The sequence below is a fragment of the Bos indicus genome, chromosome 16 (assembly GCF_029378745.1).
Source record: "Bos indicus isolate NIAB-ARS_2022 breed Sahiwal x Tharparkar chromosome 16, NIAB-ARS_B.indTharparkar_mat_pri_1.0, whole genome shotgun sequence".
Taxonomy (NCBI): domain Eukaryota; kingdom Metazoa; phylum Chordata; class Mammalia; order Artiodactyla; family Bovidae; genus Bos; species Bos indicus.
In genome coordinates, this window is record NC_091775.1 from 46,002,794 (window position 1) to 46,146,972 (window position 144,179).

Sequence of the window (144,179 nt, forward strand, 5' to 3'; positions counted from 1 at the left end):
GATAGTTTCAGGTGAACAACGAATGGACTTAGCCATACATGAATGTGTATCCATTCCCCCCCAAACTCCCCTTTTATCTAGGCTGTTGCATAACACTGAGCAGAGTTCCCTGTGCTATACAGTAGGTCCTTGTTGGTTATCCATTTTAAATATAGCAGTGTGTACCTGTCCATCCCAAACTCCCTAACTATCCCTTCCCCTATCCTCCCAGCATCCATAAATCTGTTCTCTGAGTCTGTGAATCTCTTTCTGTTTTGTACGTTCAGTTGTATCATTTCTTTTTAGATTCCATATATACCTCCTTCCTTCATCTTGGTCTTCATCCCCTTGAATCTTTCAGAGGCAGCTGATGCTATCTACTGCCTTCTGGAAAGTCTCTTCTCTATCAGCCCTTGAATTCACATACCCTTCATTTTTTCTTTCTACCTCAGTTTCTTTCCTTTTTGTTTTAAATTTTATTTAAAATTAAATATTTCTCCCCAAGTAACCCATTTTTGCCGTTGGGAAGAAAAACTAGAAAATACAGAGGGTGGCTCAGTCGATAAAGATTGCCTGCAATGCAGGAGACTGCCTGGAATGAAGGAGATGATGGTCCCTGGGTTGGGAAGATCCCCTGGAGAAGGAAATGGCAACACACTCCAGTCTTCTTTCCTGGAGAATCCCATGGACAGAGAAACCTGATGGGCTACAGTCCATGGGGTCACAAGCGTCGGACATGACTTAGTGACTATACCACCACCGACCGTGGAAAGAAAAACTAACTCAATATTCTGTAATAACATATGGGAAAATAATCTGAAAAAGAGTGGATCTGTGTATATGTATAACTGAATCACTTTGGTGTACACCTGAAACTAACACAACCTTGTAGATTAATTATGCTCCAATATAAAAGAAAACATTTCTTAAAAAAGAATAATTAAAGCCACAAAGCATTTTGACATACACCCTTACAACTCTTACTGAATGTCCTCCCCGTCACATACATTCAGTGCAGCCTCTTCTGATGAACATTTGTCACAATTAGAACTAAATATTTGCATGCTATCTTTCTAAAAAGCTGAATTGTTTAATGAATGTATTCATATGAACGAATTCTTTAAACACAAATAAGATCAACTAGTACATAATGTTTTGTAGTGTATTTTCCTCATACATTAATATATCATATAAAATTTTTTTTTTTGTGGCCATACTACATGGCATGCAGGATCTTAGTTTCCCAACCAGGAATCGAACCCGTGCCCTGAATGGTGAAAGTGTGGGGTCCTAACCACTGGACCTCCAGGGAAGTGCCGTCATCGTGAATAACCTTTACACACCCATTTCAATTGATGTGATCCTTTTTAATGCTACCTGGTATTGAATTCAACCATATGGCTGAGCCAAAATTTATCTCAACCTTTTATTACTAGATATTGATGATATTTTTGAATTGCCTCTAATCTGCTGCTTTGTACGTACATCTCTAGGTAGATGCTCTGCGGGTCTCCTTTTATTTTTTTCTGAAAATAGAACTGTTGGGTCAAAGAATAAGCCAAGTTTTCAGTTTTGATGGAGGTTGGAAAATTGTCTTCCAAAAAGTCTATCCAACTGCACATCCACCATTTTGCTTTTATAAAACTCCTTTTGTCTCTATTACAAAAATAGTGCTTATGAACTACAGACAGGAGGCGGATAAGCAGCTAGAGGACTTGTGGGTAGCCTGCCACTCCGGTGCTGCTTGATAACCCCTGTTGGGTAACGTTGTCCCACAACTGTCTATGTGGATGCCCCCGGGAGTCAGACTGTGGCTCAAGTGCCAGGTTTACCGTTACTGACAGTATGGCTTCAGGTGATGACTTAATGTCTCCAAGCTTCTGTTTCCTCACCTGTAACTCAAGATGGCAGTAGCAGAAGGGCTGGTTGTCAGAAGGCACAGCAGGGGCATGTGGCTCACCGGTAAAGAATCTACCTGCCAGCGCAGGAGACACGGTTTTGCCCTGGGTCAAGAAGATCCCCTGGAGAAGGAAATGGCAACTCATTCTAGTATTATTACCCGGAGAATTTCATGGACAGAAGAGCTTGGCAGGCTACAGTCCACGGGTCGCAAAGAGCTGGATGCGACTGAGCGACTAAACAATAGCAGTAGCAACAAATGGCAGCATGGAGCTCAGCCCCTGCATGTTACAAGCTCTGAAGCCGTGCTCCTGCATTTCTGCTTGCACTTTGCTTTCCTGCCCCCAAGATAGAAACAATCTTCCTTTGTATCAAGTGGACACTTCTGGTCTCACCTTTTATATGAGCCCCAGGCTTATAGGTTTGATCCCAGACTGTGAATACCACCCATGGTATTTTGCTGGTATTAAGTTTTCTTTTGGTCCCAATCAGATTAGTTATGAGTTGTTCCTCCTTAGCATGCCTGCCCCCATCTTACCCACTGTCATCTTTCCTCAGAGGCACCCAGGCAGAAGCCACCAGAACACCTCCCTACCCCTCCCACAACTGGGTGGTGAACAGTTCTGTTATTCCATGATACGGGGTGGGGTCGGAGTCAGGCTGACCTCAACTGAAATGCTGGCCTTGCTGCTGACACATTATGTGTCCGGAAGCAGTTCCCTCCCTTTTCTGAGCCTCAGTTTCTTCATCTGTAAGATGGGCTGATAGAACTGTCACTTAGGACCGAGGTTCTGATGGTGAAACAACACAGGAAGTGCTTAGTATCTCTAAGGGATGAGCTCTGATGCGCTTTGTCACCGTGATCACTGTTTCTCGCCTTCTCTGGCCTTTGCTATCGCTCAAGCGCAGTCCCAGCCCACCTGTGGCACAGACATGGCCTCCCACTCTCAGCTTTTCCCAGGCCAAATTTCTGGAGGTTTTCATCCACTCGAGACTCTTAATGGTTTGTGACCATCTACAAACTAAAACCTGAATTGTCTTTGCACGGATCCCTGGCCTGTGCCTGTTTCCAGCTTGGTCACTCTGCACACACCCACCTTGGCTGCCACCTCCCCATCTCTGTGTTCACCTCCTGTCCATCTTCCCTGCACAGTTCCCACCTTCTCTGTGGTGGTCCCATCACCCGAATGGACACCAGTACCCCATCTCAGCATCTCCCAGCCCGGTTCAAACATCCTTCCTGCAGCTGCTCCTCCCTGCCCTCCCCCAGGACATTCAGTGCCCCCTCCCCTGCACCCCACCCATGCCCTCCCTCCACCCCACTGCCCTCGACTGCATGCCATGGAAGGTCCATTCCCCATCATGACTCTGCGCCCTCGTGGGAACAGATTCACTTTCTGTCACCTCTGTGTCCACCACCCCCGCCCCAGCTCCTGTCCACAAACCCCCAGTGTTTGCCTGTTAACTGCATTGTTAATAAATAACATTCTCCCAGGATGTCGATGTTCAAAAGTTTACCCACAGGCCAAAGTTTCGCAGAGATCATTTACCTTTCTGAGACTTACTCTGAGATGACAAGTGCGTAGAATTTTTTTAAAACTGAGATACCCCACCCGAACTGATACGGGTGAACTAGGTGCCATGTACTTGTGTGTTGTGACACACGAGTGCCTTGACTGTCGCGTCCCTTTTTCATGATGATGAGGTGAGCGCAGAACGTACGTCACGTATGTCTTTCTTATCCCTGCAAAGGCTGCTCATGACACTTGCCCTCTTCCTCTAGGGCAGGATAACCGGGCTGCTCTATAAAGAGAGGGTGGGGCTCGGACGTGGACTCAGGTCCTTCTTTCCTAAAGGCATGTAAGTTTCAAGTAAATCTGTCTGGTCCTGTTGGGAAAGATGATGCAACGTGACGAGAAAGGAAGTGGGGAGTTGCCTTCCTACTACGAGCTAAGGAATGTCACGTCGCTGAGTGCTCTCACATTCCCAGAAACATGTCGTGGTTGAGAAGGAGGCGGATGACTCAGAGTTCCCTGGGCTGCTGAGCCTGAGCAGGGCTAACGAGGACAGGGTGGTGGAGAGTGCTTGGTGCCAAGTCAGCATGTCCCCCAAGTCTGGGGGCTGCCCTGGCACTGGGCGTGCAGAGACCAACCACGTAAACACAATCCTGTTTTCTCAGAGCTGGAGTGAGAGGTCCATGGGGCGCTTGTGTCTATACTCAGATGTGCCAGCCTGAATTCCGTGAATTCAGCTGTGGTTCTGATTATTCCTTTTGCGGAAACGGGGGTAAGGGAGGGTGGGCGCTCTGTCCTTAGAACAGGCTCCCATGAACAAAGTTCCTCTCTGATTTTCAGAGACCCTGGGGCTTTATGCTAACTTGGCTATTCCTTCCTGGACTTCATTCTTCCTCACTCTCCAAATTAAGCCTTTTTCTAATAGAAAGACCTGAAAAATTATTCCAAGGGCAAGAATTTGGCAACTCTCCCTGAACGCACAACACATGCTTTGCAGGTTTTTTTTTTTTTTATGTTCCACAGAACAGCCACCTGTTCACTCCACCCACCTCTGGGCGCCTGGCCACAGGGCTCATGAGCAGAGAGACGGGACCAGTCACCAGCCTGCCTCACTGGGCAGAGGTTGTCAGCGGCTTTGTCTATCCCCCAGCCCCCCTGCTCCATCCTTAGGTAAGATCCCCTCTGCAGCCTGTGGGTAGTCGCTGTTTCAAGGCCAATAGCCCAAAGCAATGTTGAGCAGTGGGCACCCCCCAGGAGTTATTTACAAACTCATAGTTACTCTACCTGGAAGAAAGAAAACTCAGATTCCCCAACGTCGCCAGTGAGATCCTCACACCCACCAGATGCAGGTGGAGTGGGTGCCACACAGGCTCTGAAGGGTCCCTGAGATGCTCACCAAGCAAACATCAGTTTGTCATGAGAAGCTGAGAAGGCAGCAGGTGGGCACTGTAGTTCTCTACCTCCTGCAGGTGGCCTATTGCAGAATCTCCTAAACTTATCATCCTTGAAACTGGCTCTGCTCCGTGACCCAAGGCCTTGTGCCCATGTGGCAACTAAGCTGATAAAGAGACAGTCCTGCTTGCATTACCTGTCTTCATGGTGGGGGCCTAGAGCCCCCAACATGAATACTGAGCAGCAGAGTGGAGCCAGAGGCTAAGGGTCTGGAGCTGACCAGGAATGGCTCCTGGCTCCCCATTTTCTTTCTTTCTTTTTTTCTAATTGGAATATAACTGCTTTACGATGTTGTATTAGTTTTAGCTGTACAGCAAAGTGAATCAACCACACATATAAGTATATCCCCTCTTTCTTGGATTTCCTTCCCTTTTGGGTCACCACAGAGCCTTGAGTAAATTTCCCTATGTTATACAGTAGGTTCTCAGTTGCTGTTGTTATTTAGTTGCTAAATTATCTCTGACTCTTGTGACCCCATGGACTATAGCTTGCCAGGCTCCTCTGTCCATGGGATTTTCCAGGCAAGGATACTGGAGTGGGTTGCCATTTTCTTCTCCAGGGGATCTTCCTGACCCAGGGATCAAACCTGGGTCTCCTGCTTGTAGTTATCTATTTTTTACATGAAAGTGAAAGTGAAGTCTCTCAGTCATGTCCGACTCTTTGCAACCCCACGGACTGTAGCCTACCAGGCTTCTCCATCCATGGGATTCTCCAGGCAAGAATACTGGAGTTCCCATTTCCTTCTCCAGGGGATCTTCCCGACCCAGGGATCGAATCCAGGTCTCCTGCGTTGGCGGCAGACACTTTAACCTCTGAGCCACCAGGGAAGCCCCATTCGTGTCCGACTCTTTGTGACCCCATGGACTGTAGCCCACCAGGTTCCTCTGTTCATGGGATTTTTCAGGCAAGAATACTGGAGCAGGTTGCCATTTCCTCCTCCAGGGGATCTTCCTTTCCCAGAGATAGAACTCTCATCACCTGCATTGCAGGCAGATTCTTTACCTCTGAGCCTTCAGGGAAGCAGTGTATATATGCCAATCCCAATATCCCGACCAGCTCCCCGTTCTCTGAGCTCATGTTTTAACCTCTCTGGTCATCACTGATCCTCTCTCTCTGTATCTGAAAACCAGGAATAATAGCAGGGTTGCGATCAAGGCAAACCTATTTTTGTAAAGTACCTCCAACAGTGCCTGGACTCCATGATGCTTAACGAACAAATAAATGCAAGATTCTTTCCTGGATGCTGTGAAAGTGCTGCACTCAACATGCCAGCAAATTTGGAAAACTTAGCAGTGGCCACAGGACTGGAAAAGGTCAGTTTTCATTCCAATCCCAAAGAAAGGCAATGCCAAAGAATTCTCAAACTACCACACAATTGCACTCATCTCACACGCTAGTAAAGTAATGCTCAAAATTCTCCAAGCCAGACTTCAGCAATACGTGAACTGTGAACTTCCTGATGTTCAAGCTGGTTTTAGAAAAGGCAGAGGAACCAGAGATCAAATTGCCAACATCCGCTGGATCATGGAAAAAGCAAGAGAGTTCCAGAAAAACATCTATTTCTGCTTTCTTGATTTTGCCAAAGCCTTTGACTGTGTGGATCACAATAAACTGTGGAAAATTCTGAAAGAGATGGGAATACCAGACCACCTGACCTGCCTCTTGAGAAACCTGTATGCAGGTCAGGAAGCAACAGTTAGAACTGGACATGGAACAACAGACTGGTTCCAAATAGGAAAAGGAGTTCATCAAGGCTGTATATTGTCATCCTGCTTATTTAACTTATATGCAGAGTACATCATGAGAAACGCTGGACTGGAAGAAACACAAGCTGAAATCAAGATTGCTGGGAGAAATATCAGTAACCTCAGCTATGCAGATGACACCACCCTTATGGCAGAAAGTGAAGAGGAACTAAAAGCCTCTTGATGAAAGTGAAAGAGGAGAGTGAAAAAGTTGGCTTAAAGCTCAGCATTAAGAAAACAAAGATCATGGCATCCAGTCCCATCACTTCATGGGAGATAGATGGGGAAACAGTGGAAACAGTGTCAGACTTTATTTTTCTGGGCTCCAAAATCACTATAGATGGTGACTGCAGCCATGAAATTAAAAGACGCTTGTTCCTTGGAAGGAAAGCTATGACTAACCTAGATAGCATATTGAAAAGCAGAGACATTACTTTGCCAACAAAGGTCCATCTAGTCAAGGCTATGGTTTTTCCTGTGGTCATGTACAGATGTGAGAGTTGGACTGTGAAGAAGGCTGAGCGCCGGAGAATTGGTGCTTTTGAACTGTGGTTTTGGAGAAGACTCTTGAGAGTCCCTTGGACTGTAAGGAGATCCAACCAGTCCATTCTGAAGGAGATCAGCCCTGGGATTTCTTTGGAGGGAATGATGCTGAAGCTGAAACTCCAGTACTTTGGCCACCTCATGCAAAGAGTTGACTCATTGGAAAAGACTCTGATGCTGGGAGGGATTGGGGGCAGGAGGAGAAGGGGATGATAGAGGATGAGATGGCTGGATGGCATCACTACTCGATGGACGACAGGGAGGCCTGGTGTACTGCGATTCATGGGGTCGCAAAGAGTCGGACACGACTCAGCGACTGAACTGAACTGAACCTGAGAATTCTTTCAGCCACCACCTGAGACAGAAAAAGTTTGTTAGTTGCTAAGTCTTGTCCAACTTTTTGCGATGCTATGGACTATAGTCCCCCAGGTTCCTCTGTCCACTGGATTCTCCAGGCAAGAATACTGGAGTTCCCATTTCCTTCTCCAGGGGATCTTTCTGACCCAGGGATCGAAGCCGGGTCTCCCGCATTGGAGGCAGACGCTTTAACCTCTGAGCCACCAGGGAAGCCCCATTTGTGTCCGACTCTTTGTGACCCCACGGACTGTAGCCCACCAGGTTCCTCTGTTCATGGGATTTTTCAGGCAAGAATACTGGAGCAGGTTGCCATTTCCTCCTCCAGGGGATCTTCCTTTCCCAGAGATAGAACTCTCATCACCTGCATTGCAGGCAGATTCTTTACCTCTGAGCCTTCAGGGAAGCAGTGTATATATGCCAATCCCAATATCCCGACCAGCTCCCCGTTCTCTGAGCTCATGTTTTAACCTCTCTGGTCATCACTGATCCTCTCTCTCTGTATCTGAAAACCAGGAATAATAGCAGGGTTGTGATCAAGGCAAACCTATTTTTGTAAAGTACCTCCAACAGTGCCTGGACTCCATGATGCTTAACGAACAAATAAACAGAAGATTCTTTCCTGGGGAACATTTTGTGGCAGGAGGTGACTTCAGGAGTGGGGTTCCCCATTCTGAGTCTTTCTCAGTAGGGTCTTTCAGGGTTAAATCCCATGGCTCCATCAAATGAGTGTTAACACTGACTTAGCCCAGCAAAGAGCAGGGAGTTTAGGGTCCAGCAAGACTGAGAAGGGAAGGTCTGTGCTGTCAGAAGATGCCATCTTAAATAGCAAAACTCAGGCTTCCCTGGGGGCTTATGGTAAAGAATCCACCTGCAATGCGGGAGACCCAGGTTCAATCCCTGGGTCGAATGGCAAAACTTGTGTTTCCCCAATGAAGGATTCAGATGGATGGGATGGGGCCCTTGGCAGCCCCATTTCTCTACCTCTCAGAAGAGTGCTCCTTCTAAGGGTGATATCAGCTTTGATAAGCTGTTTTATTCACCTGCTAACCTGAGAATTCTTTCAGCCACCACCTGAGACAGAAAAAGTTTGTTAGTTGCTAAGTCTTGTCCAACTCTTTGCGACACTATGGACTATAGTCCCTCGGGCTCCTCTGTCCACGGGATTTTTCAGGTGAAAATACTGGAGTGGGTAGCCATTCCCTTCTTCAGGGGATCTTCCTGACCCAGGGATCGAACCCAGGTCTCCCAAATTGCGGGCGAATTCTTTACCATCTGGGCCACCAGGGAAGCCCAGACAGGGTCCACCCCCAAATCTTCCATCACCAAGTCATGCTGGTCTGAGCTGGAGCCCCATCCCCTACCCTCCCAGGAAAGGTTGTAGATAGAGGCCGCAGTTAAGAAAGACTCAAGCTTGCATCCCTGCAGGACCTGGGCCTCTGTCAGCCCAGGGCCATGGTAGAGGTCCCAGCCTACTTACCTCTGGCCTGAATACGTGAGGATCAGACACACTGGCTCCTATGCTCAGAGGAGACCATGTGCACAAGGTTTCATGTTCTGTGACTGTGGTCTTGAACTTACTAATTTTATCCTTGGTCTTGTGGTTTGTGAATGAGGTTCAGTGGGATAATGAAGCACATGTCAGGGCCTTGGAGTCACACACATGATCTTCTGGTCCACTTCCTGTGGGTCCTTGGCTGCCTAGTGCTCCTGGTCCCCTGGTGCCCTGCAGGACCCAGATCCCCTTCTCTGCCCCTGTCCAGTGACCACTGATACCCTCTACCACCAGTGGGGCCTGGTCCCAGGTGGGAGGAGAGTCAGGGTTGGGGACACACAATCACCCCCCTCTTAAAGTCAAAGGGCTCCCAGGCCCCTGGTAGGGGATGGTCTGTACTCCCAGATACATCTGTGCCACCCCTACCCCGCAACTGAAGAAGTACTCCCGTTAAACAGCAAATGGAAAACACCATGGCACGAGGAGACAGAGACCATGGGAGAAAAGACACCGCTTTCTTCCTGCCTTTTTTTTTTTTTTTTTAATCTTTATTGGATTTGTTACAACATTGCTTCTGGTTTTAAGTTTTTTGGCCATGAGGCATGTGGGGTTTTAGCTCTCCAATCAGGGTTTGAACCCGCATCCCCGCATTGGAAGGCAAAGTCTTTACCTCTGGGCCTCCAGGGAAACCCCTTTCTGCTCTTTGAACAAGGAGTCCTGCATTGTTACTTTGCCCTGGGGCCTGATAAATGAGGCAGTGGCCCTGCCTCGGGCCCTAACTCCTACAATGGGTGTCATTTCACCTTGGCTAAAGAGCCTGGCCTGGCCAGTGCTTTCAGGTTCCTGTACTTTAGAGCTGTCTGTGTTTCGTGTGCTCCTTCTCATCCAGCGCACATGGGCTACAGGAGGAAGCTGGTCTACCGCGCTCGCTTACCAGGGTCCTTGTAGTCCTGTGGGCTTGGCCACTACAGCCAGAGGCCCAGGGTCACCTGATCCAAGCCTGACTTCTCACCTGTGAAAGGAGATTAGGTAATGTGATCTTCAAGATCTTTTCTAGCTCTAAAAGCATCTTATGATTCCAAGCACATGACAAAGCCCATTTTATGATCTGAAAACCCAGAGTGGGAGATACAAGATCTCATGGCTTCCTGGCAACAAACAGCTTTTATGATTATTGGCAATGGAAAGGAGCAGAAAAGGATCCAGACTTACTGCATGAGAATGCACAGCATCTCAGATCCTGGGCTTGGTGGACAATAAAAGGAGAGGTTCGTGAATATCCCTTCTGCCATTAGGCAGAGTTGAATAAGGAAGGCCATGTATAGAGCGACTGAACCCTCTCTGTGACGATGTGCAGGGATTCTTACTCTGTAAAACTTTTGTGTTATTGACAGGAAGAGACCCACAGACATAGAAAACAAACTTATAGTTATTGAGAGGGGAGAGAGGGAGGGATAAATGGGGAGCTTGGGATTAGCAGATACACACTACTATATATAAAATAGGTAACCAATAAGGACCTACTATACAGCACAGGGAATGATACTCAATATCTTATAATAACCTATAAGGGAAAAGAATCTGAAAAAGAATATATATAAGCTGCTGTGTGGCACAGGGAGCCCAGTCTGGCACTCTGTGGTGACCTGGAGGGGTGGGATGGGGGGAGAGGTGTGTGTATAATTATCGCTGACTTGCATTCTTGTATGGCAGAAACCAACACAGCATTGTAAAAAAAATTTTTTTAATTTAAATAATATATATAATGGAATCACTTTGCTGTGTACCTGAAACTAATACAACATTGTAAATCAACTATAGTTCAATACAATAAAATAAAGTTAAAAAAATTTTTATTATTGGGAAATGGATTAAAAGCATGAGGCTTAATTTAGCATCATAGCCTAAATTAGCGTCATATCCTAAATTAACCTAAATCGTATCCTGGGATCATGTGGATCCCAGGGCCCACCATGCTACTGATAGTGAGCCATGTGCGTTCTGTGAGCGTGGGAGCCTTCATGGTTGTCATTCTCCAAAAGATCTCGGAATAAGCTTAGAAAAGATATAAGAAAGTTCCTGAGTGGTGACTGAAATCTGCCCTTCCAGACCATCACATAAATCCAAAGTCACTGAGAAAATACTGACCCTACTCCATGTCCTTGACACTGTCAAATTTCCCAGCGAGGAGATCTTCAGGACACTGTAACCTTACTGACTTCAGATAGTAGATTTCCCGGGTGCCTTGGTCCATCCAAACTCACGTGGAGAACATGACCCACATCTGACAGCCAAGTCCCTTTTTTCCTATCCAAATCTGTGACGGAGATTTTTCCTTTCATAAGAGACTCAAATTTGAAGTTCCCTAAAATTATTTTTGCTTTTTCCCCCACTGGGGCATAGTTTCTAAGACAGAGTATTATCACCTCATTAAATGTGTCAGTAAGTTTTAAAACTTGGGAGAGAAAGTTAGCAAACACAGGGGATCTGCAGAGTTTGCCTGTGAGATTTCCCTATCTTGGCAAGTGCTTCCTACACTCAAGGCTGCGTTGGTTTGTATCATTGGGAAAGGGTTTGGGGAAAATCCAGGTATCAATGTTTCTATCTCATGTCCTTCCAACCTGACCAGTTGTCCTTCAGTTCTTTGCCCAGTTCCACCGATGAATCATAAAGCTCATCATCTTTTGGGACAGAGAATGGTTGGGATTTCAGAAATCTTCTAATTTTGGATGGTCGGGCTGGCCCAGTAAAGGACCAGACACGTGGGAAAGAATGTATGGTGGTGATCGTAATCAGAAAAGTTAACAAAGGCTTTAAAGATTGTGTCATAACAACAGATGCTTCAAGTGGTTAAAAACACCCATATTGTTATTCTTTCTGGCCCAAACTATGCCCTGAGACAGTGAAATTAGCAATGAAGGAAGCTATTCCTTTACTGTGAATGAAAGTTTGGCTGCAGGGTTAAGATGTCTTGAAATGCAGAGAGGAGACAGAGGTTTTATAATAACTTCACCCCTCAGAAATCTTTTCCAGTTGTACAGCAGGTGCAGCAATGTAGAGAAAATATTTGAGGGAAAGCAAGAAGAAACTCTTTTCTCTTCAAAGATGCAATGGGTAAAGATCCCACAGCTTGCTTAGCTAGCAAGGATCTAGCCAATTCCAAGACCCAAAGTTTCTCTCTCTATTGACACATTCTGGAAAAATGACTAAACCTTCCTGTACCTCAGTTATCCCAAGTGCAAAATCAGAAAAATTATTTTAACCTATTTTATGATACTGCAGGGGAAACACAACCTTGGATAAAGCTTGAGAAGTATTCGCTTGTTGTTAACTGTCTCATAAATGTTTAAGATTTCCAGGCCCCCAGGAAGCCTGCATGGTGTAAAGTTACAGCCAATTCACCTGATTGGAATCTGTTGTCAGGGACTTCAGAAATGTCCCTCAGGGACCACAGTGCAATCTGAGCAGGAGAAATCCAGGAGGTGCCTTGTGCAGGAGCCGGAATTTTCAACAGTGTGGGGCTGAACTGGAAGGCGAATTACTTTTGTTCTTTTTTCTTGGGCCACTGCAGAAAGTATTTTTATTTTATCACATACACATTTTCCTCCTTCCCCTGATCATGAACCAGAACATTTTTATAGCTAGGAGGAGTTTTAGGGATTTTCTAGTTATTTCTCATTTTAAAACAGTGGGCCATGGAGCTAAAAGCCGAGTTTTCTGATTCTGAGAATTGTTCAAAGGAACCACTTAGCTCTACCCAGCTATGGCACATGCAGCAGTAGGCTCCCTGCTCCCACTGAGGGGCAAATTCATGCCCAAGAACCTTCTTCCTCAGATTTTGTGGATGTGAATTCTTTTAGAGAAGCCTCTTGAGAGACCCTTGGACAGCAAGATGATCAAACCAGTCAATCCTAAAGGAAATCAACCCTAATATTCATTGGAAGGACTGATGCTGAAGCTGAAGCTCCAATACTTTGGCCACCTGACTCTTTTTGGAAAAGACCCTGATGCTGGGAAAGATTGAGGGCAGGAGGAGAAGGGGGGTGACAGAGGATGAGATGGTTGGATGGCATCACCAATTCAATGAATATGAGTTTGAGCTAACTCCAGGAGACGGTGAAGGACAGGGAAGCCTGGTGTGCTTCAGTCCATGTGGTCACAAAGAGTTGGACACAACTGAGCAACTGTTCAACAAACCTAGGGGCTCAGTGCCAAGCACTGAGCTCAGGACGAGCCCCTCCGTCAATAGAAGCAGATGATGGAGGTGACCGTCATCCATAGAGGCTGCCATGAGCTTGGCCACTTCCCATGTGATCACCTGGTAATCGTCACCACAGTCTTATGAAACAGGCATCGGATTCCTGCCTGAGGAATCAGATGTGTAAGCAACCTTCCCCTGGGGGTGGGAGAATCAGGCTTCACGCCCAGATTCCAAGGCTGGCCTAACTGCCTCTCCAGACCCTGAGGCTTTCTCAGAGAAACCAAGACCTGGGCAGATGACCAAGGCAAGGACTCAGCCTCGGGGAATGGGTGGTGGTAGTTTGGGATGGATTCCTGAAACTGGAGGATAAACTTGAAGGAACGAGGCAAGAAGCCAGTTTACAGACCTAGGGGTCAAGAAGGGCATTGCTAGCTGGACGGTTGGGCTGGGAGGTCTGGGCCCTGGAGTCCACCTGTCACTTAGACACAGATCTGAGCAAACCCAGCCCCTGTTACTTGTGGGGTCTGGAATGTGGCAGTCCTCCGGCCTTCTCACCGGATGTTGCATGCTGAGTCAACTGCCGTTTCAGCTCACTTTAGCAGACAACAGCTGGTCACCCAGCTGGGTGTTCACCTGAGGTCACGGTTCACAGAGTTACAAACAGTAGGGGCGGGGGTGGGGGGCAGAGGGTTGAGGGAGAGGAGTAAACTGCCTGGCTCTTGATCCTGCCTCCCTCACTTAGCAGAGCGTCAGCTTGGGCATGGCTACCCACTCCAGTATTCTTGCCTGGAGAATTCCATGGACAGAGGAGACTGGTGGGCTACAGTCCATAGGGTCACAAAGGGTTGGACATGACTGAAGTGACTTAGCAGTCGTGACCCATAGCTTGGGCAGGTCAGTAAGCCTCTGCGGGCCTTAGTTTCCCTATCTTTACAATGGGCTATTTGATGAAGTGGGTCAGTCCACACAAACACAGGAGAGCAATGCCTGGCACACAGTAGGTGCTCAGAAAGGGGTGGTCATCCTTGATTTCTGCACATGACGGTCACAGCAGAGGGAGTGCTCCCCTGAAAGGACCTCTCCGGGACTTTATCCAGGCTGGGGACACACTGCCTTCTGAGTCAGGCTGTTCCATTTTTGGACAACTCTGACTAAGAAAATTCTTCCTTGCTTCCAGCCAACTCCACCTCCCCACAACTCCCACGCACGGGCCCCAGCTCTGCCAGAAGGCAAATGTCAGAAAAATATTCTTGAAAGAGAGGACATAGAATGTAAATAGGAATGATAGAATCGGGTTGAAGGATTACAGTCTCCCTGGCTTCAGCCATTCGCACTGCCCAGCCCAGATGTGGTGGGGGTGGGGGCCAAAGACCCTTCGGTTCAGTGGGAAAACCAGCCAAGACTCTGCACTCTCCTCTACTCCCTTTAGAAACACGTTCATCAACTCTTCCCTTCATTCTTTGCAGGCCACAGCGCATTGCTAACTGCTGTGAAACCAAGCAACAAGTCACTCCCCAGGAACAAAGGTGACGGCCACTAGGCCGCGGAGCCTTGACCTCATCTCATTTCCTACGTGCCGTCCACCCCATAATCACTGTGCCTCCAGGGAGCGTGCCCGCCAAGCAGCGCGTGCCGTCGGCCTCCTGTTTACAGAGCCTTTCTGGCGTCAGGTATATATAATCATGACCGCTGTGTGTTCCTTCCCTGTCTTCCTTGGCAGGTGCTGTGACATAAGAAGGATGCACACGTCTTTTTTTTCAGGCAGTTGAGACAGCTTATCTCTCCCCCGATACTTGTTAAAAAGGATTTGAAATTGAGTGTCAGTGTTGCAGGGTGAAAAGATTCTCTGAGCTCTGTTGCATGCTGCATATTACCAAAGTGTCTGCTTAAAAATAATTAAGATGCTAAATCTCAAAGCAGCATTTTTTACCACAACAAAAAAATCTTTAAGGATGAAATAGGTAGGTGAAATAATACAACACCGTGGCTTTGAAATGATGTGAGAGGATGCAAAAGTTCATTGAGCTGTACACTTATGGTTTGTGTACTTTCCTCTAACATTGCTTGTGCTCAGTCATCTCTGACTCTGTGCGACCCCATGGACTGTAGCCTGCCAGGCTTCTCTGTCCATGGCATTTTCCAGGCAAGAATACTGGACTGAGTTACCACTGATAGTAAACTTCGTTAAAAAGTTTATATACATATAAAAGTAATCATAGAGGAGGAAGACATAAAGGGCGAGGGGGAGGGTACAGTTGAAACAACATTAACCATGAGTTGGGTGAGTTCTAGTCTATTTCTGTGTGTTTGAAATTTTTCACAATAAAAGAATAGAAATGCAGGAAACATTTAAAATGTGGGAAAAGTGATTTGAACATTTCGAGTATAGATCAGGACTCATGTGTAGACTTCTTTTAGCAGCTCTGGGGCAAGGCAAGCTGTGAACTGGGTACCCAAACGGCCATATCCTGTTCTACAGGATGAGGAAGGCAGCACCCTCAGTTACTACCAGGACACTATGTTCCTCCAAGAGCTTATCCAAGAATCCGAGACAAAAAGAAGGGGCCCCATGGTTGGTCCACAGGTCTTCTTCTCCCAGCCATCTCTGGCTGAACATCACTGTCACCCTCCAGGCCTTGCGGACCCCAAATCTTCCAAGCTCTCTGAGGACTTGGCCCCAGGCACCCTCCAGCCACTCTCAAGGTCAAGCGTAGCCCAAACCTTCCCAACAGAGGCGCTGTGTGCAGCCAGGACCCCCTCTGCACTCCCAGTGCTCACTCTGAAGCCTGGTACTTCCTGCAGCATACCGAAGCTTTCGCCAAATCGCCCTCTCTCACCTTGGGTGAGCCATGCCCCCTCATCACAGGACAATCCAGCTAATCTTCCTCTGTGGACCTGAATTTAAAAAGCTTTTTAGGCACTTCCTTGGTGGTCCAATGGTTAAGACTCCATACTTCTAATGCAAGGGGTACTGACCCAGGGACTAAGATCCTGAATGCTGCTCAGCCAAAAAAAAAAAAAAAGAGCTTTTTAGCTCCTCTCTCCAGTGGGTGCTGAAGAAGCTCAGTTCAGTTCAGTCGCTCAGTCGTGTCTGACTCTTTGCAATCCCATGGATTGCAGCATGCCAGGCTTCCCTGTCCTTCACCATCTCCTAGAGTTTGCTCAAATTCATGGCCACTGAGTCAGTGATGCCATCCAATCATCTCATCCTCTGTTGCCACCCCCTCATCTTCAGTCTTTCTCAGCATCAGGGTCTTTTCCCATAAGTCTGCTGTTCACATCAGGTGGCCAAAGGTTTGGAGCTTCAGCATCAGTCCTTCCAGTCAATATTCAGGGTTGATTTCCTTTAGGATTGACTGGTTTGATCTTGCAGTCCAAGGGACTTTCCAAAATCAAAAAGGGATGCTAGAAGGAAGTGGTTTGCATTTCCCTGCACCTCCGCCAGGGTGAGATCAAAACAACTGCTAAAAGAAGAAGAAGTGGGTCCTGGGCTTTTCCCTCATCAAATCAGATAGCTAAAACTGTCAGTTAAAAAAAAAAAAAAAATCAATAAAGCTGTCAGGGCTCAGAAGTCCACGAGATGATTCTGTTCCCGGGGGCTCAGTGACATTCAAGACTACCTGGAATGAAACTGCTAGACGGACGATTCAGTGATGACCCTGTGAAGTCAGGTCTGGGTGGGGGCAGCCCCATCCCCGCCCCCACCCCTCTGTCATCAGGTGAGAGGTGAGGGCTGGGGACTGGCAGGCAGGGGTAGTTGGGAAAATCTGGGTGTGATTCAATTTGCTTTTCCCCGATTTTACATGTTAACTAGTATCGACCACCTCCTCTTTCCAGGTCAGACCTTCACCCCTTGACGTTGGGTGGGTAAACAAAACACTTGGAGTCCCCAGGCCCCGTCATGCCCTGCCCTCAGCCCATCTCTGGGACCAGCTTCTGGAGTGGACCCCTCCCCACAGGTGGTCTCTGAGCACAGCCATCTCCTGCTTCTCCAGCTACTTCTTGCCTGTCTTTAACCTGGCTGCCTTTCCCCTCCCTGCTCCCTGCACTTGGACACGTCCAAAGGTTCTGGCCTTGGACCTCCCTCCCCCTCCCTCCTAGGTCATGACCACTCCTAGTTTACGGAGGGCACGAACTCCTGCCTGAATCAACAAGGGGCACTGACTCAGCATGTGGGAGTCCATCCGGGCACTGGGGCCTCTCTCCACCACGAAGCCTGGACTCTACCACCTCCATGTACCCACCCCCCTCCCCACAGCTCTGAGGACCCCTGCTATTCACTGAACCTCCTCCCTGGCCCCCCCTACTCCTGCTCCCAATCACAGAAAGTCCTCACAAGACACAGAGCCTGGTGCCTCATCAGCTCAGACCTGCTTGTGCTGCTAAGTCTCTTCAGTCGTGTCCGACTCTGTGCGACCCCATAGATGGCAGCCTACCAGGCTCCCCTGTCCCTGGGATTTTCCAGGCAACAACACTGGAGTGGGTTGCCATTTCCTTCTTCAATGCATGAAAGTGAAAAGTGAAAGTGAAGTTGCTCAGTCGTGTCCAACTCTTAGCGATCCCGTGGACTATAGCTTACCAGGCTCCTCCGTCCATGGGATTTTCCAGGCAAGAGTACTGGAGTGGGGTGCCATTGCCTTCTCCGCAGACCTTCTGATCACCTCTAATTTTCTTCCTAGCAAAATCCCCCAGGTCCTATGATGGGGAGGCTTCTCTGGCCTCAGGGCCTCTCTCCATCCTGTCTCTCAGAAAACCTGAATAGGACAAGGCAGTTGAACCCACAGCTGGGTCCCCCAGTCACGCTCTAGTAATCCCCAAGAATTGCTGCTTCTCCCTGTCTCTTCTTGCTCCCAGTTTTAGGGGAAGATGCTTCTCACTCCCCACTATAGCCTCTGCCCTCACCTTCCTAGATTTTTGGCTAAACCTCAGGTCTTTCATCTATTACTGTCTCTCGGAGCCTTAGACTCCATACCTGCAAAGTAAGGATAATCCTGTCTGCCTGTGAGCTAGGTAGTGCTCAATTTGCCAAGCTGTGATGATGACAACAAAGACCGATCTGTTCCTGATAATTCACAGTTCAGTCCAGAAGGGGCTCCCTGAACACGCATCCCTGCTCCACCAGTCCTTCTGGTGAAGGAACCTGCACCCTAACACTTTTATGCATGTGAGCCCGTTACAGTGCATCCCATCTCCTTGTGTGTAATTGATTCTTGCATCATTGGGAACCATGCAACTCCCAATGGTGGGATTTGCAGAATGGAAGGGCTTGATGAAATCACGGGTCCAGCTCCACATGCTCTCTTGGCATCATCCTCTTTCCCCCTTGCCTCCCACCACTTCTGCCTAAACCCATTTGTCCAACAAATATTTTATTGGGTATCTACTCTGTGCCAGGCACTTTTTCTAAACAATGACAAGGATGGTAATGATGAAGGATGGAGGAAGGGAGAACAGCTTCTGTTTCCTGGGTACATAGTGTGCGCCAAGCACTCACTCATTTGGAGTCATTCAGTTCTCACAATGGATCCATCCGTCTGTTCCCCAGAAACCCCAGTGAAATGGGTGCAGTCATCATCCTTATTTCACAAATGGCTGAGCTGGGGCTAAGCTGCCCAGGGTCACGCAGTCCCAGAAGGGTCCCTGGGATGTCCATCCCGCCTGCCCCCAGGCTGTATCCGCGGCTGTCAAAGGGAAGAGATAATAAAAGAGGATGTGGACCAAGAGATAACCTGATAAAGCCAGGGAGCAAAGTGCTGCAGGAAGGGCTCAGGACCCGTATTAGGAGGAGCGTCACAGGGTGACCTTTCACTAAGACCTGGTAGATCAGAGGCCAGGTGCTCAAGGTGTGGGCGGAAGAGAAAGGATGACTAAGGCCCCCGCCATCCAGGATTCGGTCTCAGACCCAGGAGAGGAGCTGCGGGGACAAGATGCAGACAGCCAGTGGAATTCCGGTTTAGATTGTGGACTGCATCCTGGCTTTCTCTTTACGTTAAGTTCCCTGATCTTGGTCACTGTAGGGTGGTGGTATCCGAGGATGTCTTGGTGATTGGCAAACACATGCTGAAGTGTCCAGAGGCACAGTGCCTCCTACTTAACTCTGAAATGGTTCAGAAAAAATATGAATCCAGGTGCAGGCTTCCCTGGTGGCTGAAATGGTAAAGAATCCGCCTGCAATGCAGGAGACCCAGGTTTGATTCAAATGGCTACCCACTCCAGTGTTCTTGCCTGAGAAATCCCATGGACAGAGGAACCTTGTGGGCTACAGTCCATGGGGTCACAAAGACTCGGACTTGACAGAATGACTAACACTTTCAGATGTGTGTGTGTGTGTGTGTGTGTGGTAGAGAAAGAATGACACAGCCTACAGAGCAAAGTGTAAACAATGAATGAACCTGAGCAAAGGGTACGCCTTGTACTATTCTTGCAGATTTTCAGGAAATTTTAAATTATTCCCAAGTAAAATTTACCAGAAGTATATGCACTGAAATAGCAGAACACAAATAGGAAGATCTTATAAAAATCCAATGCATGTGTGCGTGCTCAGTCACTAAGTCATGTTTGACTCTTTTGTAACCCCATGGACGATAGCCCACCAGCCTCCTGGTCTGTGGGATTTCCCAGGCAAGAATACTGGAGTTGGTTGCCAGTTCCTTCTCCAGGAGATCTTCCTGACCCAGGGATTGAACCCAGGTCTCCTGAATTTCAGGTAGATTCTTTACTGTCTGAGCTACCAGGGAAGCCCTAAAAAACCAAACAACACCCATCAAATACTGAAGAATGGGAAGGAGGGGGATGCAAGTGGGAAAGGGAGAGGTAAGAGAATAAAAAAATTGGGAGGGGATAGACAAGAAAGGAAGGAAGGAAGGAAGGAAGAGGGGAACAGAGAAAAAGCGGGGAGAGGAGGAATTCGGGGTCCCTTGCATTCTCACTCCTGACTGGACCCCTCCATTCTTAGGACTTCAACTTTGCATCTCCAGGAGGATGACTCCTAAGACTTTATCTCCAGCTTGGTCAATTGGCCAGTCCTGTATTTGGAATTGCTTGGCACAGGACCCCACAGGATATCCCACTCTAAAGCTCTTCTTTTTCCCCTGCAACAAAAGCTATCTCCCCCAAGGCCATCAACTCCAGATTTCATCTCCTCCCTCACCTTCCTTCCTTGGTCTACATCTTATTCTTTCTTCCTTTTCTGTTCCTCTTCTCTTCAGGTAGCTCCAGCTCCTGTAATCTCTCTGAGGATAGTGATAGGGGCTTCCTGCTTGGGTTCACTGCTCCCAGGGTGTGGGCCTTCCACTCACCAACATTTGTGACCCAAATTTCCTGTAACTCAAGAGTTCTCTCTGGGCTTCCCTGGTGGTCCAGTGGTTAAGAATCCACCTTGCAATACCAGGGACACAGGTTTGATCTCTGGCCTGGGAAGATCTCATGTACCACGGGCCAACCGATCCTGTGCGCACAACTAATGAGCCTGTGCTCTGGAGATCACAAGCCCCAGTGCTGAGCCTACGTGCCACAGCACTGAAGCCTGAGAGCTCTAGAGCCTGCGTTCTGCAACAAGAGAAGACACCACAATGAGAAGCCCTTGAACCACAACTAGAGTAGCCCCCACTTGCTGCAATTGGAGAAAGCCCGCCTGCAGCAAAGCCAAAGATAAATAAATTGAAAAAAAAAAAGAGCTCTCTTGGGTCTGATGTTTTTCATGGATATTTGTTTTAGCTTCCAGCTTAATCATGTTCCTTAAGCAGGCACTAACCCTGTTTCGAGGCTGGATGCAGAGCAGCAGGAGAATAATAGCTACCTAGTCATTTAAGCTCGGAGAAGGCAATGGCACCCCACTCCAGTACTCTTGCCTGGAAAATCCCATGGACAGAAAAGCCTGGTAGGCTGCAGTCCATGGGGTCACTCAGAGTCAGACACAACTGAGCGACTTCACTTTCACTTTTCACTTTCACGCATTGGAGAAGGAAATGGCAACCCACTCCAGTGTTCTAGCCTGGAGAATCCCAGGGACGGGGGAGCCTGGTGGGCTGCCGTCTCAGGGGTCTCACAGAGTCGGACACGACTGAAGTGACTTAGCAGCAGCAGCAGCAGTCAATTAAGCTACCCAAAGAAGTTCTCCTGCTCCCCTGCCATGTTTGGAATGACAATAGGTGTGATTAAAAGGATAAGATCAGGACACTAGGGCTGTTTGGAGGGCCTCATTAGGTGCACCCCAATGTCAGGCCTTATGATCACCCACCAGGCTCTGTAGAAAGGCCTGTTCTGGGTGGCTTTGTATTTTCATGTTTCTCATAGAAAGGATTATTTTTTTTTAAGTATAACATTGTTTTTAGAATATACATTTACTAATGTAAATGTTCCAAAGCTCAACCCAGATTAAAACATACTCCCTAATTGTTTGCTGCTTCCTCGTTCTCTCTTTTCCCAGCCCAAGACATATGTTTTTGATATCACAGCAAACAGCAATTGATTCTATTTCTAGTTGCTTCAAAAACAATTCTAATGGCCTAGTCACTGTCCAAACAAGGCAAAGGCTGGGTGGATCAGCCTCCTTATGTCACAGTCATAAGGAAGGTCCTTGTAGTTAAATGTCTCCCAGCCCCCAGTCCCATATATTTAATTCCTTCTCTTGATATTTCATCCTTTCAGCTCATAAAAGAGAAAATGATGTCATGCCTAATAAATGCCAAAGTAGCCTTTTCGAGAAGTGACACCAAACATGGGCAGAGTGCCGAAGTCTTATTTGCTCAGGCAAACATTCAGACATCTGTCACCATTTAAGTTTTCATCTGAGACGCTGATTCCTACACAGGTTTCAGTGAGGTTTTGATCTATCTGAATTTCAAAGCACTGGGATTTGAGCCCACACAAGATGTACGGGCAAGAATCTCTGTATCACTGAGCGAGCATGTACCAGAACACATACATCCTCCCAGAGACACAATAACATTATCAAGGACTGCTTACTGTGGGTGGATTTAAAAAAAAATTTTTTTTTACTATAATGTAAACTTCCTGTTGCTATTTGAACCAATTTCCTCTCCTTCAGTTCCTGGGGGAGACGGTAAGCAGTTCATCATGATTGTCTGAACAATATGTGAGCATTTCTATAGGAACGTAGCATGGCTGATCTTTGTTCCATGGACCATCTGCTTTGAGTTGTTTGTCCAGGTGTGATGCATTTTTCTCCTTCGTTCCCAAGTTCCTCTCTGTTCCCTTTCGAATTGAAGATGTATGCTGGCTATTCACGGGTTCAGAGGAAAGAAAACTATCTTGGCCACAGATGGTTGAACTGAAGCTCATCAGACCTCAGGCTCAGAACCCCTGGCTTAGTGAGCCCTTCACAGACTCAACCATCACCGAAGAGGAAGAACTCTCAGGAATTCTCTGGTCCAGGCTTCTCCTGTGTGGGCTTCTATGGAAGCTGAAATCATCCACAATTACAGTCTTTAAAGGACACAGGAAAGAGCCATGTCCAGAGTTATCCATGCGTTTGACACCCTCGTCCTCCTGGATTTTCTGCTGAACTCTAACCCTCACCCAACAAATATAACTGGGACAATTCTAGACCACTCAGAACTTTAGCCACAGAGGCCTCTGGGATCAAAGCTGTGCGAAAAAGGCCACCAGGTAGGGGCTAAGCAGAAGGGACATCACTGTGGCCATGGGAAGCTGGGCAAGGTCCCAGGTGGCTTCAGTCTTCCTGGAGAGGTTGCTTCCATCCTCACACCCTCTTCCATCCCATCGTGTCCCTGGACCACCAAAGACAAGTTTGCAGGCAGCATTAAAATAAATTTAAACTACTCCTATAGGGACTTCAGGCTTCCCTGATGGCTCAGCAGGAAAACAATCTGCCTGCAGTGCAGCAGACACAGGAGATGCACGTTCAATTCCTGGGTCAGGAAGATCCCTCGGAGGAGGAAATAACAGCCCACTCCAGTATTCTGGCCTGAAAAATCCCATGGACAGAGGGTTGCAAAGAGTCAGACATGACTGAACACGCACACGTGAACATAAGGACTCCTTGGCAGTCCAGTGATTAAGACACTGTGCTTCCACTGTGGGGGCCATGGGTAAAAATACCGCATGGCAAAGCTGAGCACCAAAGAATTGATGCTTTTGAACTGTGGAGTTGGAGAAGACTCTTAAGAGTCCCTTGGACTGCAAGGAGATCAAACCAGTTAAACCTAAAGGAAATCAGTCCTGAATACTCATTGGAAGGACTGATGCTGAAGCTGTAGCTTCGATACTTTGGCCACCTGATGCAAAGAACTGACTCATTGAAAAAGACCCTGATACTGGGAAAGTTTGAAGGCAGGAGGAGAAGGGGATGACAGAGGATGAGATGGTTAGATGGCATCATCGACTTGATGGACATGAGCTCTGGGGGTTGATGATGGACAGGGAAGCCTGGTGTGCTGCAGTCCATGGGATTGCAAAGAGTCAGATACAACTGAGTGATTGAACTGAAGAATAAAATAAAATACTCCCCATGCTCCTTCCCCCACTTACCCTCTTCTTCTGCTTTCAACTGGGTTTAAATAAACATGACCCCCACTAGTGGCTTTCAAACTTTGCTAGTGGTTCTGATTAATTGAGACCAATGGAAGCTGGATTATGTTCTAGGACTGGGCCATGACACCTGGTCTGTGAGCCCAGACCCAGAGGGGGAGGGCCATCAGGTAAGAAGTTGCAAGGGACGCGCTTATGCTAACAACAACAAAAAATGCATAGTTTATCTAAATTCCTGCTTAATTGGGTGTACTGTATTTATATTTGTTAAATCTGGCACCCGTAAGTGAGGAAGGTAGGCATGATTAGGAAGGGAAAAGGGTTCTCGCAGGAAGGGCCCCCAACCCAACAATAGCTGGGGACTTAGAAAAATTTGAGGGCGGGGCCCTGGGAGTGGAGTCTCCCTTACTTCGACTAAACTTTTGTGTGTGTGTTTCTGTGTATGTGTGAAGTGGGCTTCCCAGGAGGTCCAGTGCTAAAGAATCCACCTACCAAGCAGGAGATATGGGTTCGATCCCTAGATTGGTAAGATCCCGGGAGAAGGGAATGGCTACCCACTCCAGTATTCTTCCCTGGAGAATCCCATGGACAGACGAGCCTGGCAGGCTACCGCTCACAGGGTCTCAAAAAGTGAGCTACAGCTAAGCAACTGAGCACACATCTGAATGCAAAAATACCATAATCAAAGTTAAAAGACTGATGACAATATATCTTCTGCAAACATTAAAAATAAAAATCACTGGCTAAGTCATACAAAGAGGTCTTACGAATCAACAACAAAAAAAAGTTTTCCAACAGAAAAACAGACTATGATTAGGCAATCTGAAAAAAATGATTGATGAGCTGCAAAAGATATCTGAACTAAAATGAGACTTTTTAGCTTATTACATTAAAAAAATTAATGTAAGAACCACTATGGATAAGGATAGGAGTGGGGAATACACTGGTAGAATCTTTCTGGGAAGATACTTACCAATATCCATCAAAGATCTTAAGAAACGTCAGTGTTTTAATGTAAGGAGCCATAAAAGGACAAATGTACAAAGACACAGAAGTATAAGGTTAGCCAACGCAGAGCTGTTCAGTTCAGTTCAATTGTGTCCGACTCTTTGGGACCCCATGAAATGCAGCATGTCAGGCCTCCCTGTCCATCACCAACTCCCAGAGCCTACCCAAACTCATGTCCATTGAGTCGCTGATGCCGTCCAACCATCTCATCCTCTGTCGACCCCTTCTCCTCCTGCCCTCAATCTTTCCCAGCATCAGGGTCTTTTCAAATGAGTCAGCTCTTTGCATCAGGTGGCCAAAGTATTGGAGTTTCAGCTTCAGTATCAGTCCTTCCAATGAACACCCAGGACTGATTTCCTTCAGGATGGACTGGTTGTATCTCCTTGCAGTCCAACGGACTCTCAAGAGTCTCCTCCAACACCACAGTTCAAAAGCATCAATTCTTTGGCACTCAGCTTTCTTTACAGTCCAGCTCTCACATCCATACATGACTACTGGAAAAACCATAGCCTTGACTAGATGGACCTTTGTTGGCAAAGGAATGTCTCTGCTTTTTAATATGCTGTCTAGGTTGGTCATAATTTTCCTTCCAAGGAGTAAGTGTCTTTTAATTTTATGGCTGCAATCACCACCTACAGTGATTTTGGAGTCCCCCAAAATAAAGTCAGCCACTGTTTCCACTGTTTCCCCATCTATTTCTCATGAAGTGATGGGACCAGATGCCATGATCTTAGTTTTCTGAATGTTGAGCTTTAAGCCAACTTTTTCACTCTCCTCTTTCACTTTCATCAAGAGGCTCTTTAGTTCTTCACTTTCTGCCATAAGGGTGGTGTCATCTGCATAGCTGAGGTTATTGATATTTCTCCCGGCAATCTCGATTCCAGCTTGTGCTTCTTCCAGCCCAGCGTTTCTCATGATGTACTCTGCATATAAGTTAAATAAGCAGGGTGACAAAATACAGACTTGACGTACTCTTTTTCCTATTCGGAACCAGTCAGTTGTTCCATGTCCAGTTCTAACTGTTGCTTCCTGACCTGCATATAGGTTTCTCAAGAGGCAGATCAGGTGGTCTGGTATTCCCATCTCTTTCATAATTTTCCACAGTTTATTGTGATCTGCACAGTCAAAGGCTTTGGCATAGTCAATAAAGCAGAAATAAATATTTTTCTGGAACTCTCTTGCTTTTTTGATGATCCAGCGGATGTTGGCAATTTGATCTCTGGTTCCTCTGCCTTTTCTAAAACCAGCTTGAACATCAGGAAGTTCACGGTTCACGTATTGCTGAAGCCTGGCTTGGAGAATTTTGAGCATTACTTTACTAGTGTGTGAGATGAGTGCAATTGTGCGGTAGTTTGAGCATTCTTTGGCATTGCCTTTCTTTGGGATTGGAATGAAAGCTGACCTTTTCCAGTCCTGTGGCCACTGCTGAATTTTCCAGATTTTCTGTGTATAATAGCAAAAAATTAAAGCAAGGACAGTGTCCAACAAGAAGGATTAAGTTACTGGACTACCTTTCAATGGTATCGCATACAGGCATTTAAAATTATATTTGTTGACTTGGAGTGGTATCTACATTAAATGTTACTTGAAAAAGTAATAAAAATGCATATTAAATGATCTCATCTCTTTTCTTCTCCTCTTCTTCCTTCTTAAAAACCTAATTATGTACCACTTCTCACCACTAAGGCGGCTATAATCAAAAATAATGTGTCGATGTGGACGTTCAGAAATTAGAATCCTCAGACCTTGCTGGTGGGAATGAAAATGGTGCAGTTGCTCTGGAAAATGGGTTGACAGTTCCTCAAAAGATTAAACATAGAGTCACTATCTGATGTGATTCCACTAGTAGGTATATTGCAATTGGCAATTGTTCAGTCTCTAAGTCATGTCCAACTCTTTGTGACCCCATGGACTGCAGCATACCAGGCTTCCCTGTCTTTCACTATCTCCCAGAGTTTGCTCAAACTCATGTCCATTGAGGCGGTGATGCCGTCCAACCATCTCAGCCTCTGTTGCCCCCTTCTCCTTCTGCCCTCAATCTTTCCCAGCATCAGGGTCTTTTCTAATGAGTCGGCTCTTCACATCAGGTGGCCAAAGTATTGGAGCTTCAGCTTCAGCATCAGTCCTTCCAGTGAATATTCACGGTTGATTTCCTAAGATTGAGTGGTTTGATCTCCTTGCAGTCCAACAGACTCTCAAGAGTCTTCTCCAGCACCACAGTTCAAAAGCATCAATTCTTTGACACTTAGCTTTCTTTATGGTCCGACTCTCACATCTGCATATGACTACTGCAAAAACCTAAATATATACCAAAGAGAAATAAAAATGTGTCCACACAAAAGCTTATATACAAATTTCACAACACTACTTGTAAGATCTAAGAAATGAAAATAACCCAAAAGTCCATCACGTGATGAATGGATAATTGTGGTCTGTCTATAAATAATGGAATATTATTCACCATAAAAAGAAATGAAGTACCGTTACGTGCTACAATGTGGATGAAACTTTAAAGCATTATGCTTCATGAAAGAAGCCACATACAAAAAACCACATGTTGTCTAATTCGGCTTATATGAAATCTCTGGGATAGGCAAATCCATAGAAACAAAAGGTAGATTAGTGGTTGCTTAGGGCTGGTTGAACTATAAAGAAAGCTGAGCCCCGAACAATTGATGCTTTTGAACTGTGGTGTTGGAGGAGACTCTTGAGAGTCCCTTGGACTGCAAGGAGATACAACCAGTCCATCCTAAAGGAAATCAGTCCTGAATATTCATTAGAAGGACTGATGTTGAAGCTGAAACTTCAATACTTTGGCCACCTGATGTGAAGAATTGACTCATTGGAAAAGACCCTTATGCTGGGAAAGATTGAAAGCAGGAAGAGAAGGGAATGACAGAGGATGAGAGGGTTGGATGGCATCACTGACTCAATGGACATGAGTCTGAGTAAGCTCTGGGAGTTGGTGATGGACAGGGAAACCCGGTGTGCTGCTGTCCATGGAGTCTCAGAGTCAGACACGACTGAGCGACTGAACTGAATTGAGGGCTGGTTTGGGAGTGATTTGGAGTGAAAAGTGGCATGACTGCTAATGGGTAGAGGTTTTTTTGATGGGGATGATAAAAATGTTCTGAAATTGATTGCAGTGATGGTGGTACAACTCAGTGAATATCCTAGAAACCATTGAAGAATATACTTTAAGTGGGTAAATTAAATGGCATGTGAGGGACTTCCCTAGCGGTCCAGTGGCCAATGCAGGGGGCCTGGGTTGATCCTTGGTCTGGGAACTAGATCCTACAAGCTGCAGCTGAAAAAGATCACGCGTGCCACAATTAAGATCCCATGCAGCCAAAAAACAAAATGTGAATTTTATCTCAATCAAGCTGTTTAAAAATCCATTTATGTGGATTGAGGCATAGAGCAAACTTTGGAAGGTATTTTGAATCAAAATGTTAATAGGGGGTGTCTCTGAGTGAGGGATTATCTGAAATTTCCATCTGTGTTCCTTCCAGGATCTTTTGAAGTCTGCAAAGTGTGTGTATTTCAATAGTCAGAGAAAGAAAACAAGTCTCCTTTCTGTTCCAGGACTTAGACCTGGGGACTCTTACAGGTGGGGACCCCATCCAACATTGTACCAGACACAATAAAAATCACCTGAGCCCCACATGCTTTTATCCGTGAAAATATCTGAAACAACTTTGATCATCTTGCTTCTGAAATTATTAGGCTCCAGATAACTAATTTATGATTAGCTGTGACATTCTCAGCAGTTATCATGCAAACTGGGACATTTGTGAAAGAGGGAAGACATGTAATCTACAGATAACATTTTTAAAAATATTTGTTTATTTGGCTGTGCCAGATCTTATTTGCGGCATGTGGGATCTTGTTCCCTGACCAGGGATGGAACCTGGGCCCGCTGGTTTGGGAGTGTGTAGTCTTAGCCACTGGACCACCAGGGAAGTCCCCCCAGGTAGTTTTATAATGAGATAAGATGCTTACAAATCATAAACCAACAAGGCTGATGTTGTGCCACATTTCAGAGATATCCAAACATTATTTCAGGATTTTTTCTCCTTTATTTAGTAGTCAATACAATTTTTCAGGACCCCAATATTTCAAGATATAAAAGGAAATGGCAACCCACTCCAGTATTGCCTGGAAAATTCCATGGACAGAGGAGCCTGGCAGGCTACAGTCCATGGGGTTGCAAAGAGTCGGATACAACTGAACGACTGAACACAATGTTTCAAGATGCTTGAGATCAGCTCAGAGGCCCCAAGCCCCAGACCTGGAGGTGACAATAATGTCAAAGACAGTGCCTGACAAATAATCTGACCTCACTAAGTATCTTTGGACGGATTGATTTAAGGAGTCTTCATATCTTTCAAATCTTATTTAACAAGTGTGGTATTTCCTTTTTTTCAGATTGCTGTAAACACGAAGAACATATATTTGCAACCTTCTGTTAAAAGACTTTCACATCCCTGAAACAGGAATCAAGATGCCTTTTGATCAACTGTTTTGTTGATGAAACAATTCCAGTTTATTTATTTAGTTACTAAAGAACCTTTTTTATGATCAGTTCTACACTCTGTCTAGGGTCTGATATGTCATGTCAGCTCTTACTTGGTATAACATTTCATAACTGTTTGATAGATGCAAAACACAGACACCCATTTACCCTCCAAAGCATACCAGTGTGGTGGTGGTTGTCATTGTTGTTTGACTGAAGTCTAGTTGATTTACAATGTTCATAGAGAATGGACTTCCGGTTGTTGTTTTTAATGCCAACTGTCACTCAACCTTAATTCATCACTGATCCCAAGCTCTTTATCTTTCTTCCTTGGATCTAGTTAAGTTCTTCCCTATCCCATATTTGAATGATTACTTCTTCTTCTGTAACTACTATCTGGTAAGTCTCTGCTAGACTTTATCATTTTTAAGATAAAGTTTGATTTCATTCCTGTTTTACAGAATTGTAGCTACTAGAGGTTCAGTGAATGCAGAGTTTGGTCCAATAGTGAATGTTCATTGACAGAAGCCAATTATTTGACCTAAGATAAATAATCCTCACAAAATAAACTTCGAAGATATAACAAACTAAAATTTTATTTTAAATACTTGAAAATTAGAACTTTTAAAATTGGTAATTATATTTTAAAGGTTTAACATTCTAGTATAGAAAACGTTTCTCAGTGCTACCGACTATGTCACTCCTGTAGGCACAGTTAAAATATTAAATAGGTGTGCATTTCCATATAATGATGGAAGAGTAAAATAGGTTAACTTTCCTGACTTTTCCCTAACACCTTCTCCACTTATTCACACTTTTTATATTCTGTACTGTGTCTGGAGAGATGATTATTTATCATTGATACATGAGTTTGAAGACTTTTCTCTTTGTGAAACTTTGATGTTCTGCTTTCAATTTATCTTCTCTAGTGGCTCAGTCAGTATAGAATCCCCCTGCAATGTAGGAGATGGTTGGATCCTGGGTTGGGAAGATCCCCTGGAGGAGGGCATGGCCACCCACTCCAGTATTCTTGCCTGGGAAATCCCATGCACAGAGGAGCCGGGTGGCCTACAGTCCATGGGGTCACAAGAGAGTTGGACACGATTGAGTGACTAACACTTTCACTTTTTTTTCTGCCACCTACTGGCTTGGTGGCCTTGAACAAGTTACTATCTGTGCCTCAGTCTCCTTATCCATAAAATGGGGATAATGAAATACCCACCTCGTTGGGCTTCGGTGAGAACTCTGTGATATGTGCCAAGTGGTCAAAAATGTGCCCTTCTTATCATAAATAGAAGTATATGTGTTCACTGTTATTACTATTATTAAATAAGTGTCACTCAGTCGTGTCTGACTCTTTGTGATCTCATTGACTGTAGCCTGCCAGGCTCCCCTGTCCATGGGATTCTTCAGGCAAGAATGCTGGAGTGGGTAGCCGTTTTCTTCTCCAGGGGATCTTCCTGATCCAGAGGCTGAACCTAGGTCTCCCACATTGCAGGCAGATTCTTTACTATCTGAGTCACCAGGGAAGCCATTATTATTATTATTATCAATTGTTAATTAGTACCCATGAAAGCTAACTCATGATTGATTACGTTTGATGAACTCTATCTCAAAATGGCAGAAAGGAGAGAAATCAGACTTTCTGGATGGTTTAGAAAGTTTCTGAAGAATATAAATATTGGGATGCCCTTGGTGGTCCAGTGGCTAAGAATCTGCCTGCCAATGCGGAGGACACAAGTTCAATCCTGGGTCTGGGAAAATCCCACACGCCCTGGAACAACTAAGCTGGTGTGCCACAACTACTGAGCTCATGCGCTGCAGCTCCTGAAGCCCTCGTGCCTAGTTCCCATGCCCGGCAACAAGAGAGGCCACAGCAGTGAGCAGCTTGAGTACCACAATGATTGTGGTACCAGAGAGGAGCCTCCTCCTCTAGAGAGGAGCCCTCCCTCACCACTACTAGAGAAAGCCAGCACAGCAACAGAGATCCAGTGTGGCCAATAAATAAATAAGAGCTTTAAAAATCTATATAAATATTAATAAAAGAGTTAATCATGATTCCATAGCATTCTTTATCTTAAATAAAGATCTTTTACTTATCTGAGTGAATGTTTAAAACTTTTAATTATGGAAATTGTCAGACCTACATGAAAGCAGGGAGATTCATGTAAGGAAGCATCTGTGTCCAGACCCACCTTCCACAAGGAGCAACATGCCATCTTATGTTTAACTGAGCACATTCAATCTGATGCCCTACATGCCCAGCACCTCTGGTCATGTGATAGTCAGGACAGCACAGAGCCAGTCCTTCTGCAAAATCAGATTTCTTAATGAGCAACAGCTTTTACTCTTTATCTGAAGAGGTAGGAATCTAGCCCTTACAGCAAATGTTTACTCTCAAGAATCATTTTTCACATTTTTAAATTTAAAATATATTCTGCCTCTTGATAATTAAAGAGGCATAAGTCATTTCAGTTGTTTTTGATCTTGGCTGTGCTCCCAAGTGTCAAATACTTTTGCTCTCAACAGATCAAATAAAAGTTCAAAAACCTCTGATGTCAATAGATTAAGTACAGACTCTTCTTTTAAAAAAATTTTTGGCTGCACCCCACAGCATGTGGGATGTTAGCTCCTCAACCATGGATTGAACCTGCTCCCCCTGCATTAAAAGGCGAAGTTTTATCCACTGGACCACCAAGGAAGTCCCCAAGTACAAACTCGTAATGGTGGCCTTGTATTGCTTCACCAGTGCATTTGTCACCAAGGCACCCACATCCTCAGGGACAGAGAACAAACCTAACAGAGACCTCAGGCTTTGTCATCTCATGACCATCATAGAAAATGCAATGTTTCAAGCACACTGGGGAACAGGTGGGGATGCTCATAGCCAGGTGTCGTTCAGTCACTCAGTCGTGTCTGACTCTTTGCAACCCCAGGACGTCAGGCTTCCCTGTCCTTCACTATCTCTCAGAGTTTGCTCAAATTCATGTCCATTGAATAAATGATGCCATCCAACCATCTCATCCTCTCCAGCCCCTTTCTCCTCATGCCCTTAATCTTTCCCAGCATCAGGGTCTTTTCCAGTGAGTCAGCTCTTCACATCACGTGGCCAAAGTATTGGAGCTTCAGCTTCAGCATCAGTCTTTCCAAAGAATCAGTTCAGTTCAATTCAGTCACTCAGTCCAACTCTTTGCAACCCCATGGACGGCAGCACACCAGGCTTTCCTGTACTTCACCAACTCCCAGAGCTTGCTCAAACTCATGTCCATGTGTGATGACATCCAACCAGCTCATCCTCTGTCATCCCCTTCTCCTCCTGCCTTCAGTCTTGCCCATCATCAGGGTCTTTTCCAATGAGTCTCTTTGCGTCAGGTGGCCAAAGTATTGGAGCTTCAGCTTCAGCATCAGTCCTTGCAATGAATATCCAGGGTTGATTTTCTAAGATTGACTGGTTTGATCTCCATGCAGTCCAATGGACTCTCAAAGAGTCTTCTCCAACACCACAGTTCAAAAGCATCATGACTACTGGAAAAACCATAGCTTTGACTACATGCACCTTTGTCAGCAAAGTGATGTCTGTGTTTTTAATACACTGTGTAGGTTTGCCATAGCTTTTCTTCCAAGAAGCAAGCATCTTTTAATTTCATGGCTACAGTCACCATCTGCAGTGATTTTGGAGCCCAAGAAACTGAAGTCTATAGCCAGGTACCTGGGACCAATAGTTCTGTCACTCACGCGAAGTCTATATAATCTGAAAATACGTTGGGAAGCTGTACACCACAGCAAGTGCATTATAGGTACTGACTCATTTAATCCTTACAACTGCCCTATAAAGAAGGCATGATGGGTCTGTATTCAAGGTTGAAGAACCTGAGTCACAGAGATGTAAAGCAGCTTGCCCAAGATCACACAGCCACAAAGTGGCAATTAGCATTGGGAGGAGATTCTATATAGCCTCTCAAGTAAGCCTTCTCTGATTATCTCGTGTTTCCTCCTTAGCCAAACCATGACATGCATGAAAAACGCAAATGTATAAGCATAGTTTTTGTGTGCATTTTCACACTTCCTCTGTGTCATCTTCCTTATGAGATTTCATGCTAGATTCCAAACTGCTGGAGAGCATGAACAAAAACGAAACAAAAAAAGAAAACCTGAGCACTGAGTGACACTCAAATACCTTCCAGCCAAATGGCAATCACATCAAAACCATGTAACACTTACGGACACTCAAAAATTTGATGATGATAAAAATGTGGGAAAAGAAACAAGACAAGGTTTGTGACAGATAATTAATACCCTGTTTTATCAGCATCTGATGGGTCAAAGGAGCCTAGAAAAGAGAGATGTCTAAGTTCCTTATTTTTACAAAACGCCAACTTTGAGGGTTTCACTTTCTTGTACTTTTCTACTCTTACACACTGGGAACTTCTTATTCCTTCTGGCACCTTTCAAATCTGTGTTTTGATCTCTGTGAATACCTGAGAATACAATCACATTACCTAAGTCACACTTCAACTGCCTTCAGACAAATATGCAAACAAACAGCTTCAGAAAGCTCAGTAATTACCTGAAATCTATGCCAGTGTAGACTGACATCGTGATCAACACAGAACAGGCTGCTGAAATGAGGCAGTTATTGTTTTGCTCAAATCTTTCTTTTAGTTGAAATGAATCACCTAAGTCAGAAAGCAAAGTGATTTTAATAAGTAAAAATCACAGTGACACATCTTATTGTAATATTTACAAAATGTTCTTGACATCATTAAGGCCATGCCCTTGGAAAGAGGAAGGAGGAACATAGAGCATGAAAACATAAACATAGAGCTCTATGACAGGTGATCCCATCCACAGGCAGAGAATCCTGGGGAAACTGGTGTGGTGATTTTTGATTTCCAGCTGAAGAAAGAGACTCAGAGCAATTCAGGAATGTACCCCAAATCACACAGCTAGAAAGGGACCAAGCAAAGACTAGCAGTCAGTTCTGTCCAGCACTCAACGGTCTGCTACTCAGCCTCTCAGAGTTTCCTGAGAAATCTTTTGAGAAATTATGTGGATTCATTAATTTCCCAAAGATTTGACTCCAATCCTATGCCTAATCAGAAAGTAACATTTTCTCAAGATTCGAAACTTAATAGAAGCCCTATTGAGGAAAAGTGGAAGGCAATCAACAGGTCTGAGTTGTCAGATCACTCACTTCAATGACTGGTGAAGATGGTGAGGACCTCAAGATTCTCATTCTCCTCTGCACCCTCATTTAGATGGTAGAAGTTTATATTCACAGTAGTCATAATCCTCCCGGATATAAATGGATTAAACCCATAAGTTAAAAGGCAGACATACTGGGAGAAGTTCTGCCTAAGAGACAACTAAAACTAAAGGACGTGGAAAAGCTGACATTAAAAGGAAGAAAAAAGATACACCAGAAAAATAGTAACCAAAGGAGAATTGGCATACCTTCATCAAAATCACACACAAAAAAATGAACTTTAAGACAAAAACTGTTACTAAATCATGGAAAAATTTTCAACTTACCAGGAAGACCTAAGAATTCTAAATGGATACACATCCAATAAAGTTTCACACCATATAAATAAAAAATTTGTATGTACTACTATAAATTAGTAGTATAGGGAGAAATTGACAAATCAAACGACATCTTTCTCTCAATTATTAGTCAGTTGAGCAGCAAAAAAGAATCAATAAATATATTTAGACAATTTGATTAACAACCTTGATATAATGGACACAGGTAAAATCCTGAATATAACAACCATTTAGAGAAGATCCATTTTCCCTAAGTACATATGAAACAGGTACAGAGATTAATCAGAGGACTTCCCTAGCAATCCAGAGGTTATTAATCTGTGCTTCCACTGCAGGGGGCTCAGTTGTGATCCCTGGACAGAGAATTAAGATTCCACATGCCAAATGGTGTGGCAAATAAATAAATAAAGTAAAGCACATCTCAACAAATTTCCAAAAACAAATCACATACCCATCACATTCTTTGAACACAATCTAATTAAGTAGTGAAAGTGTGAATGTGTTAATTGCTCAGTTGTGTCCAAGACTCTTTGCAACCACATGAACTGTAGCCCACTAGGCTTCTCTGTTCATGGAGTTTTCCAGGCGAGAATACTGGAGTGGATAGCCATTCCCTTCTTCAGGGGATCTTCCCAACCCAGGGATCAAACCCAGGTCTCCTACATCGCTGCCAGATTCTTTACCATCTGAGCCACAGTAGAAGATAAGACCTAATTAAGTAGAGTCAATAACAAAAAGATAAGATGTTTTATACACTAGAACTTAAAAAACAGAATTCTAAATAATTCATGACTCCAAAAAGAAATTAGAATGAAAATTTAGAAATGGTTGGAATAATCATAAAAACTCATACTGCCCATGAGGTTCTCTAAAACTTGTGTATTATAGTAAAAACTGAACTCAGAGGGAATTGCATGGTCTTAAATACTTATATTTGCAAAGAATAAAGGCTGACATTTAATGAGCAAACTCCTAACTAAAAATGTTATGGCAAAAATCACAGCAAAAATCTAAAGAAAACAAAAAGATCATAAAGAAAAGAGCAGGCATCGATGAGTAGCAGAAATATCATACAGTAGAAAGAATCAACAAAGCCTAATGCTGGTCCTTTGAAAAGACTAATAAAATAGACCAATCTCTGGTGATATTGATCAAGAAAAAAGAAAAGACATAAATATTTAATCACCAGTCGAGAGTATTTAACTACAAATACAGCAGAGGTGAAAACCATGAGAGAGGCTTTCTTGGTGGTCCAGTGGCTAAGAATCCTCCTGCCAACACAGGGGACACAGGTTCAATCCCTGATGGAGGAAGTTCCCACATGCCTCGAAGAGCAACTAAGCACCGAAGCTGCTGAAGTCTGCATGCCTAGAGCCTATGCACGACAGTGAAAAGTGGCTCTGGTTCTCTTGCCTGGAGAATCCCAGGGACGGGGGAGCCTGGTGGGCTGCAGTCTATGGGGTCGCACAGAGTCGGACACGACTGAAACGACTTAGCAGCAGTAGCAGCTGGTTCACCGCAACTAGAGAGAAAGCCTGAGTGCAGCCACGAAAACCCACCACTGCCATTAATTCATTCATTCATTCATTAAAAAAAAGCAAAACTTGAGAATACAATGAAGTTTTATGCTGATATATTTGACAATTAGATGAAACAGACAAATTTCTAGAAAAATATAATTTATTAATTGTGACTCAAGAAGAAATATTAATAGAAAGCTTGAAGAATACTATCATTATTTTGGAAAATTGAAACAGTATTAAAACATCTTCCATAGCAAAACACCAGTGTTTCAGAGGCTAGTTCCTCAAAATTTCAAGAGACTCATCATTCCAACCCAACAAAAATTCTTTTAGCACACAGAAAGAATGAAAACATGCTCTCCAACTTATTCTATGAGCTCAGTATATCAGTTTTAAAAATCAGGCAAAGTCAGTAAGAGAAAGGAAAAATACGCCAATCTCATTCATAAACATTGGTGTAAAATTCTTCTAAAAATTAGCAAAATGTATCCAACCATGTTTAAAACAGATGATGTTTTATTTTTCCAGGAATGCAAGGTTGGATTGAAATGAGGAAATCTGTGAATGTCATTGTGTAGTGAAAAATTAACTTCGCCCAAAGACAGATCTGGCTTCTGTCCCAGATCCTGGGAGGTAACCTTTAAACTCTTGAAATTTCCTGAGTAATAGGAGTGTCTTTGTTATTCATGGTGGGCCCCTTGTGACACACCTGAGAGTTTATGCTAATAAGATGACTCAGGGTGGGGACTGGCTGCACCAGAAAGACCAACCAGGTGGTTAGAGAGTTGGGGCTTTGGGGCACTTGAATCCAGCCTGACCTCAGGAGAGGGAGAAAGTCGTTGGAAATGGAAGCTAACCACATGGGCAATAATTTAATCAGCAGAACTTCCCTGATGGCTCAGTGGTGAAAAGTCTGCCTGCCAGTGCAGGAGACACAGGTTTGACCCCTGATCCAGGAAAATTCCACATGCGGTGGAGCAACTAAGCCAGATTTGTGCTACAAATTTGAGCCTGTTGTCCTAGAGCCCAGGACCCACAACTACTGAACCTACGTGTTGCAACTGCTAAACCCCTTATGCTAAATCCCTGCTAAACCCCTAGAGCCTATCCTCTGCAATAAGAGAAGCCACAACGAGAAGCCATGCACTACAAGTGGAGAATGGCCCCTACTCGCTGCAACTAGGGAGGGCCTGCACAGCAACAAAGACCCAGCACAACCAAAAATAAATAAATAAAACTGGGAAAAGAAATATGGACAGCAAAGCTTAGGGGAGCTGCGTGGGTTGACAACACTCTGTGTATTGCCATGCACTGACGCGGAAAGGGCTGTGCATCCCTGAGGACACAGAAGCTTTGTGTCTGAAACCCTCCCAATTTCATATTCTGCCTTCTGTATCTCTTCCCTTGTCTGGCTCTGTTTTATATCCTTTTACTATAATAAGACTGTAACTGTTACATATAGCATGTCCCTGAGCCTGATGAATTATTCTAGTGACCCTGAGAGAGTCCAGGTCCCTGAATTTGTAGCCAGATGCTCTGAGCAGAGGTGGCCTTGGAGACCCCTCAACTTGAGACTGGTGTCAGAAGTCTCAGGCCAACTCGGTAGTCTGGAGGACTGTGCCCATCACCTTGAGTCTGGCTAACTCTTAGTAGTTGAATGAATGAAAAAAAAATTGGGTAAACTCAATGGATGCAAAAAAAAATTAATAAAATTATCTAATTATTTTGATAAAGAAAAGACTTTAGTAAACTAGGATTAGGATAAAACTTCTGCAGCCTGATACAGAGAATATAAATAAACACTATAGAAATGTTCAAAGTATTTTTTTTAAAGTCAAGAGCAAATCACAAATGTCACTATTTACTGCTCTTTCTCTAAATTTACTGGCATTCTAGAGGATATAATAAGAAAAATAAATTCAAGGCATAAACATTAGAGAGGAAGAATCAGGACAGTTATTATTTGCAGATTATATGACTTTCTATAAATAAAACCCAAAGATAGATAAATAGATATTTTAAAATAGTAAGATAATTTAGCACGCTGGCTACCTGTAAGAGCTATGTTAAAAAACCAGTTGCCTGTCATATGATAGATTAACCCTAGAGACAAAATTCTAAGGGAAAAATAAGTCCCAGAAGACCTACTGAAACATAATGCCATTTCTAAAGAAAAATGGTTTTGTAAAAGCCTACAAAACTAAATAATAAACTATCATAAATACATTAGAGACAAATGTCTTTATATTTTAAAAAACAATAAGGTACACAAAAAAGAATATCTACCATAGTATCATTTGTAATAAACTCAAACTGGAAGCAAACTAAATATTCATCAACAAATAAATGAGTAACCAAAGCATCATATTGTTACTGTTCAGTTGCTAAGTAGTGTTTTCGACTCTCTGAATTGCAGCATGCCAGGCTTCCCTGTTCTTTATCATCTTCTAGAGTTCGCTTAAATTCACATTCACTGAGTCAGTGATTCCATCCAACCATCTTGTCCTCTGTTGTCCCCTTATGAAGTGAAGTCGCTCAGTCGTGTCCAACTCTGTGCGACCCCATGGACTGTAGCCTATCAGATTCCTCCGTCCATGGGATTTTCCAGGCAAGGGTGCTGGAGTGGGTTGCCATTTCCTTCTCCAGGGGATCTTCCCGACCCAGGAGTCGAACCCAGGTCTCCCGCATTGCAGGCAGATGCTTTACCGTGTAAGCCACCAGGTATTCCATAAGAAAAACAAATACATTACCGTGAATACTCTCAATACCATGGGTGAAACTCAAAAACTTTATGCTGAATGATAATTTTTAAAAAACTGTCTACAAAAAAGTAAACATTGTATGATTCCATTGATAAGGAATTCTAAAACAGGCAAAACTAATTTATGGAGAGAGAAGAAAGAATAGTGGCAGCCTTTGGCAGGGAGAGATTATTGGTTGGAAGAAGATACAAGGGACTTTCTGGGGAAATGGAAACAAATTTTTTGAATGGAATAGTGGTTCCAAGGGTGTTAACATTTTCCAAATCTCATCAAACTATACCCTTAAAATCTGCACATTTTTCATATATAAATTATATTTCAAATTTTTTAAAAACAGAACATAGAAGGAAGTCTTATAACCTAAAAACAAAGCAAAGACTTGGGACTTCCTTGGTGGTCCAGTGGCTCAGACTCTTGTGTTCTAAATGTGGGGGACTCAGATTTGAATCCTGGTCAAGCAATGGCACCCCACTCCAGTACTCCTGCCTGGAAAATCCCATGGACAGAGGAACCTGGTAGGCTGTAGTCCATGGGGTCACTGAGGGTCGGACACAACTGAGCAACTTCACTTTCACTTTTCACTTTCATGCATTGGAGAAGGAAATGGCAACCCACTCCAGTGTTCTTGCCTGGAGAATCCCAGGGATGGGGGAGCCTGGTGGGCTGCTGTCTATGGGGTCATACAGAGTCGGACATGACTGAAGTGACTTAGCAGCAGCAACAGCAGGGAACTAGATCCCACATGCCACAACTAAGACCCAGCACAGCCAAATAAATAAAAATTATTTTTTAAAAAGCAAAATATACAACTCTTAAGCATTTTGTTTTGTTTTTTGAATTAGAGGTTTTATTTATATTAGGGTGTCATGACCAAGCTTATCATATGTAAAAGAATTCCTTCCCATTAGAATTGAATTCATATAATTCATCTCAATGAGAGATTAACAGAATTTAAACTAAGTGAAAAAGTATATAATCAATCCAACATGCATAAAGGCATTTGATAAAAATCAAATATCTACATTAAGGAGGAAGAGAACAGATTTGATTTGTTCTCACTGACATGCATTGTACTCTTTCATACGAACCTATCACATGCACTGATCTTTTGAAGAGTATTAAGAAATAATGGTTACACAAACTGTGAATATGTTCAAGACCACTGAGTTGTATATTTTTTTAAGATTTGTTTTATTTAGACCAGTCTTAAACTGTTTATTGAATTTATTACAACAAAGAAGTTTCTGTTTAAAAAAAAAAAAAAAGAAGCAATGATTATAATATGTCCCCTACCTATGAGTGAGCTCCGATCCGAGATCGTGTTCCTTAATCCAATTTGTTTGTAAGTTAGCCAAGGTACCCAACTAAAACAACTGTCTATAGAGTACTGTACTGTTCAGTTCAGTTCAATTGCTCAGTCGTGTCCAACTCTGCGACCCCATGGTCTGCAGCATGCCAGGCCGCCCTGTCCATCACCAACCCCCAAAGCTTGCTCAAACTCATGTCCCTCCATTCAGTGATGCCATCCAACCATCTCACCCTCTGTCATCCCCTTCTCCTCCTGCCTTCAATCTTTCCCAGCATCAGGTCTTTACCAATGAGTCACTTCTTTATATCAGGTAGCCAAAGTATTAGAGCTTCAGCTTCAGCATTAGTCCTTCTAATGAATATTCAGGACTGATTTTCTTTAGGATTGACTGGTTTGATCTCCTTGCAGTCCAAGGGACTCTCAAGAGTCTTCTCCAACACCACAGTTCAAAAGCATCAATTCTTTGGCATTCAGCTTTCTTTGTGGTCCAACTCCCACATCCATACATGACTACTGGAAAAACCATAAATTTGACTATATGGACCTCTGTCAGCAAAGTAATGTCTCTGCTTTTTAATATGCTGTCTAGGTTTGTCATAGCTTTTCTTCCAAGGAGCAAGTGTCAATTTCATGGCTGCAGTCACCACCTGCAGTGATTTTGGAGCCCAAGAAAAGAGTCTGTTATTGTTTCCATTGTTTCCCCATCTATTTGCCATGAAGTGATGGGACTGGATGCCATGATCTTCATTTTTTGAATGTTGAGTTTTAAGCCAGCCTTTTCACTCTCCTCTTTCACTTTCATCAAGAGGCTCTTCAGTTCCTCTCTGCTTTCTGCCATAAGGGTAGTGTCACCTGCATATCTGAGGTTATTGGTATTTCTCCCAGCAATCTTGACTCCAGCATGTGCTTCATCCAGCCTGGTATTTTGCATGATGTACTCTGCATATAAGTTAAATAAGCAAGGTGAAAATATATAGTGTTGACGCACTCCTTTCCCAATTTGGAATGAATCTGTTGTTCCATGTCCGGTTCTAACTGTTTCTTCTTGACCTTCATGCAGATTTCTCAGGAGGCAGGTCAGGTGGTCTGGTATTCCCATCTCTTGAAGAATTTTCCACAGTTTGTTGTGATTCACACAATCAAAGGCTTTGGCCTAGTCAATGAAGCAGAAGTAGATGTTTTTCTGGAACTGTCTTGCTTATTTGATGATCCAGCAGATGTTGACAATTTAATCTCTGGTTCCTCTGCCTTTTCTAAATCTAGCTTGAACATCTGGTTCTTGGTTCACATACCATTGAAGCCTCACTTGGAGAATTTTGAGTGTTATTTTACTAGCATGTGAGATGAGTGCAACTGTGTGGTAGTTTGAACATTCTTTGGCATTGTCTTTCTTTGGGATTGGAATGAAAACTGACCTTTTCCAGTCCTGTGGCCACTGCTGAGTTTTCCAAATTTGCTGGCATATTGAGTGCAGCACTTTCACAGCATCATCTTTTAGGATTTAAAATTGCTCAACTGCAATTACAACTGTAATTCAACTCACCTCCACTAGCTTAGTTCATAGTGATGCTTCCTAGGGCCCACCTGACTTTGCAATCCAGGATGTCTGACTCTAGGTGAGTGATCGCACCATTGTGTGATCTGATAACCACCATTGTGGTTGTCTGGGTCACTAAGATCTTTTCTGTATAGTTCTTTTGTGTATTCTTGCCACCTCTTCTTAATATCTTCTGCTTCTCTTAGGTACTGTACTGTACTGTAGTAGGTTTATAATAATTTTCACACAAATAATACACAAAAAACAAACCAACAAACAAAAATATCCATTGTTTTAATCTTACAGTATAGTACCTTGAAAAGGTATAGAGTAGTACAGTCCAACAGCTGGCACACAGGGACTGGCATCAAGTCACCAGGCAAAAGTGTTACTGACTGGAGGAGGGAGGGGGGGTGGGAGATGGTAGAGCTGAAGGATTGTCAGCAGTAGGGGTTGGAGGGCAAGCTGCAATGTCCCTCACATCTGACATTGATGGAATGTATGTTCACATCTTTGAAAGTTGGCAACTTGGGGGTTCATATGTAGGGGGCTTACTGTACTGTTGTGTGTGGGTTTTAGGATAATGTATATTTTCAGTTTTGAGGTAATCACTAAATTGTTTTCCAAAGTGGAATAGTTCTATAATCCCAAAGTTAAGTATAAAGTTTATTTAGATAATAATGCCAAGGGGATTCTGTTCTAAACATTTTTTATTACAACTTAAAACTTGTGAGTGAGTGTACAGTTGTTTGACCTTCTTTCAATGTAGAGCCAAACCAAGCTTTCTCTCTGCACTTGGATCTGCTATTAAAGGTCAGTTGGGTTTTGCATGGACCCCCATTGCTGTGTCATCTACAGAGTCCCAGTGGCTACACATCTCCGATGAGCACTCATTCTGTCTAGAAATGCCCCTGGGTCTGCTTTCCCAGGTGGCACTAATGGTAAAGAACCCACCTGCCAATGCAGGAGACATAGGGACTCGGGTTCTGTCCCTTGGTTTGGAAGATCCCCTGGAGGAGGGCATAGCAACCCACTCCAGTATTCTTGTCTGGAGAATCCCATGGACAGAGGAGCCTGGTGGGCAACAGTCCATAGAGTAGCAAAGGGTCAGACACAACTGAAGCAACTTAGCACACACCACACTGCTTTCCCAGTATTCAAGCATGCCTCCTGCACTCTCCTTAATCAACTCCATTCCTTCTCCAAGAGGAGCCCAGGAAGCCAGCTTCAGCATCACCTGAGAACATGTTAGAAATGCTCAGGCCCTGCCCCAGACCTGCTGAATCAGGAACTTGGGCTGGCGGGAGGTAGGGTGGGGGGAGGTGGGAGGGCAGACTGTGTGGCTCAGCTGGTAAAGAATCCGCCCACAATGCAGGTGACCTGGATTTGATTCCTGGGTTGGGAAGATACCCTGGAGAAGGAAAAGGCTACCCACTCCAGTATTCTGGCCTGGAAAATTCCATGGACTGTATAGTCCATGAGGTCGCAAAGAGTCAGACACGACTGAGCGACTTTCACTCACTCCACTCACTCCTGTGATTCTGACTCACCCTAATATTTGAGAACCACAGTTCTCTACTTTGAACTCTCCCTCCCTTCCAACAGAGCATCCTTTCTCAACCTTCCCTAAAAAACAAAAGCAAACGAAAACAAAAACCCAGAAGTAAATGAACTTCCCACGGCAGGAATCGCCACTTTCCCATGTACCACACTCTCAATTCACAGTCATGTTGTGAGGACAGAAATGATCTTTTCATTTTCAACTTCCAACCCTCAATAGAGTCCTGTTAGTCTGAAGCGTTTCCCAGTCACCCACATCTGTGGACCTCCTTGCCTGCACTCCAGCGGGAGCCAAGATTCTTCTCTTTTTTTTTTTTTTTAATAGTTATTTATTTATTTATTTGGCTGCATCAAGTCTTCGTTTCCGCATTCAGGATTTTTAGTTGTGGCGTGTGAACACTTAGTTTCAGCATGTGGGATCTAGATCCCTGACCACGGAGTAAACCTGGGGCCCCTGCACTAAGAGTGTGGAGTCTTAGCCACTGGACCACCAGGGAAGTCCCTGAAGCCAGGATTCTGTAATAATCTCTTCCTTGCTCTCACCACATCTGCCACCAACACTCAGACTCCATCCTTCACCAGTACCCAGGATACGCTCTTAAAGTGTAAACCGAGGGACTTCCCTGGTGGTCCAGTGGTTAAGACTTCATCTTCCAAGGCAGGGGGTTCAGGCTTGATCCCTCCCATGTGCCTCAGGACCAAAAACCAAAAACAAACAAACAAACAAAAATATATATATATAAAACAGAAGCAGTATTGTAATAAATTCTATAAAGACAGAAAAAATAAAGGATAAAATGGATCAGACTCCCTTCTGATGGCTATTCCACATACTGGGAGTAAAAGTCAGACCCTTCATCTAACCCTAAAGGTCCTCTGTGACCTGGCCCCTTCCCATCTCCTCACATCCCTTGTATCTGGTGTTGGCACTCCTGCTTCCCAACCTCCAGCTACATTGGCTTTCCAGAAACGTGCCAGGCTCATTTCCACCTCAGGGCCTTTGCACAAGCTATTCCTTCTTCCCTAAAGGCTCCCCCTCAGCTCTCTGTGTGACTGGATTCTTTCAGTCATTCAGTTTAAACAACGCAGAGCCCAGAGACCTTCAGGGTCCGATTGGCCAGCTCAGCAACTAGAGCAGAGAATGTATTGTGTGCTCAGAGTAAATGACGAACAAATTTGAGGGGAGAGGTGGCGAACCTGGTTCAGAATAGTTCATTGCATAGGTTGTGTTGTCTGATGCTCTCTGCCATCTGTTCAAAAAGAGCTTGAGTGTAACAGATGAGTGTTTCTCTTGACAGCCTCGTGACCTTAGGTTTGTGTTTTTCTAGATGCATCCCTGGGCTAAAAGGTTTATCCACGTTACATTTTATTGAGAATTTCTAGAAAGCTATTGCTCTCCATGGCTTCCCTGGTGGCTCAGTGGTAAAGAATCGCCTGCTAATGCACGAGATGCAGATTCAATCCCTCAGTCGGGAAGATCCCCCAGAGAAGGAAATGGCCACTCCAGCATTCTTGCCTGGGAAATCACATAGACAGAGGAGCCTGGCAGGCTCCAGTCCATGGGGTTGCAAAAGAGAGGGACACCACTTGGTGACTAAACAACAACTGCTCTCCACAGGTGCTGACATACAAACAAGCCCTCCAAACTCTTTGGATCTGGACTTAGGATGAACAGGAATTCTTTCATTTGCATTCTCAGAGGCCCACAATTATATGCCCTTCTAAAAACCTCTACGTCCTTGCTCATAGATTCCTATCCTGTCCCTAGCTCCCTTCAACCTCTCCCTGTCTCTGCTCTGAGGCTCTTTTGCCTTGGTGCAGCCCGACACCACTGCTGGACAGGAGTTCCCCATGACTGCAAAGGAGCCTTTGAAAACAAGCATCCATCACATCAGGTTCCCAAAAAAGAGCTCCAGCAGCACCTCTGCCTGGAGACAAGTCCTGGAGCCACACAACTTTGTGCCCGCTGGTGCCTTTGCAAGCCTGCTAGAGCTCCACACCGTGCCACCGCCAGCTGGCTCCAGGGAACTCCTGGCTGCTCTTTCCTCCCTCCCTGTCCCTGTCTGTCCCTTCCCTTCTGTTTTATTATTTTTGGCTGTGCTGGATCTCTGTTCCTGCATGGGCTTTTCTCTAGTTGCAGTGAGTGAGGGCTACGCTCTAGTTGTGGTGTGCAGGCTTTTCTCATGGCAGCGTCTTCTCCTGCTGCAGAGCCGGGGCTCTAGGCATGAGGGCTTCAGTAGTTGTGGCTCCTGGGCTCTAGAGCACAGGCTTAGTAGTTGTGGCTCACAGGCGTAGTTGCTCAGTGACATGTGGTATCTTCCCAGACCAGGGATCAAACGCATATCTTCTGCACTGGCAGGCAGATTCTTTACCACTGAGCCACCAGGGAAGCCCTCCCTTTCTTTGCTGATGCTACCCACAGAGCCCCACCCACCTGTGAGGCCGGTGTGTCCTGGCTCAACTTGACCCTGGTGGTTAAGGCAACCTCCGTGCAAGGAGCCAGATTCAGTATAGCCACCATTCCAGGCACAGTCCTGGGCCTTTTTCTGCTCTCCTCATGGATTCTCCCAAGAAAGAACCCTGCCATGATGCTGCAGGGGAGAACACCGAGGCTTGCTTCAATAAGGTGCCCACCACTGGGGGATGGTGGAGCCCCAGGTACACAGCCCTGACATCATCACCTTAGGCTGTCTATGGCAGAGTTGGGCATTGGATGCCAACTCTTGGTTGAGCCCTCCCAGCCCACCTGGAGCCTGCATCCCAGTACCAAGGTGACACCTGCTGTGTGGACTCAAGGTTCACCACATGCACCGCCTGATCCTCTCTGCAGCTTGCCATTCTGACTCTCCAGGAGAAAGTAGGGGACAAGTCCCTGTCCTGGAGCCCCTCCCTCTGCTCTGAGCTAGAACAAAGATTGGATGCCATGGATGGGACAAGGCAGACTGGCCACCTTTCACAGAGGGCCGGATGTGCAGGCCTGCATGGCAGGCAGCCACTCCACGTGGTTGGCAAGGTTGAGTCTGAACAGGATGAAACTTTGGCCTTTGTTACTTTTTATTTTATTTTTTTATGTTTTTAATTAAATTGCCTGGGTCACTGACACCCTGCAGAGATGGTGAAACGCAGCCTTGCATTTTGTTAATGATACACCATCTGTTTGTTCACACTGTGTGATCACATGATCTTTGCTCTGTAGAACACCTCGTCCCACTGGCCTAAACCAGTTTGTGGGTGAAATGCCTGGGAAGAGTGCCAGACCCTTCCTTCCTTCCTTCCTTTCCTTCTTTCTTTTTTTCTTTCTTCCCCCTCCTTCCTTCCCTACCTCTCTCTCTTTCTCTCTTCCTCACACCCTCTCTTCCTTTTTCCCTCCCTTCCTTTCTTTTCTTCCTCTCCTTCCCTTGCTCTTCCTCTTCATTCGCCCCTCCCTCCCTCTCTTTCTCTCACCCATTTTAAGACTACCTACTGACCCCGTTGGTGTTACTGCTCACAGAACCTGATCCCCCCACTTCCACTGCAGTATTCTCTCCTGACTTCTGGAAGGGGCCAGTGGAGACCAGGTAAGGTGGAGACAGCTCAGACATGAGGTGGGAAGGCCCACAGGAGGCATTTGAAGGCAGTACCACCTGTCTACAGCTCAGAGGTTGCAGAGGAATCAGCCAGGACCCCCACACCTCGCGCTGGGGTAGCAGAGCCTGAAGCTGGAGAGCCCCTCTGAACTTACCAGCGAGTGCCGCCACCTACTCAACTTCACCTGTTACATTCCTTCTAACTCATCACACACAGTAATTATATCAAGTCCCTGAAGAGGGTGGTATCCTAGGTATTTTAAAGAGCTTTAAATTTTATTTCTTTCCATGAAGACTGGCCCTCAAAAAGAAAAAGGAATGGAGGCACAGACTCTGATCAGCTGGTGGCAGTTCTGTCAGAGAGACAGACAGACAAAGAGAGAGACAGAGACACAGAGTCAGAGAATGTTGAATGTGTGGTTTGTGGGTACACGGGGAGCCCCCTGAGGAGTGAGGCCCAGACACTGACCTCGAAGAACTTGGTGTTCCTGGGACAGAAGATGAATGGCCATGAAGTATGACTTATAAAACATTCAGAACTTTGGCAGCTCCAAAGCATTGGAATCTCTGCTCTCAGACACGCACCTTTGTATCCTAACTCTGAAAAGCCATGGCTGTGTGAGATTGTGTAACCAGGAGACCCACCACCCCGGTAAGGGAGCTTGTCCTGTAAGAGGGGCACCTCTGAAGGGCCCAGATGACAGGAGCAGCAGGGAGGCTGTGGAGAGGGTACCTGGAGGTGGCTCCCGCCCCTGGCACTTAACTCCTGGGATGTACACACACACACAGAATCACAGCTACACATCTGTTGACGATTCCTATCGTATCCCCTCCACATGTTGGCTCCTTCTGATGAATCCCTTGGGGCTTCCCTCTTTCCTCCCTTCTATCAGATCTCACTTTCTGATTGTAACTTGAGTTGGGATAGGGGGTGGCACACACTCTGTCTGATTTCACCACTTCCTCGGGGGCCCTGATTACCAGGTTAAAGGTGTGCATGCGTGTGTGTGTGTGTGTGTGTGTGTGTGCGTTTATACCAGTTGCTGTTGCTATTCAGTCAACAAGTCATGTCTGACTCTTTTTGACCCCATGAACTGCAGAATATCAGGCTTCCCTGTCCTCCACTATCTCCCAGAGTTTGCTCAAATTCACGGCCATTGAATTGGTGATGCCATCCAACCATCTCATCCTCTGTCGTTCTCTTCTTCTCCTGCCTTCAATCTTTCCCAGCATCAGGGTCTTTTCCAATGAGTCAGTTCGTCGCATCATGTGGCCAAAGTATTGGAGCTTCAGCTTCAGCATCAGTCCTTCCAATGAATACTCAGAGTTGATTTCCTTATGATTGACTGGTTTGATCTTCTTGCAGTCCAAGGGACTCAGAAGAGTCTTCTCCAGCAGCATAGTTCGAAAGCATCAGTTCATTATTGTTCAGCTTTCTTTATGGCCCAACTCTCACATCCATACATGACCACTGGGGAAACCATAGCTTTGACTAGATGGACCTTTGTTGGCAATAGATAGATTTTTTTGTGCAGAACGTGGCTCATGGGGATGATTCATCCTCAGCTGTTTCACACTTGGGGCTTAGGAAATTCATGTCCAATCAGCGGAGAACCAATGGCCCAGAAGTTCTCTTATCAACTTCTGATAGGAGTTTGCAGCCCATAAAACTCAGCTAGCACACTCCCTGCAGAGAAAACACCTGCACCTGGGCTTCTTGGCCCAGAAGGTTGTTATTTAGTCACTGGTGAGTAAAGGGCACCATTGTTCCTCCCCTCCCTTGTCACTAAAGAAAAACAATCTGGCTCTGGCAGCGGGCAACTTGCCGGGGACCCTCACTGGATGCTTCTCTGATAGATCCTGCAGCCCGTGAGAAAAGGAGTGATGGTAGTTTTCCTGGATGAGCAGGGAGTGATGCTGTGATGGTGTTTTCCTGAAATCCCATCAACACTTGCATGCGGACACTGTTTTGGTAAATTAACGCTTCCCAGCACTAAAATCATTCATGTCATTATTTCTAAATAACAAGACTCATGAAAGTGACAGAAGACAGTGGTGTATGACCTGCAACCAGAAAGCAAACACGGAATGCTTTTCAAACTTCAGTTAAGAATTTCAGCCCGAATCTCAGTCAGTTGTGGCAAGGTGGATGAACTGAGAGCCTGTTATACAGAGTTAAGTAAGTCAGGAAGAGAAAAACAAATATGATGTATTAATGCACATATTCATATCCCCTATCACGCTGAAGCTGAAGCTCCAATGCTTTGACCACCTGATGTGAAGAGTCGACTCACTGGAAAAGACCCTGATGTTGGGAAAGATTGAAGGCACGAGGAGAAGGGGGAGACAGAGGATGAGATGGTTGGGATACATCACTGACTGACTGGACATGATCTTGGGCAAGATCTGAGAGACAGTGAAGGACAGGGAAGCCTGGAGTGCTGCTGTCCCTGGGGTCGCAAAGAGTTGGACATGTCTTAATGACTAACCAGCAACAACAACAGCACATATATATGGAATCTAGAAAAAAATGGTGCTGATGAACCTATTTGCAGGACAGCAATAGAAATGCAGAAGTTAGAAAACAGACTTGTGGACATAGTGAGACAAGAAGAAGGTGGGACAAATTGAGAGAGTAGCATTGAAACATATACATTACTATATGTAAAATAAATAGCTGGTGGAAAGCTGCTGTATAACACAGGGAGCTTAACCCAGTGCTCTGTGACAACCTAGAGAGGTGGGAGGGAGGCTCAAGAGGGAGGGAACATATATATACTTATGAGTAACTCACATTGTTGTATGGCAGAAACCAACACAGCATTGTAAAGCAATTATCCTCCAATCAAAAAAAAAAAAAAAAAAGAATTCCAGCCCAGCTTCATCAGTGAGTCCTTGATTTTAGAAATAAAACAGACCATATGCCACCATCACCCAGACTCATGGATGGTGCTTTGGACCAGAGCACGATTCCGTAAGGGAGATCCTGACTCTTGTACGCTGGCTGCAAACACTCCTGCTGTTTCATCTCTCCTTTGACCTGCATGCCAGAATGGGATAACTTTGTGAGCCAAAGAGAGCAGAAATATTTTACTGATGCATCTGCTCTGAAGTAAAATAAGATGCAGAAGGAAGGATCTATGTGTATTCACCCACGAAGTATAAAATGTGTACTAATGGAATCTCTTCCAAGGGAGGGACATTGGCAAAGTGGTTCTAATCCTGGTTGGAAAACAGGTGTTGGTGGCGAAGGGGGAACAGAGTCTTTGTGAGCAGCAATCTCAGGTGAAACCTTCCAGGGGCAGCACATCCTTCCTCTGGTCTTCTCTGACCCTCTGCCCGCCCCTGCCCCACTCATCCTGTATGACCTGGGCCACTCCAGACCCTCCCGTGGGGGAACTCCCACGGTCGTGGGGTTTGTGTCAGATAGGAGAGGCTAGGTCAGGCCATAGTCCTGTGCGACCTCCAAGTCCTATGAGACATGTCCAGCATGGTCTGAAAAATTCTGATCTGCAGAGTCATCTAGGCAGAAGGAGGTTCTACTGGCCGTGTGCTCCCATGGTCAGTGCAGGACGCTGAAGGAAACAGGACAGTGTTCACTGGTCCTTCAAGGTCCCCCTACCCCCTAATGACACACGTTGCCTCTGCTCATGTTTCATTGAGTCAAACAGCCTCCCGAGCCACAAAGAGGGAGGTGCCAGCCCATCAAGAGCCTAGAAAGAGGAAACCCGAGGTTCAGGTAAAGAACTGTAGTGACTTCCCCAGAACTGGATCGTTATGGGTGGTACCTGCTTAGCCAGCACCTGGAGACCCCTGGCTGGAGGGAGGGGAGACTACCTGCCAGCCGAGGCCATGTGTCCACGTGACGGAGGCTGCAACCGGCACGTTCAGTTCCACGGGGACACAAGCTTCTTTCCCTTCTACAGTTGTACCGCTGCTGCCTGCATGGGGCCTGGCGCAAGGAGGCAGTCAGCAAATACTGCTGGGACTTCCCCTGTGGTCCAGTGGTTAAGACTCTGCACTTCCAATGCAAGGGGCACCAGTCTGATCCCTGGTTGGGGAACTAAGATCCCACATGCTGTGCAGTATGGCCAAAAAATAAGAAAATTTTGATAATAATAATAATTTTTAAAACCTCAATTAAAAAAACACTGCAGGAGGCACGAATGCCTTCGCAGCTTGTCACAGTCTTCTGTGCAAGGTGCGTTACCCCATGAGCATTCTGCTTTCTGAGGACATGGGTTTCATCTTGTCCTTCCATGCCTTCCCTCCTTCAATAAGCAAATGCTGTGCTCAGCACTCGGCTTGGAAAGAAAGATGAGAATCAACACACCAACCCTGACCTCTGCCCTCAAGGGTCTCAGATGGTAAAAAAACATAAACAGTGTACTGAGGGTCAGCATCCTGCCAGAGGAGGTGTTTGCCAAATACACGGAAAGGCAAACGGGAGTGTGAAGACAACCCGGAAACTTTCCCAAAGAAAATGAGATTGTCCTCAGGTCTTAAGGAAGAAGAGGGATTTCCCTGGTGGCCTAGTGGTTAAGAAGCCACTTTCCAATGCAGGGGATATGGGTTTGATTCCTGGTTGGAGAACTAAGATCCCACATGCTGTGGGGGAACTAAGCCTGTGTGCCGTGATGAAGACCCAGTGCAACTAAAAATAAATACAATTTTAAAAAGTTTTAATTAAAAAAATAAAATGTACATATTTTAAAAAAGGAAGGAGAGAAGGCATCTCTCAGGTATAAAAGGAAAATGCCAGCATTCACATGTGGGAGACCGCTGAGCAGAAACACGTAAAGTTTTGTTAGCATTTTTTTCCTGCAGGTGAGAAGTCTGCAAGGATGGTCAAGGAGACAGGGCAGACAGTAAATGTTTAATTAAGGCTTTGTGGGTCACATACCATCTCTGTCACATTTTCTTCCTCTCTGTGTGTGTTATAACCCTTTAAAAATAGAAAAACTATTCTTAGCTTATAGGCCATACAAAAACACAAACAAGCTAAGGCACACCCACAGGATGGCTATCATCAAAAAGATGGAAAAACCCAGGCTGGTGGGGATGTGGAGTAACTGGAGCCCGTACCCTGCTGGTGGGGAGGTAAAAATGGAGCCACTGCGGCGGAAAACAGTCAGGCGCTTCCTGAAGAGGTTAAATATAGAGTTACCATATGACCGTGTGGTTCCACTCCGAGGAGGACACCCGAGAGAAATGAAAACATATGTCCTCACAAACGCTGGCATGTAAATGTTCACAGCAGCGTTATTCCAATCAGACAGAAGGCAGAAACAATCCAAATGTCCATCGACTGGTGAACAGATGAGGAATGTGCGCTGTGTCTGTACAATGGAATATATTTAGCCAGAAGAAGAAATGGAGTTTGGATACAGGCTACAATGTGGATGAACTTGGAAAACATCCTGTGATGTTAAAGAAGCAGATACAGGAAACCACCTATTGGATGATTCTGTTTACACAAAGGGCTTCCCCGATGGCTCAGCAGTAAAGAATCTGCCTGCAATGCCTGAGACACAGGAGACATGGGTTTGATCCCTGGGTCGGGAAGATCCCCTAGAAGAGGAAGTGGTAACCCACTGCAGCATTCTTGCCTGAAAAATCCCATGAACAGAGGAGCCTGGCAGGCTACAGTTCAAAGTGTTGCAGAGTCAGACACAATCGAGTGACTGAGCATTTATACTAAACGTCCAGAACAGGCAAATCCACAGAGACAGAAAGATTAATTGTTGCCTTGGGCTGGAGGAGTCAGGGAGAGACAAGGAATGACTGCTAATGGGGGCAGTTTCTTCAGGGGGTGATGAAACTGCTCTCAAATTAGATTGTAATGATATTTGCACAGCTCTGTAAATATACTACAAGCCACTGAATTATATATTTTAAAAGTGTGAATTCTACGGTTTGTGAATTATATTTCTCTCTTCCCTGGAGAGGAAAATGGGAACCCATTCCAGTATTCTTGCCTGGAAAATTCCATGGACAAAGGAGCCTGTTGGGCTTTAGTCCATGGGGTTGCAAAGAGTCGGACATGACTGAGCGACTAAATAACAACAACTGCAACAAAATAGAACCTTTCTGCGTCTGGGGAAGGAGGGCACACGTGAAGCTGCTGCCCCTTCTCCTGCCTGACAAGAGAAAATGGGGAGCCAGGCCCCCCCCGAAAGTGGGAGTGGACAGTGTGGGGGTTTGCCTCACCCAAGAGTCGCAGTGTGCCCCACTAAAAGCATCAGGACATGTGATTATACATTATATTTGTCTCAAGTGTGAATTCAAACAGAATCACAAACTTGGATATGCAAAAAGAGCCTGAGTGATTGTGTCAGCCTGAGCAGGCTGTCCAGTCCAGGTATCTAATCAAACACCAACTGGGGTGTTACCTTGAAAATATCCTGTAGATGTGGTCAATGTCTGCCATCACTGAATTTGAGGAAATGAGAGGATCCCTGATGATGTGATTGGGCCCCACCCAACCAGTCAGAGGCCTTGAGAGCCAACACTGAGGTTTCCTGGAGAAGGGATTCTGCCTGAAGACGGTGGTATTGGACTGGTCAACTTGAGGTGCTTCCCACTCCATCCCATCTTCTTTCCTTATCCTGGGTGGGACCAGGATTCAGGAGAGGTTTACACAGTATCTGAGTGTCACAGAAGGATGGCACAACTGGTCCATGGCCCTCTGCCCTGGCTGCTCCTGAGAGTCACTTGTCCACCAGGTCTTGGGCTCTGCCCTCTAATCCTGTGGCCCTGTGATTGATGCCTACAATCTGTTGGGGCCTCCGGTTGTCAAATGGTATGCTCTTTGTTCTCACTGACCAAATGTGAGGTTTCCTCTTGCCTACTAGTCCTCGAAGTCACTTCTGTGCCTTTCTCAGGCTGAGGGACCACCCCTCTCTTCCTGCCCAGTCACACTGGGTGTGTGGGTCTATGTCAGGCTGGCCCAGAGCCCATCTAAAATAAATAAATTAATTAATTTAAAACTATAAAATTCTAAAAAGAAAAGAAACTAGTTTTCTAGATTGATGCATGTTAATATAACTTACATAAAATAAATTGTTCAATTGCTTAGTCATGTCCGACTCTTCGTGAACCCACGGACTGTAGCATGTCAGGCTTCCCTGTCTTTCACCATCTCCTGGAACTTGTTCAAACTCATGTCCATTGAGTCAGTGATGCCATCAACAGTCCTATCCTCTGTCATCCCCTTCTTCTACTGCCTTTAATCTTTCCAAGCATCCAGATCTTTTTAAATGAGTTTGCTCTTTGCATCAGGTGGCCAAAGTATTGGAGCTTCAGCTTCAACATCAGTCCTTCCAGTGAATATTCAGGGTTGATTTCCTTTAGGATTGAGTGGTTGAATCTTCTTGCTGTCCAAGGGACTCTCAAGAGTCTTCTCCAACACCACAGTTGAAAAGCATCAATTCTTCGGCACTCAGCTTTCTTTATGGTCCAGCTCTCACATCCATACATGACTACTGGAAAAACCATAGCTTTGACTAGATGGATCTTTGTTGGCAAAATAATATCTCTGCTCTTTAATATACTGTCTAGGTTTGTCATAGTTTTTCTTTCAGGGAACAAGCGTCTTTTAATTTCATGGCTCTAGTCACCATTTGCAGTGATTTTGGAGCCTAAGAAAATAAAGTCTGTCACTCTTTCCATTGTTTCCCCATCTATTTGCCATGAAGTGATGGGACTGGAAATAAATAAATTTCAGTGACTAAACCAGAATAAATATAAATTTCTTATAAGTAAAACTTATAATTTCTTTGTATTAAATATATACATACACCAGAATATAATTGCCAAGTGAACTATCTTTATTCTCACCACCTCTGACATCAAATGTGTGGGTTTTCTCCTGCACCAACACCAACTGGGTGTCCAAGAGTTCAGTTCAATTCTGACCTTACCTGTCAGGCCCACAGTTAAGGTCTTGGTCCCACAGGACTATCCTCACTCCAGTTGCCAATCTCATGTCCCCAGGCCACTCATCCTTCTGACAGATGAGCAGATAAGCCAGGGGTTCCCCTATGATTTATCCAAACCCTTCTCAGGTTTGACAATTTGCTGCTGCTGCTGCCAAGTCACTTCAGTCGTGTTGACTCTGTGCGACTGCATAGACGACAGCCCACCAGGCCCATCCATCCCTGGGATTCTCCAGGCGAGAACACTGGAATTGGTTGCCATTTCCTTCTTCAATACATGAAAGTGAAAAGTCAAAGTGAAGTCCCTCAGTTGGGTCTGGAGTACTGGAGTGGGTCACCATTGCCTTCTCCTGACAATTTGCTAGAATACCTCAAAGAATTGTGCGTGCTCAGTTGTGTCCAACTATTTGTGACCCCATGGACTGTAGCCCACAAGGCTCCTCTGTCCCTGGGATTCAGTTCAGTTCAGTTGCTCTGTCGTGTCCAACTCTTTGCAACCCCATGGACTGCAGCAGGCCAGGCTTCCCTGTCAATCACCAACTCCCAGAGTTTGCTCAAACTCATGTCCAATGAGTTGGTCATGCCATCCAGCCATCTCATCCTCTGTCATCTCCTTCTTCTCCTGCCTTCAATCTTGCCTAGCATCAGGGTATTTTCCAGTGAGTCAGTTCTTTACATCAGGTGGCCAAAATATCAGAGCTTCAGCATCAGTCCTTCCAATGAATATTCAGGGCTGATTTCCTTTAAGATTAACTGATTTGATCTCCTTGCAGTCCAAGGGACTCTCAAGAGTCTTCTCCAACACCACAGTTCAAAAGCATCAGTCCCATGGGATTACCCTAGCAAGAATACTGGAATGGGTTGTCATTTCCTCCTCCAGGTATCTTTCCAACCCAGGGATCGAACCAGCATCTCCTGTGGCTCCTGTATTGGCAGGCAGATTCTTTACCACTGTGCCATCTGGGAAGTCCTCAAAGAGCTGAGGAAAGAACTTTACTTATTATTACTGTTTTTATGATAAAAGATGCAGCTCAGGGATAGCCAGATGGAAGAGACACATACACAAGACAAAGCCTGTTGGAAAGATGGGGAGCTTCTGTGCCCTTTCTGGGAGTACCACCCTCCCAGAACCTGGACGTGTTCACCCACCCTGAGGCTCCCAAACTCTATCATTGAAGGGTTTTATGGTGGTTTCAGTACAAATGGATGACTTATGAAATCTTTGGCCATTGGTGACTAACTCAATCTCCAGTCCCTCTTTCCTTGCTAGAAGCTGGTGAGTGCATGTGTACGCTTGAGAGTTCGTGGGTGCTGCTGAAAGTTTAACTGTCTAATCATGTCTTGATCATGCTGACAACCAGCCCCCAACCTGAGGGCTTCCAGCCAAGGGTCATCTCATTCAAAAGAGTCATCATTCCAGAGATGCCAAGGGTTTTAGAAGCTGTATTCCAAGTACGAAGACAAAAACCATTTATCTATTTCCCATTGCGCCACGCTGAGTATACTGAATATTTGTGTTAATCAGTCTGCACCTCCCTTCCTAACAGAGAAACCTATCCCGGTCATCCAAGCGGATTGCTGTTGTTGTTCAGTTCATTAAGTCATGTCTGACTCTTTGCGACCCGGTAGACTACAGCATGCCAGCCCCCCTATCCTTCATTACCTCCCAGAGTTTGCTCAAATTCATGTCCATTGAGTTGGTGATGCTATCTAACCATGTCATCCTTGGTCTTCCTTTTCTCCTTTTGCTTTCAGTCTTTCCCAGCATCAGGGTCTTTTCCAGTGAGTCAGTTCTTCATGTCTGGTGGTCAAAGTATTAGAGCTTCAGCCTTATCATCAGTCCTTCCAGTGAATATTCAGAGTTGATTTCCTAGAAGATAGACTGGTTTGATCTCCAAGGGACTCTCAAGAGTCTTCTCTGGCACCACAATTCGAAAGCATCAATTCTTCGGTGCTCAACCTTCTTTATGACTACTGGAAAACCACAGCGTTGAGTAAATGTACCTTTGTTGGCAAAGTAATGTCTTTGCCTTTTAATAGACTGTCTAGGTTTGTCATAGCTTTCCTTCCAAGGAGCAAGTGTCTTTTAATGTTATGGCTGCAGTCACCATCTGCAGTGATTTTGGAGCCCAAGAAAAGAAAATCTGTCACTGTTTCCACTTTTTTCCTGTCTATGTGCCATGAAGTGATGGGACCAGATGACATGATCTTAGTTTTTTGAATGTTGAGTTTTAAACCAGGTTATTCACTCTCCTCTCTCATCTTCATCAAGAGGCTCTTTAGTTTCTTTTCACTTTCTACTGTCAGGGTAATGTCATCTGCATATCTGAGGTTGTTGATATTTCTCCTGGCAATCTGGATTCCAGCTTGTGGTTCATCAGGCCCTGCATTACATATGGTGTACTCTGAAAATAAGGTAAATAAGCAGGGTGATGATATACAGCCTTGTCATACTCCTTTCCCCGTTATGAACCAGTCTGTTGTTTCATGTCTGGCTCTAACTGTTGTTTCTTGACCCACATATAGGGGTCTTGGGAGACAGGTGAGGGGATGTGGTACTGTTCTGTTAATATGAGAAAAGTCTGAGACTTACAGAAGAGCATCATTGACTTAGGAATAACAGAAGGAACTTCCTTCCACCAGAATGAACTCAATCTCCAGATAAGAGTCCTCCATCATACAGCAAAATAAATGTGTATCAATTGTAGAGGCTGAAGGCCGGGGCATAAAGGACTGAGGTCAGTCAGGCTAGCCAAGGGGAAGACCAGGAGAGGCAGCTGCTCTGAAGGCCACAGGATGTAGGCAGGTGACTGGGAGGAGGAGCTTGGAGAGGCTGTCTGGCCCTTGAAAGACCAGCCCACACTGCAACGCACTCCAGGGGCCTCCTCTGTCCCTTCCCTCCTGCTCCACCAACCATACTCCTAGAAAGGCAGGTGGAGGCTGAAACCATTTTCTTCTGTCAAGCCCTGGTGGAAAATCTAAACAGACATTTTTCCAAAGAAGACATACAGATAGTTAAAAAGCATATGAAAAGATGCTCAGCATCACTAATTATTAGACAAATGCAAATCAAAACTTGAATGAGGCCTCACCTCACACTGGTCAGAATGGCCATCCTCAAAAAATCTACAAATGCTGGAGAGAATGTAGAGAAAGAGGAGCCCTCCCACTTTGGTGGGAATGTAAATTGGTGCACCCTCTGCAGAGAACAGTATGGAGGTTCCTTAAAAAACTAAAAATAGAGCTACCATATGACCTAGCAATCCCACACCTGGGCATTTATTCAGAGAAAATAATAATTTGAAAAGAATCATGCACCCCAGTATTCACTGCAGCACTATTTACAATAGCCAGCACATGGAAGCAACCTAAATGTCCATAGAGAAATGGATACAGAAGATGTGGTACATGTATGCAATGGAATATTATTCATCCATAAAAAATAATGAAATAATGTCATTTACAGCACCATGGATGGACCCAGAGATTATCATACTAAGTAAGTCAGACAGAAAAAGACAAGTATCACATGATATCACTCATATTTGAAATCTAAAAAAAGGTTACAAATGAACTTATCTACAAAACAAAAATAGAGCTACACATGTAGAAAATAAACTTATGGTTATGGGGCAGTTGGGAGTAGGAGGGGAGGGATAAATTTCGAGATTGGGATTGACACATACACACTGCTGCTGCTGATGCTAAGTCACTTCAGTCGTGTCCGACTCTGTGCGACCCCATAGACGGCAGCCCACCAGGCTCCCCTATCCCTGGGATTCTCCAGGCAAGAATACTGGAGTGGGTTGCCATTTCCCTCTCCAATGCATCAAAGTGAAAAGTGAAAGTGAAGTCGCTCAGTCGTGTCCAACTCTTCGCGATCCCATGGACTGCAGCCTACCAGGCTCCTCCGTCCATGGGATTTTCCAGGCAAGAGTACTGGAGTGGGGTGCCATAACATAAAACAGATAACTAATAAGGACCTACTGTATAGCACAGGGAGTTCTACTCAATACTACGTAATGACCTATATGGGAAAAGAGTATAACAAAGAGCGGATATATATATATATAGTATAGGGCTTCCCAGGTAGCGCCAGTGGTAAAAAACCCACCTGCCAATGCAGAAGACATAAGAGACAGGATTTGATCCCTGGGTCAGGAAGATTCCCCTGGAGAAGGGCATGGCAACCCACTCCAGTATTCTTGCCTGGAGAATTTCATGGACAGAGGAGCCTGGCAGGCTACAGTTCATAGGACTCCAAAAAGTCAGACACGACTGAGCGACTAAGCAGGCATGCATGCATATATAGTATAACAGATTCATTTTGCTGTATACACAAAATTAATATAACATTATAAATCAACTATACCTCAATAAAAAATTTTAAAAAAAATAGAGAACTCAAAAAATTTAAAAAGAAAAATAAATGGGACATCTCAAAGAGCAAAACATAATCACATCCAGCTTTATTTCCTGGATAAAAATGAAGTTTATAGTTCTCACTTCTGACCATAGAATTATTTCACATGTAGTGTGGATTTTGTCTTCACAAAATGACATTTGTATTTATGTACGGCCTGCTTTCCCTGGGCTGTCCATCCTAAGATAGAGCCAGCAGCTCCAATAATAATTCCTGCACAGAGTCCATGGGGTCAGTGGGCAGAGAAATGCCACTCATCCATCAATCCTGGCAGCTCAGCAGTTCAGCTCCCCAGAGGCCAGAGATGCTCCTGAAAAGTTCTTTGTCCTCAGGGATGGAAAAAATCCCAGGCTTTGTTTACCCCAGAGCCACCATCCACAACAGAATCTGCTGTCTTTGTATATTACAATAGCAGGAAACTCAGTGATAGAGAATCGGCATTCTTTATCGGGCTTAATTCATTAACCTGAAGATTCACTTAACTTTATCTTTACCACTTCTTAGTTACCAAAAAAAAAAAAAAAAAGGTTTGAAGCCAGCATCAACCCGGAAGTGCCTCCAGTGGGGTTTCTCCCCAGCCAGGCAAAATAAACACACCCACCAGGGCCATCAGCACAGGCCACCGGTGGCAAAGATCCAAGTCACAGCAGCTGGGGTTCTGCTGACAGAGTTGTGGCTCCTCCCTGTCCACACTCACGGCATGAGGCCAGCAGGATATGTGACAAGATTTTCCTTTCAGGCTGAATAGTAGAAAGTCGTTTTGGCTTAGGGGTGCAGGGTGTTAAGAGAGTCAGGAGATCAGAGTTTCCCAGCCCTGTTCACAACTATAAGCTGACACCCATCTCACCACTCCTAGGTCTGCCGCCGTCTGGTGAAATGGGGTTTTCTATGTGGCTGCTCAAAACCCCGCAGCCCAAATAGCTCATGTCTTGGAGGGGGCAGCTGGCTGGAGTAGGATGGTGGGCGGTGTGGATGGCAATCAGGCAGCCTGTTTGCAGGCAGTCACGTGCTCTCCTCCTTCTGGGTGGTGTCCCCGCCCACATCATGATGAATGCCCTAGAATCCGGCCCGACCCAGAGCAGTAATTTCCTGTGAGTGGAAGGGTCAGGCATATCACTTAACTGATATCAATCTGGATCCTGGAACCAGCTCTGCTGGTAACTAGCCCTGTGCCAATGAGCAAACCATTTATACCTGTCTGAGTTCCTTCATTTGTAATAGTGGGGGGCAGGGAGGTCCTTGATGAGCCAAGTCCCTTCCGTTCTAACCTCTGTGGTATTGTGATTTCCTTTGCAGAAGCAAGTAAAGGAGCAAGGGGACTAAAAGACTAAATCTATCATAGCAAGAACACTGCTCGTGTGTTGATTTTTAAAGCAGCCTTTTAAAAAAACAATTGAGCAGATAAGGAAATGTGTGTGCATACAAAACCGTATGGCTCAGCCTTGACTCAGCTTAGAAGCTGAGGGCAAATGGGTATTCATAAGATTGGATCATAGTAAGCATTCACCCAGCAGAAGAATGTTTCTGTTCTCTTCTCCACTTGGTCTCACAAATCTGCCTTTAACTACTATGTGACATCAGACACTCTTGGATTTTTTTTTAAATCAGGGGGTTGGTATAAAATGTCTAGTAATATTCCTTTGTATGTATGTATCACAATTTCTTCATCCATTCATCTCTCGATGGACATCTAGGTTGCTTCCATTTTCTGGCTATTGTAAATAGTGCTACAGTGAACACTGGGGTACATGTGTCTTTGTCAATAATGTTTTTCTCAGGGTATATGCCCAGTAGTGGGATTGCAAGTGCAGGGAGAAAATATCAATAACCTCAGATATGCAGATGATACCACCCTTATGGCAGAAAGCAAAGAGGAACCGAAGGGCCTTTTGATGTAAGTGAAAGAGAAGAGTGAAAAACCTGGCTTAAAATTCAACATTCAAAAAATTAAGATCATGGCATCCAGTCCCATCACTGCATGGCAAATAGATGGTGAAACAATGGAAACAGTGAGAGACTTTATTTTCTGGCGCTCCAAAACTACTGCAGATGGTGACTGCAGCCATGAAATTAAAAGGTACTTGCTCCTTGGAAGAAGAGCTCTGACAAACCTGGACAGCATATTAAAAAGCAGAAACATTACTTTGCCAACAAAGGTCCGTCTAGTCAAAGCGGTGGTTTTTCCAGTAGTCATGTATGGATGTGAGAGTTGGACTATAAAGAAAGCTGAGTGCCAAAGAATTGAACTGTTGTGTTGGAGAAGACTCTTGAGAGTCCCTTGGACTGCAAGGAGATCCAACCAGTCAATCCTAAAGGAAATCAGTCCTAAATATTCATTGGAAGAACTGATGCTGAAGCTGAAACTCCAATACTTTGGCCACCTGATGTGAAGAAGTGACTCATTGGAAAAGACCCTGAGGCTGGGAAAGGTTGAAGGCAGGAGAAGAAGGGGAAAACAGGATGAGATGGTTGGATGACAACACTGACTCGATGGACATGAGTTTGAGTAAACTCCAGGAGCTGGTGATGGACAGGGAGGCCTGGTGTGCTGTAGTCCATGGGATCGCAAAGAGTCAAACATCACTGAGTGACTGAACTGAACTCAACTGATAGTAGTTTTATTCCAATTTTTTTAAGATATCTCCATATTGTTCTCTATAGTGGCTGTATCAATTTACATTCCCACCAACAGTGCAAGAGAGTTCCCTTTTCTTTATACCCTCTACCTGATTAACCTATTCGCAAGGCTGGGATAGAGATGCAGACATAGAGAACAGGCTTGTGGACACAGCAGGGGAAGGAGGGGGTGGGATGAATTTGGAGAGTATCATAGAAACATATCACTACCGTGTATGGAACAGATAGCTGGAGGGAAGCTGCTGTATAGCACAGGGAGCTCAACCTGCTGCTCTGTGATGACCTAGAGGGGTGGGATGGGGGTAGAGGTGGGAGGGAGGTTCAGGAGGGAGGGGACATGTGTATATTTATGGCTGATTCACATTGTTGTATGGCAACACGACACTGTAAAGCAATTATCTTTCAATTAAAAATAAATTCAAAAATTTCTCTGAAAGTCCAATCAAGGTCATCCCCCATTATGGTGTTTGTCTCTTAAGAATAAATTCATCTCTGAGTCTATCTGTCTCAGCTGACAAACTGGTCCATTTCCTCTTTGCAGACAACACGCTGTGCAATCCATCCTTTTCTTGTTGGAGAATTCAGAGTAAAGGTCAGTGTTCAGTTCAGTACTTTTTTACCCTGAGTCCTTCATTGTAATTTTACCTGTCACTTGACTCTTATTTGAATGATTTTGGGTTTCACTGAGGTACTAATTCTTTGTTAATTCATTCATTCAAGCAATTGTTTAGATTTATAGAAAAGCTGTACAGAAAGTACAGAGAATTACCATATCTCCCCTTCCTCTCCTTATATACAGTTTCCCGTATTATTAACATCTTTCATTCATGGTACACTTGGTACAGTTGATAAGGAAGTATTGATACAGGATTGTTAATTAAAGCTTATAGTTTATGTTAGGGCTCACTCTCTGTGCTGTGCTCTAAGGGTTTTGATAAACACATAATATTATGTGTTCACCATCGAAGTATCATGCTGAAAAATTTCACTGCTGTACAAATCCCCTGGCTCCACCTATTCATATCCTCTCCCTTCCCTATAACCCCTGGCAACCCTTATCTTTCCACCATCTCCCTAGTTTTGTTTTTCCAGAAAGTCATGTAGTTGGAATCATACAGGAGGTATATAGCTTTTTCAGACTGGTTTCTTTCACTTAGTAATATGTATTTGAGGCTTCACCATACCTTTCTGTGGCTTGAAAGCTCATTTCTTTTTATCACTAAATAATATTCTATTGCACGGATGTGCCACAATTTGGTTATCCATTTGCTTACGAAAGAATATTTTAATTGCTTTTAATTTTTAGTGGTGGTGGTTTAGTCACACTAAATTGTGTCTGACCCTTGCGACCCCATGGACTGTAGCCTGCCAAGCTCCTCTGTCCATGGGATTTCCTGGGCAAGAATACAGGTCACCATTTCCTCCTCCAGAGGATCTTCATGATCCAGGGATCAAACCCACATCTCTGCTTGGCAAATGGATTCTTTGCCCCTGAGCCACCAATTTTTACTGATTAGTAAGAAGAAGAAAGAAACTGATTTTTACTGATTTTCATTACTATTACTTTATTGTAAGCTGCCTCTAAGCCTCTTTGGAAGTAAATAGGAATACAAGTTTGTATTGAAATATGCATAACAGTTCACACTACAAAGTTCACTTTTTAAAACCTTGCCAAGTAGAATCAGGTTTACCACAGATCTGGCTAACAGAACTGACTTGTGGGATGACTCTCTTACCTCCAGCCCTGGGAGTCTAGAGCATCCCACACACTTTCTAAGTACGACGTGAACCAAGCATTGCTGTGTCAGGTAGAGAACTCATCAGGGGTTTACCTCAACATGCACAAAAATTACAGACACCAAATTTTCCTGCTTCCTAGCTGGAATCAAATCCAAACTGCTGTTCATCAAGACTCCCAGATGTTGAGAACAGACTTGTGGTTGCCAAGGGTGGAAGGGAGTTGGGGAGGGATGGAGTGAGACTTTAGGATTAGCAGATGCAAACTATTATATAGAGAATGGATAAAAAAGGTCCGACTGTATAGCATAGGGAACTATATCCAATGTCCTGTGATAGATTATAAACGGAAAAGAATATGAAAAGGAACACATATGTATGTATAACTGAGTCACTTTGTTGCACAGCAGAAATTAACAACATTGTAAATCAACTACAATAAAATAAAATTTTTAAAAAAATAACTCCTCAGAAATAAGCAGACAGAATTGCACTTTCCGCTATTCAAGACACTCCAGAATTCTTAATACATAGCTAATTGTTTTTATTCCTAACAATACATTGGAATTATGCAGGTAGAGTATGCACAGCTTGGTTATAAGCCAGAGATTAAAAAGACAGTAGAAGTTCTTCTTGGGGTGTATATTGGGTTACACTTGCCTTCTCTGAGATCTGGGCAGGAGGTCAGAACTGAATATAAACCCAAACTGTTTTTATATTTTTATTAAGATGAAACATGGGTGTCTGGTTTGGGTGTGTGTGGGCTTGTCTTGTCAAACAGCATTAAAAGGCTCACTACAAAACCAAAGCAAAAGAGTGGTCACTTGCCCCATTTAATTTCATTGGATACTTCCAACTCCTGTAGGTCTTTCCCCCCACTTAGACCTTTTTTCTTTTGTTCTCTCCTATTGCAATTTTGTTCTCTTCTCCTTAGTGTTATGTTTGGATGTCTTTGTCTTGTGTGTGTATTTTAGATTCTTGGTTTGCAGTTGCCATGACGTTTTGGATAATGGTCTTTAATAGATATGTGGTTGTTTTCAGTTGCTAATCTCTTGATTTCAAATGCATTTTCGAAACCCTGCATTTGTACTCTCCTCCCCAGAAGAGGACTGTTTTTGATATCATGTCTACATCTAATTGTTTTTTGGTAAAAAGTGAAAGTGTTAGTCACTCAGTCTTGTCTGACTCTTTGTTACCATATGGACTGTAGCCCACCAGGCTCCTCTGTCCATGGGATTCTCCAGGCAAGAATACTGGAGAGGGTTGCCATGCACTCCTCCAGGGGACCTTCCTGACCCAGGAATTGAACCTGGGTCTCCTGCATCACCGACTCAATGGACATGGGTTTGGGTGGACTCTGGGAGTTGGTAATGGACAGGGAGGCCTGGCGTGCTGTGGTTCATGGGGTCGAAAAGAGTCGGACACAACTGAGCAACCAAACTAAAACTGAAACTCCTGCATCACGGGCAGCCTGTTGTGTGGATACTTCTAATTCTTAGCAGATTCTTCTGGTAGTTATTTCCCTACTTTTAAGTACAGGTTTACAAGGGTTTCCCTGGTGGCTCAGTTGGTAAAGAATCTGCCCACAATATGGGAGACTCAGGTTTAATCCCTGGGTCCAGACGATCCCTTGGAGGAGGAAATGGCAACCCACTCCAGTATTCTTGCCTGGAGAATCCCATGGACAGAGGAGCCCGGCGGGCTACAGCCCATGGGGTCTCAAAGAATTGGACATGACTGAACGACTAACACTTTGGCCACCTCATGCGAAGAGCTGACTCATTGGAAAAGACTCTGATGCTGGGAGGGATTGGGGGCAGGAGGAGAAGGGGACGACAGAGGATGAGATGGCTGGATGGCATCACTGACTCGATGGACGTGAGTCTGAGTGAACTCCGGGAGTTTCACAGGGAGGCCTGGCGTGCTGCGATTCATGTGGTGGCAAAGAGTCGGACATGACTGAGCGACTGAACTGAACTGAACTGAACTGAAGCGATTTAGCGTGTTGTTACAATGCTTCCCAGTTGGCGCTAGTGGTAAAGAACATATCTGCCAATGCAGAAGACTTAAGAGATGCAGGTTCGATCCCTGGTTTGGGAAAATCCCCTGAAGGAGGACATGGCAACCCATTCCAGTATTCATGCCTGGAAAATTCCATAGACCCAGGCGCCTGGCAGGCTACAGTCCCTAGAGCCACAGAATCAGACACAACTGAGCAACTAACACACACACACACCCAAGCTCACACACACACACACACACACACACACACACACACACACTTCTATAGGCTTCCAGGTGGCCCTAATGGTAAAGAACTCACCTGCCAATGCAGCAGACATAAAAGATGCAGATTCAATCACTGGGTCAGAAAGAAGGAAATGACTACCAACTCCAGTATTCTTGCCTAGAGAATTCCATGGAGTGAGGAGTCTGGCAGGCTACAGTCCATGTCGTCCCAAAGAGTTAGACACGACTGAACGACTAACACTTTCATTCTTTCACAGTTGATTTACAACTCTGTCTTGACTAATCCAACTTAGATACCATCTACTGTCTTCCCGTTATGGTAGCTGAGAATTTAGTGCTTTGACACCCAATTATAGTTACAGCATTAACTTTTGGTTAAATCAGTCTTTAAAATCTATACTATTAAGACCATGTGAAACATTGTTCACTGCTGGGTCAAATAATAAACTATGATTATAGTTTCTTTCTTTTGCAACTTCTTGTTTGTCTCAAAATTAATAGTTTCCTTATTTTCTTCCTTTCTTCTTTTTTTGGCCACACAGCATGCAGGATCACTGTTGCCTGATTAGGGATCAAACCTGCACCCCCTGCATTGGAAGTGCAGTCTTAATCACTAGACTGCAAGGCAAGTCCCTTTCCCTTTTTAAAGATAGTTGCCTTATATTTTGGATTTCCTTTGTTTTATTCATATCTGTACTTTTCCCCCTCATCCCTTAACTTTCCTTCTTCCCAGCTGATAATCAGTTGGTTCCATTTTTGTCTCCAAGAGGCTCCTTCCTGGAACCCAGGCTCACTGATTGTGGCTAAACTTCGTTCCCCTCTGCCGGCAGGTGCCATAAATTTGTCCTTGGACTTCCCCTCACCACCACCCTGGAAATTCCCTTTGCTCCTCTAAGCCCGCCTTCCTGGGACTTCCTCTTCCTCGTTCTTGGCTATTCAGGTTCCTCCCTCCCCTTCGTGGACCACATCTTCCAGCAGCTTCCTGAGAAAGTATACAGAGCCAGCTGAAAGGTAGGTGCTGGAGTAAGAGAGATGGAGGTCAGAACAGCAGCTTTCTTACTGCCAGGCCTGTTTGGAGGAGGTGGCTCCCTGTCAGCCAGCCAAGGGCACATCCTCCCTCTACACCCTAGAATTAAGTGCACCCACCCAGCTGTGCCGGAAAGCGGCAGCCTCCCCAGATGGGCGAGACCGATGGGACACCTGCTCTCCGCAGGCTGGCAGAGACTGAGGAGCAGAGAGGGAGGGGAGCACGATGAAGTCCAGTTCCTTCTCCCCAGTGTCCCCAGCCATGCAAGTCATAATCCTGGAGAGAAGGCGTGAGTTGAGGGGCGAAGCGGGAGGATGTGGCTAGGCCTGAGCATCAGAATTTTTAAAGTCCCTTGGGTGATTGGATGTAGCCAGGGCAAGAACCTCTGGCCTAAACAGAAGTGAGCAAGTTGGAAGAAAAAAAGGATTACCTTGGCGATTCAGTGGTTGAGACTCCACACTTCCACTACAGGGGGCACAAGTTTGATCCCAGGTCAGGGAACTCAGATCTCACATGCCACAGGGTGCAGTCTAAAAAGAAGTGAGCAGGTGTTTTTTAAGGGCTCCTGTCTCCAGCCCCCTCCTCACCTGGCCTCCTCTCTACTCCACAGGCTTTGGGCTCCTTGCCTCCACCTGCTCTCCTCCCCTGTATCACCAATCCTGCCCCTCTCCCCCTCTATCACCAGTAACAGCTCAGTTGCATGTTTCTCTCTTGTTTCAACTAGGACTGAGTTTGTGTTTCGGTTTTGTGTTCTTCTTATTTTAAGAGAGATTCCACCAGTGGAGTGGATGGAGGGGGGAATAAAAGATACTTTCTGCTATCTCAAAAACAAACCATGGGGCACAGCCCAATTGAATGACTTCTTTTACCAAGAGTTTTCTTACACTTTTTAGAAATGACTCAGAGAGATAACAAATGGATCTATGTCTTTGAAAATATTTCTTGTTTTGAAAGGGAGTTACAGATAAAGGATCTGAGCATCTGCTGCCAAGAGTGGATGGCTTTTAGGTCACAAGTGATGGAGGTGGGTGGTACCCAGACTGCAGGCCTCGGTGTAGTGGAGAGGGGAGCACAGCCAGACTCTCTCCTTACGAAGCCTCTTTAAATGATATGATATAGTTCCGTTTATTATGGTAACTTCCCCCAATAACCCCTTTAATCAGCACCACACAACAGAATCATTCATCTTCCCCTACGTGAGCAGGGAGTCTAGTTTTGGGCACTCACCAGCAGCTGCACAATTTTGGCCTAAGCCTCACTTTTAACATCTCTGAAATAGACATACTTTTATGTGTGCCATATGCCTCTAAGAGTAAACATGAGGTACCGATTTGATCACATATGATGAGTTAAAAGGCATTTATCAGAGGTGTTACCATTATAATTCACCCAATCCTTTTTCCTCCAAGTCCAGGGGGAAGTCTCAACTGGGTGGCAGCCTTGCACAGGACATATCCTTCTGCATGACCTAAATAAATAAATTAAAAGTTTCATTCTGCTTTCACATTCAAATAACAATTGCCAGGGGATCAGAAAAAGCAAAGTGCAAACATAAAATAGTCTATATTTTTAAGCAAGTTGTGCAGCTAAATTCCTATACAATATCCTGGGAAGGAAGAATTTAGGGGATCATGCTAGATGGTGCTAGTGGTAATGAACCCGCTTACCGATGCAGGAGACATAAGAGACTAGGTTCCATCCCTGAGTCAGGAAGGTCCCCTGGAGGAGGGCATGGCAATCTACTTTAGTATTCTTGCCTGTAGAGTCCCATGGACAGAGGAGCCTGGTGGGCTACAGTCCATGGGGTCGCAAAGAGTTGGACACACCTGAGGCACCTTGGCATGCACTCATGCACCACATTTAACTTAGAAATGAACTGGGGGCAAATCACACTGTAGCAGTCTGCTCCAGCTGCCATGACACAACACGGCAGACAGCAATAGAAATTATTTTCTCACAGTTCTGGAGGCTGAAGGCCCAAGGTCAAGGTCCAGCATGGTCAGGCTCTGGTGAGAGCACCCTTCCTGTCTTGCAGATGGCCACCTTCTGGCTGTGTGCTCACAAGATGGGGAGAGACTTAGGGTATCTCTTCCTTTTCTTATAAAGACACCAGTTCTGTTTGGATTAGGGCCCCACCCTTGTGACCTCATTTAACCTGACTTCCTTAAAGGCCCTGTCTCTGAATATAGTCTTATTGAGGGTCAGAAATTCAACTCATGGATTCAGGGGGACACAATTCAGTTCCTCCTCTCACATGTGGGTTCTGTCTTCCTGAATGAGCAGTGATAGAAAAAGTGAGTGTCTGGGACTGTAGCCAGTGTCTAGTCTAGACCAGAAGTAGAAATAAACTGGAATTTCCAGAATTAAAACTGTGGATCATGGCCAAGCTGATCTCCCAGGCTTGGGGGAGCTTTCCAGACTCTGGGATATCAATATGAACTGCCTCCTGAAAGCCCTAATGTCTGCTCGCTGCTCATTAATGCTTTTGGAAATCAGCTGAACCCTTGTAAACATTTAACCGCTGTTCTGAAGCATAGCTGCCTTCACACTGATGATTCTGGAAGCATTTTCCTTTGATAACTCATTGGAGGAGGTTGATGGAAATACTACATTTCTGAATCTGAAACCGCAAGTAAGATTTAAGTCTCTGCCTGTTGGCGTTGAGGTCAGAGGATCTGCCACCACGGAATTCAAAGTTCTTTGTGGTTTGACATAATAGCTACCTATTAAGTTTGCCTTCTGCTTGACCTGTGCAACTGCCATTTAGGAAAGGGAAAGCTGTCATCCGTCATGTGTCTTTATAAAGAACTTCTTTAAACTTTATCTTATGAAACTGTTTTCATAATTATTTAGCTTTGCTCCATTTCCAGAGCCTGCACAAGATGTACAAAGAGAGAAAAAATGCAACCCTTTAGGATCAAGCCAAAAAAATCTTCCAAACTAACAAGAATAAAAGGGGTTGGTAATTTTTTTTTAAAAGAACGTAAATCATATCATGGGTATTCCCTGGTGGCTTAGATGGTAAAAAAATCTGCCTGCAATGCGAGAGACCCAGGTTTGATCCCTGGGTCAGGAAGATACCCTGGAGAAGGAAATGGCAACCCACTCCAGTATTCTTGCCTAACATATCATGAAATAGGCCCAAAATAAAATCTACTTTATTAAAAAAAAAAACAATAACAAACCTGCCAGATTTTGTTCTGGTGTTCCTTGAGTGATTCCTTCAGCATGCATCATCCAACATCATTATGTCCACACCCCTCTACAATGATATCTAATGCTCAGAATGCTGATCCCAAGGCCCAGTACATCCTGAGTCATAATTCATGACGAACTAATTTGCAGTGGAAAACTGAAAAGAGCACCGAAATATTTGGTTTCTTGGATAATTTGCTGACTTTTAAGTCATATAAAAGCTGTATCTTTATGCATATTTTTTAAAGTTCATTATGAAGTATACTGTCAAGGTAAGAGAATAGAACATATTTTGTGTAACAGTTTGTGCACTTGATTGATAATTCTAAAAATTGGGCAAAATATATAGGCTTTGTTTGTACTTTTGCCCAGGCCCTACAAAGGTTAGAGCAGACCTACCTTCCACAACATGCCACTCCAGACTCCTTTTATCTTTATGTTCTACCATCCTTAGCATGTCACTTTCGGCTTTGTGGATTCTGACCTCATGGTTCAAGGTGGCTGCTCCAGCTCCAGTTTCATGGCCACGTTCCAAGGAGGAAGATGAAAACAAAGAAGAAGAGGATAAGGCGGCAGTGTATCACAAAAACAAAGTATTTAGATTGCAAAGATAATTGTGGTTTCAGGCAGTGAATTTTAAATCATTAAAGCTAGGTTGAAACACATCTTTATTAATCAAAATAGGAACCATTATTATCAACACATTTTTGCCAAGGAGAAATAAGTTTGCTTATTCCTGTAGTGTAAAGATCCATGCTTTGGGATTCAACGAACTGTTGGAAAGCATTTTCTGCATACTGCTGGTTGTGAAGGGTTTTCCTTGCAAAAAGTTGTTGAGATGTTTGAAGAAGTGGTAGTCAGTTAGTGAGAAGTAAGGTGAATATGGAAGATGAGGCAAAACTTCGTAGTCTAAATTGTTTAACTTTTAAAGTGGTGATTGTGCAATGTGCAGTCAGGTGTTCTCATGGAGAATTGAGCCCTTTCTGTTGACCGTTACTGCCTGCAGGCATTACAGTTTTCGGTACATCTAATTGATTTGTGAATTAGAATGAAGAGACATCACTTGGCTGACAAAGGTCCATCTAGGCAAAGCTGTGGTTTTTCCAGTAGTCATGTACAGATGTGAGACTTGGACCATAAAGAAGGCTGAGTGCCAAAGAATTGATGCTTTTGAACTGTGGTGCTGGAGAAGACTCTTGAGAGTCCCTTGGACTGCAAGGAGATCAAACCAGTCAATTCTAAAGGAAATTAACCCTGAATATTCATTGTAAGAGCTGATGCTGAAGCTGAAGACCCCAATACTTTAGCCACCTGATGCCAAGAGCCAACTCATTGGAAAAGACCCTGATGCTGGGAAAGATTGAAGGCAGGAGGAGAAGGGGACAACTGAGTATGAGATGATTGGATGGCCTCATGGACTGGATGGACATGAATTTGAGCAAGCTCCAGAAGGTGCTGAAGGACAAGGAAGCCTGGTGTGCTGCAGTCCGTGGGGTCACAAACAGTCGGACATGACTGAGTAACTGAACAACAACAAAAGCAACACTGATTTGCTGAGCATACTTCTCAGGTGTAACGGTCTCGCTGGGATTTAGAAAGCTGTAATGGATCAGACAGACAGCAGACCACCAAACAGTGACCATGACCTTTTTCTGGTGCAAGTTTGGCTTTGGGAAGTGCTTTGGAGTTTCTTCTCTGTCCAACCACTGAGCTGGTCATCACTGGTTTTCATATAAAATCCACTTTTCATTGCATATCACAATCCAATTGAGAAATGGTTCATTGTTGTGTAGAATAAGAGAAGAAGACACTTCAAAATGACATTTTAAAAAAAATTTGTGGTCAGCTCATGAGGCACCCACTTTTTCACCTTTCCAGTTTGCTTCAAATGGGGAACAACCCTAGAATGGTCAACACTGAGTTCTTTGACAAAGACTGGTGCGGGGAAAGGTGAAGGCAAAAGGAGAAGGGGAATACAGAGGATGAGATAAGGTTAGATAGCGTCACTGACTCAATGGACATGAATTTGAGCAAACTCCAAGAGATAGTAAAGGACAGGGAAACCTGGCATGCTGCAGTCCATGGGGTCTCAAAGAGTCAGACACTACTGAGGGACTGAATAACAACAGCAATTGGAGAAAAGGAGATAATGGTTATTAAACAGGCAAGTACCAGTGTCTGCCACATGCAAGGGCCAAGAGCAATGACTCCTAGGGATGCCTGGTCCCAGGATTCATGAGTCACGTGAAGTTGCCTAATCACACCTGAGTGACTGTCCACACCAGATGCTACTGACAGGTCAAGGTTCTGATGGACCTGAACGTGGAACCTGGGGTAGAGCTGAGACCACAGACAAGGGGGCCATCAGGGAGCCCAGCGTGGAGCAGCTATGGAAGAAAGAGGCACATGGACCAATGCACAAGGTTTCCAAATTTGTTCTAGAAGGCCACCTGGCAACTCATCTCAAAAGCTTTGAGAAAATAGGAACTTGCACTTCTGAAGAGGCTGATTATAGCTCAGCTCAGATTATAGCTCCACCCAGGTCCTGGAGTTATTCTGAGAACAGGTGACTCAGACTGCCCATTTTTTTGAGCTCCCTCAGGACCACCTCTGGACATGAGTTTGAGCAAACTCTGGGGATTAGTGGAGGACAGGGGAGGCTCGCATGCTGCAGTCCATGGGCTTGCAAAGAGTCAGACACGACTTAGCGACTGAACAACAGGACCTCCTGTGCCTTTGTGCCTCCATCAGCCAGAGCTGGTTTGAGTGGCAGTCTCAGATCTTCCATGTGAAGGGCCTGAGGGGCAGCATTCTGGCAGACAGTGAGATGAAGAGACACAGCAAAGCTGCCAGGCAGGATTTGCACAGCAAGATGCTAGCATTTGCAGATTATTTTTTATTTAGGTTGCTGGGATGGTAGTGGGGGGATTAATGGTAAATTTCAAACACAATCACCGAATCTCAACCTATATTAAAAATGTTTATTTAAACTTTATCACATTTAAGGAAAGACATACTCTTCAGTGTTAGTCATGTCCTACTCTTTGGGACCTCATGGACTGTAGCCCACCAGACTCCTCTGTCCAAGGAATTTCCCAGGCAAGAATACTGGAGTGGGTTGCCATTCTCTTCTCCAGGGGATCTTCCCAACCCAGGGATCGAATCCGGGTCTCCTGCATTAGAAGGCAGATTCTTTATGGTCTGAGCCACCACGGAATGCCACACAAGAAGTTAAGTTCCAACTGAGAGTCCCAGGGATTGAACCTGGAGCCTCATGCTTAATTTACTCTAAATGAATTCCTTTAGGAAAAGTATAATTTATCAGCAAGTTCTAAAGCAATGTATTTTGTGACAAATGTAGATTCAAAGTTAAGTATGTATTGATGGCATCAAAAAAAGAAATGATTTTATAGATTATTTGGAAATTTTTGCATTTTTAAAACTAGGTTTTAATAACTGAGGTTTTTATTTATAGATAAATCACACTATTTTTCCTTCTAAATGACAAATGGGAAGGTTCCAGACTACCAGTTGAAAGCACCCTCAGCAAAAACACAACCTGGGTGTGCATAATCTTTATTCCTAAAAAATGACAAGCAAGATTGGACATCATTGTCCTTTCAGATCAGATCAGTCGCTCAGTCGTGTCCGACTCTTTGCCACCACATGAATCGCAGCACGCCAGGCCTCCCTGTCCATCACCAACACCCGGAGTTCACTGAGACTCACGTCCATCAAGTCAGTGATGCCATCCAGCCATCTCATCCTCTGTCGTCCCCTTCTCCTCCTGCCCCCAATCCCTCCCAGCATCAGAGTTTTTTCCAATGAGTCAACTCTTCCCATGAGGTGGCCAAAGTTTCAGCTTCAGCATTATTCCTTCCAAAGAAATCCCAGGGCTGATCTCCTTCAGAATGGACTGGTTGGATCTCCTTGCAGTCCAAGGGACTCTCAAGAGTCTTCTCCAACACCACAGTTCAAAAGCATTAATTCTTTGGCTCTCAGCCTTCTTCACAGTCCAACTCTCACATCCATACATGACCACAGGAAAAACCATAGCCTTGACTAGACGAACCTTTGTTGGCAAAGTAACGTCTCTGCTTTTGAATATGCTATCTAGGTTGGTCATAACTTTCCATCCAAGTAGCAAGCGTCTATTAATTTCATGGCTGCAGTCACCATCTGCAGTGATTTTGGAGCCCCCCAAAATAAAGTCTGACACTGTTTCCACTGTTTCCCCATCTATTTGCCATGAAGTGATGGGACCAGATGCCATAATCTTCGTTTTCTGAATGTTGAGCTTTAAGCCAACTTTTTCACTCCCCTCTTTCACTTTCATCAAGAGGCTTTTGAGTTCCTCTTTACTTTCTGCCATAAGGGTGGTGTCATCTGCATATCTGAGGTTATTGATATTTCTCCCGGCAATCTTGATTCCAGCTTGTGTTTCTTCCAGCCCAGCGTTTCTCATGATGTACTCTGCATAGAAGTTAAATAAACAGGGTGACAATATACAGCCTTGACGAACTCTTTTTCCTATTTGGAACCAGTCTGTTGTTGCATGTCCAGTTCTAACTGTTGCTTCCTGACCTGCATACAAATTTCTCAAGAGGCAGATCAGGTGTTCTGGTATTCCCATCTCTTTCAGAATTTTCCACAGTTTATTGTGATCCACACAGTCAAAGGCTTTGGCATAGTCAAGAAAGCAGAAATAGATGTTTTTCTGGAACTCTCTTGCTTTTTCCATGATCCAGCGGATGTTGGCAATTTGATACTTTTAGCTTTTAATTTTGGAAAATTTTAATTTGGATCTGATGAAAACAACTAAGAAAGCTGGGAAACCATATTATAGCCAATTTGTGGAAATGTTATCATTCTGGTGGTGCAGCGGTGAAGGATGCACCCGCCAGTGCAGGGGACACAAGAGAGGTAGGTTCACTCCCTGAGTCGGGAAGATCCTCTGGAGAAGGGCATGGCTACCCACTCCTGCATTCTTGCCTGGAAAATTGCATGGACAGAAGAGGCTGGCAGGCTACAGTCCATGGCGTCGCAAAGAGTCAGCCCCAGCTGAGCACACACATGCACATACACACACATCTTGCCATTTAGCCTTTATTTCTCATCATCAGTGTTCCTTAAGCTTTCTTTAATCCAAGAGGCATTATGGTTAGAAATTTAAAAATGGGGACGTCCTTGATGGTCCAGTGGCTAGGAGCTTCCCCTGTGAGGGCACGTGTTCTCTCCTTGCTCGGGAACTAAGACCCTGCATGCCATGTGGCACAGCCAAAAAATAAAGTAGAATAAAATCTGTTCTAAAAAAAGAAATTTAAAAATGAAAATGATTTCTGTGTACCAGACTGAGGGCCCAAGGTGTTGATACAACTCAAGGCTCAGAGAAAACCAACCAAAGATTAAGTTTAGTCATTGTTCTACTTTAAAAAATAGAAATGGAAGCATGTCACTGCTGTCTTTAAGGCTGTAAACCTTTGGGTCTACCACGACAAACTTCACTTCCTCCCAAATCTCTTGCTGATATCTCAGATTCTTGAGCTCAGGGCCCATCTTTCCAGTCCACTGACTGCTCCTCTGTCTAACTCTGCTCAGATGTCCTGTAATTTCTGTGACCAGAGAAGACATTCAGCCATGCTGTCCCTCGGCCAAGATGAACTAAGCCTGCGCCCCCAGAGAGCTGGTAAGACAGCAGCTGTAGAAACATACAGTTCTGGGTTTCAACATGCAAACGACCACATTTCCTTGACCCCGGGTGTCCTCGGAAACATTCCCCACCAATGAGTACAACTTCTGCTCTTGGAATGTGGTAAACTGAGAAATTCAACACAAACACCCCAATCTGACAGCCTTCCTTCTGGCCTTTCATGGCATTATTTATGGAGCTAGATTTTCGCAAATGCATTCCTTTAGGTTCAAGGTTTTAGACTTTTTTTTTTTCTTTTCATTTTTCCCTTCAGCCCAGAAACTAAATTTTTTCCTAAAAGGAAGCTGGTCGTGGTTCTCTTGTTCTACGGTATGGGCAAGTGGACTGGGTCAGGTTTCAGTCGCCCTGTAATCATCCTGCCATTCTGATGGCCAACCAACTTCCTTTTATGGAATTGCTTCTTCCCCTTCAGGGCAACCTGATGGGACTGAAAACCCTGGCTCAGGCCTCCCACTGAGGGCTTGAAAGGACATGCTTCCAGGTCTCCCAGAACCAGAACCGGAACTGCATCATTTCCATTCCAAACCCAGGGCCCACACCACACATCCCTTCTAAGAGCCAGTGTGGCCCTTCTAATGCATTCCCTTTTGCTTAAATTCAATTCTAACCAGTGCTGCTGCTGTCTGCGTGCTCAGTCGTGTCTGACTCTTTGTGACCCCATGGACTGTAGCCTGCCAGGCTCCTCTCCATGGGATTCTTCAGGCAAGAATACAGGAGTGGGTTGCCATGCCCCCCCTCCCCCACCAGGGGATCTTCCCGATCTGGGGATCAAATCCATGTCTCTTATGTCTCCTGCATTGGCAGGTGGGTTCTTTACCAGCTGAGCCAACTCTACCAGTGACCCCAGTGTAAACCACAGGAGCCCATCCCTGTCTGTTCCAGTCAGAATTCTGGGCAGAAATTAGCTTTAGCTCAAATATTGATATATATTGGAGTAGGAAATGGCAACCCACTCCAGTACTGTTGCCTGAAAAATCCCATGGACAGAGGAACCTGGTGGACTACAGTCCATAGGGTCGAAAAAAGTCAGACACGACTGATTGGCTGAGCACGCATTGATATATACTCTCTGTCAGAAAAAATGTGGACCTGTTAGGTACCAATGAGATGTGCTCAAACCTCCTGGAAGTCTGTCCCAGAGATGAATCCTCACATAGCCACAGTTGTTTTTACTAAAGTATTTTCTTTTCTTTTCCATGAAAATCTTCAAAGGATTAATACAATCTTCTTAGAATGGGATTATGGGCCTCACACCAAACTCTGCATGAAACATTCATTTTAAGGAGCATTCATTCATTCAGAGTCCTGGGGTCAATTCTGGGAAACAATGTATCCAGAACGTTGGGCATCTGGAACCGGAGCTAGAGCTCACGGAAACCCAGGCACCAACTTCAATTTCTCTTACCCAGTGAGGATATGACCTGAAACTGAGTTTGGTTCAAGAAACAAGAGAATCCAATGTTGATAAGCACTTTCTTGAACACCACCGTGATTGCTGGAGCAAGCTCTTCTTCAGTGAGGATAATGAGCCCAGGGTATAAAAAGTTCAAGGACATAGAAAAAAAACATAGACTGTATTGATGGGCCCCTTTGTGTCCATGGGTTTCCCTGATTACACAGTTGGTAAAGAATCCACCTGCAGTGCAGGAGACCCCGGTTGGATTCCTGGGTTGGGAAGATCCTCTGGAGAAGGGATAAGCTACCCACTCCAGTATTCTTGGGCTTCCTTGGTGACTCAGCTGGTAAAGAATCCACCTCCAAGGCAGGAGACCTGGGTTCGATCCCTGGGTTGGTAAGATCCCCTGGAGAAGGGAAAGGCTACCCACTCCAGTATTTTGGCCTGGAGAAGTCCATGGACTGTACATTCCATGGGGTTTCAAAGAGCCAGACAAGATTCAGCAACTTTCACTTTGAGTCCATGGAGGCGTCCACTTTGGTTCCTGGAAAGCTACTCTGAGTTGTATCTCAGAATACAGTATGTCCCCTACATACAAACTTTCAAGTTTTGAACTTCCTAAGATATCAACATGCATTCCACAGTGTCAGGTGTGACTGACATTGCAGCTTGTCCTCCATCTCTTACTGCTGATGATCCTTCAGCTCTGCCATCTCCCACCTCCTATCCCTCCCCAGTCAGTAACTCTTCTTGCCTCTTCACTTGATGGCAGCCCCTGTGTGCCGGCTGTTGGACTATACTATTGTAATTTGCAAGGTACTGTACTGTAAGATTAAAAATGTTTCCTATATTTTTTGTGCTTTTTATGTATTATTTGTGTGAAAAGTATTATAAACCTATTACAGTATAGTACTATATAGCTGCTGCTTGCTCCTTGGAAGGAAAGCTATGACAAACCTAGACCCCATGTTAAAAAGCAAAGACATCGCTTTGCCAACAAAGGTCCATACAAAGCTATGATTTTTCCAGTAGTCACGTATGGCTATGAGAGTTGGACCATAAAGAAGGCTGAACGCTGAAGAATTGATGCTTTCAAATTGTGGTGTTGGAGAAGACTCTTGAGAGTCCCTTGGACAGCAAGGAAATCAAGCCAGTCCATCCCAAAGGCAATCAGTCATGAATATTCATTGGAGGGACTGATGCTGAAGCTGAAGCTCCAATACTTTGGCCATCTAATGTAAAGAATGGACTCACTGGAAAAGACCCTGATGCTGGGAAAGATTGAAGACAAAGAGGAAAAGGGGATGACAGAGGACAAGATGGCTGGATGGCATCACTGACTCAATGGACATGGGTTTGAGCAAATTCCAGGAGGTACTGAAGGATGGGGAAGCCTGGCATGCTTCAGGCAAGAATTATATAGCTAATTGTGTTAGTTGAGTATCTAGGCTAATTTGTTGGACCTACAAAAGCACTCTCAAAGTGGAGCTCATTCATATGTTGGGGTCTTAGGGTACATCTGCTTCCACCCTTGGGAAGGAAAGGCTGCCCCACTTCCTATGAGCCTTTGTTCAAAAAATATGGACTTTAACCTAATCTTATAGAGAAGGTGTATGTGTGGGCTCTTCCCACTAGATGCTAATCCAACCAACATACCAAGATGGTGTCAAAACTGAAATTGGCATCACCATTCTTGCAATATTCATCCAGTTGAAAGAAGAACCAGTGAACTAGCTATTGCCAAGATGGAAACAGATGAGCCCATGGTGTGAGGCCAGGGGTGGTTGAAAGAATTATATCTGTAGAATTTACCCAGTTCCCTAGAGGAGACCATTTATGATCAGTGATGACTCAAAGGAAGTTGACTTAGGGCAGTGTAGTCCAATGACTGCTTCCTGGCTTTCCCAACCCTATCAGTCTGGGATGTGGGGCAGCTCTGGATCTCAGAGGGAGTCAAAAACGTAAGGAACCTCAGGGCATTTTGCTGAAACAGAACAAGAACAAAAGCCAGAACCCTCTCAAACTTCTAGACCTCACTACCATGATCACAGGAGGATGGGATCAGCCAGATTCCAAATATGGGGACTTTCTTTTTTCCCCAGAACTTTTAACTGTTTATTTTGTATGGGGGGTAGAACTGATTAACAATGCTGTGGTAGTTTCAGGTGAACAGCCACACATATACATATACATGTATCCATTCTCCCTCGAACCCTCCTCCCATCCATGCTGCCATGTAATACTGAGCAGAGTTCCACATACTATACAATAGATCCTTGTTGGTTATCCATTTTATTTATTTAATTTTATCTTTGAAGCTTCAGTATATTTTTCATTAATTAATTATATTCAGTTCAGTTCAGTTCAGTCAGTCACGTCGACTCTTTGCAACCCCATGGACTGCAGCACACCAGGCTTCCCTGTTTATCACCAACTCCCAGAGCTTGCTCAAACTCATATCCACCAAGTCGGTGATGCCATCCAACCATCTCATCCTCTGTCGCTCCCTTCTCCTCCTACCTTCAATCTTTCCTGGCATCAGGGACTTTACTTAGATTGGCCATTGTTTTACTGTAATATCATTCTTTTTTTTTTTATGTGGAAGTCTTTTTTTTTAACACCAAAAACATTCTGTGTTGGGGTATAGCTGATTAATAATGCTGTGATAGTTTCAAGTGGACAGCAGAGGGACTCAGCCATACATACACATGTATCCATTCTCCCCCAAAACCCTCTCCCACTCCCACTGGCACATAACACTGAGCAGAGTTCCATGTGCTATACAGTAGGTTTTTGTTGGTTATCCATTTTGAATATAGTAGTGTGTACATGACCTTCCCAAAGTCCCTAACTATTCCCTCCCCCCAGCAGCCATACTTTGCTTCTCTAAGTCTGTGAATCTCTTTCTGTATTGTAAGTAAGTTCATTTGTATCATTTATTTTTAGATTCCACAAATAAGGAACGTCATAGGATATTTCTCCTTCTCTGACTTATTTCACTCAGTTGGAACACGCTCTAGTTCCATTCATGTTGTTGGAAATGGCATTATTTCATTCTTTTTAATGGCTAAGTAATATTCCATTGTATATCTGTACCACATCTTCTTTATCCATTCCTCTGTCAATGGACGTTTAGGTTGCTTCCATGTCTGGGCCATTGTAAACAGTGCTGCAATGCACAGTGGGGTGTGTGTATCCTTTTGGATCATGGTTTTTCTCCAGATGCATGCCCAGGAGTGGGATTGCAGGATCACAAGCTCTATTTTAACTTTTTAAAGAAACCTCCATAAAATGTGGGGACTTTCTACAGGACAGACAACCCAGGTTCTCCAACAAACAAACATCATGGAAAAAAAGGAGGAGGGGGTTATTTCAGCTTGAAAGAAGCATAAGAGATCTAACAGTCAAATGCAATATGTGGATATTGTTTGGATCCAATTTTGAACAAATTAACTGTAAAATCCCATTATTGAGGCCCTGGGGGAAATTTGAACTCAGTTGGGTATCAGATGATTGCAGCACTTTGTACTGTGTCATCCTGGCCAAGCTGGAGCTATATTTCTGTAGATCCCTTTATTGAAGTAGTTCTGGGTTAGTAGAGGCCAAGAGAGGAATTCTCACCAGACTTGGGAGACAGAAGCTCTCCAAGGTTGCGATGATGCCATGCTGGACAGGGGCACAGAGGAATCAGTGGATTCCAGCTTGTCTTCCTCTGTCCCCACCCAACACTTCTCCCAGTCCACCAACTCTGCAGGCCTACGGTGGTCCTGATCCCATCCCCAGATGCTTGGCTGTGGTTCACTCTGACCCAAGCTGTTACTATTTTACAGTTCAATTCAGTTGCTCAGTCATGTCTGACTCTTTGTGACCCAATGGACTGCAGCACGCCAGGCCTCCCTGTCCATCGCCAACTCCTAGAGTTTACTCAAGCTCATGTCCATTGAGTTGGTGATGCCATCCAGCCATCTTATCCTCTGTCGTCCCCTTCTCCTCCTGCCTTCAAGCTTTCCCAGCATCAGGGTCTTTCCAAGGAATCAGTTCTTCGCATCAGGTGGCCAAAGTATTGGATTTTCAGCTTCAGCATCAGTCCCTCCAAAGAATATTCAGGACTGATTTCCTTTAAGATGGACTGGTTTGATCTCCTTGCAGTCCAAGGGACTCTCAAGAGTCTTCTCCAACACCACAGTTCAAAAGCATCAATTCTTCGGCGCTCCTCTTTGTTTATAGTCCAACTTTCACATCCATACATAACTACTGGAAAAACCATAGCTTTGATTAGACGGACCTTTGTTGGCAAAGTAATATCTCTGCTTTTTAATATGCTGTCTAGGTTTGTCATAGCTTTTCTTCCAAGGAGCAAGTGTCTTTCAATTTCATGGCTGCAATCACCATCCCCAGTGATTTTGGAGCCCCCCAAAAATTAAATCTGTCACTGTTTGCTCTGTCTCCCCATCTGTTTGCCATCAAGTGATGGGACCAGATGCCATGATCTTAGTTTTCTGAATGTTGAGCTTTAAACCAGGTTTTTCACTCTCCTCTTTCACTTTCATCAAGAGGCTCTTTAGCTCTTCTTAGCTTTCTGCCATAAGGGTGGTGTCATCTGCATATCTGAGGTTATTGATATTTCTCCTGCCAATCTTGATTTCAGCTTGTGCTTCATCCAGCCCAGCGTTTCTCATGATGTACTCTGCATATAAGTTAAATAAGCAGGGTGACAATGTACAGCCTTGACATACTCCTTTCCCGATTTGGAACCAGTCTGTTGTTCCATGTCCAGTTCTAACTGTTGCTTCCTGACCTGCATACAGATTTCTCAAGAGGTAGGTCAAGTGGTCTGGTATTCCCATGTCATTAAGAATTTTCCAGAGTTTGTTGTGGTCTACACAGTCAAAGGCTTTGGCATAGTCAATAAAGCAGAAGTAGATGTTTTTCTGGAACTCTCTTGCTTTTTACTATTTTACAGGTATTTTGTTAATTGTGTTAGGTTGATAGTTGTTGCCCTCAGAAAGACTGAGCACAGAAGGACTGATGCTTTTGAATTGTGATGCTGGAGAAGACTCTTGAGAGTCCCTTGGACAGCAAGGGATTAACCAGTCAATCCTAAAGGAAATCAACCCTGAATATTCATTGGAAGGACTGATGCTGAAGCTGAAACTCCAATACTTTGGCCACCTGATGCGAAGAGCCAACTCACTGGAAAATATCCTGATGCTGGGAAAGATTGAAGACAAAAGGAGAAGGGGACAGCAGAGGATAAGATGGTTAGATAGCATTACTGACTCAACGGACATGAATTTAAGCAAACTCCAAGAGACAGGGAAGCCTGGCATGCTATAGTCCATGGGGGTCACAAAGAATTGGACATGACTTAGTGACTGAACAAAAGCCACAGAAAAAGTCTTCTTCTGTCCCAGGCACATACTGAAGTGTTAATGGGTAAAATTATGTCCTGTGTGCAGGATGATGAAACAGCATTGAGAAACAGCGTTGATTAATAAACTGGATGGGGGGCCTGAATATTCACTGAAAGGACTGGTGCTGAAGATCCAATACTTTGGCCACCTGATGCAAAGAGCTGAATCATTGGAAAAGACCCTGATGCTGGGACAGATTGAAGGAGGAGAAAGGGACGACAGAGGATGAGATGGTTGGGTGTCATCACCTTTTCAATGGACATGAATTTGAGCAAGCTTGGGGAGTTGGTGATGGACAGGGAAGGCTAGCATGCTGCAGTCCTTGGGGTCGCAGAGTCAGACATGACTGAGCAACTGAAGTGAACTGACTGGGCCTTGCTTTATTCACTGTGTGTATCTGGTTTGCTTGAAAGTGCTCATGATAAAATTTTGGGTGGAAGGGGGAGTTAAGGAAATGGCCCAAAGACCCCCCTTCCTGGACTACAAAAGTATAAAATGGGGTGGTGGGCAGGGTGGGGTGAGAGCTGACCAATTCTTCAATTAAAAAGAAAGAGAAAAAAACTAAGAGGGGCAGGAATCTGATGAACACATTCACATCCCAGAAAAGCAAAGAAAACCACTTAAGTCTTCCTATTCCTTTTAAACCATTTAGAATACATTTTAGCATGTGTGAGCTGGTCTGGCTGTTCTTACAAAGTTTAAGAAATCTGTGACCTTGGAACTCTGAGACGTGTGTCAGATATTGAATCTTTTTTAATGGTGGTTGGAGGACTGTGTTTCAGACATCAGTATGTACTTTTTCAAAGGTACATTCTATACTGAATTCTTACATATTTGAGATATAGAACTTTTTTTTTAAGGAAAAAATGTAAAAATCTGCATCGTCTCAGAGGCATTGTTTTGGTTAGGAGGGAAGATGACAGGACTGCAGCCAACCAAAGCAGAAAGGCAGAGAATGGCAAGGGGCCTGCGGTTTTGTTGACGAACGCTCTTCTCCAAGGCTGAACTTCTTGGAAAGGGGTTTATTTTGTTTCACGCTGACCCAGCTCCACTTCTAGGTCATTTTAGGATCTCAGTTGGTGGCCACAGCTTTTGAGGTTTTTGAGCCAAGCTCCTTCTTTAAAAAAGGGGGGAAGGGGATATTATTTAAGTACAAAGATGTTATATGGACAATATTAAACAAAATAAAATAGATTTTTTTCTTGGAAAACTAAATTCTCAGTGTTGGTAGAGTGCATCAAGTCAGTGAACTCAGACACAATGTGCATCTGACAGAAACAACATCAAAAGGCAAAATACTGCACAATGTTTTTAAAGTGATAAAAGCCATTCCTGGAGCCCTAGCTCAGGATGTGAGAGCAAGGAGGGAGGAAGTTGGAAAGTCAGACAAAACAGGGTGCCCCAGGCAAGACGGAGGGAGTAGGATGCAAACTCAGAGACACAGACAAGGAGATAGTCAAGATGCAAAATGCTAACCCCAGAGGAGGCACCTGCTCTATCCTCGAGGTTTGCATGAGGCTCCTGTAACTCTCTGTCCCACAATCAAGTAACAGTAACATGGGTGGGGAGCTGAGGCACAAAGTCTTCTAAAAGGTTCAGTTCCTGGTGGTCTTCCCTGGGAAGGAGATAAGAATTCACCACCCCAAAATCTTCCTCTTTGGCATAAGAATTATTTTGAGTTGAAAGCAATTGAGAATCAGCAAATGCAGGAGAAGCTCTCTGCTCTCCCCTTAACTGCCTAAGATCAGGGCACACATTTGCAAGTGTGAAAGTGTCCTCTGTCCCCACTCGCACTCCCCAAATCCCACGGTCCCACCCCACCCCTGTACCAGAAGAGGAGAGAACTCATGACAGAGATGAAGAGTGACAGCAAGCCGAGGTGGTGTCAGACCTGCCGGGACTACCCCAGCAGTCCAGTGTCTGAGACTGTGCTCCCAGTGCAGGAGGCACGAGTCTGATACCCGTTCAGGGAACCCCGCATGCTGAAACCAAGACCTGGGGTGTGTGTGTGTGTGTGTGTGTGTGTGCTCACGCATGCTGGGCTCAGTCATATCTGAATCTTTGCAAGCCCATGGACTGTAGCCCGAAAGGCTCCTTTGTCCATGGGATTTTCCAGGCAAGAATACTGGAATAGGTTGCCATTTCCTCCTCCAGGGGATCTTCCCAACCCAGGGATCGAACCAGAATCTCTTGTGCCTCCTGAATTGGCAGGAGGATTCTTTACCAGCTGCACCACCTAGAAAGACCTTGTAACAGCCAAATAAATAAATCAGTATTTCAACAAACATACAACAGCCCTGACTATAAGAACTTTTATCTTCCATTAGTTCCCCCATATATTTTCTACTTTCTTCCCCAGGATTTATCATCTCTTGAAGCCCAAACTCTCCTTCCTTGGTTAAAAATCTTTTATGATATCCCCAAATCTACTGATTCTTTGAGTTCTACTTTGTTAATGTGAACTCTCATTTATGTAAATGTGTTTTAAACTTGCATATTCTGCCCCCCTTAAACTATGTTTTTTCATTTAATTCTAAGTCCCTCAGCACAGAACCTAAGAGGGTGGAGGAAACATTTTTTTCTTCCCCGACACCTGCATGCAAGGACTAATTAAAATTAAAACACAAATCAGAGCCCTCTGCTTAATTCCCAGCCCCCATGAAAAAAACTCACTGAAGGCAGTTAAGATCGTGAGGCTACCATGACTTGGCAAAAGAATTCATTTCTATAATAAATCACTGGCCCAGACCCTTCCCAGGTCCAAACAGAAAGCCCAATATCAGGGTGACCTGCTCAGACTTTGACACAGCACTCACTCACTCAGCAATGGTTGTACAGGTTTCTACCATTACTGTGTACCATATTTTTTTAAAGAGTTTTGTTAAGACATAAGGGCTTCCCAGGTGGTGCTGGTAAAGAACCCACCTGCCAATTCAGGAGATATAAGAGACTCAGGTTCAATCCCTGGGTTGGGAAGATCCCCTGGAGGAGGAAATGACAACCCACTTCAGTATTCTTGTCTGGAGAATCCCATGGACAGAGGAGACTGGTGGGCTATAGTCTATAGGGTCACAAAGAGTTGGACATGACTGAAATGACTTAGCACACACATTTTAAGGCATAAAGTAAAACAGACAAAAGATAAAGTGCACATTAGGAAGTGTACAATTAGGGATTTCCCTGATGATTCAGTAGCTAAGACTCCACACTCCCAGTGCAGGGGGCCCAGGTTCCATCCCTGATCAGGGAACTAGATCCCACATGCCTCAACTAAAGATCCCACATGCCTCAACAAAGACTGAAGAGCCAAGATCCCACAGGCTGCAACTAAGACCCCGAACAGCCAAAATAAAAATTTTTGTAAATGTGTGCAGTTAGAAAAGCTTTGTGTGTTCATACATCCATGAAACCATCATTCTAATCAAAATAGTGAGCAGTACCATTACTCCCCTGAAGCCTCCTCACTCCTTTCTGATATTATAGTATTTTTAGGTACTGAATTATGTTTGTGAATGTAACATCATTGCATTTTAGACTTTTTTGGCAATTAGCTTAGCCTTTTGGCTCTTCAACCCTTCTCCTCTGAATCCCTCCTGATATCCACCCAATCTGGACATCTTTACTCCAAGCTCTCCCAATCCTCATCACCACTTACCACCTGCACCTCCCCACCAAGTCCTCTTGCCACCATCCTAAGACAAATTCCCTCAACTCAGGGACAGTGGTTAGGGTCTGTGATCTGTGAGCTCACAGGGCTCCAACGGCTCCTGGGGAGGGGTATAGATGTGAAGGAGGTGCAAAGCTTGGACAAACCAGACTCCAAGAGATGGAATGCTTATGGAGGTTCAGTTTTCATCTCCAGTTATACCATCTAATGAATTTGAAAATCTTTAAATAGAATTCTGATGTCATTAAAAAATAGCATTTCATATTACTTGAAATAAATACTAAAATTCCAGCATTGTCATTTTCCTGTGACATTGACAAAAGCATATGTCACTGGACTGAGTCACCCTAAATAAGATAGTTTTTATCTTTGAGGTGTTTGAGCTCTGAGGTGCTCATATAATCCATGCATGAGGATCACTTATATTAGATTAGACATTTATATTAGAACTTTCTATAGTTGTCCTGGTCTTACTTCTATTTTAAAAATCCCTAAGATGTACCACTTCTCAAGGCAGATGCAATGTAAAATTAAATTTTCAACTGAAGTATGTTATAACTCGAGTTGTTCTGAGGATTTTTGTTTTGTTTTGTTTATTAATTAATTTTAATGGAAGCAGACATTAAATCTAGATTAATTAAAGAAGATTGAATCTTCTTGAAATGTTACATTTAAATTTAAGGAGTACCTTTAGACTTTCAAATTCTTAGTATTAACTGAGTTGTATTTTTCTGACATTCTTAATTAGCTTTAGGAAAGTTGAACTGAGCAATACTGAGGTATTGAAAACCTATTTAAATGACAAAATTATCTGAATAACAAACAATGGTGCTAACTCGCATTTTAACAAGTGAACAAAACCTTAAAGGATATATTTAACTGCCTTTTCCCTTTCAGAGATATGATCTCATAATTGCATGGAATTACACCTGAGATATCAGATGTCCTGTGCTTACCTTCTACGTGCTCTGCTGGAGGGAAGCTAAGATCCTTCATTCTTTTCAGACAACTGGTTCTTCAAAGACGCTGACAAACCAGATAGTCCAGAACTGCACACTCTGGAGCTAATTCCACAAGCAGCTGAGACCAGGATGGATGGATTCTTGGATACAGATAGGGAAGTAGAGAGAGGAATGGAGAGGCTGCTGAACCAGGAGCACTTGTGCAAAGTAAACATGAATTCTGAGGTGATGATAGACAACACAGAACTTTAAAGGTGCAACCAAGGAAATGGAAGCTAAAAGCTTGCAAGTGGCCCTTCCTGACCTCCCTTACGTGTCTCCCCTTTCCTTTCCTTTTTTTTTTCTCCCTTTTTCCTTCTCTTAGCATCTTGTCCCTTTCTCAATAATTAAGTCTGTAATTCATGAAGGTCAATAGAGCAAAGGAGGTGTGTGTGAGGAGAGGTGGCCCAGAGAGGGGACTCAGAGCTCAGGATTCTATGCATATTCTAGGTCCAGATAGGGTGTCAGAGCCGATAGAGGGAGGAAGTCCACATGGGGGAGGAAGGGTGGAGACTGATTCTATACAGGGCATGGATCAAATAAGTAAGTATACTTAGAAAAATGGGATCTAGGTTTCTCACTGTAAGAGAAAGGAATTGCAAATATGGAAATAGAGAAGATGAGAAAGAGCCCTGTGATATTGGATTGAAATTGAAGGTGTTGGTGTGAACTCAAAGGTGTCAATAAAAGTACACATGGAAATGAATGTGTGTGTGTTGACACATTCGTGTATTTTCTAGCTCTGTCTACCGAGAGGTTCTTGGTGCAGCAGTAGCTCCATAGCCATGAGCACACCTAGTGCCCAGATCGTGGTTTCTAAGTACCATTCCCCACTAAAAGCTCCTTGGAGAAGCAGCTGGTTCTAGGGCTAGGACAGGGTACGTAGAAGTCGAACCTAGAACATCTATCTGTGTCAGAAAAAAATATGGAAATGCTCAAAGGATGACAGGGAAATGTCACAAAGACACAGAAGTCAGCTTGAAGGGGCTCAAATATAACACAATTTGAGCATAAAAAGAATTGTAACGGATTACAACCCATTGAGGGCTTCCCAGGTGTCACTGGGGGGGTAAAGAATCTACCTGCCAATGCAGGAGATGCAAGAGACTCAGGTTTGATCCCTGGGCAACCCACTCCAGTATTCTTGCCTGGAAAACCCCATGGACAGAGGAGCCTGATGGGCTACAGTCCACGGGGCCACAGAGAGTCAGACACAACTGAGAGACTGAGTACATACATAACCCATTGAATAAAACAGAAAATCATGAATCCATACTGAATTAAGGACTTGATAAGAAATGGGATGTTTTCAGTTCCTCCCTCAAAATATATATTGAGACTTCCCTGGTGGTCCAGTGGCTGGGACTCCAAGCTCCCAGCAAGTGGGTGCGGGGGCCTGGCTTCCATCCCTGGTTCCATCTCTGGTTCCATCCCTGGTCAGAGAACTGGATTCACATGCTGCAACTGGGAGTTTTCATGCTGCAGCTTCAAAGTAGGGCCTGGCACAGCCAAATAAATAAATAAATAAACATAATTTTAAAAAATACATATTAATCACAGAGAGCAAAAGAGTGGTTTCCTGGTGAAGAAGCCTAGCAAATGCCATTTTATCTAATGATGGAACAATTCACAACCCTGCACCACGCGTGATAATGCCATAAAGAACACAACCTCACCTCTGAGCTGTGTCTGCTAAAGATGCACAATTTAAATCTAACCATGAGGAAATATCAGGTTTCCTGGGTAGTGCAGTGGTAAAGAATCTGCCTGCTAATGTAAGAGACGTTAAGAGATATGGGTTCAATCCCTGGGTCATGAAGATTCCCCAAAGAAGGGAGTGACAACCCACTTCAGTGTTTGTGCCTGGAAAAATCCTGTGGACAGAAGAGCCTGGCGGATTACAGTCCTTGGGGATGCAAAGAGTCGGACACGACTGAGCACACTCACATAGATGAATGAGGAAACATCAGACAAATGAAAGTGCAGGAAGAGTCTACAAAACAACTGTCCCATTCTCTTCAAAAATAACAAGGTCACAAAGGTCAAGGAAACAGTGAGGAAGGGTATATGACACAATCAGTACATGACCGTGAACTGGATCCTTCCACCATAAAGGCCATTCTTGGAACAACTGACAAACTCAAGTGGTGTCTGAGAGTATGGTGATGGTGATGAGTCGCAGCTAATTTCCTGGTGCTGATGGTTGATGGCAGTTATGGAGGAGCATGTCCTTGTTTGTAGAAGTACCAGCTGACGTATTTGGTTTTGATGGGTCATCAGGTTGGCAACTTACTCTTAAATAGCTCAGGAACAAAGTTTTTTTCTACTGTATTTGCAACTTTTCAGTAGATCTGTGTGGTTAGTAAAAATATATCAAAAATTTAAATAAATAAGGCATCGTATTATTTTCTCTTAAATATATGTCTTAAAGGAGTTCATTCACCACCTCAAAGAAGTCAGTCTAGAAGAAATCAGACAGTAGGAGGGAGACCTTCCCTGGTCTGGATGAATCATTCCTTCTTTTTGCCTTTCCCAACCAAAAACCCAGGACAGAAACTCTCCTTGGGAATTTTTGCATGACCCCCAACTTGGCCCATCGCTGCTGTTGTTGTTCAGTTGCTAAGTTGTGTCCGACTCTTTGTGACACCATGAACTGCAGCACTCCAGGCTTCCCTGTCTTTCACTATCTCCTGGAGTTTACCCATCAAAGTATTTATCAAACTTTAATTGTTACTGGCCATTTTCTTATAAATTCTATGAGTCTGAACACATTGTCTGACTTGGTCACTACTGTATGCCCAGTTATTGTTTTTTAGTCACTGAGTCATGTCCAGCTCTCTTCGACTCCACGGACTGCAGCACACCAGGCAACTCTGTTCTCTACTATCTACTGGAGTTTGCTCAAATTTATGCTCACTGAGTCAATGATGCTACCTAACCATCTCATCCTCTGCCACCCCCTTTTCCTTTTGCCTTCCATCTTTCCTAGCATCAGGGTCCTTTCTAATCAGTTGGCTCTTCACATCAGGTGGCCAGATTATTGGAGCTTCAGCTTCAGCAATATTGTATGCCCAGAGATTAGGGCAATTCCAGGTTGTTTAGGAAAACCACACTATTTTCCCCTACTCTCAAGTCTTCACTCCTGACACCAGATGTGTGTGGGTTTTCCCACACCAGACAATAGTCCAGCCCTCCTGCAGACACCAACTGCATGTTCTATGATTCAACTCGGTTCTGTTCTGTCCCAAAGGGCAAAGGCTCAGTCCCACAAGACATCCCCCACTCCAGTCACCAGCTGCAAATCCAGGTTGTCATCTGTGCTTCTGACTGGCTGGTTATGAATCAGGATTCCTACACTCCCCTTCTTGGATTTGAGCAGATGCTAGAACGACCCATAGATCTTAAGAAAACACTAACATTTATTGGTTTATTATACAGAAAAGGATAACGTGTACAAGTGAAGAAGTACACAAGGTCCCAAAGGTCCCCAGCCCAGGAACCTACTGTGCCCATGGAGTTGGGGGTGAGTGTGTCACCATCCTGGTCGGGGGATGTGTTCACCAACAGGAAGCTCTCTGAACCCTGTACTTTGGGGATTCTTATGGAGACTCCATCATGGCAGCACGATGGATCCTTAAGTCATTTTCCAGCTCCTCTCTCTTCTCTAGAGAATGGGAGGCGATGCTGAAGGTGCCAAGCTTCTAATCATGGCTTGGTCTTCTGGTGACTGATCCCTATCCTGGAGCCATCCAGGAGCTACCTCTTAAGAACAAAAGGTGCTTCTCTCACTCAGAAAATTACAAGGGTTTTTAGGAGCTCTGTGTCAAGAACCAAAGTCAAAGATAAAATGGTAGAACCTGGGGCAGAAACACACACACACACACACGCACACACACACAGTAATTCCTGAGTAAGAATTTGCTGAATGAACAAAAAAATAGTTCACCCTGACCCCAAAGAAGTCTTTCCCTGTAGTTATGGAACTCTTTTTTTCTTTTTTGAAGTTAAGTGTGTAGTCACTCAGTCGTGTCTGACTCTTTGTGACCCCATGGATTATAGCCCACCAGACTCCTCTGTCCATGGGGTTCTCCAGGCAATTATACTGGAGTGAGTAACCACTCCTTTCTCCAGAACTCAGTTCTGACCCAAGAATTGAACTCAGTTCTCCTGCAGTTGCAGGCAGATTCTTTAACTCAGATTCTCTAAGCCACCAAGGAAGTCTTTTTTTTTTTTTTACTTTTATTTATTTTGGGGGACAGGGGTACCATGCCACACAGCATGTCAGATCTTAATTCCCAGACCAGGGATCAAACCCATGTCCTGTGCATTGGAAATGAGGAGTCTTAACCACTGGACCACCAGGGAAGTCCCTATGGAATTCTTTCAGTCAAATAATTAAAAAATAAAGACCAAGGGACACTGCTGAATTGGTTCTGCTGGAGCCCTTTGCCCTCCATCACGGAACCATCCTGAGATTTTGCAAAAAGACTCTTGTGTCTTGGCCAAGGAGGCCTGGAGAGGCCTGGCGTGAGCCACTGCCATAGATCACCATGACCTTGTTCTGTGAAGGGCTCTCAGTAGGGAAATCTAAAAAGGAAGAAAGTCAGAGAGCTGCCAAGGGCTTCTGAGCAAGGGGTCTCGGATTACAGCACGGTCACCCAAGTTTCAGACTCTCAGTAATGAGGTTATTGAGTGATGCGGATCCTCATAGAAGGATGCCAGGCCTGAAGCACTCGGAAGGACTTTCTTTAAAGACAACTGTTTTATGTGACCCAAGGACGCTGTAGCCCAACCCCTTCAAAGTCTACACACTTCCCACAAAGCAAATCTCCCTGGATTTTCTCCCTGTGAATCCGGGCAACCTCTAGGGCCCGTGGCAGAGCTGACTTCTTCGGTTCAGCCTTTCCACTAGGAAGAGTTTGTGTAAAAAAGAAACCAGTATTCCTTCCACAATGGGGACAATTGTTCCCAGTTACCACATCCCCTTAAATGTTTACCTTTTTTGTTTCACAATCTCACAGGAAATGAGAGGGTCAAGGGTGTTTGAGTCCCCTCTTCCCTTCTGCTCGAGACTTAAGGAGATCACTGTTTTCGCAGTTGCTCAAAAAGGAAATGGTAACAGGTAAGAAATGAACACTTCACCAAAGTCCCCGGATGACAACTATGGGTTTCAACCTAATTCCCCAGCAACTGTGTGAAATGTTTCACTGGAATGACAGAGGGATGAACCTTGGTTGAACTTTTCCTGCTTTCGATGTGCTTCTGGGACATTAGCAAATGGGGCTGAACATTTTAACCATTTCTATTCATCCATTGTATGCCATTGCAGGATGAAAAGCTGGCCAGAGAGATGAGGTTCCTTACTCACCAAATGCATGAGGGGTGGTGATACAATGCTGTGAAGAACTGAAAGGAGACCTGGGGACTTCCAACATTCCCCTCTTCCATTTCAGACTCATTCCTCATGATCAGACTGCTACCAGTTTGGTTTTTTGGTGAAGTCAGTACTTACATGAAGATCCATCCATAGGATGGTCCAGCTGGTACAGAAGTGGGAATGTACCTCTACCACAGAAAAGCAGAGGAAAACCTCTGTGGGCTAGAGTCTCTTAATACACCAGTTCAGGGACTTCCCTGGTGGTCTGGTGGCTAAGACTCTGAGTTCCTAGTGCAGGGAGCCCAGGCTTGATCCCTGGTAGGGGAACTAGATCCCACATGCCGCAATTAAGAGTTCACATGTTGCAACTAGAGATCCCACATGCCGCAACTAAGACAAAGAGCAGCCAAATAAATAAATGCATATATTTTTTTAAATGTGTGAGTTCAAGTTATAGAGTTGAATACCTTTAAAGAAAACTCTTGAGAGTCCCTTGGACTGCAAGGAGATCCAACCAGTCCATTCTGAAGGAGATCAGCCCTGGGATTTCTTTGGAAGGAATGATGCTAAAGCTGAAACTCCAGTACTTTGGCCACCTCATGCGAAGAGTTGACTCATTGGAAAAGACCCTGAGGCTGGGAGGGATTGGGGGCAGGAGGAGAAGGGGACGACAGAGGATGAGATGGCTGGATGGCATCATCGACTCGATGGACATGAGTTTGGGTAAACTCCAGGAGTTGGTGATGGACAGGGAGGCCTGGCGTGCTGCGATTCATGGGGTCACAAAGAGTCAGACACGACTGAGCAACTGAACTAAACTGAACTGAAGGACATTTGTAGCTTTTTCATTGCCTTGAAAAACAGCACAAAATTATTTCCAAAACTTAGAAATTTATAATTCAGTTTTAAATACGATCATCATAACTGAACAAAATCAATGGTTTTCAATACAAAAAGAGCTCTACCTCTGAACTTACAAATTTGTGTGCAAGCCTTCTCTCTGCCACTAACTTAGCTGAGTGATCCCAGGGTTAACTGCTTAATCATTCTGTGCCTCATCTGTTAAATGGGGAAAGTGACACTATGTTTCATAGGCTTTCATGAGGGTGAAAAGTGTTAATACAAATAGAGTGGCACCTGCTGCTGCTGCTGCTGCTGCTAAGTCGCTTCAGTCGTGTCCGACTCCGTGTGACCCCATAGACGGCAGCCCACCAGGCTCCCCTGTCCCTGGGATTCTCCAGGCAAGAACACTGGAGTGGGTTGCCATTTCCTTCTCCAATGCATAAAAGTGAAAAGTGAAAGTGAAGTCGCTCAGTCGCCTGGTACAGTAAATACTCAAATGCTCATTTCGTCATGGTTGTGTTGTTCCAGCACTTTCAGAAAGTATTTTGTGTTTGGGAAAGAAACTGAATGTTAAAAAAAGTGAGAAGAGAACCAACAAAAAGTTTTAAAGCCACCAAAACCCTAAAATGGACAAATCCTCACATAGACCAAAATGTGCACTTTCAAGTTTGAAATAATTTTTTTAATGAACATTGAAGTTTGGCCTGCATTTTCAGATGACAACGGGGAGTCCACTATGGCTTTCCTAGTGGTACTTTCAAGACTCTTCCCATTGTCAGTGATGCAAACTGAATTCAAACTAGCTTAGTAAGAGGATGTCTGGGCAGCCTGAGGTAAGCACAATGCAGAAGGCAAGAATGGAGTTTATCTTTAGAGGCAGACAGGATCCATGGCTTCTGATGCCCCCTGAATGTCCCCTCACTCTCACCTACCGAGCCATCAGTCAGACCGCCTGGCTTTGAAGCTGCTTAAATCTTGTCTCTCTACTGATCCTCTCTCTACATGTAGCAGGAGCTGTGGTTGCCAGCAGCTTCCAGTCCCACATCCTAGTAACTCCAAAAGCATGGAGGAAAATTGATATACCCTCTCAGACCCACCCAGCTTGGAAAATCTTGAGGAAGAAGTAAGGTTGACGTACTTTGGGTCACCTACCCCTACATGCATGGGTGCTCAGCCTCTCAGTTGTGTCCAACTCCTTTTCAACCCCATGGACTGTAGCCTCCCAGGCTCCACTGTCCATGGGATTTTCCAGGCAAAAATACTGGAGCAGGCTGCAATTTCCTATGCCTGGGGATCTTCCCCACCCAGGGATCGAACCCATGTCTCCTGTGTTTCCTGCATTGGCAGGCACATTCTTTACCACTAGTGCCACCTGAGAAGCCCAGCTAACCCTACACCAAGTCTTAAGACCTGGCTCTGAGAGAGAAGAAGGTGGGAAGAGGACAGAGACTGATCAAAATAATGAGAGAAAAGGAGAGGAACGAAAGCAGCAGGTGTCCACAGTGACCTCAGCGACTCCTGGAGGACCAGTCCCACTGTTATAAGTGCTTTATGAGTCAGAGTGCCTTTGAGTTAAAATGATTTTAAATAATAAGTTCATTTGTATCAGTTTTTAGACTCCACAAATAAGTAATATATGACGATCAAAATAATGAGAGAAAAGGAGAGGAACGAAAGCAGCAGGCGCCCACAGTGACCTCAGCGACTCCTGGAGGACCAGTCCCACTCTTACAAGGGCTTTATGAGTCAGAGTGCCTTTGAGTTAAAATGATTTTAAATAATAAGTTCATTTGTATCAGTTTTTAGACTCCACAAATAAGTAATATATGATATTGTCTTTCTCTGTCTTGACTTACTTCATTTCATATGCTTATCTCTAAACCCATCCATATTGCTGCCAATGGCATTATTTCATTCTTGTTTATGCCCAAGTAATATTCCATTATATATATACCACATCTTCTTTATTCATTCATCCATTGATGGACACTTAGGTTTTTTCCACAGACATAGAAAATTATCTTGGTTACCAAAGGGGAAAGAGGAAGGAGGGGTAAATTAGGAGTTTGGGATTAATATATATACACTACTATATATAAAATAGATAAACAACAAAGACCTACTATATAGCACAGGGAACTATATTCAATATCTTATACTAACATTATATAATAACATTAACTTATGGAGGTAGAGAAGACTCTTGAGAGTCCCTTAGACAGCAAGGAGATCAAACCAGTCAATCCTAAAGGAAATCAACCCTGAGTATTCACTGGAAGGACTGATGCTGAAGCTGAAGTTCCAATACTTTGGCCACCTGATGTGAGGAGCCAACTCATTGGAAAAGACCCTGATGCTGGGAAAGATTGAAGCAAAAGGAGAAGGGGTGGCAGAGGATGAGATGGTTGGATAGCATCACTGACGCAACGTACATGAGTTTGAGCAAACTCTGGGAGATGGTGAAGGACAGGAAGCCTGGTGTGCTGTAGTCCACAGAGCTGCAGAGTCAGACACGAGTTGGCAACTGAACAACAACTATAACTTATCATGGGAAAGAATCTGATAAAGAATAGGTGTATATGTATAACTGAATCACTTTGCTATACACCTGAAACTAACACAATATTGTAAGTCAACCATACTTCAATTTAAAAAAATTTAAGGATTTTATAGCAAGAAATCATATTAATGATCAATAGCATGTATTAGGCTCTCCTGGGGACAGACTTGTTCGTGACCATCCATCCCTTCATCATTCTTGAGAGTTCCATTGGATGTAAAGTTCTGTTTATCCAACAGCCAAGGGTGCTGCCCTCCTACCAGGCCCGGGGCAGGCACCGGGTGTAAAAGACAAGCTGCCAATTGGGGGTGGAGGGAGAAGAGTCTCAAAAGACAGAGATCCGCAGAGAAGGGACAGCTGGCCCGGTCCTCAAGGAATGACTTCATTACGGAGCTAGAAATGGATGAAAATAAGCATTTCAAAATCCACTTCAAACCCTTGGATTTCAGTGACTGTGTAAAATTCCACTGTCTAACACAGTTGTAAAGTTGGGTTAAGTGTGTTTTTTCGGTCTAGCTCCGTCCTCTGACTTCCTTACACTTTCAAGTTCGTTTCTAGTCCCTTAGGTCTGTCTGGAAGTTCTAAGAAAGATCTTTTTTGTACATTTTGCTCAACGATTCAGAGGAACGGTTTGTTAGGGTTTGTCATGAACTGACACAGGCCCACCTCCAGGTCTCTGGGGAACCATATGAGGCCTTTTCCAGAGTTATTTCCAGAATAAACAAGGCTGGAAGGAAAGGCCGGCCTCGCGTCACCGCGGCCGCAGCTTCACGTCTCCACTCAGGGCCAGGGGAAAGAACTCCTTGACCTTCTGTAAACATTTCAACACAGTCAGTTCTCTGAGGAATTCGAATTTGTTTTTTTTTTTTTTTTCCTTTTAGTCCACTCTGAAACATCCATGAAAAAGGCACCTTTTTTTTTTTTTTTTTCCCTATTGCCATGAGCTCTTTAGTGATGTTGAAAATTTCCACCATGATATTTTTACGGCTATTAACAAAGGAATTCAACAGCCAAAAGTCTCGAGCAGAACACTCACAAAAGAAGTGTGGAAGTACATGTTACCCCAAGTGGCAATGGGAAGAGTTCAGAAACAGTCTACATGATGGAGAAATATTTCTTGCCACCGGTGCCACCTGCTAAGTTAGAAACACCCAACGCCCTAAACATGGAACTTACAAAATGAAAACACAGTGATGGTATGAAGACAGAATGTTACCTACATATTATAAGTATTTATACTACCAGTCTGTCATTGACATGTATACCAGGGGAAATGTGGTGGCCTGTGTTCCAAAAGGGATTCCTAGGACTTCCACTGGCCCCCTCCCTGACGGCACACATGAGGGAAAAAAATCTTTAAATTGACTATTATGGGAAAGGGACTCCAAAGGTATTTTGAGACTAGCTGTGTTGCCAAAAGTGGGAGCTTGAACTCATCTTTCCCTTAGCTGCTCCTCTGTTTCAGGAACACTTGATGAACCCAGAGTTATTCAAATAGAAAACCCAGGTGTAGATGGTATTAGTCTCCTGGGGTCAGGAAGGCTACGGGACGGGGAGGGGACCATGATCAACTGGAGAGGGCAGGTCTGCCTCCAAAGACAGCTCTGTTTACCTCCAGACAACTGGTGCCAATGCACTAGTATCATGGTCCCTCCTCATGTTTTAAGAGAAAGCCGAAGTCTCCAAATTTTAAATATTGAAAACTAAATAAGGACTTCCTTGGTGGCTCAGTGATAAAGAATTTGCCTGCCAAAGCAGGAGACACTTCAATCCCTGCAATGCGTGCACCACCAGGAAGCACCGTGAGTCAGAATGATAGGCCAAAGACAGCCTGGAAACTAATCCCATCACCAAAAAACCAGAGACTGTGAGCCACTTGGCAAGCAACTCTCCTGGATTCCCTTACCCTACTGTTCTCCGTCCGGGCACCCTTTTCTAATAAAGTCTTTTGCTTTGTCAGCATGTGTTTCCCCTTAGACAATTCACTTCTGAGTGTTAGACAAGAGCCCACTCTTGGGCTCTGGAAGGGGTCCCCCTTCCTACAGCAATATGAAATATATTTGGTCTTTGCCCCCTGTTTCTGGCACAGAGTTCCTAAAACCCTTGTACTTCCCTGAGCCATGAGAGTGTCTTTTGCCATTCATTAACAAAAGGTGTGAGCTCCTTTTGATCACACTTGAGTTTTTGTTAAAAAGGTGACTCTGGGTGGGGGCCCTAGATTGCCTCTAATGGAGCTGGTCACCAGAGGACCAAATGGTGTGTCTATAGTGGGGAAGGGAGGGAGGTGAAGATTAAACTCTATAAAAACTCTTGAACAACAAGTTTTGATGGTGAGATGGTGAATACGGGGGAAAACTGTGAGAGTTGTGTGCACAGAGAGGGCAGTAGCAGCTCCCAGCAGCCACCCCTCACTCCCCATTCCCTCAGATCTTGCCTTGGGCATCTCTGCAATTCAGCATTCCTGAGTTGTGTCTCTCATAATAAACTGATAAGCATAGGAAAAGTGCCTTCTTGGGTTCTAGCAAGTAATCAAAATTTAAGAGGGAGTGGTGGTGAGACAGGAAGGGGACAGGGTACAATCTTAACAAAAATGACGCTGCTGTTGAGAACATGACATAAACTGGTTAGAACTAACTAGGTCCAAGATTAAACCAGTCAATCCTAAAGGAAATCAACCCTGAATATTCACTGAAGGCCTGATGCTGAAACTGAAGCTCCAATACTTTGGCCAGCTGATGCGAAGAGCCGACTCATTGGAAAAGACCCTGACGCTGGGAAAATTGAGGGCAGGAGAAAAAGGGCAACAGAGGATGAGATGGATGGCATCACCAACTCAATGGACATGAATTTGAGCAAACTCTGGGAGATGGTGAAGGACAGGGAGGCCTGATGTGCTGCAGTCCATGGGATGGCAAAGAGTCAGACCTGATTTAGTGACTGAACACATACATTGGTCCAAGACGGTGCCTGAGTCAACTACCTGGCGTGGGGTGGCAAAGAGTCAGACACGACTTAGCCTCATATGCTAAGCATACATATGCTTACATATGCTCAGTATGTGCCCATTGTCATATATCAGCAAGCTAAATAACACACCCACAGGCACCATGACAGGCCAACCATAAAAGGCCAAAAAGTGGGTGGTGGCCTAATTCTTTGGAATCCCCATCCCTTTTCCAAAACAGTTGGAATAATCCTCCTACTCATTAGCCTGTGAAATTACCCACTCCTATAAAAACTGACAACACTGTACCCTGGTGTCTCTCACCTTCTGAGATGGCCCACACTCTGTCTGTGGAGTTTGCATCTCCCTGAATAAACCTTCTTTCACTTTACTATGGCTTACTCTTGAATTCTTTCCAAGAATTCAAAACCAAGAACCCACATTCAGCAGCCAATCCCAGGACTACCCTAAGCCCTGAGATGTGACTGACCTCTCATGCCCCACTTTCTCTCCTGCAACTGTGGGGCCAGCTGGTCAGAAGTACAGGTGGCCCAGGACTTGCACCTGGCTTCTAATGTGGGAGCCGTCCTGTAACACTGAGCCCTTAAGTTGTGGGGTCTGCATTAACTTCAGGCAGTTAGTATCTGAACTGAATTGAATTGCAGGGCTCCCAGTTGGTGTTGGAGAGTTAAAGAAAGTGTTATTGACACCAGAACACTAGAACACTCTGCTGCTGTTGCTGCTGCTAAGTCGCTCCAGTCGTGTCCAACTCTGTGCGACCCCATAGTCAGCAGCCCATCAGGCTCCCCCATCCCTGGGATTCTCCAGGCAAGAACACTGGAGTGGGTTACCATTTCCTTTTCCAATGCATGAAAGTGAAAAGTGAAAGTGAAGTCGCTCAGTCGTGTCCGACTCTTCATGACCCCATGGACTGCAGCCTACCAGGCTCCTCCGTCCATGGGATTTGCCAGGCAAGAGTACTGGAGTGGGGTGCCATTGCCTTTTCTGCCAAAACACTCTAGAGCACCCAAATCTCAAGACTTGGGCCTCACAATTTCCAAGTCAATATATCTGACATCCAGTTTTAAGTTCCCTAGTATCATCTTCTGTTACATCAAAGTTTCTTTGAAAGGAATAGCCCAGTCTTTGCAAGAAGGGTGTGAGAAGTGATGGAGGTGCCCAACAGGAATGTAACAGGTGAAGCCTGGACTCAGAGCCTGATGGCTGACTCAAATGGATTTATTTGTACACAAGTTACGATCTTGTGGAGAGGAATGTGGTGACAAACAGGTCAAACAGAACTTCCTGCGGTGAGGCACGTACCATTACCAAACTCAGGCTTGGCTGCTTGTGGCTTAAAAGTCAATATTTGAGAGGCAAGTATTGTTTGGTAAGGAAGTGACAGTTGCTCAGTCGTGTCGGACTCTTTGTGATCCCATAGACTGTAACCTGCCAGGCTCCTCTGTCCATGGAATTCTCTAAGCAAGAACACTCAAGTGGGTAGCCATTCCCTTCTCCAGGGGACCTTCCCAGTCCAGGGATCAAACCCAGGTCTCTTGAATTGCAGGCAGATTCTTTACCATCTGAGCCACCAGGGAAGCTCCTGGAAATTTTCCTTTATTTAGAAAAATAACATGGGGAGAAGGTAGACTTGTGTCCAAAAACCAACTCTGAAGATTCTGCTCAACCATGAGCCTTTTAAAGGGAGAATCATTTGGGGAGAGGGTCAGAATCTTTGCATCTTCCTCTATATGTGGACTTTCCCCTGATTGTTTAGTGGTGAGGTAACAGGGCGGTGCTTCAGGAATCTTGTGCTCAGCCTGAAGTTACCATCCTCCACCTGGATGGGGGCCTTAGTTCCTACTGAAGAACTCAAAGATACTGTTATGTCTATTCCTTTAGGAGAAACAAGGACCCTGCCCCTTGTTTAAATTTCATTTAATTTTTAAAACATTTAAGTAATAAAACACTGTGTTCCATAAACAAAAGGACAGTTTAATATCAGAAAACCCACCAATGTAATTCACTATAATTCTGGTTTAGTGGAGAAAATAATACTACCATTTTAATAGACACAGAGAAAGCATTTGATAATGTTCAACACCTTTATTATTTAAAAATGATTTATTGGTAAGGTTGTATACCAAGGACATAAAACAAATATTATGCCTAATAAAGAATTTGAAATTCAACAAGTCAATGTCAAACAATTATAAAATATATAAATACACACATATATGCATATTTGCAATCTCACTGTGACTGGCAGAATTCTAAAATGCAATCTCCCACCTAAATTCCAGGCCCCTGGTACATACACACCTTCTTGCAGCTATTCAATCAAATACTGGGCACTGCCAGGGAGAGGATTTGCAGATGTAATTAAGGTACCAAACTAGCTGGCCTCAAAATAGGGAAAATATTTGGGTAGGCCTGATCTAATCACATGAGCTCTTTAAAAGCAGGGTTTTCTCTGACTGGTCACAAAAAAGGGAGTCAGAGATTTGAAGCATGGAGGGTTCACTGCACCATTGCTGGTTTGAAGATGGAGTGAGTTCCATGGCAAGGAATGTACGCAGCTTGTAAGTATTGAGAACAGCTCACAGTTGACAGCAAGGAAGTAGCACCTCAGTCCTACAACCCCAAGGAGCTGGAAAAAAAATTGCCAACAAGAAACAGATTATGTCTGTAAGCAGATGTTCCTGCTGAGCTTCCAAACAAGAACTAAACCCAGTCCGTATCTTGATTTTAGCCTTGTGATATCCTGTGCAGGAAACTCAGCCACACCATGGCAGACTTCTGACTTACAGAACCTTAAGTTAATAAATAGGTGCTGTTTTACACTGCTAGATACACAGTGATAGAAAATAAATACTCCCTCCACCCAAAATTTTTTCCAGACCACTTATGCCTGCAGTGAATGTGCATGTTTTCCTTTTACAAAATGAAATCTTATTGTATGTACTATTTTACAACCAGCAAAATGTTCAGTTTGCTAAATCCCACCAAATCAAACACTTTGTTGAAATTTTCATTGGAATAACATTAAATCTATAGGTTGCTTAGGGAAGAATTGGTATGTTTAACAGGTTATGGAAATAAGTCAGACAGAAGAAGACAAATATGGTATGATATCACTTCTATGTGGAATCTTAAAAAACCAAACTTGTGGAAACAGAGAGTAGAATGATGACTACCAGGGATTGGAGGAGTGGGGAAGATGTTGGTTCAAAAGTACAAACTTTCAGTTAGAAGATAAATAAGATCTGGCCATCTAATGTACAGCATTGCAATGACAGATAACAATGTTGACTATATACTTGAAATTTGCTAAGAGACTAGATCTTAAATGTGCTCACCACAAAAAAGAAAAAGCAATTATATGACATGATGGAGAAGTTAGCTAACACTGTGGTGGTAACCTCCAAATTGCAATATATATGTGTATCAAATCAACACGTTATAGTTACTCAACATTATATGTCAATTATAAAGCTCAATAAAGCTGGGGGATAAAAAAAGGGAGGTTATGTCTTCAAAAGCATGCTATAATTCTCCATTTGTTTAAGTCTTTAATATCTGCTAGGCAAATTTTATAACATTCTCTACAAAAGTCTTGCTCATTTTTATTATGTCTATTCCCAAGTACTACTGCAAATGATATTGTTTTATTACCTGGTTTTCACTGTTGGTGGTGTGGCACCATTGTAGGAATGATCTTTGGGTTTTGATTAAGTAGGCCCATTTCTAAAATCCTTTAATAATGTATCTGTATATTCCTTAGGATTTTCTAAGAAGACAGTCAAATGCATCTACAATGATTTCTTTTTTCTTTTTAAAATCTTATTGAAGTAAGTTGATCTAAACTATTGTGTTTAATTTCTGCTATACAGAAAAGTGACCAAGTTGCACAAATATATATTATTTTTATACTCTTTTCCATCATGATTTGTACAGGATATTGAATATTGTTCCCTGTGCTATACAGGACTTTGTTGTTTATCCAGAATGGTTTCTGCTTTACTTCTGCCTTTTCAATTCTATGTTTCTTTCCTTTATTGTCTTATTGCACTGACTAGACTTGGTGTCTTTGAGTTGTTCCTAATTTTAAAAAGAATATTTTTAATGCTTCACCATTGTTTGAGTTTTGTTGTAGTTTTGCTTGTTTGTTTTAAATAAATTATCTTCATTCAATTAAGGATATTCTTTTCAGTTTAAGGGTTTTTTTTAAATTATAGATGAATATTAAATTTTATAACTTGCTTTTCTTCATTGATTTGGGGCAATCACATCATTTTTTCCCTTTAAGCAACTGATGGGAAAAATTATAATAGATTTTCCAGAATAAACTATCTTTCTCATATAATCTTTGAATCTATTTGCTAATACTTGCTTTTAACAGCTATATTAATGAGTGAAATTGGTTAGAAGTTCTCCTTTCTTGTACCATTTTTTTTCTTTTCCCTCCTATTTTTTTAAACCATATTTAAATTTGTTTACATGATGATTTTGGTAGTGTATTCTTAGATTGTAACTAACTTTTTTATTAATCAAATTTTTTATTGAAGAATAATTGCTTTACAGAACTTTGTTGTTTGCTGTCAAACCTCAACATGAATCAGCCATAGGTACACATATATCCCCTCCCTTTTAAACCTCCCTCCCATATGCCACCCCATCCCACCCCTCTAGGTTGATACAGAGCTCCTGTTTGAGTTTCCTGAGCCAAACAGCAAATTCCCATTGGCTACCTATTTTACATATGGTAATGTAAGTTTCCATGTTACTCTTTCCATATATCTCACCCTTTCCTCACCTCTCCCCGTGTCCATAAGTCTATTCTCTATGTCTCTTTCTCCATTTCTCCCCTGTAAATAAATTATTCAGTACCATTTTTCTAGATTCCATATATATATGCATTAGAATACAATATTTATCTTTCTCTTTCTGACTCACTTCACTCTGTGTAATAGGTTCTGGGTTTATCCACCTCATCAGAACCAACTCAAATGCATTTCTTTTTATGGCTGAGTAATATTCCATTGTGTATATGTACAACTTCTCTATCCATTCACCTGTTGATGGATATCTATGTTGATTCCATGTTCCAGCCATTATAAACAGTGCTGCAATGAACAATGGGATACGTGTGTATTTTCCAATTTTAGTTTCCTCAGGGTATATGCCCAGGAGTGGGATTGCTGGGTCATATGGTGGTTTTATTCCTAGTTTTTTAAGGAATCTCCATACCGTCTTCCATAGTGGCTGTATCAATTATATTCCCACCAACAGTGCAAGAGTGTTCCCTTTTCTCCACACCCTCTCCAGCATTTATTGTCTGTAGACTTTTTGATGATGGACTTCCCTGGTGGCTTAGACAGTAAAGCATCTGTCTACGATGTGGGAGACCCAGGTTCGATCCCTGGGTTGGGAAGATCCTTTGGAGAAGGAAATGGCAATCCACTCCAGTACTATTGCCTAGAAAATCCCATGGACAGAGGAGCCTGGTAGGCTACAGTCCATGGGGTCGCAAAGAGTCAGACATGACTGAGCAACTTCACGTACATATTCTGACTGGTGTGAGGTGATATCTCATTGTAGTTTTGATCTGCATTTCTCTAGTAATGAGTGATGTTGAGCATCTTTTCATGTGTTTGTTAGCTATCTGTATGCTTTCTTTGGAGAAATGTCTATTTAGGTCTTTTTCTCACTTTTTGATTGGGTTGTTTGTTTTTCTGGCATTAAGTTGTATGAGCTATTTGTATATTTTGGAAATTAATCCTTTGTCAGTTATTTCATTTGCTGCTATTTTGTCCCATTCTGAGGATTGTCTTTTCACCTTGCTTATAGTTTCCTTTGCTGTGCAAAAGCTTTTAAGTTTAATCAGGTCCCACTTGTTTACTTTTGTTTTTATTTCCATTACTCTAGGAAGTGGGTCATAGAGGATCTTGCTTTAATTTATGTCATCCGGTGTTCACCTATGTTTTCCTCTAAGAGTTTTATAGTTTCTGGTCTTACATTTAGGTCTTTAATCCATTTTGAGTTTATCTTTGTGTATGGTGTTGGGAAGTGTTCTAATTTCACTCTTTTACATGTAGCTGTCCAGTTTTCCCAGCACTATTTATTGAAGAGGCTGTCTTTGCCCCATTGTATATTCTTGCCTCCTTTGTCAAAAATAAGGTACCCATAGGTACACGGGTTTATTTCTGGGTTTTCTATCTTGTTCCATTGGTCTATATTTCTGTTTTTGTGCCAATACCATACTGTCTTGATGACTGTAGCTTTGTAGTATAATCTGAAGTCAGGAAGGTTGATTTCTCCAGCTCCATTCTTCTTTCTCAAGACTGGTTATTTGGGGTCTTTTGTGTTTCCATATGAATTGTGAAATTTTTTTGTTCTAGTTCTGTGAAAAACGCCACTGGAAATTTGATGGGGATCACATTGAATCTGTAGATTGGTAGTATAGTCATTTTCACAATATTGATTCTTCCTACCCAGGAACATGAAATATCTTTTCATGTTTATGTCTCTCTATTTATGTCATATTTGATTTCTTTCATCAGTGTCATAATTTTCTGTGTACAGTTCTTTTGTCTCCTCAGGTAAGTTTACTCCTAGATATTTAATTCTTTTTGTTGCAATGGTGAATGGGATTGATTCCTTAATTTCTCTTTCTGATTTTTCATTGTTAGTATATAGAAATGAAAGTGATTTCTGTGTATTGATTTTGTATCCTGCAATTTTGCTAAATTCACTGAGTACCTCTAGTAATTTTCAGATACTATCTTTAGGGCTTTCCATGTACAGTATCATATCATTTGCAAACAGTGAGAGCTTTACTTCTTCTTTTCTCATCTGGATTCCTTTTATTTCTTTTTCTTCTCTGATTGCTGTAGCTAGGACTTCCAGAACTATGTTGAATAATAATGGTGAAAATGGACACTCTTGTCTTATTCCTGATCTTAGGGGGAAAGCTTTCAGTTTCTCACCATTGAGAATAATGTTTGCTGTAGGCTTATCATATATGACTTTTACTGTGTTGAGGTAGGCTCCTTATATGCCCATTTTTTGAAGAGTTTTAATCATAAATGGGTACTGAATTTTGTCAAAAGTTTTTTTCTGCATCTATTGAGATTATCATATAGTTTTTATCTTTCAGTTTGTTATTATGGTGTATCATGTTGATTGATTTGTGTATATTGATGAATTCTTGCATTGTTGGAATAAACCCAACTTGATCATGGTGTATGAGCTTTTTGATGTGTTGCTGAATTCTGTTTGCTAGACTTTTGTTGAGGATTTTTGCATCTATGTTCATCAGTGACAATGGCCTGTAGTTTTCTTTTTTTGTGTTGTCTTTGTTTCTGGTTTTGGTATCAGGGTGATGGTGGCCTTGTAGAATGAGTTTAGAAGTACTCCTTCCTCTGAAATTTTTTTGAAAGAGTTTTAGAAGAATAGGCATCAGCTCTTCTCTAAATATTTGATAGAATTCTCCTGTGAAGCCATCTGATCCTGGGCTTTTGTTTTTTGGGAGATTTTTGATCACAGCTTCAATTTCAGTGCTTGTAATTTGGTTGTTCATAATTTCTGTTTCTTCCTGGTTCAGTCTTGGAAGGTTGAACTTTTCTAAGAACCTGTCCATTTCTTCCAGGTTGTCCATTTTTTGCCATACAGTTGTTCATAATGGTTTCTTATAATCCTTTGTATTTCTGCATTGTCTGTTGTAACCTCTTCTTTTTCATTTCTAATTTTGTTGACTCGATTCTTCTCTCTTTTTTCCTTGATGAGTCTGGCTAAAGGTTTCTTAATTTTGTTTATCTTCTCGAAGAACCAGTTGTTGTTTTATTAATCTTTACTATTGTTTCTTTCATTTCTTTTTCATTATTTCTGCTTGAATTTTTATGATTTCTTTCCTTCTACTAATTTTGGGCTTTTTTTTGTTCTTCTGTTTCCAGTTGTTTTAGGTGTAAAGTTATGTTGTCTATTTAATGTTTTTCTTGTTTCTTGAGGTAGGATTGTATTGCTTCCCTCTTAGAACTGCTTTTGCTGCATCCCATAGGTTTTGAGTTGTCATGTTTTCAACTGTCATTTGTTTTAAGAAATTTTTTGATTTCCCTTTTGATTTCTTCAGTAACCTGCTGGTTATTTAGAAATGTGTTGTTTAATCTCCATGTGTTGTGTTTCTTACAGTTTTTTTCTTGTAATTGATATCTAGTCTCATAGTGTTGTGGTTGGAGAAGATGCTTGATATGATTTAAATTTTCTTAAATTTACTGAGGTTTGATTTGTGACCCAAGATGTGGTCTATCCTGGAGAATGTTCCATGTGCACTTGAGAAGAAGGTGTATTCTTCTGCATTTGGATGCAATGTCCTGAAGATATCAATAAGATTCATCTCATCTAATGTATCATTTAAGACTTGTGTTTCCTTATTAATTTTCTGTTTTAATGATCTGTCCATGGTGTGAGTAGGGTGTTAAAGTCTCCTACTATTATTGTGTTACTGTCAATTTCTCCTTTTATGTCTGTTAGTGTTTGTCATATGTATTGAGGTGCTCCTATGTTGGGTGCATAGATATTTACAATTGTTATGTCTTCCTCTTGGATTGACCCCTTGATCATTATGTAGTGTCCTTCCTTATCTCTTGTAATCTTCTTTATTTTAAGGTCTATTTGGTCTGATATGAGGATTACTACTCCAGGTTTCTTTTGCTTCCCATTTGCATGGAATATATTTTTCCATCCTCTCACTTTCAGTCTGTATGTGTCTTTAGGTCTGATGTGGGTTTCTTATAGACAGCATATATATGGGTCTTGTTTTTTTATCCATTCAGCCAGTCTGTGTCTTTTGGTTGGAGCATTTAATCCATTTACATTAAAGTAATTATTGATATATATGTTCCTCTTGCCATTGTCTTAATTGTTTGGGGTTGATTTTGTAGATCTTTTTTCTTCTCTTATATTTCTTGACTATATAAGTCCCTTTAACATTTGTTGTAAAGCTGGTTTGGTGGTACTGAATTCTTTTAACTTTCACTTGTCTGAAAGCTTTTTATTTCTCCATCAATTTTGAATGAGATCCTTGCCAGGTACAGTAATCTTGGTTGTAGATTTTTCCCTTTCAGTACTTTAAATATATCCCACCATTCCCTTCTGGCCTGCAGAGTTTCTGCTGAAAGATCAGCTGTTAAGCATATGGGGTTTCCCTTGTATGTTACTTGTTGCTTCTCCCTTGCTGCTTTTAATATTCTTTCTTTGTGTTTGGTCTTTGTTAGTTTGATTAGTATGTGTCTTGGCATGTTTCTCCTTGGGTTTATCCTGTATGGGACTCTTTGAGCCTCTTGGACTTGACAGACTATTTCCTTTTTCATGCTGGGGAAATTTTCAACTATAATTTCTTCAAAAATTTTCTCATACCCTTTCTTTTTCTCTTCTTCTTCTGGGACCCCTTTAATTCGAATGTTGGTGCATTTGATATTGTTCCAGAGGTCTCTGAGATTATCCTCAGTTCTTTTCCTTCTTTTTACTTTATTCTGCTCTTCAGAAGTTATTTCCATCATTTTATCTTCCAGCTAACTGATTTGCTCTTCTCTTTCAGATATTCTGCTATTGATTCCTTCTAGAGTATTTTTAATTTCAGCAACTGTGTTGTTTGTGTTTATTCTTTAATTCTTCTAGGTCTTTGTTAACAGATTCTTGCATTTTCTCCATTTTGTTTTCAAGGTTTTTGATCATCTTTACTATCATTATTCTGAATTCTTTTTCAGGTAGTTTGCCTATTTTCTCTTCATGTATTTGGACTTCTGTGTTTCTAGTTTGTTCCTTAATTTGTGTAGTATTTCTCTTCCTTTTCATTATTTTTTTTAACTTATTGTGTTTGAGGTCTCCTTTTCTCAGGCTTCAAGGTTGAATTCTTTCTTCCTTTTGGTTTCTGCCCACCTAAGGTTAGTCAATGGACGTGAGTCTGGGTGAACTCTGGGAGCTGGTGATGGACAGGGAGGCCTGGCGTGCTGCGATTCATGGGGTTGCAAAGAGTCAGACACGACTGAGTGACTGAACTGAACTGAAGGTTGGTCCAGTGGTTTGTGTAAGCTTTGTATCAGGTGGGATTTGTGCTGGGTTTTTGTTTGTTTGCTTGCTTTTCCTCTGATGGGCAAGGCTGAGTGAGGTGGTGATCATGTCTGCTGATGACGGGTTTGTATTTTTGTTTTGTTTGCTGTTTAGGTGAGGTGTCCTGCACAGGGTGCTACTGGTGGTTGGGTGATGGTGGGTCTTGTATTCAAGTGGTTTCCTTTGTGTGAGTTCTCACTATTTGATACTCCCTAGGGTTAGTTCTCTGGTAGTCTAGGGTCTTGGAGTCAGTGCTCCCACTCCAAAGGCTCAGGGCTTGATCTATTCTCCATTGCCTTTCACAGACCTTTGTCAGGGACTCATGGTCTCTCCACAAGGATTTGGCTAACCTTTGGTGATTTGGTAGGCCACACACTATTCTAATCCAGGGGCTGTCAAATTTCCTTTTTCTCCTTCGTGTTTAGTCTAGTTTGACTTGCTCACAGAGTGCCCCACATAGAGAACTTTAATCTGGCACTTCAAACCCAAGTTCTTTGAGAGAAATGACTGTGGTAACTACACCTCCGTTCTTCCAGCTGTATGAATACCAAGGATACTCCTCTTGTACATTTTTGTCTGGTTTTGCTCTCATGACTATACAAATCGATTCCAGTTTCAATAAATTAGTTAAGGCATGTTCACTTCATCTCTCTCAGTTAGAAGAGTTTGTGCAAAGTTGGAATTATTTCTTCTGTGAATGTCTGGTAAAAGTTATCAGCAGAATCACCTGGACTTGACATTCTCTCAAAGGAAAATTTTGATTTGTGTTTCAATTTCCTTAAAGAGTTTAGAACCAGTCAGGTTTACTTTTTCTTCCTGAGCCACTGTTGTTAAGTTACATTTTTCTAGGAATTTATCAATTTGTGATCCTAAAGATGTTTTTAATGTTTTCTGACCATTTTAAGCTCTGCGTATCTGTATTTATCTGCTCTATCTGTATTTATGTGCCCCAATTCAGTCTTAGTACTGTTGATTTGCACCTTCTGTCTTCCCATCTTGATCAGTTTTATTGGGGTGTGTGTTTGGTGCATGGCATACACAGTACTTAGAAAGAATAATAAGTGATTCTCCTATAGCAGCACATCTGTAATTTTCATGTACATATTATAGTTATATACATACGGTTATGCTCCAATATGCTACTGGAGTTCAGTGGAGAAATAACTCCAGAAAGAATGAAGGGATGGAGCCAAAGCAAAAACAATACCCAGCAGTGGATGTGACTGTTGATAGAAGCAAGGTCCGATGCTGTAAAGAGCAATATTGCATAGGAACATGGAATGTCAGGTCCATGAATCAAGGCAAATTGGAAGTGGTCAAACAAGAGATGGCAAGAGTGAATGTCGACATTCTAGGAATCAGTGAACTAAAATGAAATGAAATGGGTGAATTTAACTCAGATGACCATTATATCTACTACTGCAGGCAGGAATCCCTCAGAAGAAATGGAGTAGCCATCATGGTCAACAAAAGAGTCCGAAATGCAGTACTTGGATGCAATCTCAAAAACGACAGAATGGTCTCTGTTCGTTTCCAAGGCAAACCATTCAATATCACAGTAATCCAAGTCTATGCCCCAACCAGTAAAGCTGAAGAAGCTGAAGTTGAATGGTTCTATGAAGACCTGCAAGACCTTTTAAAACTAACACCCAAGAAAGATGTCCTTTTCATTATAGGGGACTGGAATGCAAAAGTAGGAAGTCAAGAAACACCTGGAGTAACAGGCAAATTTGGCCTTGAAATATAGAATGAAGCAGGGCAAAGGCCAATAGAGTTTGGCCAAGAGAACGCACTGGTCATAGCAAATACCCTCTTCCAACAACACAAGAGAAGACTCTACACATGGACATCATCAGATGGTCAACACCGAAATCAGATTGATTATATTCTTTGCAGCCAAAGATGGAGAAGCTCTATACAGTCAGCAAAAACAAGAACAGGGGCTGATTGTGGCTCAGATCATGAACTCCTTATTGCCAAATTCAGACTTAAATTGAAGAAAGTAGGGAAAACCACTAGACCATTCGGGTATGACCTAAATCAAATCCCTTATGATGATACAGTGGAAGTGAGAAATAGATTTAAGGGCCTAGATCTGATACATAGAGTGCCTGATGAACTATGGATGGAGGTTCGTGACATTGTACAGGAGACAGGGATCAAGACCATCCCCGTGGAAAAGAAATGCAAAAAAGCAAAATGGCTGTCTGGGGAGGCCTTACAAATAGCTGTGAAAAGAAGAGAAGCAAAAAGCAAAGGAGAAAAGGAAAGATATAAACATCTGAATGCAGAGTTCCAAAGAATAGCAAGAAGAGATAAGAAAGCCTTCCTCAGCTATCAATGCAAAGAAATAGAGGAAAACAACAGAATGGGAAAGACTAGGGATCTCTTCAAGAAAATTAGAAATACCAAGGGAACATTTCATGCAAAGATGGGCTCGATAAAGGACAGAAATGGTATGGACCTAACAGAAGCAGAAGATATTAAGAAGAGGTGGCAAGAATACAGAGAAGAACTGTACAAAAAAGAGCTTCATGACCCAGATAATCACGATGGTGTGATCACTGACCTAGAGCCAGACATGCTGGAATGTGAAGTCAAGTGGGCCTTAGAAAGCATCACTACAAACAAAGCTAGTGGAGGTGATGGAATTCCAGTTGAGCTATTTCAAATCCTGAAAGATGATGCTGTGAAAGTGCTACACTCAATATGCCAGCAAATTTGGAAAACTCAGCAGTGGCCACAAGACTGGAAAAAGTTAGTTTTCATTCCAATCCCAAAGAAAGGCAATGCCAAAGGATGCTCAAACTACCGCACAGTTGACTCATCTCACATGCTAGTAAAGTAATGCTCAAAATTCTCCAAGCCAGGCTTCAAAAATACATGAACCGTGAACTTCCAGATGTTCAAGCTGGTTTTAGAAGAGGCAGAGGAACCAGAGATGAAATTGCCAACATCCACTGGATCATGGAAAAACCAAGAGAGTTCCAGAAAAACATCTATTTCTGCTTTCTTGACTATGCCAAAGCCTTTGACTGTGTGGATCACAATAAACTGGAAAATTCTGAAAGAGATGGGAATACCAGACCACCTGACCTGCCTCTTGAGAAACCTGTATCCACGTCAGGAAGCAACAGTTAGAACTGGACATGGAACAACAGACTGGTTCCAAATAGGAAAAGGAGTACACGTCAAGGCTGTATATTGTCACCCTGCTTATTTAACTTATATGCAGAGTACGTCATGAGAAACACTGATGGTAGAAGCACAAGCTGGAATCAAGATTGCCGGGAGAAATATCAATAACCTCAGATATGCAGATGACACCACCCTTATGGCAGAAAGTGAAGAGGAACTCAAAAGCCTCTTGAGGAAAGTGAAAGAGGAGAGTGAAAAAGTTGGCTTAAAGCTCATTCAGAAAACCAAGATCATGGCATCTGGTCCCATCACTTCATGGGAAATAGATGGGGAAACAGTGGAAACAGTGTCAGACTTTATTTGTTGGGGCTCCAAAATCACTGCAGATGGTGATTGCAGCCATGAAATTAAAAGATGCTTACTCCTTGGAAGGAAAGTTATAACCAACCTAGATAGCATATTCAAAAGCAGAGACATTACTTTGCCAACAAAGGTTCGTCTAGTCAAGGCTATGGTTTTTCCAGTGGTCATGTATGGATGTGAGAGTTGGACTGTGAAGAAGGCTGAGCACGGAAGAATTGATGCTTTTGAACTCTGGTGTTGGAGAAGACTCTTGAGAGTCCCTTGAACTGCAAGGAGATCCAACCAGTCCATTCTGAAGGAGATCAGTCCTGGGTGTTCTTTGGAAAGACTGATGCTAAAGCTGAAACTCCAGTACTTTGGCCACCTCATGGGAAGAGTTGACTCATTGGAAAAGACTCTGATGCTGGGAGGGATTGGGGGCAGGAGGAGAAGGGGACGACAGAGGATGAGATGGCTGGATGGCATCACTGACTCGATGGACGTGAGTTTGAGTGAACTCCAGGAGTTGGTGATGGACAGGGAGGCCTCGTGTGCTGCAATTCATGGGGTCGCAAAGAGTCTGACACGACTGAGCAACTGAACTGAACTGAACTGAACTGAATACAATATGGCTAAAGTATTATTGTATTTTGTACCAGTCATTAAATGTCTTATTTTAAGCTACACTGCTGTTGAGTGGAAGATGTAAGGTAGATACTATCTGTGTCTCACTGGTTACAGTTAGAGGTCGATACCCTAACCTCCAAGGGTCCATATCAATGATGTTGAGCTTACAGACCAATTCTTGCCATTACACAGGACAAGATCTAATTTTTGGATAAAAGATTAGAAGAAAAATTTTAATTTTATTGCATAGCAACTTTTTTTTTTAACTCTTTTTTTTTTTAAATTTTTGCCCAGATCTCTACAACACAGTTCCATTTTCACAAGCACACCTGATGACTGAATCAAGAAGATAATTTAGGCTTCCCAGTGGCTCGGTGGTAAAGAATCTGCCTGCCAATGCAGCAGAAGTGAGTTCGATCCCTGGTCTGGGAAGATCCCACATGCCACGAGGCAACTGGGCCGTGTGCCACAGCTATTGAGCCTGTGCTCTAGAGCCTGGGGGGCAACTACTGAGCTCACATCCCACAGCTACTGAAGCCCACACAGCTTCTAGAGCCTGGGCTCCAGAACAACAGCAGCCTCTGCAATGAGAAACCTGCTTGTCACAATTAGAGAAGAGTTCATGCAGCAACACAGACCCAGCAGAACCCAAAAATTAATTAATTGAAATTTTAAAAAAGAAGATAATCTTAATTTTGAAAGTCTACATATATTCCATGAGGCTGAAAGTCTTGTCATATTTAAACGGGGGAAAAAATCCCCCCACCTCCAAATTTTCATTTTTCCTGACTTGACCTCATGCAAAAAATGTTATCACCACTGGACTAGATAATTCATTTATTAATCAATCATGTCCTAGAAATGAAATTAAGAAGATAGACACGTGGTCTGAGGGTCTTGGTTCAGGGAAAAGGGAAAGATATCCATTTTAAATAGAGGAGGGGCGGTTTCCGTGGGATCCGGGAGGTGGCTTAGGTGCTTTACGTCAGGTTTTGTACAGTTCTCGGTCTTCTCTCCACAGACTCCCTAGGCCTCGCCTCTGATTTCCCTATGTACCACAACAGTAGCCAGAAGAGGCACTGGACTTTCGCCAGGGAGGAGCAGCTGGCGCGGTTACGGCCGATCCAACCGCAAATTCAAATGCAAAGCAGTGGCGGAACCGGAAGGTGAGGGCTCGGGCTACCGCCCTTAGGCCTTGGGCTCTGAAAACTCTTGCCTGTCCCTCCCTCCCCCAGGACTTACCCCACACCTCCCTCCCGCCTCTTAGGCGCAGAGTGCGTTTATCCATCTAATCAACAGCGAGCACCTTGCCAGGTACAGTAGGTAAGGAGATGGACAACGCCGTCCATCCCCTCAGTCGAGCGGCGGACTGTATAGTCAGTAACAAGGCAAAGAAGACCCTTGTAGGATGCTAATGTACCAGGGGTAGGTTTCTCTTAGTGGCTGGTGTGGAGAAGATGGGGAAGGGACTTTCCCGGCGGACAGAGCCACAGGTGCAAAGGAGGAGTTCAGAAATCGCAGAGCTGGTCTCCAGAATGCTCTTGATCGTGTGTGGCGGAAGCAGAGTGTTTGAAAGGCTGGAGAACACAGGCAGGGAACTTGTAAGCGGAAGTTCTTCCAAATGACCCAGTCTTTCTTGAACCTCATGAAGAAATAACGCTCTGCAAATATTATGAGAAAAGATTATTGGAATTCTGTTCGGTGTTTAAGCCAGCAATGTCAAGATCTGTTGTGGTGCTAAGTCATGTGCAACTCTTTTGTGACTGCGTGGACTGTAGCCCGCCAGGTTCCTCTGTCCATGGGATTTTCCAGGGTACAGCTTGTATGTATTTCAAGAGCTTTTATCTTAATAACTCAGTAATGAAATATCACCCCTGAATAATAATGCTCACTTGTGAATTTTTGGCTTGCAAAGTAGATGAATTCAATGTATCTAGACCACAGTTTTGCTGGAAATCTGTGGGAGAGCCCTCTTGTACAAGAGAAAGCCCTCGAACAGATTCTGGAATATGAACTGCTTATACAGCAACTTAATTTCCACCTTATTGTCCACAATCCTTATAGACCCTTTGAGGGCTATTATAGACCCATTGATTTAAAGACTCGCTATCCCCTGTTGGAGAATCCAGAGATTTTGAGGAAAACAGCTGATGACTTTCTTAATAGAGTTGCATTGACGGATGCTCACCTTTTATACACACCTTCCCAGATTGCTCTAACTGCCATTTTATCTAGTGCATCCAGAGCAGGAATTACTATGGAAAGTTATTTATCAGAAAGTCTGATGCTCAAGGAGAACAGAACTTCCTTGTCACAATTACTAGATATAATGAAAAGCATGAGGAACTTGGTAAAAAAATACGAACCACCCAGACCTGAAGAAGTTGCTTTCTGAAACAGAAGCTGGAGAGGTGTCACTCTGCTGAGCTTGCACTTAATGTAGTTACGAAGAAGAGAAAAGGTTACGAAGATGATGATTATGTTTCAAAGAAATCCAAACATGAGGAGGAAGAATGGACTGAGGATGACCTGGTAGATTCTCTCTAGCCATTTGAAATTGATTTGTCAATGCTAACTAATCATCAGACAGATGAAGCATGTCTGGCATTTAACTGTATTTGTGAAAGCATCAAAATATATTAAACTTTTCTATTCATATTATTTAAAATTTTTTCCTTTCAGGGTAGCTTTATGTGAAATAAAACATCTTCAAAGGAGCCAGAGTAACACCAGGTTTGGGTAACCTTACCCCATCATGATTGATATCAAACTAAAGCTATAATTTGCCAAAATAAATAAATAAATAGAAAGGGCATTTTTCTCTGTCTGACATGAGAGCCAGGAAGACAAGTAATTAGCTAAATATGTTTATTCACTCACTCACCATGTATTCATGTAATATAAAAAATGACAATAATGTGTCTGTCTCTAGTATCCCTCCAGAAGACCCAAAGCATTCTTTTGACTTGGTAACTATGATTTATAGATCTTGTCTCTCAAATATAATCAACATCTTAACTGCTTCTTCTTCCTAAAAATAGTTTGGATTATATTTCTTTAAATATATGTACCACACACTTAAGATCCTCCCTGGTGGTTCAGTGGTGAAGAATCCACCTGCAGTGCAAGAGATCGGAGTTTGATCTCTGGGTCAGGAAGTTCCCCTGGAGAAGGAAGTGGTTACACACTGCAGTATTCTTGCCTGGGAAATCACTTGGACAGGGAAGCCTGGCAGGCTACAGTCCTTGGGGTCGCAAAGAGTTGAGCATGACTGAAACGACTAACACTTTCACACTTTCACCCTATACTTATCCACAGGGTACTGACCTACTAATTGTCCAGTCACTCAGACTGCCCTTGCAACTGGTCCCTTTCACCTTGAAACTTCAAAGTATCAAGGCCACATTGCTTCCCTGTGCTGCTCCTTTATTTGGTAATCATAACAAATGCTTAGCACATTAGGGTCCTAGATAAAGATTGACATAATCACAGATTCTATCCTTGATAACCACCAGCTTCAAAAATCAGTTGCCTTTGTACCTCAAAATAGGCAATGCAAACCATAATTACTTGCTGCTATGACATCTACCTAGGGCTTCCCTGGTGGCTCAGTGGTAAAGAATCTCTTGCCAAGCAGGAAACTTGGGTTTGAATACTGGTCTGGAATAATCCTCTGGAAAAGGAAGTGGCAACCCACTACAATATTCTTGACTGGAGAATTCCATGGACAGAGGAGCCTGGTGGGCTACAGTCTGTGGGGTCACAAAGAGCTGGACCCCACTTAGAGACTGAACAACAGCAACAGGGATAATATCTATCTGCAGCACATGCGTCTTAGCTGCACATCAAGCTGTGAATTCAGGCCAGTCGAGGTGTGTTGGGAAAGGCAGATCAACTGGACACAGGAAGCTGGGGGGTCACTGTGTCCTTGAGGGCTTCAGGCAATGTCCTAGGCTCATTCCTACTGACTTTCTTCTCCTTTAGTGAAGGGACTTCCACCCCCTCCCTTTCGTTTACTAGGAATTATCTTTACCTAATATGTTCTTACTTCTCAGTCTGTGGGTTTCATTATTTTGCAGCCAGTTTCAAACTCTGGGGGGTGGGGGTGGGAAGGAAACCTCCCCACTGCAAGATAGCCATGGTAGAGCAAGGGGGTGAGGGTGGTACCAAGAAATGACAGGCATGCCAGCTGGGACCACAAGGCGTACGGTCAGTGCAGTACATCTGTCTGCACTGAGTACCGTCGGCAGGACATCTGCAGACACAGATCCATGTGGCAAAGCAGAGGTTCCGTGAGCTTTTAGGAAGTCATTATGATGGCCCCTCAAAATTATGTTTGAATGGATGACACTTGAGGACATTGAGCTAAGGGAGATAAACCAGCTACAAAAAGACAAATACTGTACGATTCCACTTCTAGGAGGTACTTGCTGCTGCTGCTGCTAAGTCGCTTCAGTTGTGTCCGACTCTGTGCGACCCCATAGACGGCAGCCCACCAGGCTCCACCGTCCCTGGGATTCTCGGGCAAGAACACTGGAGTGGGTTGCCATTTCCTTCTCCAATGCGTGAAAGTGAAAAGTGAAAGCAAAGTCGCTCAGTCGTGTCAGACTCTTCGTGACCCTGTGGATCACAGCCTACCAGGGTCCTCTGTCCATGGGATTCTCCAGGCAAGAGTACTGAAGTGGGTTGCCATTGGTACTTAGAGTGGTCCAATTCATAGAGACAGAAAGTAGAAGGTGGTTGCCAGGAGTGGGGGAGGGGAAATAAGCTGTTTAAGGGCATATAGTTTCAGTTTTGCAAGATGAATAGAGTCCCGGAGATGTAAATGCAACTTTACTGGGGTAACTGTTGTCGCTGTTCAGTAACTAAGTTGTGTCCGACTCACTGTGACCCCATGGAGTACAGCATGCCAGGCTTCCCTGTTCTTCACTATCTCCCAGAGTTTGCTCAGATTCCTGTCCATTGAGTCAGCGATGCTATCTAACCATCTCATGCTCTGCCAGCCCCTTCTTTTTGTGCCTTCAATCTTTCCTAGCATCAGGGTCTTTTCCAGTGAGTCAGCTTTTGGCATCAGGTGGCCAGAGTTCTGGAGCTTCAGCTTCAACGTCAGTCCTTGAGCTTCACATCAGAATTGTGGTGCTAGAGAAGACTCTTGGCAGTCCCTTGGACTGCAAGGAGATCAAACCAGTCAAAATATCAACTATGAATATTATTGAGATAGAATATATACAAAATAAAATAGATATACTTTAAGTATACAATTTGATGACTTTTGACAAATATATATTAATAATATATCCATGTAACTACAATCACAATGAAGATATAAAACTGTATCGGGGATTTCACTTGTGGTGCAGTGGTTAAGACTTCACCTTCTAATGCAGGGGATACAGATTTGATACTTGACCAGGGAACTAAGATCTCACTTGCCTCTCTGCCGAAAAACCAAAGCATAAAACAGAAGCAATATTGTAACAAATCCAATAAAGACTTTAAAAAATGGTCCATATCAAAAAACAAATCATAAAAAAAAATATATAGAACATTTATAACACTCCAAACTTCTCTTGTGTTCTTTCCCAGTAAATCTGGAGCAAACACACTTGACCCAAGGCAACCAGAGATCTGCTTTCTAGGCTCAAGTTGTCCTTCCTAAAGTGTCACATGAATAGAATGATACAGTAGATACTCTTTTGCACCTGGCTTCCTTCACCTAGCACATTTTTTTAGAAAGTCATTTATGTGAATCATTAATTTGTTTCTTTGTATTGAGTAATAATGTTTGCATGGATATATCACAATTTATGTATCCACTCACCTGTGGATGGACAGTCTGGTTATTTCTAGTTCTTTGGCAATTATTATTAATAAAGATGCTATAAACATTTGTGTGCAAGTCTTTCTATAGACTTACGTTTCATTTATCTTGGATGAGTAACTAGGAGTGGAATTGAATCATACACATAAATTTATGAGAAACTGACAAACTGCTTTCCAAAGTGATTGGACAAGCAATATGTGACAGCTCCAATTTTTCCATTCTCTCATCAATGCTGGTATTATCATGCTCTCAAATTTTAGCCATTCCAATGAATGTGTGTGGTTTTTCTTTTTGTGTTTCCCTGATCTCCAGTGATGTTGAGCATTTCACCTGCGTTTTGCATTGTAAATACCGTCTCCAAGTCTGTGACTCACTTTTTAACTTTCTTAACAGTATTGTGGCAAGAGAAAAAGCTTTAACTTTGATGGAGTTCATTTTTAAAATTTATTTTCTTTAAATATTTTAATTGAAAGATAATTGCCTTACAGAATTTTGTGGTTTTCTGCCATAAATCAACAAGAAACAGCCATAGGTACACCCATGTCCCCTTCCTCCCATCTCCCTCCCCGCCCCCCACCCTTCAGTCTGTTGCAGAGCCCCTGTTTGAGTTCCCTGAGTCATATAGCAAATTCCCATTGGCTATCTATTTTACATATGGTATTGTACATTTCTGTGTTACTCTCTCCATACATCTCCCTTTCTCCCTCCTCTCTCCTCTCTCCTCCTGTGTCCATAGGTCTGTTCTCTATGTCTGTTTCAATGGAGTTCATTTTCAAATTAGTTTTTATGGTTCGTGTTTTTGTGTCTTAGTTAAGGAATTTTTGCCTATCCCAAGAGTTCAAAGATTTTTCTCTATGTATTCATCTACAAGTTTTGCACTAAGAGACATGATCCATTTCAATCATATCCCTTAACTTTGTGTAGAACATAAGGTAAACATCAAGGCTCCTATTTTCCATGTTGATATCTGTTTTTTCCTGCACAATTTGTTGAAAAGACTCTCTTTTCTCCCAAATGAGTTATCCTGCCCACTTTGTCAAAAGTCAATTGACTAAATATATGTGGGTTTATTTTTAATACTCTATACTATTCCATTGACCTATGTGTCTGTCTTTATACCAGTACCACACTGTCTGATTATTGTAGCTGAATATTTTATCCTCAAATCAAATAATGTGAGTCTTCCAACTTTGCCCCTTACTTTCAAAATCTTTTTGGCTTTTCTAGATTCTTTCCATTTCCAAATAAATTTTAGAATCAGCTTGCCAATTTCTACAAAATGTCCGCTGGAATTTTAGCTAGGATTGCAATGAATCTATAAATCAATTTGGAGACAATTGACATCTTTTCTTAAAATTGAGTCTTCCCATCCATGCACATGGTCTACCTATTTATTTATATCTTTTAGAATTTCTCATAACAATATTTTGGAATTTTCAGTGTGCTGATCTCATATATATTTTGTTAAGATTACCCCTGGGTGCTTCATGATTTTACTAGCTATTATAAATAGCTTCTAAATAGCTATTGTAAACAGTAACATTTGAATTTTCAATGGTATATTGTTAATATATAGAAATCCAGTTGATTTTTGTAAATACCTTGGCCTTGAATCCTGTAACCTTGGTATCATGCTCAGTCAGGTAGTCATATCCGACTCTTTGCAACCCCATGGACGGTAGCCTGCCAGACTTCTCCATCCATGGGATTTTCCAGGCAAGAATACTGGAGTGGGTAGCTGTTTCCTACTTCAGGGAATCTTCTGACCCATGAATCAAACCCAAGTCTCTTGCATTGGTAAGTGGATTCTTTACCACTGCACCACCTAGGAAGCTCTCCTAATACCTTACTAACTTTACATCTAATAACATTTGGTAGATTTCTTGGGATTTCCTACATAAAAAATTTTATTATCCATGAATAAAACTAATTTTACATCTTTCTAAAATGTATACTTTTAAGTTCCTTTTCTTGCTTTATTGCACAGATCAGGATCTCTAGTAGAGTACTGAATAGGAAAGACTGGAGTGGGCAGCCCTGTCTTTTTCCCAATCTCTGGGAAAAGCATTCTGTGTTTCATCATGAAGGATATAGTTAGCACTAGGTTTTTTTGTAGATATCCTTTATTAAATTGATGAAATTCCTTTCTATTCCCCATTTTCCATCAGTTATGAATAGGTACTAAATTTTGTCCAAAGATTTCTTGGCAGTGTATGACATTCATTTGGGGAATGCATCCGTGGAGACACCATGTAGAAAAGAGTTAACGTGGCAGTCCTGAGACTGCTGTACTTGGAAAGGTCTGTTTACAAGATTGCCCTTTGGCTGTCAGCTGGGACATAAGTTTTGGGAGGTTTCCCACCATTCTCAGAACTGATGAGTGGTTCACTGTGCCTAAACTGTTTTTATAAGCAATGTGGTTTATGTTGAACACCTCCTTTTGTTCTAGAAGTCTGGAATTTTGGTATGTGCCAAGCAGAATGCCTATGTGACTAGCTCCCAAGAAAAACCCTGAGCAAAGTCTCTCTTGAGCTTCTCTAGTAAAGAGTATTTTATTGTGTGTTGTGACAACACACTGCTTTAGGAATTAAGCACATGAGTATGACTATATGCTGAACCCTGAGTTCTAAAGAATCACTGAACCTGAAGGTAGTTTGGGGACCACCAACAGAGCATAGATTTGTCCTTTATTCTGTGAGTCATATTTGTTGATTTTGAAAAATTAAACCAACCTTGAATTTCTGGAATTTTGATAAATATCTTCCTTATGTATTATCCTCTCTGCCTCTCTCTTCCTCTCAAGATATATTTATATATATTGAAAGGGAGATTGTTAATGTATTATTAATGGGGAATATTGGCCTATGGTTTTATTTGATAATAATAATTTTGTCTGGTTTAAGTATCAGTGTAATCCTAGCCTCATAAAATGAGTTGGAAATGCTACCTCTTCTGTTTTCTAAAAATTTGTGTAGGATAGGAATTATTTCTTTCTTAAATATTTGTTAGAATTTTCCAATGAAGTCATTTGGGAAGAGCGTCTTTTTTGTCAGGGTTTTTAAATCACAAATTTAATTTCTTTAATAGATGCAAGATTTTTCTATTCTTGAATCAGTTTTAATAACTTGTATCTTTCAAAGAATGTGTTTCATTTTAGTTTTCAAATGTATTGGCATTGAATTGTTCAAAATATTCCTTTATAGTCCTTTTATTATCTGTAGGATCCATGGTGATATCATTCCCCTCTTTTTTAATTTTTTTTTTAATTGGGATATAGTTGCTTTACAATGTTGTGCAACAAAGTGAATTAGCTATATGTATACATATATCCCCTCCTTCTTGGCCCTTCCTCCTGGTTTATCAATTTAATTAATCTTTTCAAAGAACCAGCTATTAGCCCACTGATTTTTCTCTATTGTTTTTACCATTTTCTGTTTCATTGAGCTTCCACTCTTCTCTTTACTTATGCTTATGTTTGGTTTAATTTGCTCTTTTTTCTAGTTTCTTAAGGTGGAAGCTTAGATATTTAATTTTAGACATTTTTCTGATATATGTATTAAATGCTATAAGCATCTCTCTAAGCAGTGCTTCAGTTCCATGACACAAATTTTGATATATTGTGTTTTAATTTTATTTAGTTCACAATGTATTCTAATTCCTGCTATGATTTCTTCTGAGACTTATGGTTATTTAAAAATGTGTGTAATTAAGAAATACTAGATTGAGTAATATTCCATTGTATACATGTATCACAACTTCTTTATTCATTCATCTGTCAATAGACATCTAGGTTGCTTTCATATCCTAGCTATTGTAAAATAGGGCTGCAACAAACATTGGGGTACACATGTCTCCATCATGTTCCTCTCAGGATATATGCCCAGGAGTGGAATTGTTGGGTCATGTGGTAGTTTTATTCTTAGTTTTTTAAGGATTCTCCATACTGTTCTCTACAATGCCTGTTATCAGTTTCAGCTATGAAAAAGAACATGAGTCAGTCCTAATGAGCTGGATGAACACAGAGCCTATTATACAGAGTGAAGTAAGTCAGAAAGAGAAAAACAAATAACATATATTAACACACACACACACACATATATATATAGAATCTAGAAAGATGGTTCTGATGAACCTATTTACAGGGCAGGAATAGAGATGCAGACATGAGAACAGACTTGTGGACACAGTAGGGGAAGAAGAGGATGGGATAAATTCAGAGTGTCATTGAAACATATGCATTACCACATGTGAAATAGATAGCCAGCAGGAATTTGCTGTGTGACACAGGGAGCTCAACCCAGTGCTCTGTGACAACCTAGAGTGGTTGGATAGGGTGGAGGTAGGAGGGAGGTTCAAGAGGGAGGGGACACATGTATACTTATGGCTGATTCATGTTGATGTATGGCAGAAACCAATACAATATTGTAAAGCAATTATCCTCCAATTAAAAATAAACTAATTAAAAAAAGAAATACTAGAAATTTTATCTTCTTAATATTTAGAGATTCTTCGGAGATTTTTCTGTCTTGTGTTATTATTGTTTGATTACTTAATTTTAACTAAGTTCCAGAGGCAGGGAATTGGTAAAAGTTGGTACGATACCTTGGCTGTTAAACTATTTAATTTACTTAGCCAACAGATTTTTTTTCATGGCTGCTGCAAAGGTAAATTTCAGACACATATTCCAAATTAATGAAATTTTAATATGAATGCTGACATTTAACATTATATGCTTTAAGTAAAACTATTAATGATTTTTAACAACCATTACATTTAAACACTCAGGTTCTTGTGCTTTTTAAAACTTTTGAATTTTAGCTATTTGGATCATTAAACTTAAAACAAATTTAAAAAATCCCTAAATAGGTGGAACACAGAGGTTTTTAGAGCAGCAAAACTACTCTATGTGCTTTGTTTGATACTTACCCTTATATACATTTATCCAATGTCAAGAGTGAACTCTAATGTAAACTATGGACTTTGGGTGACTATGATGGGTCAGTGCAGGTTCATTGATTGTAACAAAGGTACCACTCCAGTGGGGGATGCTGATGGTGGAAGAGGCTGTGCATGGTGGGGCGTGGGGGAAGAGGCGGCACGTGACCTTTCTCTACTTTCTGTTCAGTTTTGCTGTGAACTTAAAACTGCAGTAACAAATCAAGTCTGTTTTTAAAAAGTAATAAGATTTGGTGACACTCCAAATGCTAGATTAATGTTCCATACTATTTTTGCATCTTTTTTCTGCTCCTAAATCATTTCAGTTTCTCTAATCCCATGTGGTTTCAAATGTGACTTTTAAAAAACTCCCCCTTAAACTTCAATAAGCTTTGCCGGGAGTGACAGTAAAATTACTTAGATTAAGCCCATAATATTTCAGAAATGAAGCATTTTGAGGGCTCAATCAAGTCCCCAGGATGTGAATCAGCTATTAAATTAACATCTTAAGGAAAAAGTTCCCCCTTCCCTCGTCACTCACTGCTTTCCCTACTCAGAGTATAAAATCAGCATTTCATGTGTTGTCCAGCTGTCTCTCCTAGGAGTTCACTGGAGCTTGGTAAATAATATCAGAACTGAGTCATTTATGGTTGAATGACACAGAATGAAGAATAAATGCCTTGCAACCAGTTCCTGTTGCCTAATATGGACTAAGAAATAGACACTTTAACTAAAGTGCCCCACCTGTGACCAAGTGAACCTTTCCCTACAAGGGTGTTGATCTGATTTCCTGATCAAAAAGGAATCCAAAAATACTTTAAATGATCTGTCTGGACCTGAAAGCAAGCCTATTTTCTTTGCTCAAGGGCCTTGTCAACACGAGTCTACTGGGTTTATTCTTTGACTAACTGAGGGTATTTTACCTTTTTTTTGAAGATTTTCAGTTAAAGCTGCTTTTTTATCCTAACAAAAGGTCATATGGCCCAGCGGTCCTACAGGTGACTAGAGTTTATTGCATGGGGAGCAGAAACAAGTTAACTGAAAACAGAGAACTCATATTTAGAACTTGGCAGGTGGTGGGGGGGGGTGGGAGTGGAGAATGGCAGTGGTATTTTAATAGGTTTTTTGTGTGTTTTTTTTCCCAAAACAACTATCCATTCTGCTGTGACTTAAAAACTCCCAAACAGCAATACTTCAGATAATTTACATCACTAGTCTCTAGGCCTCCTTACGCACTAACAAAGGAAATTTCTTGGAGAAGTAGGACAAATGAGGGTAGGATGACAGCTTTCAGATAACTGGACTAAACTTTAAAAAGCCATAAGGAAAGGCAGTCCTTTTCCTAGGAAATGAAAACAGATTAATAAACCAGATGACTCATAAACTGCTTTCAAATTGCAAAACTGATAATGAATCACTGAAGAAAAACTTTGTATCTCTGAAAATCTGAGTTCCCTTAAAAATGAACAAACGCAGCCTCTGCTGTTCATTAGCATATTCTCATTCACCGACCTGAAATAACCTTTGGATGATCTTAAAATAGATCAGCTTCTGCAAAACAGTGCTTGGAAATACATGTTTGAAAACCTGATTTGGGTTCTAGATTTCTTTTGAATGAATCATAAGAGTCTGGATGATAAAAAGAATTATGTTTAGAAAAATGTATTAAAACAGGCATTGGCTAAAAGAATATTGGAAATTTCTTCTAGCAGAAATCTGTGTGTTTCTGAATTTTTCTTCAGAAGGCAGTTCCCCTGAACTAAGACTCTAGTTGAAGAGCAACATGGTAAAGAGGAAGTGGCCTTGACCGTCACAGCTACCGATTAACAGGGGAAAGTGTTAAAAGTAGAGATGGACAAGGTGGTTCATTAGGTAAAAAGCCATTAAGAATAGATACATGTATATGTATAACTGAATCACTTTACTGTACACCTGAAACTAATACAACATTGTTAACCACCTATTTGTCAATGCAAACTAAAAAGTTCTTTAAAAAATTAGCCAAGACATCAGAATTTCTATCACATTGTTTAAGAATCTACACTATCACAGGATATCGAAGAATCTACACTATGCTCTTTCAGAACTGGAAACTAACGGATGACCTAAGAAGGCTCCCAAGACCTGGTGAATAATGTCCACACGGAGATGATTTTAATTATTAACTGCAGAGTAACCTTAGACTTTTGTCCAACTTCAGGACCAAATGAGGAAGGACAGTAGTAACAAAGATGGCTTATTATTTAATTGACAGAAAGGTTTGGAGACCTTGAAGGCAGATAAAAATAATATTGAGTGTTGGGAACTTTTTCATGTTTATGTAAGGACAGTTTTACTACCAGTAGTTAGGAAACTGAAATATAAATAAACAATAAAAATTTATCTAGACCATGTAAACATTATGGGTTTTACAATTTGACCTGAAAATCTCCTAAGATTTGCTTGCTGGATGTCCAAGAGATAACCTCTTTGGATTTTAAACCCCAAAAAGGGAAGGGTGGATAAGAAAGGATCCTGAAACCAAATGGTCCTCAACTCCAAAGTCTATATGCCAAGAGGATTTTAAATTCTCTTTACTTTAGGGTAGAGGTAAGGTAGATGTAAATATTTTTCTATCAACCTAAAGGTTAGTCTATTTTTTCTCATGGGACAACTGCAGAGCATTTACACCCTGAAGACCCGGGTTTCAGTCCCTATTCTGCCACTTACTAGTAAAAGGTTCAGGAAGTTATGCAACCTCTCTGAGCCTCAGTTTCCATCTCTATAATGGGGGCAATAGGAACTTCCTCGGCAGTCTAGTGATTAGGACTCCAAGCCTCCACTGCCAGGGACCCAGATTCAATTCCTGGTTGGGAAGATCCCTCAAGCTGAGCAGCCCAGCCAAAAAAGAAAAAAAAAAAAAAAAATATGGAGGCGATTAAAACATCTTACATTTGTGAATAGTGTAAAATATGTGAAAATCCCATGTGGGCACACCATGAATGTTGAGTCGATGTGAATCTTAAAGCAAGCAGGAATCATTACTTTCCATCTATAATATTTCATGGTTAAAGTATTTTTAAAAAATCATGATTATTCAGAGAAAAAACTATACTTTCAAACTCATTACCAAAGATATTAGTTTCAAAGATTGTATCTGTAAGACAGCATTTATTGTTTAGTCCCTAACTCTTGTCTGACTCTTTTGGGAGCCCGTGGACTGTAGCCTGCCTGGCTCTTCTGTCCATGGGATTTCCCAGGCAAGAATATTGGAGTGGGTTGCCATATTCTTCTCCGCGAGATGTTCCTGACACAGCCATCAAACCCACTTCTCCTGTTTCTTGCATTGGCAGGTGGATTCTTTACCACTGAATTACCAGGGAAGCCCAAAGACAGCATTGTACAGCCATAAAAGATTCGAAATACTCATCTGCAAACCCTTGTAATTACCTTAGCAACTGTGATGAGTAAATAAATAGATTTTATTATATGGAGAGAGCAGAAACTGTGTCTCTGTGTTGACCACAGTCTTCTGACTGTAGTAAATACAAGTACACATGGAGACGAGTGTTTACAAGGAACCCGAAGGGATTCTGATGTTTTCTAGCCTCCCTCACTTCAGTCCACTCCCCTGTGGAAAATGTCGCTTTTACTGACCACGGGTGAGCTGCCAGCCCCTTCTGATTTATGGTCTTTTCCTGTGAACTGCCTCTCTCAGCGCTAAAAGCAGGATGTTATGTTCATATTTGTTTTACCTCTCCCCTCTCACCAGGAGTTTAAATCTACTTAGATTAAGAAACCAAAATCTCCACTATGCTGTTTCATCTTTGGTTGAAGTTCAATGTGTCAACCTACTCACCACCTAAGGACCCTTTGCCCTTCTCCTCACCTACAGGGATGGTGTGGAAATCACTGGATCCCAGAGAGACACACAAAACCAGCTCATGTTTGGGGAGTGGACATGTCTCCCTATGAATCCTTGGGGGCTCTCATGAGAGTGTGGCATTTAAACATTTAGATTCCCTTTAAAAAAAAAAAAAAAAAAAAATATATATATATATATATATATATATATATATCATTAAGTCTCTCCCAAGATTTAAAAAGTGAAGTAGAAGGAGTGACTTCATATTTGAATGAAAGAGGCAGTTCATTGGGTGGAGTTAATAAGGGCAGAGGTGAGTCATGGAGTCCTGGGTTGTGAATATAATTACAGCCCATTTAGAAATGAGCACGTATATACATGACCTTTATTCTCCACTAAAGCTGCAGAAACGTTCACTTCCAACCTGACATAGACAACCCGTGGAAATGCATCCAAACGACAGGAGCCAGACATCTGATATGTTCCCAGAGATTAGACGGTTCTGAGCAGATGAGGAGTTGAGAAACACCACACTCCCATTAATCACACACCTAGAGGGTGCAAGGGATCCAACCACCAGCAAGCTGCTCTCCGCAACTCAGGTGGTGTGAGTGGATGATAACTTCCCATGTTGAGATGACATCTCTCAAGTTCCCTATTCCGTGATGTCACCATTTTCCAGCTTCACGCTGACTCAGCCCTTTGGAGAAATTGTTACCCTTTCCTTCCCCTTCAATAACCCCTGCTATTTGGAGGCTTTTTCATGGTGCATACACCCCTGAGTTTGTTAATTTTCTTCTTTGACATCTCATCCCCACCCATCTCTCCCATTATGTTCTGTCCCCACTGATCCTCTTTCTTCACCTCTAATACTATTTTGATAAGGCTCCCCATTTGGCTTTCTTTCACTCTTGAGTTTATCCCTTACATGGCTGCCAGCTTAGCATCCCCAAAATGCTCTTGGCAAATTTCATGGCTCAGCTCAGAGGTTACTAGTACCCTCCATTGTCTCCAAACTCCTTGACCTGATTTTTAAAGACAAAATCCAGCCCACATCTACTTGGCCAGATTTTTCTCCTGGAACTCATTGGCTCCAGGATAACTGATGGCTGCCCCTCCTTAACATACCCATTGAGTTTCAGGCCTGGCTCTTGGCCTGTAAAGTCTCCTCTGTACCCTTCCCAGTGCACCCTCTCTGAGCAACCTTACCCAACCATCACTTGTCTTCTTTATCCGTTCAACTTGAACACACAGTCGGCCACACACTCAGACACCAGCTCTTCCACAAAGCAGCCCTGATCCTCTGAGCCAGAGGGACTGTCCCCACCCCTAACTGCTCATGACCACTTGTGACACACACATATCACCAACTGCCTGATCTGAGAGTTATTTCCCTGTTAGATTATAAGCTCATTGGCGATAGGGACCACGCCTTACTCATCTTTTTTATGCTCTGCAGTGCCCAAAGCAGTGTGTGATTGAAAAACTATCTGTTGAAGGAGTAAACAAAGGAGTTAAGGGGCCCTGCCAGAGCAACAGACGTCTCGACCCCAATTCATAGACCTCCTTGGTGCCCTGCTTAAAGCCAAGCTCACGCTGGTTATCCTTTGACTTTAAGAAAGAGCCATCATTTCACAGAAACAGTCTAGACAAAATCAGCTGGAAACAGTAGAGGTAATTTCCTAGATTCTTTGGACAGATAATCTTGCTTTGAAAGGTAGCAAAACAGAAAAGTTTAAAGTTTTCTTTATTATTTTTATAATAACATAATATAATTTATATAATAAATTTATTTATAATAAATTATTATTAAATTAAAATTATGAATTTATTATAAATTATAACCTATATACATTATTATGATTTATAATAAGTCATTATTAAATTTATAATAAGTTATTATGTTATCTGTTGTTTTCTATATTAAAAAGTTTTCTGAATTAAAAAAGAAAGAAGGAAAAGAAGGAAGGAAGAAAAGGAAGGAGAGAGAGAAAGAAAGGAAGCAGGAAAGGAGGAGGATAAACCAGGGTCCATCTCATTATTCATCAGAAGTTGTGGCCACTTACATGCGATTTCACAATTTTGTTTGAGAAATTAATGTGTAATAAAGAAAATAAATATCACACATTTCAATATGCCTATAATTATCCAGGACATACATGTTAGAGGTCAACTGCCAGTGTTTTGAACACGCTGCTCAAAAATACAAGTTATCTGAACAGTATGCTGCTGCTGCTCCTGCTAAGTTGCTTCAGTTGTGTCCGACTCTGTGCAACCGCATAGACGGCAGCCACCAGGCTTCCCCATCCCTGGGATTCTCCAGGCAAGAACGCTGGAGTGGGTTACCATTTCCTTCTCCAATGCATGAAAGTGAAAAGTGAAAGTGAAGTTGCTCAGTCGTGTCAGACTCTTAGTGACCCCATGGACTGCAGCCTACCAGGCTCCATGGGATTTTCCAGGCAAGAGTGGGGTGCCATTGCCTTATCCATCTAAACAGTATGGAGGTTCTTTAAAAAACTAAAACTAGAACTACCATACAATCCAGCAATCCCACTCCTGGGCATACATCTGGAGAAAATCATAATTTGAAAAGATACATGTGCCCCAATGATCATTGCAGCACCCTAGTGATCATTTGGCAACCCACTCCAGTACTCTTGCCTGGAAAATCCCATGGATGGAGGAGCCTGGTAGGCTGCAGTCCATGGGGTCACTAGGAGTCGGACACGACTGAAGCAACGCAACAGCAGCAGCAGCAGCAGCAGTGATCATTTACAATAGCCAAGACAGGGAAGCAACCTAAGTATCCTTTGACAGATGAATGGATAAAGAAGATGTGATACATATATACAATGGAATGTTACTCAATCATAAAAAAGGATGAAATAATGTCATTTGCAGCAACATGGATGGACCTAGAGATTATCCTACTGAGTTAAGTAAGTCAGGCAAAAACAAATATATGGTATCACTTGATGTGAAATTAAAAAAAAATTATACAAATGAACTTAACTCATGAAAGAGAAACAGACTTACAGGCTTTGAAAACAAACTTATGGTTACCAAAAGGGAATGGTGGGGGAGAGGGATAAATTAGGAGTTTGGGATTAACATATACACACTACTATATATAAAATAGGTAATTGACAAGGGAACTCTACTCAATATTCTGTATTAACCTATATGGGAAAAGAATCTGAAAAATAATTGACGTATATTTAACAGAATCACTTTGCTGTACACCTGAAACTAACAGAGCATTATAAATCAGTTATACTACAATACAGAAATCTTTTAAACTTTTAAAAATACAAGCTATCCTAGTCAGATATAACAATGGAGTACTATATAAGGGAGGAGGTGTCACATGTACTGAGTACCATATCCTAGCACCAGGAGGTGACATACTTCAACACACATGCTCTCTTTTTCCTTCCTCCTCCTAAAATGTCCACCCCTTTATAAGTAGCATTGCAAAATCTCTGGTCAAATACATCAAAATGTCCTGAAATTAAATGTCATCTCCCCCTTACCACTCATCTCTTTCCAAGTTCACACCAGTCTTCTCCCAATCGCCCACGGTTTTTCCTGTCCATGAACATTTTGGTGCTAAACACCATGTGTTTCTTATAATAACGACACTAATTGGTCCCTACCACGTCATGTGGATTTCAAAGACACTCAGAGTTACTTTATGACCATCAGATTATTAATGTGTTTTTAATTGACATGGTAATTCCATAAAGTAATTAACAATGATGCTCTCCACTGAGGAAACTAAAGCTCAGAAAGATTACATCATCATCCCCAGGATACTACAAGGTCAAAATAAGACCATAACTGGAAAACAGCGTCTTTTAATTCAGTGCTATACTTGAAAGACGATGCTTCCTTATCTTTGCTCATGGTGTGCTCTGAAAGATACAACCGGAAACCAGGAGCAGGACATTTTTAAAAAATAATGCTATTTTCTAAAAATGGCATCACACATTTAATCCTCAAATATTCAGTTATCTGAAAAATTAGTGTGTTATTTTTTCTTGTCTGGGGAGACCTGACCTGTCTCCAGAACTTGGAGATTCTTTTCCTTCTTCAGAAGAGTTTGTGTGCTTCCTTCTCTGGTTCAATAGAGCCTGTTAACTGCTCTCTCTACTTCGGGTGCTAAGACACAATTCAGATCATGTCACTTCTTAGCTCAAACACCTCCAGTGGAGTCTTCCATCGCTAAGAGTGAAAGCCAAACTCTATGCTGTGAGGCCTTTTATGATGTGGCCCCAGATCCATCTCTAGCCCCAATCCCAACTACTCTCCCCATCAGTCAGTATATTCCAGCTATGCCCTTATGTTCCTCAGGCACACTCCTGCCCCAAGGCTTTAACACATACTCTTCACTTTGTCTGGAATCAGACGTCCATATGACTCACATACTACAAATATCTTGACTCAAACGTCACCTCTTCCATGATGCCTTCCCTAACCACTTGATCTATCATTTCAACTGCCTCCTTGCCTCCACCCTGGAATGCTTAAGATCCTGTCCTTGCCTAATTTTTCCCCCAGCACTTAACACTATCCAACACATTGCACTGATTTATCTTCTGTGTTGTCATGCCCCAGTACCTCTGTCCAGTGAGCACAGTGGAATAGAAACACGCATCTCTGTGTGGGGGTCACTATGTGCAAATGTGACTAATGCTGTCATAAACTGTGCTCTATCCCTTTTATACTACTGGTAAGCACTATTACAAAGTCACTTGTGGTTGGAATTACTTTAAAACTCAGAATACTATTAGTTTCCGGTGAATAATTCCAAGAAACATGGTGCTTGGGGGAGAATTAACATGTTTTCAGAGCAGCACAAAAAGCTGCCTGCTTTGGATCCAGGGGGAAAAGACTATGCTGCCGAAGTCATTTTCCTGTTTAGGAAACCACAGTATGCAGCTCAGTAGATATTTGGAGATTTACTGTACTCTGATTCATTCAGAATGAGATTCCACATGATAATATGTTTCTTCAAAGTGTTTTGGAAGAAAGTCATTTCCATTTCAGCTCATATTTTTTTGTTTAAAGAAATGTACCATTTCCAAGTTTAGTAGTTACTGTATTCTACCAAAAAGATTTTTATAAGTTACTCAAAAAGATTTTTAAAAACGAAGGAGCTTCAGAGCAGAGTGATGAGGTGATGGCTGGGGTGTGGGATGGAGAAGAGGTTTAAATTCAACTATTCAACTAAATTCAGCATCCACTGAGTGCTTTCCATGGTGTGTCCCCAAGCAAATTATTTAGCCACACTTTTGCCTTATTTTGTGCATCTATAAGAGTTGAAGTGGGGATTTCCCTGGCATCCAGTGGTTGAAACTTTGCCTTTCAATGCAGGAGGGTGTGGATTCAATCCTTGGTTGGGGAGCTAAGATCCCACATGCCTCAGGGACAAGAAATCAAAACATAAAACATAAGCAATATTGTAACAAATTCAATAAAGACTTTAAAAAATGGTGCACATTTTAAAAAAAATCTTTAAAAAAAGTGTTGAAGGGGTCTGTCACCTATGCAGAAGCTGACTGTGTATATCCCTTTACCCCAAGAAATCAAGGTGGGTACAGCACTTGGCTGCCAGTTCAGCCCTAACTCCGCTCCTATCTGCATCTTAGCAGCTGCCTCCAGAGATGAGAGTTGGCACCAAAGGACTAAATCCTTCCCCGTGCCATCTTCTGTTTGGCAGTAGAGCTCTGGGCCCTGTGTCAGTTTCCATTTTGGTCTTACTTGTTCCCTGTTCCTGCTGATCCCAGTCCAAAACTCCTGAGCTTGCATGACAGCTACAAAACCAATGCCCAGTGTTACCCATCCGAACTACTGGATTTGAAGATCACTGCATATCTCATGAGATTTGCAGGAAGCAAATGAGGTGACGATTGAGAGTCTTCATGGAAAGTTCCCTCCAATGGCATCCTCATATATCTTGAGTGCCCTAAAATACACACCAAACAACCCTCTGTTTTCTTGGTGCCTGTGTTTCCAAATGTAACTTTCAAATTTCAAAGTTTCACAGTAACTTACAAATAGTACATGTTCACAGAACCAGGTTTTTGTTGGATGAATTTTTCAACATTGAATATCTGAAGGGATATTTATCTGTCTATACAAAGAGAGCTTAATCATCTTTCAACACTGAGCTTTTTGAAAGAAAAGCACTATCCATTTATGCAAAAGGAAGTGTGATAAAACGGAATTATTTAAAATAATTTAAAATGCATGAACCATGGCCATTGTAACACCAGAGGAATCTGAAGCACCAGATGAAAAAAGGCTAACTTCACAGCCACAGGAAACCTTCACTTTTTATCCCTGTATTCCAAACATTGATTACCAATAAACTGTGGTATGTTTAAACAATGGAACTCTGCAGGCAATAACAGCAATAAATATTGCAACATGGATATATTTCAAAAACCCTGTGCTGAGTGAAAGAGGCTTTACACAAAAGAGTTCAATTAGATGTTTCCATTTTTATGAAGTTCTATAACAGGCCAAACCAATAGACAGTGGAAAACAATTAGAATAGCAATTGTCACCAGAGGCTGAAGCAGGAGGTAATCGGATAAGAGTCAGAGGATATTGTGAGGTTATGGTAAATGTTCTACATTTTGTTAGGGATTTGCATTAAACAAGTGCATGCATTGTCAAAACTTATCCGGTGGTACACTTAGGATTAATGCATTTTATTGTATGTGGAGTTTTACCTTAAAAGGAAAAAGTACCCATACATGAAAACTGAACTCTGGTTAATGATGGGCATGCTTTAGTGTGTAGGGGCAAAGTATACTGATGGCTGCAACTTACTGTGAAGCACATCAAAAAGTAAGACTTGTGGATAACAGAGAAAGGGAAAAAAATTAAATTAAAAAAGTAAGATTTATGTGAGAAAAGAAAGATATGTGGAAATGTTCATGGGCCTGCTCATTTCTGTAAAAGAAATATAGGAAGGATAAATCAGAAACAACTGAGGGCTTCTCTGATGGCTCAGTGGTAAAGAATCTGCCTGCCAATGCAGGAGACACAGGTTCAATCCCTGGTCCAGGAAAATCGCACCTCCTGTGGAGCAACAAAGCCCGTGCAGCACAACTATTAAGCCTGTGCTGTAGAGCCTGGGAGCCGCAACTGCTCAGCCCACTGCTGCCACTACGGAAGCCCAGGTGCTCTAGAGCCTGTGCTCCGCAACAAGAGAAGCCACTGCAGTGAGAAGCCCAAGCCCTGCAGCTAGAGAGTAGCCCCTGCTCGAAGCAACTAGAGAAAAGCCCGTGCACAGCAGCAAAGACCCAGCACCACCAAAAATGAATTGATTAACTAATTACATGTTTCAAAAAGAAGGAGAAACAAATGAGACTGGTTATCTGCAAGGAGTAGATGGAATTTGGTGGAAAGAACGTATATTTCTTTATGCCCTGACTTTAATAGCAATATTTTATTTATTAATCTATTTATTTATTTGTGTGGCTGCATCAGGGCTTAGTTGCAGCATGTGGGATCTTCGCTGTCAGATCTTCCATTGTGGTGCACGGACTCTCTAGTTGCGGTGCACAGGCTCAGTAGTTGTGGCACGAAGGCTTACTTGCTCCACAGCATGTGGTTTCTTAGTTCCCTGACCAGGATTCAAACCCATGTCCCCTGCATTGCAAGGCAGAGTCTTAACCACTAGACCATCAGGGAAGTTCCTAGCCCTGACTTTAGAATCACAGCCAAGTTTCCCACATTGCTCTCCCCTCCCAGGTAATAAATATAAATTTTTAAATCAATCAAGATGTGAAGGAAACCCCAAATGGAATACAAACAGTAACAAATGAACTTAATCATTTTAGAGATGAATAACACAATCACACTGAAGAGGGTGGTGAAGAAAAGGACTAAGTGAAGGAACTTTGGAAAACAGTATTCTGTCTCAGTCACTCAGTCGTGTCTGACTCTTTGCGACCCCGTGGACTGTAGCCTGCCAGGCTCCTCTGTCCATGAAATTTTCTAGGCAAGAATACTGGAGTGGGTAGCCATTCCCCTCTCCAAGGGATCTTCCTGACCCAGGGATCAAACCTGGGTCCCTTGCATCACAGGCAGGTTCCTTGCTGCCACTGGTGATCCAGTGGCTAAGACTCAACCCTCCCAACGCAGGGGGCACTGGTTCCATCCCTCGTCAGGGAACTGGATTCCCCCATGCCACAGCGAAAGATCCTAACACGGCCAAATAAATAAATAAATATGCTTTTTTTTTAAAAAGTCAAGGTTATTAAAGACAAAGACTGGTGAACTGTCATAATTGGGAGTCTAAGGAGACACAGCCACTAAATGCAAGGTGGGTTGCTAAATGCAGTTTGCACCAGCAAAGGGCATTAGTGGGGAAATTGATGAAATTCAAATAAGATCTGTAGATTCATGAATAATATTAGGTTAATGTGTTATTATCTGGCTTCAATCATTGTATTATGTTTTGCAAGACATGCTAACATTAGGGGAAGCTGGTAAAGGGTATTTGAGATCTCTCTGTATTATTTTTGCAACATTTCTCTAAGTCTAACATTATTTCAAAATGAAAAGTTAAAAAAATAAGACAGCTTGATGGACAAATAGGTGGTTACATTACAAATAAATATATAATATTAAAATGCTAATTGCAGAATCTAAGTGATAAGTACAATTGTGTTCAGTTTGTACAGTTTTCTCAACTTTTCTGTAAATTTGAAACTAGTAAAAATAAAGCAATGGAAACATCCCATTTTTAACAAACTGAATTTAACTTTGATTTAAATTTAAATGTATCTGGTCTTAACATAAAGACCTTTGTCATTGTAAATTTGACCCGAGTAAAGTGGAATAAAGTGACTTGCTGATCAAGATGGCACAGAGGAGACCCACGATCTGGAGTTAGTAATCAAAGCAATCTAATCTCAGGACTTCCCTGGAAGTCCAGTAAGTAAGAATCTGCCTTGAAATGGTGAGATAGCATCACTGACTCAATGGGCATGAATTTTAGCTAACTCCAGGAGATCGTGAAGGACAGAGAAGCCTTGGCACACTGCAGTCCATGGGGTCGCCAAGAGTCAGACATGACTTAGCAACTGAACGACAACAACAGGGAACCAAGATCTCCCAAACTGCAGGACAGCTAAGCCCATGCGCCACTAACTAGAGAAGCCTGTGTGCTACAGGGAAGGCCCAGCACAGTCAAAACCAACAAAAGCAAACAAAGAAATCTAATCTCAGCAACAAAGAATCGAGTAAACAAGAGCAAGAGGAGACATCCAAAATCCTGTACGTAAAAAGGAACGATTGCCTGTATTTTTAGGTTCACAGAATCCTCTGGCTCTAGATGTCACTTTAGAGACACAACCTCATCAAGAAGCTCACGCTGCATGTCCTAGTCAAGGTCTATCCTGTGAGTTGAGATCAACTTTATCAAGCTGCCGATTAGAAGAGGGAGGAGGTGGTAGCATCGGCCAAGTCAGGGCTGGTGTAAGTTGGTACAGTTGCCTTATTTAATATTATTTAATTGCTAGATAAACTGATTCTGTGAATCAGCCCCACAGTAAAATGATGTAACAAGCAATAAATCTGTACTGGTAACCTTTGGTGTTCTGTATGAATGTGCATACTGTAACCCACATATTTATCACTTAACTCGGGAAATGGTAGAGTTGTAACGAGATACACACATGTTCCTTGGAGACTGAGAATCAAGGAAGAACATGATCTTCATGCTCTAAAGATTCACAGATCAGGAAACGTCCTATGAGATAATTCAGAAAGCTTCTGTCTGGTTCCCCGTACAGAACAGGAAACGCCAAATGTCCGATTTGGCCCTATGAGGGTAATTCCAAAACCTAGTCCTCCTGGGAATTCAGAAAGGAATCAGACTCAGAAGGTGGAGACTTCATCGGGTGTGAAACGTATCTCATCCTACAAGTGAATTGTTAGCTCTTGAAAACTTTGTAATACACAAATACATTTCAAAGCTGGAATGGAACTGAAACACTTTCCCAGGTTGTCTTTGAACATGTGTAGTACAAAATTTAGATATTTCGGTATAGAACCAACAGACCATATGTGCAGAGAAGGAAATTTAATCCCTGATCGTGACCCTTTCGGATGCAGTATTGGTGACAGTTTTCCTAAACCCTCCTCCTCTTTTAGGGCACAAAGGGAAATCTTTCCTACACATGATTCCATGTGTAAAAGGGATGTTCAGTGTCTCCAATTGAATTCTAGGTAGTTAATAATTCTGACTAATAATTTTAAAAAACAATAATAGCTAATATTCATTAAATGCCAAGTGCCCTATACTCAGGATTTAGATGTATTAATCCATTTAATAATAAAAATTTCTTCCCCAGTAGGACACAGAGCTGACCTATCGTTTATTGGCAATTCTAGCAGATAGAGTGATGACCGTGAGCATAGTCTTTGAGACTCCTCCGCTCCTCCACAGCTTGCTTGATTTTTTTTTTTTTTCTCTTTTCTCGTACACACTGAAGGTTTGCCAAGGATTGAATCGAAAATGAATCCAGCTGCATTTATTTAAAAACTGCCAAGTAGGGCCACTCCTCCAGGCAGTACTGTGCTATTCATTTATAAACCAACATGGCTCACTCAAACCACATGTCTCCCTCTGATCTTCAAAAAACATGCATTTATAGAGAAAAGCCATTTTGTGACACAGCTATATTCAAGCCTAGAAAAGAACATGAGACATAAAAAGAATAGTATACACAGATTCACTCCGACTCTGCAATAAGAATCTGACATGCTATTAATAATAATTTTAAAAAAGCAATCAAAGAATATTTCATTCTAATGGGTATTCCGTTCATATAATTTTTTAAAAAAAATAAAAGGAGGGGAGGTGAACATTAATCCTTTTCCAGTCATCTTTTTCAAAAGCCAATGAGCTCTCATTCTTTTTCTGAATCAGGACATTTAATAAGCACATTAGTTGGGATTAATATAAACACACTTTGTTGTTGTTTACTTGCTAAGTCTGATTCTTTGTAACCCTATGGACTGTAGCCCATCCAGCTCCTCTGTCCATGGGATTCTCTAGGTAAGAATACTGGAGTAGGTCGCCATTTACTTCTCCAGAGGGTCTTCCCAGATCAGGGATAGAACCCAGGTTTCCTGCATTCCAGGCAGATTCTTTACTGCTGAGCCACTTGGGAAGCTTAAGTCAACTATATTCCAATATAATATAAAAAAAGATTTAAAGCACATTTGATTCAATATATCTGACACATGATTTTTCATTGTGTCTTTCTTATTAAACGAGTCTGTTTTTAAAGATGGATTGGTGTTAGTTCTGTTCCTACAGCTGGACCACACCGTGAGGATTACTAACATGCCATTTGAGGCACAGACTTGTGCAGGTACTTTGTCTATAAGAAAATGACCCGGTTCTCCCAAGTGATAAAGCAAGTGTCTCCCTTCCTCACTCTACCACCCAACCAGCTCTGTTCCCAATGGTAGAGTGAACCACTTCGTGGATTCAGGAAAAAGACATTTGTCTAATAGAGCTTAAGCTATCCACTTGACATTTGGGCGTTTTAAACTCCCTGACTCTGTCTCCAGCTGTAAAATTTTAAATGGAACTTCTCAAGCTTCCCTGGTGGCTCAGTAGTAAAGAATTCATCTGCCAATGCAGGAGACATGGGTTTCATTCCTGGTCTGGGAAGATCCCACATACCTCAGAGCAACTAAGCCCGTGAGCCACAATTACTGAGGCTGTGCTCTAGAGCCCACGAGCAGCACCTACTGAAGCCTGTGTCCCCTAGAGCCCATGCTCTTCAGTAAGAGAAGCCACTGCAATGAGAAGCCTGTGCACTGAAACAAAGACCCAGCACCACCGAAAATAAATAAATACGATTTTTTTTTTCAAAAATGAACTTTGCAAGGGACAAGGAGGCAAGGTTCATACACCTCCACAAATGACAACCATGTCCCTTTCAGGGTTCATCTTGGAGTTCATGCTGCTCCTCCTCCAGAGCTGACCCTACTGTTCTGTTGGCCACAGCCTCACCCTTAACACAGCAGAGCCCCTCTTGGTAGATCAAGCCTTCAAGCCTCAACTTGCCTTCTGTTTAACTATAAATGTATCTATACGTTCTCCTTGCCTAATAGGATCTGTGTTTCTGAGTGTAGGTGCCATAAATCCCCTGCTGTTTTTGATTTCCTCAAGCTCTCTCTCTCTCCACTGCTGTTTCTCTTGTCTACAATTAAGCTCCAGTGAGACAAGCATTGACATATATACACTGTCATATGCAAAACAGATAGCTAGTAGGAACCTGCTGTATAGCTCAGGGAGTTCAGCTTCATGCTCTGGGATGACCTAGAGGGGTGGAGGGGAGGAGGGGTAAGAGAGAGGCTCAGAGGGAGGGGACATATATGTCCATACAGATGATTCACTTGGTTGTATAGCAGAAACTAACACAACATTGTAAAGCAGCTATCAGATCAAATCAGTCACTCTGTCGTGTCCGACTCTTTGCGACCCCATGAATCACAGCACGCCAGGCCTCTCTGTCCATCACCAACTCCCGGAGTTCACTCAAACTCACGTCCATCGAGTCAGTGATGCCATCCAGCCATCTCATCCTCTATCTCATCCTCTGTCGTCCCCTTCTTCTCCTGCCCCCAATCCCTCCCAGCATCAGGGTCTTTTCCAATGAGTCAACTCTTCGCATGAGGTGGCCAAAGTACTGGAATTTCAGCTTTAGCATCATTCCTTCCAAAGAAATCCCAGGGCTGATCTTCAGAATGGATTGGTTGGATCTCCTTGCAGTCCAAGGGACTCTCAAGAGTCTTCTCCAACACCACAGTTCAAAAGCATCAATTCTTTGGCGCTCAGCCTTCTTCACAGTCCAACTCTCACATCCATACATGACCACAGGAAAAACCATAGCCTTGACTAGACGAACCTTTGTTGGCAAAGTAATGTCTCTGCTTTTGAATATGCTATCTAGGTTGGTCATAACTTTCCTTCCAGGGAGTAAGCGTCTTTTAATTTCATGGCTGCAATCACCATCTGCAGAGATTTTGGAGCCCCAAAAAATAAAGTCTGACACTGTTTCCCCATCTATTTCCCATGAAGTGATGGGACCAGATGCCATGATCTTCGTTTTCTGAATGTTGAGCTTTAAGCCAACTTTTTCACTCTCCTCTTTCACTTTCATCAAGAGGCTTTTGAGTTCCTCTTCACTTTCTGCCATAAGGGTGGTGTCATCTGCATATCTGAGGTTATTGATATTTCTCCCGGCAATCTTGATTTCAGCTTGTGTTTTTTCCAGTCCAGCGTTTCTCATGATGTACTTTGCATATAAGTTAAATAAACAGGGTGACAATATACAGCCTTGACGTACTCCTTTTCCTATTTGGAACCAGTCTGTTGTTTCATGTCCAGTTCTAACTGTTGCTTCCTGACCTGCATACAAATTTCTCAAGAGGCAGATCAGGTGGTCTGGTATTCCCATCTCTTTCAGAATTTTCCACAGTTTATTGTGATCCACACAGTCAAAGGCTTTGGCATAGTCAAGAAAGCAGAAATAGATATTTTTCTGGAACTCTTTTGCTTTTTCTATGATCCAGCAGATGTTGGCAATTTGATCTCTGGTTCCTCTGCCTTTTCTAAAAACAGCTTGAACATCAGGAAGTTCACGGTTCACATATTGCTGAAGCCTGGCTTGGAGAATTTTGAGCATTACTTTATTAGCGTGTGAGATGAGTGCAATTGTGTGGTAGTTGGAGCATTCTTTGGCATTGCCTTTCTTTGGGATTGGAATGAAAACTGACCTTTTCCAGTCCTGTGGCCACTGCTGAGTTTTCCAAATTTGCTGGCATATTGAGTGCAGCACTTTCACAGCATCATCTTTCAGGATTTGGAATAGCTCAACTGGAATTCCATCACCTCCACTAGCTTTGTTCATAGTGATGCTTCCTAAGGCCCACTTGACTTCACATTCCAGCATGTCTGGCTCTAGGTCAGTGATCACACCGTCGTGATTATCTGGGTCATGAAGATCTTTTTTGTACAGTTCTTCTGTGTATTCTTGCCATCTCTTCTTAATATCTTCTGCTTCTATTAGGTCCATACCATTTCTGTCCTTTATCGAGCCCATCTTTGCGTGAAGTGTTCCTTTGGTATCTCTGATTTTCTTGAAGAGATCCCTAGTCTTTCCCATTCTGTTGTTTTCCTCTATTTCTTTGCATTGATCGCTGAAGAAGGCTTTCTTATCTCTTCTTGCTATTCTTTGGAACTCTGCATTCAGATGTTTATATCTTTCTTTTTCTCCTTTGCTTTTCGCTTCTCTTCTTTTCACAGCTATTTGTAAGGCCTCCCCAGACAGCCATTTTGCTTCTCCAATAAAAAATAATTCATTTTACAAAAGCCTCCATCACCTGGCACCTGAAGAAAAAGATTTTAGCTTTTGCAGGATATCCCTAAATCACTGCATTCTCCTTTCTTCTGGTGCTCATTTCAGCTTCAACCTACTTCTTGAGTCTGTCTGCTTCTTTTATCTTCATTGCCAGGATGCTGGTCCAAGTTATCATTAGTTCTGGACTAATATACACTAAGTAAGTAAGTGAAAGTCGTGCTCAGTCATGTCTGACTCTTTTCAACCCCATGGCACTGTGTGTAAAATAGGTAAATAGTGGGAAGTTGCGGTATAACAGGGAATTCCGCTCAGTGCTCCGTGACAACCTTGAGGGGTGGGATGGGGGTGAAGTGGGAGGGAAGCTCAAGAAGGTGGAGATATGTGTATAACTTATAGCTGATTCACATTGTTGTATGGCAGATACCAACCAACATTGTAAAGCAATTATCCTCCAATTAAAAATAAATAAAAATTAAAAATAAAAAAACAAAAACAGTATGTACTCCCTTAATGCCCTTTGGCCCTCTCAACCCACTTTCCAAGTTGCCTGGAATATTCTTCTCTCTGCCCCCACCCCCAACTATTTCACTCCTACTCATCCTTCAGGTCTGAGCTCAAACCTCCCCAGGGATCTTTCCTTGACCTCAAATGAGGTCATATTCCATGCAGGGCACCTTGTTTCTTCCTGCTGAAGCACTGACTCAGTTTGTGATGACTGATCCACTTACTTTGGGTCCCGAAAATCAGTGCCTACATCTCCCATGAGACCCTAAGATCCACAAGCACAAAGCTTCTGCCCCCTTGCTCAAGTTCATGTCTACAACGAACGGTACAGGTCCCAGCCCTTCTCGGAAACTCAGTAAATACTTTCATCAAATGTCAATCTTTCAGAAGGTTGGACCATAAAGAAGGCTGAGCACTGAAGAATTGATGCTTTCAAATTGTGATGGTAGAGAAGACTCTTGAGAGTCCCTTGGATTGCAAGGAGATCAAACCAGTCAATCCTAAAGGAAATCAGTCCAGAATATTCATTGGAAGGACCGATGCTGAAGATGAAGCTCCAATACTTTGGCTACCTAATGGAGAAGAGCTGATTCACTGTAAATGTCCCTGATGCTGAGAAAGATTGAAGGCAAAAGGAGAAGAGGATGGCAGAAGATGAGATGGTTGGATGACATCACCAACTCAATGGACATGAGTTTGAGCAAATTCTGGGAGATAGTGGAGGACAAGGAAGCCTGGCACTCTGCAGTCAAGTTCAGTTCAGTTCAGTCGCTCAGTCGTGTCCCACTCTTTGTGACCCCATGAATCACAGCACGCCAGGCTTCCCTGTCCATCACCAACTCCCGGAGTTCACTCAAACTCACGTCCATCGAGTCAGTGATGCCATCCAGCCATCGCATCCTCTATCTCATCCTCTGTTGTCCCCTTCTCCTCCTGCCCCCAATCCCTCCCAGCATCAGAGTCTTTTCCAATGAGTCAACTCTTCGAATGAGGTGGCCAAAGTACTGGAGTTTCAGCTTTAGCATCATTCCTTCCAAAGAAATCCCAGGGCTGATCTCCTTCAGAATGGACTGGTTGGGTCTCCTTGCAGTTCAAGGGACTCTCAAGAGTCTTCTCCAACACCACAGTTCAAAAGCATCAATTCTTTGGCGCTCAGCCTTCTTCACAGTCCAACTCTCACATCCATACATGACCACTGGAAAAACCATAGCCTTGACTAGACGAACCTTTGTTGGCAAAGTAATGTCTCTGCTTTTGAATATGCTATCTAGGTTGGTCATAACTTTCCTTCCAGGGAGTAAGCGTCTTTTAAT

General features: G+C 43.0%; 2 long non-coding RNA genes and 1 pseudogene across 8 annotated transcripts; all 3 read left to right on the plus strand.

Moving 5' to 3' along the window:
* Nucleotides 1-3,429: 3,429 nt before the first annotated feature.
* On the plus strand, nt 3,430-31,322 carry LOC109570745 (uncharacterized). 4 transcript variants are annotated; one of them, XR_002182531.2, is made up of 4 exons: nt 3,430-3,583; nt 4,416-4,562; nt 14,649-14,852; nt 29,131-31,322. It is a non-coding gene; the product is annotated as an uncharacterized lncRNA (long non-coding RNA). The 4 variants fall into 4 exon arrangements; XR_011560827.1 differs by lacking the exon at nt 29,131-31,322 and adding an exon at nt 21,832-23,758 and having other exon boundaries at nt 3,430-3,738; XR_011560828.1 differs by lacking the exon at nt 29,131-31,322 and adding an exon at nt 21,832-23,758 and having other exon boundaries at nt 3,430-3,596.
* Nucleotides 31,323-46,561: 15,239 nt separating this feature from the next.
* On the plus strand, nt 46,562-88,119 carry LOC109570778 (uncharacterized). Of its 4 annotated transcripts, XR_011560831.1 has the most exons (6): nt 46,562-47,010; nt 62,558-62,608; nt 66,546-66,628; nt 75,824-75,911; nt 81,980-82,151; nt 87,310-88,119. It is a non-coding gene; the product is annotated as an uncharacterized lncRNA (long non-coding RNA). The 4 variants fall into 4 exon arrangements; XR_011560830.1 differs by lacking the exon at nt 66,546-66,628 and having other exon boundaries at nt 46,564-47,010; XR_011560829.1 differs by lacking the exon at nt 81,980-82,151 and having other exon boundaries at nt 46,567-47,010.
* A 27,044-nt stretch (nt 88,120-115,163) lies between these two features.
* On the plus strand, nt 115,164-116,148 carry LOC109570224 (cyclin-H pseudogene; annotated as a pseudogene).
* Nucleotides 116,149-144,179: the final 28,031 nt, after the last annotated feature.